This window comes from Osmerus mordax, chromosome 16, assembly GCF_038355195.1.
Source record: "Osmerus mordax isolate fOsmMor3 chromosome 16, fOsmMor3.pri, whole genome shotgun sequence".
Taxonomy (NCBI): Eukaryota; Metazoa; Chordata; class Actinopteri; order Osmeriformes; family Osmeridae; genus Osmerus; species Osmerus mordax.
The window spans coordinates 12340995-12444912 of NC_090065.1; the positions used below are offsets into that span (position 1 = coordinate 12340995).

At 45.1% G+C, this 103918-nt stretch overlaps 13 protein-coding genes and 1 long non-coding RNA gene across 19 annotated transcripts; 9 read left to right on the top strand and 5 right to left on the bottom strand.

Annotated features, from left to right (window-relative positions):
* The first annotated feature begins 267 nt into the window (after positions 1 to 267).
* fggy (FGGY carbohydrate kinase domain containing) lies at positions 268 to 6570 on the top strand. 2 transcript variants are annotated; one of them, XM_067252702.1, is made up of 16 exons: positions 268 to 302; positions 549 to 773; positions 1247 to 1358; positions 1559 to 1710; positions 1883 to 1971; positions 2126 to 2241; positions 2357 to 2485; positions 3070 to 3173; positions 3585 to 3692; positions 3783 to 3844; positions 4075 to 4225; positions 4334 to 4408; positions 4532 to 4652; positions 4742 to 4836; positions 5404 to 5465; positions 5625 to 6570. In XM_067252702.1, the coding sequence occupies exons 2-16, from the start codon at positions 576 to 578 to the stop codon at positions 5701 to 5703; spliced, it is 1653 nt and encodes a 550-aa protein (XP_067108803.1). In that variant the 5' UTR covers positions 268 to 302; positions 549 to 575; the 3' UTR covers positions 5704 to 6570. The 2 variants fall into 2 exon arrangements, with proteins under 2 accessions (XP_067108803.1, XP_067108804.1); XM_067252703.1 differs by lacking the exons at positions 268 to 302; positions 1559 to 1710 and having other exon boundaries at positions 664 to 773.
* Positions 6571 to 6575: 5 nt separating this feature from the next.
* Positions 6576 to 9280, bottom strand: LOC136958657 (peroxiredoxin-6-like). Its single transcript, XM_067252706.1, has 5 exons — positions 8948 to 9280; positions 8094 to 8250; positions 7626 to 7772; positions 7319 to 7465; positions 6576 to 6992 (listed from the first exon to the last, which is right to left on the bottom strand). The coding sequence occupies exons 1-5, from the start codon at positions 9037 to 9039 to the stop codon at positions 6864 to 6866; spliced, it is 672 nt and encodes a 223-aa protein (XP_067108807.1). The 5' UTR covers positions 9040 to 9280; the 3' UTR covers positions 6576 to 6863.
* Positions 9281 to 9416: 136 nt separating this feature from the next.
* Positions 9417 to 11628, top strand: LOC136958655 (polyisoprenoid diphosphate/phosphate phosphohydrolase PLPP6-like). Its single transcript, XM_067252705.1, has 2 exons — positions 9417 to 9971; positions 10857 to 11628. The coding sequence occupies exons 1-2, from the start codon at positions 9506 to 9508 to the stop codon at positions 11243 to 11245; spliced, it is 855 nt and encodes a 284-aa protein (XP_067108806.1). The 5' UTR covers positions 9417 to 9505; the 3' UTR covers positions 11246 to 11628.
* Positions 11629 to 12342: 714 nt separating this feature from the next.
* On the bottom strand, positions 12343 to 14913 carry LOC136958654 (myocilin-like). Its single transcript, XM_067252704.1, has 3 exons — positions 14251 to 14913; positions 13649 to 13741; positions 12343 to 13548 (listed from the first exon to the last, which is right to left on the bottom strand). The coding sequence occupies exons 1-3, from the start codon at positions 14699 to 14701 to the stop codon at positions 12743 to 12745; spliced, it is 1350 nt and encodes a 449-aa protein (XP_067108805.1). The 5' UTR covers positions 14702 to 14913; the 3' UTR covers positions 12343 to 12742.
* Positions 14914 to 21228: 6315 nt separating this feature from the next.
* On the top strand, positions 21229 to 35903 carry dnm3b (dynamin 3b). The gene is made up of 21 exons (XM_067252701.1): positions 21229 to 21496; positions 21806 to 22108; positions 23566 to 23639; positions 23728 to 23877; positions 24096 to 24299; positions 24587 to 24685; positions 25013 to 25173; positions 25449 to 25591; positions 25681 to 25816; positions 26043 to 26110; positions 26217 to 26355; positions 26528 to 26614; positions 26748 to 26818; positions 27114 to 27165; positions 28629 to 28742; positions 32216 to 32325; positions 32619 to 32733; positions 33037 to 33201; positions 33411 to 33643; positions 33763 to 33936; positions 34268 to 35903. The coding sequence occupies exons 2-21, from the start codon at positions 21948 to 21950 to the stop codon at positions 34308 to 34310; spliced, it is 2499 nt and encodes an 832-aa protein (XP_067108802.1). The 5' UTR covers positions 21229 to 21496; positions 21806 to 21947; the 3' UTR covers positions 34311 to 35903.
* Positions 35904 to 36361: 458 nt separating this feature from the next.
* LOC136959294 (SUN domain-containing ossification factor-like) lies at positions 36362 to 47049 on the top strand. Its single transcript, XM_067253590.1, is given in 25 exon segments — positions 36362 to 36563; positions 38532 to 38643; positions 38800 to 38934; positions 39083 to 39279; positions 39485 to 39562; positions 39808 to 39943; positions 40249 to 40366; positions 40492 to 40616; positions 40740 to 40807; positions 40886 to 40993; positions 41116 to 41221; positions 41616 to 41636; positions 42069 to 42124; positions 42884 to 42966; positions 43077 to 43142; positions 43253 to 43315; positions 43469 to 43550; positions 43701 to 44610; positions 44612 to 44991; positions 45222 to 45309; positions 45484 to 45588; positions 45757 to 45905; positions 46006 to 46097; positions 46194 to 46249; positions 46414 to 47049. Coding segments are annotated over 25 exon segments (3822 nt in total). The 5' UTR covers positions 36362 to 36501; the 3' UTR covers positions 46840 to 47049.
* A 613-nt stretch (positions 47050 to 47662) lies between these two features.
* On the top strand, positions 47663 to 52752 carry si:ch211-106k21.5 (leucine-rich repeat-containing protein 24). Of its 3 annotated transcripts, none has more exons than XM_067253511.1 (3): positions 47663 to 47822; positions 49931 to 51030; positions 52037 to 52752. In XM_067253511.1, the coding sequence occupies exons 1-3, from the start codon at positions 47810 to 47812 to the stop codon at positions 52052 to 52054; spliced, it is 1131 nt and encodes a 376-aa protein (XP_067109612.1). In that variant the 5' UTR covers positions 47663 to 47809; the 3' UTR covers positions 52055 to 52752. The 3 variants fall into 3 exon arrangements, with proteins under 3 accessions (XP_067109612.1, XP_067109611.1, XP_067109610.1); XM_067253510.1 differs by having other exon boundaries at positions 49931 to 51186; positions 52037 to 52055; XM_067253509.1 differs by lacking the exon at positions 52037 to 52752 and having other exon boundaries at positions 49931 to 51210.
* A 2057-nt stretch (positions 52753 to 54809) lies between these two features.
* LOC136959357 (bestrophin-4-like) lies at positions 54810 to 57058 on the top strand. Its single transcript, XM_067253669.1, has 9 exons — positions 54810 to 54961; positions 55075 to 55169; positions 55241 to 55474; positions 55597 to 55751; positions 55940 to 56017; positions 56094 to 56246; positions 56326 to 56406; positions 56507 to 56634; positions 56744 to 57058. Exons 1-9 carry the CDS (start codon positions 54810 to 54812, stop codon positions 57018 to 57020), a joined length of 1353 nt encoding a protein of 450 aa, XP_067109770.1. The 3' UTR covers positions 57021 to 57058.
* A 342-nt stretch (positions 57059 to 57400) lies between these two features.
* Positions 57401 to 64550, top strand: LOC136959300 (E3 ubiquitin-protein ligase HECTD3-like). Of its 3 annotated transcripts, none has more exons than XM_067253599.1 (22): positions 57401 to 57558; positions 58040 to 58545; positions 58652 to 58812; positions 58932 to 59024; positions 59193 to 59328; positions 59452 to 59573; positions 59807 to 59920; positions 60048 to 60130; positions 60630 to 60795; positions 60946 to 61027; positions 61195 to 61377; positions 62204 to 62256; positions 62356 to 62420; positions 62521 to 62624; positions 62731 to 62844; positions 62944 to 63033; positions 63170 to 63376; positions 63493 to 63622; positions 63795 to 63869; positions 63975 to 64056; positions 64155 to 64226; positions 64328 to 64550. In XM_067253599.1, the coding sequence occupies exons 2-22, from the start codon at positions 58195 to 58197 to the stop codon at positions 64410 to 64412; spliced, it is 2568 nt and encodes an 855-aa protein (XP_067109700.1). In that variant the 5' UTR covers positions 57401 to 57558; positions 58040 to 58194; the 3' UTR covers positions 64413 to 64550. The 3 variants fall into 3 exon arrangements, with proteins under 3 accessions (XP_067109700.1, XP_067109699.1, XP_067109701.1); XM_067253598.1 differs by having other exon boundaries at positions 57401 to 57554; XM_067253600.1 differs by having other exon boundaries at positions 57401 to 57416.
* A 1364-nt stretch (positions 64551 to 65914) lies between these two features.
* LOC136959245 (E3 ubiquitin-protein ligase HECTD3-like) lies at positions 65915 to 73144 on the bottom strand. The gene is made up of 22 exons (XM_067253517.1): positions 72998 to 73144; positions 72067 to 72572; positions 71800 to 71960; positions 71592 to 71684; positions 71294 to 71429; positions 71049 to 71170; positions 70174 to 70284; positions 69939 to 70021; positions 69546 to 69711; positions 69316 to 69397; positions 68966 to 69148; positions 68811 to 68863; positions 68644 to 68708; positions 68440 to 68543; positions 68220 to 68333; positions 68031 to 68120; positions 67700 to 67906; positions 67453 to 67582; positions 67231 to 67305; positions 66847 to 66928; positions 66679 to 66750; positions 65915 to 66589 (listed from the first exon to the last, which is right to left on the bottom strand). Exons 2-22 carry the CDS (start codon positions 72415 to 72417, stop codon positions 66493 to 66495), a joined length of 2577 nt encoding a protein of 858 aa, XP_067109618.1. The 5' UTR covers positions 72418 to 72572; positions 72998 to 73144; the 3' UTR covers positions 65915 to 66492.
* Positions 73145 to 74215: 1071 nt separating this feature from the next.
* On the top strand, positions 74216 to 85546 carry LOC136959334 (cilia- and flagella-associated protein 57-like). The gene is made up of 22 exons (XM_067253647.1): positions 74216 to 74369; positions 76067 to 76380; positions 76462 to 76733; positions 76819 to 76999; positions 77214 to 77366; positions 78346 to 78485; positions 78665 to 78830; positions 79031 to 79144; positions 79274 to 79486; positions 79667 to 79840; positions 79978 to 80139; positions 80217 to 80372; positions 80513 to 80606; positions 80713 to 80903; positions 81008 to 81181; positions 83077 to 83235; positions 83561 to 83704; positions 83919 to 84035; positions 84190 to 84324; positions 84710 to 84853; positions 85107 to 85236; positions 85365 to 85546. Exons 1-22 carry the CDS (start codon positions 74216 to 74218, stop codon positions 85544 to 85546), a joined length of 3669 nt encoding a protein of 1222 aa, XP_067109748.1.
* Positions 85547 to 86744: 1198 nt separating this feature from the next.
* On the top strand, positions 86745 to 87452 carry tmem125b (transmembrane protein 125b). The gene has a single exon (XM_067253871.1). It carries the CDS (start codon positions 86745 to 86747, stop codon positions 87450 to 87452), a length of 708 nt encoding a protein of 235 aa, XP_067109972.1.
* Positions 87453 to 87841: 389 nt separating this feature from the next.
* LOC136959485 (uncharacterized) lies at positions 87842 to 89489 on the bottom strand. Its single transcript, XR_010878745.1, has 3 exons — positions 89403 to 89489; positions 88791 to 88960; positions 87842 to 88522 (listed from the first exon to the last, which is right to left on the bottom strand). It is a non-coding gene; the product is annotated as an uncharacterized lncRNA (long non-coding RNA).
* Positions 89490 to 95945: 6456 nt separating this feature from the next.
* Positions 95946 to 97143, bottom strand: LOC136959528 (protein shisa-like-2A). The gene is made up of 3 exons (XM_067253892.1): positions 96962 to 97143; positions 96223 to 96359; positions 95946 to 96133 (listed from the first exon to the last, which is right to left on the bottom strand). The coding sequence occupies exons 1-3, from the start codon at positions 97141 to 97143 to the stop codon at positions 95946 to 95948; spliced, it is 507 nt and encodes a 168-aa protein (XP_067109993.1).
* Between the last annotated feature and the right edge of the window lie 6775 nt (positions 97144 to 103918).

The window sequence follows — 103918 nt, forward strand, 5'->3', positions numbered from 1 at the left end:
GAAAATGCATGGAAAATGTGTGTACAACAAGATACATTAGCTTATAGGTCTACTAGCCCACAATTACTTGGTATCGACCCCCCCCCCCCCCCCCCCCCCAAAAGTAATAATTTCAATTCAATTAATGGTAAATTACACGTTCACATGTTTTTATGATCAAAATCATTTCATTTTTCCGTAGCTGGGCAAAGGGGACGTAGTATCGCCGATATCCTTTTTGGACACTGTGACGTTCCGTTGCAAATCAAAGTACACAGCGACAAAAAAAGGGAGGCTGTGCAGCTAATGGTTTTTGTCAGCGGGTAAGGCATAATTACGGTTTAATATTTAGGAGTTAACAAATCTATTTAAATTTTATAAGTGAAAGTAGAGTTTTGTAGTAAATACTGATACCGTTACAGTTTAGAAGACATTTCTCAACATACCATCGCTGTGCGAAAACGCTTGAAAAGGGTAGCTTACTTAGGAAAATACAGAGGATTCAAAACGATATTTGGCAACAACAAATAAAACTATCTCCAAGTAATGAGAAACTCTTCCTCCTATAGTACAGGTGTGCTGCAGGCGTCTTTCTCATGACTGCTGTTGGTTCAGTGGAGAGGTACTACGTCGGGGTGGACGTGGGTACTGCCAGTGTGAGGGCAGCTCTGGTCACCAGGGATGGTCAGGTTAAGGACACGGCAGAGGAACCAATCAGCATCTGGGAGCCCCTCTCAGGTCATTATGTTCAGTCATCCACGGAGATCTGGGCCAGGTGTTGCAGCACTGTCAAAGTAAGAGTTGCCTTAGGGATATTTGTGTATGACTGGCATTGTTTGAGGGAGAGACATATAGGTACTTTATTCATCCTCTTGGGGGAAATTAGGATGTTAAAACAAGCACTACCTATTAACCAATGATGTGGTATAGAATGAGAGTGCCAGTAGGCCTATGCATAATTCAAAAGCTATGATGTAGAGACTACAATACACAATATCAAGTACAAAATCAGTATAAAATAGTATGAACCCCATAAAGACAGGTCAATAAGTGTCCTAAGTGGTTGCCTTGTGTGCATTATAGCTAATTCACAACTGGTAGGTCTAGTATTTACCACAGACATGGTTGTGAATGATGCAACATTTATTTGTGTTGGTTGAAAATGAAATGATAAGTGAAGTATAACTCACCTTTTTTGTTGTCCCATTGTCCCAAAGGAGCTATCTTATCCACATTTCACATATATATTGTGCTGTGTTTAAACCAGAGAGTGACCCAGGGAGTCCGGAGGAGCCAGGTCAGAGGGATTGGTTTTGATGCCACCTGCTCTCTTGTGGTCCTGGACCATAACTTCCAGCCTGTGGCCGTCAACCAAGATGGTTAGTTTGTGAGTCTAGTCTGGAGCAAATAGTTAATGCAGTTTGATCAAGAGGTCACCCTAGGTCTGTCTGTCAAAACATATGTGTTTGTATCTCTCTGGGACTATTGTAAACAACTACACTGTAAATTGGTGATGCATATTTTTATGACAAGCAAACATATTAGGTTTGCACACTTCATTCAAACATGCTCTTTGTAGGTGAGCAGGAAAGGAATGTGGTGATGTGGATGGACCATCGCTCTGCAGAGCAGGCAGCTCGCATAACCAGCTATGGCCACAGGGTCCTGAGGAGGGTGGGAGGGGTCATGTCACCAGAGATGCAACCCCCGAAGCTGCTTTGGCTCAAAGAGGTCAGGGGTCACACTGTGAAGAAGCTTTTATTGTTGCGCTCTGGGCTTCTCCTGTACAGCTGCTGTTCACAGTGCTTTTACTGAATAGTTCAAGTGGATTTAGTAACCCCTATTCCTTGTGCCTGTAATATTGGAATATGATGCACATGTTAACGTCAATATTCTTTCTCAGAATCTGAGAGAGAGCTGCTGGAAGGATGCAGCGCACTTCTTCGACCTTCCCGACTTCTTATCTTGGAAGGCTACAGGATCTTTGACTAGGTGAGCCCTGAGAGAGGGCGGGAGGCTCGGAATGTTATTTGCGGTCGTGTGAAATTGTCTATAGTGATGTCCACTGTGTTTAATGGTTTTGTGAATGACAGTGGAATGTTGCTGGGTCAGGACTGTGTCAGATTAAGTGTGCCTTCGTCTCCAGGTCCTTATGCACTCTGGTGTGTAAGTGGACTTACTGCCCCTCAGACGGATGGGATTCCAGTTTCTGGACAGACATCGGCCTGGAGGACCTGCTGGAAAACAACCATTCCAAAATAGGTCAGTCGGGTCACACCTGAAATCACAACCTCACACGGCTAGTTTTCGTTTCACAATGGGCATCTCTGCATAATCTGTCATTCAGTGAGTCTGGTATGTGTTCCCCTGCATTCAGGCAGCCTGACCTGCTGTCCAGGGAGCCATGTGGGGGAGGGCCTCACCCAGGAGGCTGCAGCTGGTCTGGGGCTGGACAGGGGCACTGCCGTGGGGGCCTCCCTCATAGATGCCCATGCTGGAGGCTTAGGTACTGTGGGGTCACCTGTCCAATTCCAGAAGGTTTGAGCTGAGCCTACCAACCGTTGGTGGTTCACGTTGCCTAACCCTCCACACTCTTTTGGAGTTTGTCCACAAGTCATTCCTGATGTTTGTTTTTATGAGCACAAGCTTTATCCTGTGGCTCCAAATACAGACATCTGCTTTTTGTTCAGAGCGTTAAACTGCTGATGAACTCTGCCCTATGATCTCTGCTGTGACCTCGACTGATCACACAATGTCACCCCAGTCAAAGGTTAAAGCACTCCGTGGTTTAACTGTTGTACGTACCGTGGTGATGTACGCCCTGGAGTCTGTATACCCGTGTCTCTTACCACCCTTTAAACTCAAACCAGCTTGGCAAACATTATTCCAGCACTTAATGTCACTGCTGAATTCCATGTGAAGGTCACAGACCTACTTCAAAGGGTCAGGGTGAAAATGTTTGACGATTAGAACTTGTCTTTCTTCCTGGTATAATTATACACTCCCAGCCTCTCCAGGCACTAGTTAACTTCTCCAAAGGAAAGCAAATACTATTTGGTAATTATTTTAAAATGTGTTTTGTCTTTTCAGGCGTGATTGGTGCAGATGTACGAGGCTTCCGTCTGCCATGTGAGGACCAGCCAATCACATCGCGCATGGCTGTGATCTGTGGAACGTCGTCCTGCCACATGGCGGTCAGTGGTTTTCAACCAAATGGCTCCTTTTGTGCTGCTCAAAAAATGAGTGACTGGGACTTCCTTATGGGTTGCTCTGGTTAATACAGTACCAGAGATATGTCTGCCTTAACACCCAAATGTGAACCCCCCGCTGAGGGTTTAGTCTGAAAACCAGCCAAGCAGTTTGTGGTTAGGATGCCTACACAATGCTACACGGTGCTGAAGTGTCCGTGCCTACCTAATCTCATGCCACCCGGTTTTCCCCCCATTGTTTTATGTTAAAACCTTCAGGATCGGCCATCCTGAACAGGCTCCCTCTTATCTACCAACGTGACGTGTGTCTGGCTTCAGAATACACATCCTTGTGTGTGTTAATCTGTTGATCCCCTTCTCCACACTTCCTGAACATGCTGCTGTCCCCTCTTTCAGATCAGCCAGCAGCCTTTGTTTGTCCCTGGGGTTTGGGGACCCTACCTGTCGGCAATGGTGCCCAAACTGTGGCTTAATGAGGGAGGCCAGAGTGCCACAGGACGACTGGTGAGAGCTATAGTGCATTGAGACTGGGACTGAAGGCAACCTACACCGCAAGCCACAGTGACTGTAGTTGTTTTTTTATCTATCCCCTAGATTGATCATGTCGTGAAGGGCCATGTGGCCTACACCCAGCTAAAGGAGGAGGCAAAAAAAAGGTTGGCTATACCGTATGGGATTTCATACTGAACTTGTGTTAAACAATAGGCCCACATGCCTACAGACTTGGTTTTATCCAATGTTTATACATGGTTTATAAGCTTGCACTAGATGTACTATTTCCTGTGTGGATATGGGTCTAACAGTCAATCATTCTACCATTTTAATTTAATCATTAGCTTATGATGTCATTTGACCCCCTCTCTTGAATGACTATAACTCTTTGCAGGGGGGAGAATGTTTATGCCTACCTGAACTCACACCTGGGCTCCATGGCCAAGGACCAGTCCTCAGTGGACGTGCTGGCCTCCAGCCTGCATGTGTGGCCAGACTTTCATGGGAACAGGTCGCCCCTGGCAGACCCTACTCTGAGGGGCGCGGTGAGGGGGGGAGAGGGCCTGGTGCTCTGACCCAACAAAAACATATCAGGTCCATTTGAGCTGGTGTACGTTTGGGATGATGGAGGACTGTCTGGCTTTGCTTTACAGGTGGTGGGGCTGTCACTCTCCCAAACCCTGGGTGACCTAGCCTTGCTGTATCTTGCTACTGTACAAGCCATTGCTGTGAGTTCACTGTGCTTACTCCATGCCATCTTGTCACGAACGGTGATAGATGGTTATGATTGGTAACTTTGTCATTCTGATAAGCTACATGGCAACACTGGCCTCTTGTCTCTGTACTTTCAGCTTGGCACCAGACATGTCCTTGAGGCCATGAGGAAGGCAGGACATGACATCACAACCCTTTTCCTGTGTGGGGGGTTGAGTAAGAACCCTCTTTTTGTGCAGATTCATGCCAATGCTACAGGTTTGTTAAAGTAAATTTGTAAATTATGAATCCAATTACAACAAATAGATTTTACAGCCTTGTATTGCTTACATACAATGTATTTCCAGGTTTGCCGGTGGTCCTTCCAGCCCAGACTGAAGCAGTGCTTGTGGGGGCAGCAATCCTAGGAGCCTGTGCCTCACAAGATTACAGTTCTATACAAGTAATAACACCAACACACAGACAGATCTCAACAATTCTCTCAAAATGTTGACAACAAAGCAGATAGTTACTGATTCTACACCGCCATCTACTGGAGAGAAACGAGAATGGCGAAGAGATGCACTTCAAGTCCCTCTTGGTGTTTAAAGGAGCTGGTGACTGGAGCCCAGGCTGGTTCACTGACAGAGATGGTTTTCTGTCTGGAAATAGAGCGCTGCCTGGCTAAGGCGCTGTGACATTCCTCCAGCATAGCCCTTAACACAGGGGAACGGCAATCCCTTAAGCCAGATATGCTAAAAATAAGAATTTATTTGGACTAGGTTGCACCTGTCAACTGATTTTGAGTCATAGCTGCCCAGGCAGTTGCCGCTGTCTGATCTTTTGAGCCGGGGTGCGGGTAGCTCCTGAGCGTTCTGGGTTCTGACAGAAAGAGAGACACAGCACTGCTCCTCACAGCAGAGCCCTGCGAGTCAAGGTGCAGAACTGGGTCATCGTCACCGGCAATGCATGTTTTAGTGTTCCAAACAAGAATGGGTTTCATGAATGTGTTTTCTTGTGTGTGTTTTAGGAGGCCATGGAAAATATGGCTAAAGTGGGGAAAGTTGTCCAGCCCTCCAGGGAGCTCCAGAGGTGATAAAGACGTGCATCAAGCCTCCGGCTTTAAATGTGACGTCACATCTTTTTATATATATATATATTGTGTGTACACATCCCTTAACCAGGTCCCATGTTTCTATAATTCATCACGCTCAAGTTAAAGTTGCATATCTAACACAAGGCTTTTCTCAGCTTCTACCAGAGGAAGATGAAGGTGTTCCTGCGTCTCTTCGCCCACCAGAGGGAGTACACAGCCCTCATGACGGAGTGATTACGCTGCCCCATGGCCACCAGCTCCCATCCTCTTCACAGAGCAGACTGCACCTGGCACCAGAGCTGGTACCTCATGGCAGTAGATACACATTGGGAGCACACAATTTGCTCCCCTAAGATATGACGAGTTGCCACTTACTGCAGTCTTCAACATTATCTGTGTGGAAGTGGATGTGAGCAAACATTATTCCACACCGAAAGACAGCCTTGAAAACATTAAGATGGTAGCTGATGTAGACAGAATATTCTGGTAAACAGGTATTACTATGCATTGTTATATGGTTACCATTACTGGATAACCATTCATTACACTCATGGAAGATGATGACTTAAGACAGCATTTCATAGTTTTGTCTGAATGCTTAGTTATGACAAATTGTGTTTGACAATACATCTCTGAATCTGGGTCCTAAGGATGGAAGCCTTTCTCTTAGGGTTTCTCTCTGTGGAAGCCTTTCTCTTACCTTCCAAGTTTAGTAATGAATCTCACCACTCGTTCCCTAACCCTATTTCTCTCTCCTGTCATCTGTCCTCTTATCTGTCGATCGCGCCCCCCGCCCCAGTCTCCAATCACGTCAGCCACCAAGGAATGTTTGTTCCCCGAGTTGTACGGGATCAAAGGCGGTAATCTCTTGTTGGTGTTGTCCCGGTGAGAGAAATGCCAAATCCCACACAGCTGAGTTAACAGCCAACTTCAAACGACGGACCAATTGATATGCAGCGCTTTGTGATGACCTTTACCAGGTGTTACAGTGACCAGGCTTCCTACACATTGATGGAGGCCTGTATTAACACCCAGAACCTCCACTACAAACTCTCTATTCAGGTAGTCAATACTGGCACACTAATAAATAGCCAAACGCTCCGTGACATTTAAGTTTTATTTCATTGATGTTCAGCTTTTCATGAGGCAACAAACTTGTGAAAAAGCCTCTGAGTTAATATCACACATAATCCGTTTGTAATTTCTCAAGTGTTTTGAAGTGGTTTGTCTGTTTAAATACCAGGGGTAATCATGGCATGCCTACCTGACTTCATGACACAGGAACTTTGACATCACCATCTGTGATTAATACTCTCAAATACATTGTAAGGAGCAATCACTTCTTTATCTGTAATGATGGTCCCGTCAGTGACAGTGAGAGGTTTGGGTGCCCCTCATGGCTGGGGTGTGTAGCGCAGGTATTTCTTCCCTGAGGGCAGGTCTTTCTTGTACACCCCGTCAGGAAAGAGAGAGGCAGCCTCGTCCTCTGGGATGTTGGGCAGAACCATCACACGATCTCCAGGCTTTACAGGAGGGTTGGCACAAGAGGTAGAGTCGACAGGGTTTGACGTGAGAATGAACCCTGGTTGATAATGTTCACTGTTGACATTGCAACTTTCAACAAGTACAGGTAGAATTCGAATACTTTTGGTCTTGCTCCTCTTGACAATCCCTAGCGGCCTATATAAATCTATAATAAAATATTCAAACCTATAATAAATACTGTAAGGTCTAACCTATACGTGTGACCAGGAATTTGTGTATACAGTACATGTCACTCGTTTGGAGTTGCAGTATCTGTTATTGTTTTGATGATTACGGTGAAAGACATTAGTTACTATAGTTTCACCTTCCAGTCTGCAGGCGTGGCTACCCGTTTCTGTGCAGTAAGCTGCAGGGAGTCAATCACTCTCAGAATCTCATCAAAGTTGCGTCCAGTTGTCGCTGGGTAAAGTAGGGAGAGCTTCAGTTTCTTGTCTGGACCAATGATAAACACCTGAAAAGCACAGGCCAAATACCCCAAAATGAGACCTGATGAATATAGCCTACTGTATGTGAGTTTGACTGGTAACTCATAATTAACCTCCACATTGAGATTTAGGGCTGTTTTGGTGTCTGAGAAAGATGGCAGACAGAGAGAAAGAGGGGAGACTCACACAGCGGGCTGTGAGGGGCATGCCATCCTTGTCCTTCTCATCAGGGTCCAGCATGCCTAGAGACACTGCCAGCTCCCTCTGACTGTCAGCTATGATAGGGAAGGGGAGGACACAGCCAGGCTCTTCGTTGTTATAAGCCAGGATGTCCTTAAAAGCCATAGTTTCCATTACTGAGACAAGTGTTGAAGATTGCTGGATTATTTTGCTGCAGGGTCCAACCACAATTAACACAAATGACAAAATAGTGTTTGCAGGGCCTCAGTAAACAAGAAAGTTATGTCATCATGTAGATCTAACCATTCAGACTTGCAATTTATTCATAACAAGAAAATGAATGATCAAAAATAATTGGCATTGGCTAGATCTAGGGTAACTCTCGAGCTATTTTTAATTGGTCATGTGTCTTGACAGAAATGGATTTTGGACAGCTTTTATATTATGTAGTCATAACAGGGTTACAGTTGATACCTTGCTCCAGCCACAGTGGTCCTCCACATTGTCGATTGACAGGGCGATCATCTTGACGTTGCGCTTGGTAAACTCACTACTGAGCTTGGCAGCTCGACCCAGCTCTGTGGTGCACACTGGGGTGTAGTCACGGGGGTGGGAGAACAGAATTCCCCAGCTAGGCAGAGAGAGATGAAAGAGAGTATGAGGGAGATTAGCAGGCGCTTGGAGAGGAATGTCAGCATCTCTCGCAGTGGCTCTTGTGTGTCTGTTATAATGCTGTAGGTTTACTCCAGTTGACTAGGTTGCAGGTGGTCCTTAAGAGTCTTAGCAATGTTTGAAAGTTGTCACTTGTCATAACTACAATTAACATAGGCTATACTTGTTTAAACGAACAGAGTCTATAAAGGTGGTGGCGTACATCTCAAAGGACGTGGAATGTGGAGCATGTGGTTACTGCTACAAGTGCTATATCAGCGTTATACTAACTAAAAGCACATCCGATTCAAGTAGCCTACTGTGCTTTCTGCTGGTAGCCTACCATCTATTAATAATACTTAGCCTATTGCTGTGAACAAAATACTAGTTACATATATGGCTTGAGGAGGTCCCAATTAGCGGAAGCGTTTTTAAAATGAGGAATAATTGCATTTATTTATCGGCTGTAGTCAGATTTCGAGAGCAAAACAAATCTCATCACAATAGTAGCCTATTACGATATGAAACCTTACGCCATAGTCCAATCAGTGAGGTAGGCCTGTTGACTGTAAGTAAGCTAGTGTATTAGCAATTGCATAAAAAACAAATGTGAATGTATATCCTAATCGATGCTCCGCTCTACCGTATACAGTAGTAGGCTATTCGCTATTACTCACGAGTCACCCAAGAAGTCATGGAATTGTATTTTGCCGGTAGTTGTTTCGGCGTCGAAATCAGGGAACACATCCCCTAGCAAGAGACCTGGCATGGCTGGCTGTGGCTGCAAACGGTTACCCAGCACGTCAGTGATGACTTGGATGGAGGTGATGAGAGGCGAAGGCAAAATATTAGGCGGGGCAGTGGAAACCCCGGTTAAGAAACGGTTTTTTTTTATTCCGAAAGTTACATTTACATTTTCGCTTCTTGTTAAGCTATGTTATAGTAGCACGAAAAACATTGTTTTTAGAATTTGAATATGCTGCGAATTTAAGTTCATAACTCAATTGTCCGACGAGTGCACTCTATAATACTTTGCCTATTACTTTCCAGCAATGAGTTAAAATGAAGACCAAACTTGTCATGTCAGTTAGTGTCACGTGACTCAATCCGTCTCGCAACAGTTGGCAACATTTTAACTTCATTGTGTCCGGTGCTTGAGTTTTGAGGATGGTGCGAGTTAATACGAGGATATCATTTAATACAAGCCAAATCGAAGAACAAATGAAATAGCCTACATGCTATATTCCACTTTTTCTTTTTTTTTTACCACCCGGGGAATAATGCCGTCGCCCAAGCAAAGGAGGAATAGCAGTCGTAGTGGAAGTATCAGTGGGGCAGCTGTCAATGGAAAATTTGAGTTTGCTACAGTAACACGTTACCGGGTATCAGAGTGCCCGTCCCGCCGCCGAGGCTCCAGTTGCACACATGTCTCCTCAGTAGCACAGACAGAGGATTTTTCTGTAAGCTTGAATCAGTCCATTTTTGTTATCACCTTCAGGTTGTTTTTAGCCATAGACTTGTGGCTGTCAAAGCGGCTGGGTGTGTGCGCCTGTGAGGACTCTTCATGGGGCAGCATACGACCCCTGGTGAGGCTGGTGGAGCTCTCTGGCCATGCCATTCCGTGGTTCATCGGCACCTTTTATTGTTTACTCAGAAGCGAGACCGTCACAGAACAAGAGATGATGCTGAACCTTGTATTAGGTAAGCATAAACCCCATGTCGAGTTTCTGTAGACTATTCAAGCTCATATTTAACACTGAGCACTAAAGGCAAATGTGTGTGATAAATAAAAACTTTCATCCATAAAAAGCAAATTCTCAATCCATAGCCCTTCAACTGGCAAAAATTAGACTAATCACTGAACATACTTTTCTCTTTCTAATTCCTTGTGCTTTAAGAATTATTTTATAATGAGTAGGCTACCATTGCATTGTTATCGAGGTACTGACAGTAGCTATTTGTAATGAATCTCTTATTCTACCAAAGGCCTATGTCATCCAGGGCATGCGGGACAATCCAGGAAATCGCTGAAACAATTATAGAGCCTTTCCCAAATCGGCATTATGATGTCTTTGTAGGGCAGAGCATAATTGGACAAATTCCCAGCATTGCTGTAATTGTCTGATATCACGTTAAATCTGTCCATCGATTGTGTCCTGCGATCAATGACAAGTTTCTTTTTCAGTTGCGGTTCCTCCTTCGAGAGTAGTCAACTCAGCAGCTGTTGCATAGCGGCACCAAGGACGGGGAAAGGATGCATCAGTCGAAAGTTGTTTATCCTTTTAACCTCCCGATAGTCACCTCTGAAAATGGACAGGAAATAAAACGGCTGTTGGTGATTATATGCCAGATGTAGAGCACGTGTCTCTCATGATACTTATTGGATTAGATGCTTTGAGGTACTTGGGAGAGGCCTTCAGTTGGCATATGTTCCAGCAGCAGGATTGAGTTTGAAAAGGTCAAAGGTTAGGATTATCGTGAAGGATAATGGAGTCCTATACTAACACTGATGTTTTGACAAAAACTGACACTCATGAAGGTAACATCCTCTTATCACCTCTCTCTGTGTTTTTCACTCCCTTCCAGCTCTCCTACTGGATCTGGCTCTGGTCAGAATAACAAAGACCTTGTTCCACCGCCGGAGGCCTGTCCAGAACCGCTCCGACATGTTCTCCACCTTCTTTGAGGAGCGTTATTCCTTTCCCTCGGGCCACGCCACACGAGCTGCCATGTGTGCCCGCTTCCTGGCGGCGCAGCTGGTGGGCACAGCCCCCATGCGAGCGCTGGTGCTGGCCTGGGCTGCCATGGTGGGACTGTCCCGGCTGCTGCTCGCCAGGCACTATGTGACAGACGTGAGCTTTGGCCTGGCCATGGGCTACTGCCAGTACAGCCTAGTGGAGAGGTTGTGGGTGTCCTGGGCCTGCCTACAAGACCTCCTGCTTCTGCTGCTGGGGGAGGGACAAGCCGTTGTATAGGGTACTGGTGGATCTTACCAGGTTTCATCAAATGAGGGATGCTATCAAGGTGGAGGCCAGAAAATGCAGAGAAAATTACTTTGTGCCTTCAGCAAAATATTCTTTGAGCTCTTCCAATGTTTTTTTTTGTTTTTTTTAATTGATTATCATTTGTCTATATATGTGTTTGTGTGTTTATAGCTTGTGTGTCCTACATGTCTGTTACATTTTCAAGTGTGAGGTCACAGAGGTTTCACTGCGTTGGTTGGAATGGGATGGTCTATGGGTTTGTAATGTAGAAACACACATGCAATTTTATACCAAAATTGTTCTGGTGTCGCATGCACTTCTACTCTCAGTATAAAAAATTCAAAGGAGATTCATATAAACATGTGTTCACATTTCATTTGTGTGTTTATTCTTTTGCATATCAATCCACATGAGGAGACTGTATGATGTTAATAGAGAAGAGAGAGCAAAAGGATTAAGAGAGTTTGTGCATGTGGATGAAAGTGATATAAACGTTATCTGATCTTCAGTGGTTAAAAAATTATTCCGATGCTTGGCAGTCCAGTGCCCATATACGGTGCCGTGGTATTGTACTGGCTGACAGGGTTTGTGTGTGTGGGAGGGGGTTACCAAACCCTCAACAAAGTTTCCATTCGTTTGCAGCTGCTACCAAGTCTCCTGACTGTCATCATAACTCATCCCCCCTTACAGTGTTGGTCACTCCCAGCCCCAGTGTCATCCCCCCCAATGCTGCCCATCCCTCCAGCCCTTTAGTGGAGAACCTGCCTCTCGCCCACCCGAAGAGTCCCTCTCGGGGGGGGGGGGGGGGGGGGGGAGTTTATGTAACACTGGCCTAAAGAATTATTGTTGGAGGTTAGAGAGCATTTAGCCTTGTCATCTCTGTCAGTACTGCAGTGGGGTTGACTGTATGGGCTTGTGGTACAGCTAAAATACGTGGGCCTATAATAGCTTATAGGTAGTGTATTTACATGACTTGGAACAGATCGAAGTAGTTCTATTGGTCTCTCGAGTGACTTGCAATGTGTTGCACTTGGCAAACCTAACCCACGCAATTATGTGTTTCGGTTCTAGATATTGTATAGGTTTCGCTTTTAATAGTAAAGTCATTCAATTATACACACAATCATGGCCACTTTGTTGTCCTTTAATAGCTTTTATTGAAAGCTCAGTTGATATAATGGTTACTTGTGAACAATAACATAACAGATGACAATTGGTTAAACAAAGAAAGTGGAAATCGACAATAAATCTTAAATTTAAATAAAGAGTAAAACCAGGGGGAGTTCTTTCTAAAACCAAGCACGGCCTCATGGGTAGCTGCTGTATGAGGCAGGGATGAAATTCTTTACCATCATCTTATTTACAGTGAAGTAGAAAAAATATATTTTAGTGAAAGTTAAAAACAAACAGGCCTCAGTGTAATGCTCTCACAGACATACAAATGTAATCTTCTACAGTCCACACATGTTGCTGTACCACCTCTGTTCTCTAGAGGGCACTGGTGCTGCTGGCTCTACCCAGCCTCACGTCATAGGTGATCATGTGGAAGTTGTCCCATGCGTACAGCTTCCTCTGGGCGTGGTTGTAGTCCACCATGCTGTTGTAGCGGTAGCGGTTCCGGAAGGGCACGGCGATGGCTCGACCTTCCCCAGTGGCTGTGTCGAAGACGTGGTTGATGGTGGTGTTGAGCGCCGTGTAGCTAGCCACCGTATACAGACGGCCACACACCATGAAGGCGTTGGCCACCGTGTTCTTCCGGATGTTGGTCTCCCAGGTCTTCCTCACCTCCAGGCTGTCGGGGTCCAGCCTGGACAGCACGATGGCTCCCTTGGCCTTGCTGGTGCTGTAGATGGCCCACAGGCCCTGCTCGTCCACGGCCAGGTCGATGTCGGTGTAGCCCCCCCAGGAGTAGGGGTGCTGGCCATGGAAGCCAGCGTGGGGCAGGTCCAGGCGGGCCGCCAGGCTCTCGGAGGCCAGGTCGTAGCGGAGGAGTGTGCGGCTGCGTCGGCGCTGGTAGTAAAAGGAGCCTCGGTACAGGGTGGCCCCTGTGCTCTCCACGGGCTCCGGTAGGACCAGCACCTTCATGGGGAACCCACGGGCAAATTGTTCCTTGTCCTCGTAGGCGAACAGCTGCCGCACGTCCTTGCCTACGGTATCTATGCGCCATACGGTCTTGTTAGTGTAAGGAGGGACCAGGGCCTCGGGGTCTTGCAGCCACACCCCGTACTTCCCTGTGATGCCGTCAGCCTTTCTGTGCAGCACAGGCTCTCCCACCGAGACCAAATCTCCACAGCCTGGTCACAGGAGAAAACACACATACTTGGCCATTGTATCGAGTGAGGAGATCTCCCGACATGTAGCTACAACTGAATGGGTAAGACTCCTGCACTGTACCTGTGAAGTTCTGAGCTGATTCTGGAATCAGACGGGATGCTGGGACCTCGGTCACCTCAGCCTTCATCTCCTGATAGGAACCGTTGTCGGAGGCTGGGTGAGAGACAGGAGTGAAGAGGGAGGCACAGATTCATTGATCTCAGTAAGAGGTAATTTGCTAAGTATTTGGTTTGTAATTAAGTTAGAGCCTAAGTTACGCTTGGCTGTTTTAAAGTCTATGCAATCCAAGATGTAAAACAATAGCTGGACACTAACTGACATCCCGAGGCATTCTTTACATCTCTCTGACCACATCAAAGCCTCAGTGGACTCCTAGCATGCCATTTATCCTTAAACCTTGTTACTGCATTCCCCAAGCATTCACACGCATGTGACAGAGCTGTAAAACAGCTATCTCCATCGTAAATACCTCCTCACCCAACAAAGCAGCTGACAGAAACAGCTCATTTAGCACAACTCACCAAAAAGATCATCCTTATGTATCTCAATTGAAATAATGAAATTATAATAACCTGTTTAATTTACAGTAAATACATCAGCACACTGGGCATGTATGTGCATGCATCAGAAAATTGCCTCTCTTCCTGACTGTTGAAACTCACCACTGTCTGTTCTCTGGTTGAGTTCTTGCAGGGGGCCACCAGGGGCCTGTGGCTGGTGGCAGGGTCTCTGTCTGAGGGTCTCAGCCTCCAGGCTCATCTCGTCCACCCTCCTCTGGAGCTCCTGTACCTGCCTGTCCAGCTGCTCCTTGTCCTGCAGGAGCTGGTTCTTCTCCCCCGGGGAGCAGGACTCCTGGAGCCCCCCCTCAGCCTCGGCTCCCTCTCCTCCCACCAGCCTGCTCACCAGGGCCTCCAGTAGGGTGAGGCGGGACCTGATGCCCTCCAGCTCTGGGCCCCCATGAACCCCAGGGCAGCTGGCCTCTGCTGGACTGTCCACTGTGAAGGTATACTGGCAGCGGCCGTCGTTGTCGCTGGAGCGTTGCAGGGAGGCTCGATCCTGCCCCTGACTGCACAGCATCAGGCAGGTCTGACACATGGCTACCAGAAGCCACATTCCGGCTGAAGTAGTTCTCTCTCTGGGTGGTTTTCTGGATTGCTGAGTTCTTTCTCTTCTGCCTTTTTCCTCTTCTCTCTATGCTGTGACACACCTAACCCTGGGGTGGATTATTCTTCTACTACTACTGCTGAGCGATCCTATTTATTGTTTTGAATTCATCCTTTTTGTTTATTTGTTTAGTTAGTCTAGCTCTCCCCTTTCCTGGGTCTCTCTGGTCAGTCTCAGATGGTGTCTGAGTTACAACATGCAGAGACAGGGATATTTATACAGTCAAGTGCAAAAGGGGTGGGAGGGAACAAGAGGCAGTAGCACTGCACATCCGAAAAGGGGACATGGCTGGAATGGGGGTGTGAGACCATGTGTTTTGGGGACTTCCATGCAACAGAGTGAATTTAAGAGAGTATGAGTGGAAAACGGACCAAGTTTTATGTTTGTTTTGTTCCTGTCTATGTTTTATTGTGTCTTTATAGCTGTTATGTCTGCTGGTTGTTTTGTCTGGACCACACGTCTTTATTATGTCTGTCTGTCACCTGTTTACGATAACAATCACGGCTACTCTGTTTACTTCCTTTGTAGCCGGTAGTTATATCATTAAACTACTGTGTGATTAACTCTAATTCCAATATCCTTGGGATGTTTGACCTGTATATTAGATGCTCAGGTGCAAATACAATTGGGAGTCAGATGTGTTTGTTTTTTTTACCTGCAATCTTTACCGGAATTCCAGCGGTCCAACTCCACAGCTTGATAGTCTGGTTCACCAGCAGCACACCTGAGGCCACACTGGCACCTAACAGGGTAGGATGTCTGGATCATGGCTAGGAATGAGGGATGTGAGCAACTCTTCCTCCCAAACCCATACTTATCTTAATCCCACTGGGGCCACTATTACAACACGGCAACATCAATCTAGAACAAAGGACTAGGATTTTTGTAATACTTGACTTGGATTGTTTATCCCGTTTGTGTGCAACCCAAACTTCTTATTGCAATGTGATTCCCGTTATGTTGTCAGTCGGTTTAAGTCACCCCTCCTCAGGTCCCCTCCCAGCTGGGCCTGGATCTAGCTTTTTAAGCAGGTGTGTGCAGCGCTCAGTCAGTGTTCCTGACTGGAGAAGGGGGGGCTCACTCCAGTCACATGGCCAAGGCACGTCGATTAAGTAAAAAACAAATAGGAAGTCTGAAGGAGCAGCAGGAGGTCCTGGGGGGGGGGGGGGGGGGGGGTTAAGGACTCTGCCTCTCATCCCTCAGGGAGCAGAGTAATGGTTTTTGCATATTTGTGTTGCGCTGAGCCACGCTTGACTCCAATTCATAACACAGCTTCAGAAATGATTTATCTTTCAAACCCTCCTCCCTCTCCATGTGCACCATTGACATTTTGTTCCACAAGATCAAACCTCCTGGTGTCTCGAATCTTACATTCCACTGCGTCCCCCTGTGCGTTCAACCTCTCAAGCAGGGTTTTCTTACATAACATCAAGGTCCTGACATCCTGTTTTGCTTCATCCCAGCTCATATACTTTGGAGCTCCTACACTGACCCTGGAGATTTGGGCTGGACATACTGTAAAGCAAACATCCCTAGCTGTCAGCTCACCAGTTGACTGTTGAATAAGTGAGCAGCCGGTACCCGGAGTCCATTGAGATACCAGACTTCCCCGTGTATTGCTCAGCATGCTCATTCATGAAGGCTTTTGTGTTCAGTGATATTAGCAAAAACATAGAGTCAGGAAAATGGGCTGTGATTGATTTAGAGGGTGGAGAAGTGGAGTTAAAAGATCTATCCAATAATGTATTAGAATTTCATAGGAACAGTTTACAAGTTAATTCAGAGTTACATAATCACAAAATCAACAGATGCAGTCAAACTACGGATCGAAGGCAGTAAAATGTGGACAAAATACTTGAGCTCCCCAGTGCCTGGAAAATTCCAGTGCGTTGCCAGTAAGTCAGTCTACAGACAAACTAAGGGACTTTTTTTTACATAGGTAAATGAACTCCCCACTCTTATTTGTTATGTTCTGTGTAAAACTAAACATTATTTTATATTCGGGAAATATAAGGATATGTGCAAAATCTGTCATATATTGTGATAGGTTAGTCACAAATCTTGCTTGCTAATGATAGAATATCACAGAATTTATCCACGGAAAGAAATGGAATGTTTACACATTCTGAGCACCCCACACAGTCCACATACTTGCATCCAAAGGTGTGAACATTGTGTAATGGCTAGTTCCATGAGGTGCCAGACCGGTATGTATGATATACAGGGTGAGTCAGACAGTGCAGACAGTTCTGAGCACGCCACACAGGAACTCCCACCCAGCTCATGACCTCTAGCCGCCCACACAGGTACTGGAGCATCAACAACTGAACTCTCTCCAGACATTCTACATAAATTATGTTTGTTACAGTGTATGTTTATATTTATATCTTTAATATATGACTAATTGCAGCTAGTGCTACCATTGTGTGAATTTGCTTTTGTTTGCCATCTATGTGCCAATGTAGATATATAGCCGCAAAAAAAGCAGATTGAAGGAGTCATCAAGTTTCATTCACATTTTGGGAAAAGGTGAACATTGTTTATTGAGTACCCTCAGTGTGAGCAGAAGTCCTTGGCTATCACGGAGATGTTTGCAGAGGGCTAATTGGGCCCTCAGGGAGCAGGAAGAGATGTTTTTTCTCTGTAAAGGATTAAAATCGTCTACTGTCTGCCATGACTCTGTTGTAATCACTGTGGATCGGGCTCTACATGCCCTCCGTACTGTAAGTGTTGTTGAGTCCCTGCCAGCTCAATGCAGGTGTTTCACTTCACAAGCTCTCATTAAAGATGCAGACATGCTCACACGGCACCAGGCCCCTGTACAAACACACCACTGGACACAGTCCCCTTAGTCACTAAAGACATATTCAAAACACACTCACTGTGCTCGAAGATCGTTGCTGGTAAAACCTTGTTACTGAATGTCAGGAGCCATCTAATATCAAGATAATAGTATAGTCTACAGTATATTATTTCTGGCACTCTTTTTCTTAGTCACTTAGTCTGTCTGTGTGCCTGTCTTGTCTTGGCTTCTGCAATCTAAATATATAGTGTTAACATCAAAATAGAAATTCCTTTCCATTGTAATTCCAGTAATATTGTCAGGAATTATCAGCCTTTGGTCATATTACTTTAGAAGTGCAGGTATCATGGAATTCCACTGGCCATAATACTGTACATTTAAAACCCTCAATAAATTCCTACCGTACTACGCCATGCAGCGACACAACTCCATAATTCCACCAGAGACTATGTAGTTGTCTGTGTGTTATGGACGTTTGGCAGTGTACAGTAGATGGATGTGGAGGTGTAATGTGCATGTTACGTAAGAGACAACTGTTTTTACCATTGATGACAGTTTAATAACAGGGTTCCGTCCCTCAGGTGGAGCCGGGCCAGGAATGAGAGGCTTTGCCATCAAAGAAATGAGGGATGAGAGGGGATAGGGAAAGAGATAAGGTACCATAACTCTCTTTCCTAGTGGTAGGCCCAAGTAGTCTTTGGGCCCATGAAGCAGATTCCGAAATATCCTAAATATAATGTGCATTCCACATAACTTGCATATTGATCTGTACATCACCTGGATATTGACAGTGTCACATCTTTTCAGTCACTTAATCATGTCAGCAGACCTGTTGTTCGATATCAGTCATTGGATATCCAGATGTCTCACACACAGTGCAGCAACCGCAGAGTTGAGCTGGCTGGCGTGAGATGTTAGGTGTTGCGGCTCTGATGAGCCCAGCAGACGTTCCAATCCTCTGTCCAAACACAGCGCTGCAGTGAAGCGTGGGTGATGGGTGCCTCAAGAGAATTACGTTCTGGGATAGGAGAGAAATTGAGGAGAACTCCTCTCGCTGGCTTCTCCTTAACCCTTAGCTAAACCCGAGAGCTATCTTCACTCATCAGCGACCAGTGGTTCTTGTCATCTGTCCTGACACACACACACACACACGTGTACATCCTTGGACACACGTGATCTAGCATCTAAACAGTTAGAGTATGTGAACAGGATATCCTATAATTGTGAAACTGCATGAAAGAGCACATGTGGTTTTAGTGCACACAAACATGCATGTCATCAAAAACATTTGCAAACACATCATTGTGTCTGAATAGATACAAGAACAGAGAGGCAATGCACATGACAGGTTATGTCAATTCACCGTTTCATAAAAAGGCCACGGACACACGTTTCTTAGATTATACTTTGACATCTTTACAAAGTTCCAGGCATGGCTTATATATTTCGGAAAAGAACGTTTATCAAGGAAAATAACAGGCAGCAATAAAAAAAGAGCCACAAATAAAAAGTGACTGACTTTTTGAGTGCTGAACGTTCCAATTTAGCGGAGCAAAAGCCAATGAAACCATCCTTTAAAAAGAAAGAAATATCGGCTCAAATCCAAACAGACAAAAGTTAGGGATGAAAACCCCTGATCTGTCCTTCCTGTGGGACGCAGAGCGGTAACTCTGTGTGATGACTGGGACTGTGGCGTGTTCTATGCCATGTGGTTGTTGTTGTTGTAGAACGTACAGAAGGTGAAACCCTGTGAACTTTTGGCTGTTCTGGAGAGCTGTTCATTTACATTTACATTTAGTCATTTAGCAGACGCTCTTATCCAGAGCGACTTACAGTAAGTACAGGGACATTCCCCCCGAGGGAAGTAGGGTGAAGTGCCTTGCCCAAGGACATGTTCACCAAATAAAGGCAAAAAGGTGAGAACGTATCCTTTCCGTTTAACCCTATGATACTCTAAGCCAAGGAATGAAGACACCTATTAGGGTGTCCACAGTGCACAGAGCAGAGGCTGGCTAACTTCGGGTCTAAAAACAGTTCCACCCACAGTTGAACTCACTAGTAAACATTTGACTCAGACCCGAATCCTTTGACTGTTCCAGATACCTCAAGAAATACGATGTGTGTGGTTAGAGTCAGAACCACATCGTACACCATAATCTAAAACAACCCTTCCTTTTAGATCCTCTTGTCCGGAAAATAAGCGTGGGGTTTGTGGTTGACAGAAAGATTTGCTGAACGATTTTTTGATTTCCATTGTTCTGTGTCTGTTTAGAATGTCTATACATTTAATTATTTAATCATCCTTTATTGCAGTGTGCGTGTGTGTGTGTGTGTGGATGAGAAAGCGAGAGAGAGTGAGTGTAACAGAGAAAGAACCCCATGTGGTTGGATCATTGAATAACTAAGACAGACTTCTCTGACAGACTGGCAGGGTCACAGGGTTGAACTTGACACTGCTGGCACTAGTCAGTCAATCAATTAACAACATGCTAATTTAGGAGAGGTTTAAAGATTGATTTGTCAGTTGTGAGTTTCAGAATCATCAGGTCATCTCTATGTAATTACAATGTGTTTGAATGGATCTTTTACATTTCTCTCTAAGTCAGTGGTTCTCAATCCTGGTCCTTAACGAACCGTTAATTTGAATCAGGTGTGTTGGAGCAGGGAAATATCTAAAACATGCAGTGCAGGGGGTCCCGAGGACCAGGATTGAGAACCACTGCTAAGTAACATCAAATGTGACATTTGTGAAGTCTGCAAGGAACAGAAAATTGGCCTTTGGTTTAGAACCAGAGGTTGGGTTCATAAATCCATAAAGGACAGTTAAGGGGCCTAAAAGTACTGACTTAGGTCACTACTGCCACCTAGTGAGGAGTCTGCAAAACAGCAGCATATGTGTACCAGCACTAATCAAGATGTTTCCACCATGATGGTGAAAGGGAATGGCGCCTATGGAGCTTGGGCCTCCCAGAAAGCTTTGTGGATGTAGGTCACTTTATCCACGGTATGCAGACAGGATTCTTGAGCATTCTGCTTCGATTTGGCCTGCTTCCATAAGAAGAGTCACAATTTAGAGGCGGCCAACCAGATTTCCTCAAATCACAACAGAGATGCACAACATTACAAATTAATAAGGCTATTGTTCATAACCAGTAGGGTGGATACAATGTCATCATGGCTTGTATCTGACACAGCCTAGGTGTTGGCTTACAGAGGTAATGGTGGATGTGGGTTCCTTGTCCGTGGCCTGCAGTGACATACAGTCTCTCACCAATGATGTGCTCAATGCCTAATGACTGTCCGATGTTGTTTATTAGACTTAGAGAGCAATATAAAACGCATGACATTAGCATTGACATTCCACCTGTCACCCATATCGGGGTAGGATTCCTCCAAATGTTCAAAATGTTTCTTGTACTGCAGGGGTATACAAAAGCGCATCAAATCCTGACTGGTGCGGTGATACGCAGCCCGTGTCGCATGAGTCACGAAGGCAGAGATGGCACAATGTAAACAGGAGGCGGGTTTGCTATGCCTAACTTGTCGGTTCTCTGCCTATTAAACCCCGAGTTTGTGAGCCACGACATTGCTTCTCGATTGTCATTGGACAGTTGAATTGTCGATTAAACGGCGAGGCGCGGCGCTGCCTCGCAATTATCGCGGCTGCGTAAAAAAAAGATTAATCTGTCAGAGGCGAATTTGGCTCGGGATGAGGCACTGACGTCCATCTAAGCATAACGAACGATTTGAAAAGATGATTATTGCATAGAGCATTTATCAAACCGATGCTCCGTTATAGCAGGTGGTGCTGGTAGCCTCGCTTACATCGCGCAGGATCTGGACCTTGGCGCTGTTGCTTATTTCCTGCCGCTTCAGAACTGGACAGCGACAGTAACTGGTTTGCTTGGACATTGAAAACGCCAAGGGAACCTTGAGAAAGGGTAATGCCAAATTCTAATAGATTATATTAAAGACGATTTCTTCGTTTGTATCTAATTATTACTATATTGCCTTTAGGCACCACTGTATTCTAAGCGACACAAATCATTTCAACCTCATACACGTAGCCTGTAGGCTGTAAATTCGAACGCAAGGATTTAGAGATGTATATATAGACCTGGGTTGTAACAAGGATTTGCACTACAAATGCCCTTGAAAATAATGGTGTGTTGGTGTGTGTGCTGGCGGTAGTGGCAAGCAAACTGCGCAATAGTCTGTCCTTCTCGCTCTCAACATTTTTCTCTCCTCAGTCAATTCGACCCTTGCTTGGCTCGGGGCAATGCGCGGCTAGATGACTTCACAACATCTACAAGTACGGTAGCCTGGACAATATAGCACCGCATCCCCCCCGATCTCCATTCTTTGATCTCGAGTCCCCAGTCTGCAGACACCATGGGTAACCGTGGAATGGAGGACCTCATCCCGATGGTCAACAAGCTCCAGGATGCTTTCAGTACCATTGGTCAGAGCTGCAATCTTGATCTGCCTCAAATCGCAGTGGTTGGCGGACAGAGCGCTGGCAAGAGCTCTGTGCTCGAGAACTTTGTGGGCAGGTAAGTGAGCAACGCGTAATTGACCACCATAAATAGATAATCCTTGTTTGTAAGCCTAAGGACTGTCGTGGCACGTGTCAGTTCGTCCACAGTTGTAGACCATTTATTACTCATTTGATTATGTTCGGTTTTGCTATGATGACGCGCACAGTTCGGTGTCCCCATTCTACTCTCATTCGCCGGTGTAGTCACCATCTTATTTTTAACACACTTTTAACGTATGTATGACAGGGGAGCCGGTATTTGGGTTACAGCAATCCCTACGGGTAGCCCATTCACGCTCACATCAACCCCTGAAATGTCAATTTTCGTGATTAAATGTTTAGGTAGGCCTATCTAGGTATATGAGGTTTACACAGGACTCCATTATTATTTCAAAACTATACTGCAGAAGTAGAATTGCAAAACACTTACTCCCATATGGACTAGCACATAATTTAAATGTCAGATATATATCCTTTGAAATGCATTAAGTTTTTTGAAACGACTAGGTGTGTACATTTGATTTCATATTTACAGATGTTGTGCATTTACTGCTGTAACATGATGTATGTAATGTACAGTTCCTTGAGATGTTTATTTCCAAAAAAGTATAGCAAGAAAGTTAAGAAATCAGTAGATTTAAGATCATGATGCTAAACATCATCCATCCATAACCTGTTCCTGTTCTGTAGATGAACCTACCGTATGTAAGGAGACACCGGTTGATAAAACAACCGATCTCCTCTTTCGTGGGTGCACTGGGGAGGGTATCCCTGGTATCTATAGTTACAGATTGATGCACGGACTCAGTCAGCATCATCAGTCAGGGACCTGTCACCCCAGAGACCTGCGATGCTGAGTAATGACCCATCTGTCTAGAGCGGCCCCCACAGAGCTGAATAGCCATCTTTTTGGGGGGGAAACCCTGGAGGCCTCTGGATCAATATATGTTAATCTAGAGCTGTTTCAATTTGGCTGTTAATATTAGCCAAGCTGTGAGGTGTGGCAGAGAGCCTGAATGTATGAATTGATGTAAAAGTACACATTAGGAACACACACACACATCACTGCAGTAAGATATGTATAGATCAAGGTTGTGGTTTGTAAATCATACTCCTTGTCCTGTCATAACACACCATTTCATTTGGACCTTTCATACATGAGGTCAATCAGATGTGCACATTAAAAAGCATCAGTATCAGGTATGTCAGACATTTGGTGTGTCCTAGTGGCCAAGTAGCAAAATCTACTCATGAGATGCATTACATGAAAGGTGATGAAGTGATATCAGGTCTGGAGAATGTAATAGCAAAGGCATGTCATTTGATTGTTTGGAAGCACAATTATTTGTACATCCCAGAAGCAATTTAGCAAGTGGCATCTTCATTAAAATGTCATAGCCATCGCAACCTCCGTTTTCATATCCAGTTAAACCCCTCCTCCTCACTGTGTCCTGATTGGCTGTCTTTCCTCAGGGACTTCCTGCCCCGTGGCTCTGGGATTGTCACCCGTAGGCCCCTCGTCCTGCAGCTCATCAGCGCCAATGCAGGTGAATACACACACATACCCATACACACACACACACACACATTCTTTTCCATAGAGATCAACATGACTCTGTTGCTGTATCTTTCCAGAATGGGCCGAGTTCCTACACTGCAAAGGGAAGAAGTTCACAGACTTTGACGAGGTTCGCCAGGAGATTGAGGCGGAGACCGACCGCATCACCGGAGCCAACAAGGGCATCTCTCCGGTCCCTATCAACCTGCGTGTTTACTCTCCACACGGTGAGACAGCTCCCCTCCGCTGACTGTCCCCAATGTCCATCAGTCGAACATTCTCACATCCCTATCGGATCTCTATCTACACCAAACTGCTACTGCCAGGAGCCACACGTGTCTACTGGTGCCCGTGCCGTTCCGGATTAAACACAACACTCCCGAGCTGGTAGATGAGTTCACTCATTCAGTGGAGCTGTGTGCCCCTTCTGTCTCCCTCGCTGTAGTGCTGAACCTGACCCTGATCGACCTGCCCGGCATCACCAAGGTGCCAGTGGGCGACCAGCCGGCGGACATCGAGCAGCAGATCAGGGACATGATCATGCAGTTCATCTGCAGGGAGAGCTGCCTGATCCTGGCCGTCACCCCGGCCAACAGCGATCTGGCCAACTCGGACGCCCTCAAACTGGCCAAAGATGTGGACCCCCAGGGTGAGTGAAAAAACCCTGGACTATAAACACAAGCCTATACAGCATACACCTGTATATGCATCGTCTGTGGTTAATTTGTTTTACGTTCATCTTTGCAAGTGAACCACCGTAATGGAACAATGTAGGTGTATGAGCCACTGGGAGTGATGTCCCATAGAAAAATAGACATGAGGAGATATGGTTAGTTATTTGGGTTAGCCTTAAAGCTTTGGTGTCAACCTTATTAGCCTCAGGTCCTGACCCCTCACCTCCCCACCCCTCACGTCCTGCCTCTCTCCCCTCCCCAGGCCAGAGGACCATTGGGGTGATCACAAAGCTGGACCTGATGGACGAGGGCACGGATGCCCGGGAGATTCTGGAGAACAAGCTGCTGCCTCTTCGTCGAGGTGGGAGTCGCACAGCCTCACGCCTTCTCTGTCTCTTCTTTCTCTCTCTTTCTCCCTTTATATCGCTTTCCATCGCTCTCTTCCTCTGTCTTTCCCTCTCTTTCTCTCACTCTCGTTTCTCTTTGTACTTCTCTTCTCTCTGTAGTTTTCTCTTCAGCTGTCTGTGCACTCCCTCTATCTCACCCCCGCTCTCTCAGTCACAGACCCTATCATCAATGTCCCAATATGTCCTCAATATACAATATTGGAGTTAATCTCCTCGGTGTTATCCTTTTAATTGCCCCCCTACCCCTCTCTCTGTCTCTCCCTCGGGTGGGCGGCTCTCAGGTTACATCGGCGTGGTGAACCGCAGTCAGAAGGACATTGATGGACGGAAGGACATCAAAGCAGCCCTGGCAGCTGAGAGGAAGTTCTTCCTGTCTCACCCGTCCTACAGGCACATGGCTGACGGCATGGGGACCCCTCGCCTGCAGAAAATACTCAACCAGGTAGGGGGCCGCTCTCTCAGTGCACTGAACCAGTCACCTCTTCATATCTGTCTATACTCAATGGTAGAGTACATCTCCTTTTTAGGATGCATGCCAAAATGTTGACACAATGTTCTAACTGTCTTTAGTTTATTGTATCCTAGAACAAAGAATTCCACCCTCCCCCCCCTCCTTTGGATTATGCAACCTTTCAATGCAACAAAAAACTCAAAGCCTTAATCTTCTTAGCAATGTCAAATTGATGTATTTTGCTGGTGCGCGTGGCCTTTCCATAGCAACTGACCAACCACATCCGAGACACCCTGCCGGCGTTCCGCAGCAAGCTGCAGACCCAGCTCCTGGCTCTGGACAAGGAGGCCGAGGAATACCGCCACTTCCGCCCAGACGACCCCTCCCGCAAGACCAAGGCCCTTCTGCAGTGAGTAGGCCGGTCCACATTCATCAACAGGCAAGTCCCCAGAACTAAACTCCCTTTGTTGCGATGGCTCTGCTTGTGTGCCGCTGCAGGATGGTGCAGCAGTTCTCCGTGGACTTTGAGAAGAGGATCGAGGGCTCAGGAGACCAGGTGGACACGGTGGAGCTGTCCGGTGGAGCCAAGATCAACCGCATCTTCCACGAGCGCTTCCCCTTTGAGCTGGTCAAGGTGATTCCGTCACAGCGCTCTCCTCACCACGCTGGCCTCTCTCGCTCTCTTGTGGTTTTTTCCTCTTCTCAGTCTTTCTCTCACTCAAAAGGGTCTCACTCTTTTGCTCTCTCTCTCTTATCTCTGTTTTATTTTCTCTCTTTGCGCTTTCTCTCCTTCTCTTTGTTCTTCCTTTTTCCTCTCTGTCTTTCTCTCTCCTCTCTCATACTCCCCCTCTCCCTCTCAGATGGAGTGTGATGAGAAAGAGATGCGTCGGGAAATCAGTTACGCCATTAAGAACATCCATGGTATCAGGTGGGTGTTTACTGGCACTAACCTCCACATCCACACACACACACACTTCCCTTCCCCTGTGTCGGCCATCTTGTCTTCACTGCTGTCCTCTTCCCTGACTCTCCAGGACTGGCCTGTTCACTCCAGACATGGCCTTCGAGGCCATAGTGAAGAAGCAGATAGTGAAACTGAAGAAGCCCTGCATCCAGTGTGTAGATATGGTCATCCAGGAGCTCATCAATACTGTTCGCCAGTGCACCAACAAGGTAAACACATTATTATACAATACAATATCCAATCCAATAAATATATAATATAATATAAAATATTATAATATAATATACTATATTATATTAAACATGGCATCATATGGTGTCTTTCAAGAGTGTTTTTTATTTCTGGGGAAATGATGGATGGATGGATGTTGTTGCTTTCCAGCTGGAGTCATTCCCCAGGCTGCGAGAGGAAACCGAGAGAATTGTGACCTCTCACATCCGAGACAGAGAGAGCAGGGCCAAGGACCAGGTAACATACACACACACATACTCATACACACTTGCATACACTCAAGCATACACACACACACACTCTCGTGGACTGTAAATGTGTGTATATATGAATCACTTAAATGTGGTTCTGTGTGTCCTTTCCATGACAGGTTTTGTTGCTGATTGATGTCCAGCTTTCCTACATCAATACCAACCATGAAGACTTCATTGGCTTTGCTAAGTAAATGTCTAATGGCTTTCCAGTATGGTACTCATCATAATGTACTCATTTTTCACTTATGCAAAGTGCAGTAGAACCACATAGGAGGTAGCGAAAATTGCTTCAGCCATTTAGAACCACACATTCATACTGTATAGACACCTTTCATTTGCTTAACCTCTTTTTCACTGACTACTCTCTTTTTCTCTAACTCGGTGTCTCGCTCAATTTACCCATGCCTGCCTGGCTACACATCTCTCCACGTTCCCCATCTTCTCTCTTCCTCACCGTCTCCCACACATGCTCTCCTCTACAGTGCTCAGCAGAGGAGCAGCCAGACCAACAAGCAGAGTTCAGCAACAAACCAGGTGAGCCACTCTTCCTGTTTCACACTCAGGGGAGGGAGAAGGTCGGGCACAAACAATTAGGGGCACTGAGGGCTACTGGTTGTTCTACTAAGAAGCGATAGGGCTACTGAATAGAACCAGATATGGTGACTGCGCTGCATTAATTGGTCTGCTATTTATTTGTAGACACACACATGTAGAGACACACACCTAGGGTTTTAATTTTTTTATTTTGCATGTTGTACCCTTTTCGAGTTAATTTGTGTGCATATTGTTTGTTCGTTGTTATTTCAGTTCAATTCATGTTTGTAAGTTTTTTTGAATTTCATTATTATTATTATTTTTTAAACTTTATTTATTTATTTTTTACATCATCAATGTGTTGAGACATCTCCCTCTGTTTAAACCCCTTTTATGTCACCAAGGTGCCCCCATGCATTTCATCCCAATCCCTTAGTGAGATTCTGAGCTGCCCTGTAGTGGGCGTCTGGTGGTAAGTATTCCTTACTGGGGGGTTTGTCTTTAGGGTTGGTTGCCTGCAGTTACACTTTTTGCCCATAGGGTGGTGCTCTATTGTGCCATTTGCGTGTTCTGCTTTTTTTTCCACATCTCTGGCTTCTATTGAGGAATGCAAACATGATCTCACCTAACCGCTGCAGCTTTTAGCTAGCTGCGTACGGCACAAATTTGAGTCCCGAGGTTGTATCAGACGTGGTGCCTGTGTGCATAATGGTACCCAGCCCCTAGGTGTTTTAATGCCTCACTTCCTTCCTGTTCTAGGCCTCCTCTCCTCCTGCCTCAGGCCTGATAGTAAGAGACCAGTTTAAGTTGTACCACTGCAGAAGGCCCTTTGACCATAGGGGGTTACCTGCTAGATTTAGGCAAAAATCTTAGATTTGTTTGACAAACAATACAATCCTCTCTTTTTTTGGTAACCCCCCTTAGTGAATCTTGGGCTGTCCAAAAACACTTAACAAATGAATCACCTAACTCTATGCCACTGGCTTGTGTGTGTAAATGGTTGATACACCTAACAAAGTTAACTTGTAGCACTTCTCTCTGGGGTATGGTGGGTTTGAGCTGTAAGCACCTAACACACGGGTCACCTAACACCGTATCAGACTTGTGCTTGTGGCTGTCAGCACAGTGCCTTGTGTGAGCCCGCACTGCCACTCAGTGACATGTTCAGGGTCTGGTTTGTTCACAATGAAACACACACTCACACAGTAACTTGGAGTTTGGCACCCTTCATCGCATTTTTAATTGTCAGCCATCAATGATTTGTGATCGATAAGACTTGTGAACTTGAATGAAATGGTTTGATGAGGTGCTGAACACTCCGGTGGAATGGAACGCTCCTGTCTATACTCTCCCCAGTGCCTCCTCCTTCTTTGCATAGTGCTGCTATTGTGTTCACAACTGACCTTTGCCCTTTTCCATCCCCCATCCCCCACCCCCCCCTCACCCCCACCCCCACATCCTAGGTCATCCGCAAGGGCTGGCTGACCATCAGCAACATCAGCATCATCAAGGGAGGAGCCAAGGAGTACTGGTTTGTGCTGACTGCCGAGAGCCTGTCCTGGTTCAAAGATGACGAGGTGAGGACCGCCCACCGTTTACAGAATGTACCCAGTCCTCGTTAGGCATATGTTGCTGAGACATGTGACCAGAAACTGATAGATTGCAGCTGGTTATGGGTTTATAAATTCCAAGGCTAAACATTCATTGGTGCAATCGTTCAGTGTTGGGCATCGTATCATCCATACCCGCTTAGCTTCTGAGTCATAGCGTCTGAGTCTTGTCCCCTGATTGGTTGGCTTTTGGTGTTTCCACTCTCAAGGAGGTAACATTGGTTCTTTATTGGTCAGATGTTGTGTCCATTATAACTTGACGGGCTGGTGTCTGTCTGCCTGTCTGTGCCTGCTGTACAGGTTCCAGGAAGTTCTGCACAGCAAGTGTAGACAGGCAGACACACGGCAACTCCCTCAGACAATCCGGTCAGCCGCTGGTCAGTGGTTGACATCACACAAATCATGGGTTAATTGTAATCTGTGCACATTCTGGTGTAAGAATGTTTTTTGTGCTACCTTTCTACTCTGTCTTCTACTGAAGTTCCCTTCTTTACTTTTTTTTCCCTCTCCACATCTCTTTTCTCATTCCTGGGGTTTGGCAATGTGGTTCTGTTTCCACAATTGGGACATTTCCAAATCCCACACCAACATCCCTACATATTCTCATGCAGGGGGTACACAAAAGAATAGTTCATCCCAGTATTTTGTGTTAATTATTCTGAATGGTCCCTTAGTATTGATGAGGATTGGTATAAATCTCCGATACCCTCATAAACACTTCTGCACTTCAGCTTGTACATTTCATACACACACATACTAATTCGAATGTGCACACACACGCATATAAAATGACCCAAATGTAATGTACACACACAGGCCAACTGACGTGACACGTAAGCGCACACACACTCATGAATACCATGGAACCACAAGTTCCTCTCTTTTTCATGGTGCATTTGGAAGCAGAATTATTCAGAGTAAAATCACAGGTTTTCACTTCCATACAGCCATAAGCCTCCACTGATTTGCTGAGGAGAAACACTCCGTTAAATGGCAGGGCTCTTTCTCCTATTTTAAAACCAACTTGATTACATGAACTATAGCTCAGAATTTGAATCCAAAACTACAGATTCTAATATCATCTTAATTTTTGTTCAAGATTTACTCCACTACCAGTCTTTCGATTTACTGTCAGCATCATCACTGTTACTAGACTAGAACTCTGCCCAACACCCCCAAACATTTAGTGACCTGAGTTTACACTTTATAATAGCTGTTTTTATTACACTAATTCTAAACTATTATTCTTGCCAGCCCCTTGCCTTGTGTTGGACACTAATGTTGGACACAATCACCATTTTCTCAGTATTTCCTGTGTTCTCCCAGTCAAGCAAAAGATCACACAAAAAAGCATCTGATTAGTTGAAACATGAGTTGATTGATTGGCTGCTTGTCCGTTACTCCTCCCTCTCCATGGTAGACCACCACATCTTTATCCCAGCTCCAGACCAACACTCGCACATAGCTGTTGCACAATACATTTTACGAGATTACTTTTACAAGACACACAGGATAGAAATTAAACAAAACACGCTTTTTTTCACAGCAATTTCAAAGTCTACAGTTAGTGTCGACAGTCGGAGATATACAAGTTTATTCCACAAAATGCTTTTGTAATGTGTTTGAAAGTACATCATTAGGAGATATGGAAAATAGATATTAGATTGCTTTGAGACCACTGAAAACCAAAACAGACACAGTGAAACATTTCGAAGAACCAGTGACCACACATCAAACCATATGTGAGCCCTTTCCAGAGCAGCCCCAAAGAGAAGAGCTTCCATGCTCAGTCTAACCAATGTGCAGACTACTGTACACTAGTATGACAATGAACAGGTAGTCTGAACACTGGGTGGACGGAGCCGGAGTCGGTGGGAGTCCGGCCTGGTGGGGACTCAACCGTTCCTGAGTAGGTGCCTTACAGGGTTGCGGTCTGCACCCTCCCTTCTTTCTTCTTCTCCATTTTGGCATCAAGGAGTTGGAATCTCCCTCTCATCTCAAACCCCCCCAAAACTGGGTTTTGTCTTGTCCGCTTTGGCGCTTTTGGTGCTCTCTGTTGCTTGTTTGCTTTGTTTATTTGTTTGTTGATTCGGGTCCCGCTCCCCTCGCGCTCCTCGCTGGTCAGGCCGGCCATGTAGAGTATCCAGCTTTGACGTGGCACATTCTCTCAGACGACCGGGACAGACTGCCTGCACGTTCAGGGAGGGGATATTACAAAAAAGAGGGAAAGAGAGAGAGAGAGCGAAAGAAGGAGTGTGAGAGAGGAGGGAAAGAGTGAGAGAGAGGAAGAGGGAGGGACACATGTGACCATATATGGGATGAAGTGACCCCATGGGGGAACAGAACCCAAAAAGGTCTACAACGTTACTTCTTCTTTCTCCCTTTCTCCCCATTCTTTCGTTTTTGATCCTAACGAGACTACCAAAAGCTCTCCGGGGACATCCGAGCAGAGATGATCGGAGGATAGGAGCGCCACTTTTGCAAATCCATCTTGTGTTTCTTTCTTCAGCTCTCCCTCGCGTTCTCCAAACCTCCCTTTCCATAAGTTCCTTCCCTCCCTCCCTGCTTCTCTGTGTCTGCGTGCTGTTAAGCAGTACCAGATGTTGAGTCTTAACGCCAGGCTGTCATTTAATCTCTCCCTCTCTCGCTCCCCGCTCGCTCTCTCTCCCAAAAATCAGGCAGGAAGTGGGCCCCTCTGGAATGGAAAGAAAAAATATTGAAGAAATAAAGAGGGGGAGGGATAAAAGAGAGAAAGAGAGAGAGAGAGAGGGAAGAGAGATGGAAGGTGGGATGGAGAGATGGAGAGAAGCGTTTTATTTGATTTTTTTTATTCCCCTCTTCAACTCCTTGCAGGCGCACTTCAAATCTGTCATGCGTTCATTGCGCCATACGAGCAACCTCCTTTGTTGCTGCACTCAGAGCCGGTTTTACACATACCTCTCTAGTCTCTGGACATCTGTGGTTCCCCTTTCCTCACCGTACCCTGAACGTTTCCTCCTGCTCCATCCCCCCGCCCCCCCCCCCCACCCCCACCCCCCCTCCTTCTTACTAACTCACCGTGGCCAACGACTATGTCTTGACCCACACAGTAATGACTTCCACATGTGGGATCTCTCCCTTTCCACTCTACCTCCCTCCCCCTCCCTCCCTCGCCCACCCTCCGTCTACCTCCCACTCTCGTTCCTCCCCTCATTCCTCCTCCCATCTCCCCCTCCTTGCTCCCCCTCTTCCCCTATATGTGTTCCCCTAGTTATCGATATTTATTTCCCTTCATCATCACGCCAGGCGCTCTTGTAAACAAACCAACAAAGCTAACTCATGGTTGATATCATGGCTAAGCCATTTGAGTACGTTCTATCTAGACGATGTTTTACCTTGCAACCCAGTGCCCCTCCTCATTCTTCTTGGCCACTCTTGCTCTCTCTCTCTCTGCCTCTCAGGAGAAGGAGAAGAAATACATGCTCCCTCTTGACAACCTGAAGGTCCGCGACATTGAGAAGAGCTTCATGTCCAGCAAGCACATCTTTTGCATTTTCAACACTGAGTCGAGGTTAGTTAAACTGACCTAACCTAATTTAACCATAAACAACCATTTCTACAACCGCTAGGTGTATACCACACACAACCTGCTGTCGTAGTGTTGTAGCAACCACTGCTATCTCCACGATTACTCATTTCTGTCAATTACTGTATTCATTATAAACAGTAGAGGGAGACAGAAACCACTTATGCTGATGGTTGTACATGTCTGTTTGTGAGTGTAGACATGCTAAACAACCCAATGTGTCCCTCTGAGTGACTTGAAAGTAGTTTAACACTGTTGTCTGTGCTGGGGTTGGTCAGGAACGTGTACAAGGACAATCGCTCCTTGGAGTTGGCCTGTGATACACAGGATGAGGTCGACAGCTGGAAGTCCTCCCTTCTGCGTGCGGGAGTTTACCCCGAGAAGATTGCTACCGTAAGTCCTTTTCACTTCCTGATACGTCATCAAAATATGTCACCTACTGCCACCCCCTGTCCCCTTTCCTCTTTTCATACAAGATATTACTTACACATCATTGCTAACTTTTATTTTGGGAGCTCTTGGGTGGTCCCTATGGTGGACGGTGGGTGGGGGATGGGACCCCTTATAGCGTGAAACCCCCCAAGTTGGAATCTTTCTTACCTCAGCTCACGCTCCCATTGGCTCCTTCTTTCTCCTGCTATCCCTGTCCGCTGTGACCTCTGCGTTGTGTCTCCCCTCTCGTCCTCGGTCCTCCAGGTGGACACGGAGAGCACTACCACCACGGAGAACTTCTCCATGGACCCCCAGCTGGAGCGGAAGGTGGAGACCATCCGTAACCTGGTGGACTCCTACATGGCCATCGTCAACAAGTGCATTCGTGACCTCATGCCCAAGACCATTATGCACCTCATGATCATTAATGTGAGTGGTGACGGTGGCGCTGGTGTCATCATGTCCGACGCATTAGTATCGCGCACACGACATGGACACTGACATACACAGCATATGTAAGTTTTACAGGAAGAGGTAAAGTAACAAGAGTCAGATATGGAGTTCTAAACATGTAGCAAAAACTAAAAAAGGTTACAAAGCACTTTATCAGCTGTTGCGATACCATCCTCCACCACTAGGTGAAGGACTTCATCAACGCAGAGCTGCTGGCCCAGCTGTACTCGGCCGGGGACCAGAATGCCCTGATGGACGAGTCCCAGGAGACGGCCCAGAGGAGGGATGAGGTGCTGCGGACCCACCATTCCCTGAAGGAGGCCCTGGCCATCATAGGAGACATCTCCACCACCACCATCTCCACGCCACTGCCCCCGCCCGTGGACAACTCCTGGTGTCCCTCAGCAGCCGGCCGCAAGTGAGCCTGATCTCTCTCACGTCCGCGGGGGCGTTCAGGTGTTGCTTCCACGGTATCTGTTCTGTTTCGGAATGGCAATTCACGAAAGAACTGAAAACGCCCCGTTTCCCCTTCTCCAGGTCTCCCCCGGCCAGCCCGACCGCTCCGAGGAGGATGTCGTCGGGCCAGCGTCCCGCTGCTCGAGGGGCCCCACTCCCTCCCAACCGCCCAGGGCCCCTGGGCCCCTTCAACAACACCGCTGACAGCCCCCAGGTTCCCAGCCGCCCCAACCGTGCTCCTCCCAGCATCCCCAGGTGAGTCCTTTCCAGATGGACGTGCAGAATGGTCAAGACGCACACTGTTCTAGGTTTTACTTTAAGATTAAACCAGAACAACATCTGGTAAAGTCTTAGAGCGAAACCTCTTAGACCTTCCAAAATAGGTTCCCTTTTTTCTCCTTTGCTGACGTTGTCTCTCTCGTTCTCTTTAACTCTTCACGTACAGCGTATTATTCTCGGCCCTCTATGAATGCTAACCACGTCTTTTTCTTCTCCCCCCGCTCTTTTCACCTGTCACCTCTCCTCCTCTCCTTCTCTGCCCCTCCTTGTTTGTTTGTTTAAACTGCTACTCATCCTCCCCCCCTAGTCGGCGACCCCCACCCTCTCCAACAAGACAAGCTCCCCCATAATCGTCCATTGGGGTCCTTTCTTGTGAGCTTTGCCCTCCCTCTCTGTCCCTCACCCCTGCCCCCCATATAGAATATACTCTACCCCCTAGTCCCTTAATGTAGACACTGAGCCCCTTTGCCCCCTGACCACTGTCCCCCCTCCCGGCCAGGTGATGACGTCCACGTGTCCATGTACAGTATGGTGCTTGTCTTGTGGTGTATCTTTATGTGCGCTTGTGCTCGCCTGTGACCCAGGATTGCTTAGCAAATCCAGTTCTGAGTACCAGCCCTGCCCCCCCGCCATCGTTTCCTGCCCCCCTCCCCCTTTACACTAACCTTGACCCAACCTGCTTCTTCATATCTCTCAGCAGTGGCACTGCCCTACACTATTCCAAAATGCAGCATGGCACATAGGCTGCTTTTATTGCATGTTTGTGTGTGTGTGTGTGCGTGTGTGTATGTGTGTGTGTCTGTGTGTGTGTGTGTGGGGGGGGGGGGTGACTAATTTGCCTATAAGTAGGCTACGTTTGTTTTAGTATATTACATATATTATACAACGCCCCATATGTGTGTTATTGACTTGATGTTCAATTAGCAATGAAAGGTTTGTGTTAGAATGTGTGTGTTGGTGGGTGCGTGTGTGTGTAATATATACAGTATAATTATACATATATATGATATGTGTATGGGTGAGCGTGTGCTGACACATGTGCATGTATCGTCTGTCTGCACGTTGTTGACGTTTCTATTGTGTTTCTTTTCATGGTCAAAGCTGTTAATAAATCATGACCCTTGAGAGTAATTTGATGTTGGATTTTTGTGAGTTTCTGTGTGTAGTAACAGCCATATGCACATAACAAGACTGGGAAGCACCTTCAGTATGTCTTTAAGAAGAAATGCATTTCAATGCATTTATAATGCATTTTATCATATGTGGATGCCTGTGCTGTGTCACTGGTCAAGTTGCAAATCTCTCACTCTTAAGCTCAAACTCACACTCGCTAACTGGACAGAAACGCTCCGGCCACCTCAAGAAAAGGAGAATTTTGATCTTGCTTCTAACATGGCAGGATACAAATGTCTCTTTGTGTGAGAAACATTGTAAGAAGTCCACATAGCTTTTTCCTCAGGTTGGATGCATATCACAAGCCATTTCTTTCCAATCTATAACCTCCCTGCCCTCCACCACTTCTGAGCTATGGGTCCAGTCAGCCTATGTGTCTGAGCTTAAGGTGGTTTCGTCAGTGTAAAGTGCTCTCTGTCAGTTTGTTCATGTGTATGTGAGCCTGTCCTCTATTGAAACACTGTTCTGCTGTATGTAGATATTAATAAGGAGGTATAACTATTGACTATAATGACCTCACTAAGATCTAGTGCTTATTGTTCTCTATGTCTCTATTGATACACTCTCTTCTCTAAATTAGACTGCCTTATTGGCATGGATACGTATTGCCAAAGCTAACTATAGAAAGAGTCATACAGTGTCATGCAACATACATGTTTCCTAGTTATATGATGAGATTGTCTAAGGAGGACATAGATATTACTTTGAATTGGGGGAAATTAATCAGTTGTAACTTGCTGTGTATCTGTATCTCTCTCAAATAAACTTTATTTACTCTCCCTCATTCTTTGTTCATGGTTTCTCTTGATATATTTTTTTGTCACAGGCACATTGAGTACTTTTTCACTGAAACTGGAACTACACATTTCGACCAGAAGATGGGGCTAGTGACATATCACTCACTGTCTTTTAGACCTATTTCGGTAGGAAGTCAAATTACCATACTAAAATGATTTCATTTCTTATGAGTTATGAAGTGCTACATAACATGTATTCATGTAATAATCGTGTCAATACTCTGGTATTATTATTACATAACACGTGTTGAATCCGAAAGTCCAGTACACATTTCTGAACAGTCTTCCATGCTGAATCTTGGTGTATCTGCGCAACCGTTTTACTGCATTGTCATTGGACGGAACAGGAACACGTAATAACTGCCAGCAGGTTGGTGGTGATTTGACAACTGTACCCGGAATCAGATTGAGCCGTTAAACACTGTCAACGATGTCCTGGCGAGAAGCTAGGAAATAGCGGGGCTTATAGATAAAGTTAGACATTTACACGATAACAAAACTAGGTTTATCTTACAGCGGCAGACTGAACGTTTTTCACATCGACGGCGAGAATGTTTGTCCCAGCGGGAGGATGATGAAGAAGAGACTGTGGCGAGTGGTGTCAGTGTGCTTCATTGTAGCTGCACTGTTTTGGTGAGTTTACGGGCGAGATATTATTTTAGTGTGGCTAGATAGCTGGTCTAGCCAGCTTGCTAACAACGAGAAGTGTCACATACCAAGCAAGATTCAAGAAATAGACGCATTGTTTTGGAAGAGACATTGTCAAACGTGACTTAGACTTATAGTGTAGCTACTACTGCAACAATAATAATAATGGTTATGTACAGGTAGTTGGCTGCACTTGTCTGTCTTTCAGCTTTTAGATGACACTCATTGTTCGCTACTGTGCGCCAAACACTTGTATAGCTAATTCGATTAGCGTAGCTAGCTATATGAGCTGGTGAATTTCAACCCAGCTAGGTGGTGACTGTCTGACTGTACTTATCCAAATGTCACTGGAAGAAAACATGATCTCCCATGACAACTAATGTAGGGTAACATATTTGACTTCTTCTCTTTCCTCTGCTCTGGCACAGGATTAGCCTACATTTGATCCTATCCACGCACCATGTCACTCAAGCTGGTTGACCAGGAGTTCTGTAAACCTGTTAGCTAGTTAGCTACTAGCTACAGTTGTTGGTCAAGAGCGGGATGTGACTATGGTAAAGTGAGTGCATCTGGTGCAATACGTTCAGGACATTATAGTGTTAGGAGATTGAGAGCAGAGAGCTCAAGTGGGTCATTGCTGCTGTTTGACCCCAAACACATGATGTTACTGGATTAAACTGAGAAATGGGTGGGATGTTAACTTGGCCTACTTTTAGTTGACATACTTTACAGTTCAAGATGAATAAAGTAAGAAATGTACCCCATATAACTTCATGTTTATTGTTGTAAAGACCTTGTCTCACACCTGTTATTTATAGAGGACTAGTCGATTTCCAAGGGTTGAACTTTGACACACCGCTAGTCTGGACAGCAACATGAATGAGTCAGAAATGAGCTGGAGGACGGTGTGATGATGTGTACGGTATCTTTCGATCTTTGCACAGTCAGAGAATGTCAATTTCCTGTGGTTGCAGGGCATGCCCACTCCCTGATATGCAGATATGCAGGTTCAGTACGTTAGAGGTGGAGCACCATTGCATGAGTGACAGACACACCTCCTGGATTTAAAATGAGACTTGATGAAGTGGAGCCCAGCTCTGTAAATGACTCCTACTGCTTTCCAGTGGGTCACATGGGGCGTTTGTTCTACATTTGTGTCAGATTGTCGACCACCAGACACATCTTACTGTTGAATTATGGATTTGCTACTAATTAAGAAGACCTGAATTTGACTATATTCCTTTGATATATATTATTCATAAATGCTTTAAAATGGATTTCAATTAAAAGGGAAACTGTTAGCAGTCAAGGCTTGGCCTATTTGTTCCCCTCTAATCACCTAGCTTTGTGTCGTGTGACTCATGCCTGTGAAAGTAGACAATTTATTTTACAAAGCTTAAAATCCATCCAGACTTTTTACAAGGTCAGGTTGGTGATGCATTTTTAAACATCTTAACACAGAGACCTTTGTACCCATTGGAATGTGACACTGTTGTGAGTCAGTAACTATTGAAAGCTATAGTTAGTCGTTAGCGCTCCTTTTTGTAGTTCTACCTGGGGTGGGACAGCTGTGACAATGACAATTTACCAGACTCTGTAACCAGATGGTGTGTGGTTACTACGTTCCCTTGCTGTCACATGGTATTGCTTTTTGACTTTGACCTCTCCCTCACTGGGACTGATAAGATACCGCGTGTGGGCCTCCGCATCTTGGACATCTGGTTTCTCTCATGACGTCAGCCTGGACACAAGGCGGCTTCCTCTGTTTGTGTACAGAATTACTCACCGTTGGTACACAGGATTGTTGTCCTTGCTTGCTATTGAAAACACCTGGTAAAACCTGTGAAAGTTTAGACGGTACAAGGCTTGACAAACGGAGGGGTTATTTGAAATGAAGACTTAAACAAACATGTCTGCTGTTCGACCCACATCGTCCTCTCCCATGTCCCGCAGGCCCTGCAGTGGGTATGCTGTCTGCACAGAGCCGCCCCCAGGGGCCCCCAACACGCCTGCTCAGGAAACCAGCACAAATAAAGACCCAGGGAAGAGCTTACATCATCTCCAGGTACTGCACAACACAACCTGTTACTTCCTGGTCTCACACTGGGCACGGTCCTTGCAATGTAAAGCCTTACAGATAATGTTGTTGATGGTTCCGTTCTCAAAAAGAACTTCAAAAGTACTGTACCGCTACTAATTGTACTGTGTGGGTGTGGCTCAGGTTGAGTTGGCCTTGGTGCCAGACTTCCAGTCCCTGTCTGAGGACAACCTGCTGACAGAGGAAAATCTTGAAGATGAAGAAGACGAGAAGATGGAATTGGCCTTTATAGAGGACCGGAAACAGGTAGAGGAACGGGTAAGTGCCGGTTTAGACAAAACCGTCATTGCGGAACATTCTGGTCTTTGTGTTTAGTATCAGACCAGACAGTTAGGGTTACCTATCAGAGGTAACCCGTGTATTGGTTTGATTCTTGATATTTCTTTCTACATCTCTTTCATGTCAGGCCTGGGAGTTGCAGGAGCCGGTGACTGAGCCCGAGCCTGAGCCTGAGCCAGTTATGGAGCAGCTGATTCCGGAAGCTTCCAACGCCCAGGACCAGGAACCCTCTCCCACCTCTGACCTCCCCCCTCCCCCCTCTGTTCCTGTGTCTGAGGAGCCTTCCACCCCCCATTCAGCACAGGACTCCTCCTCCTCTGATATGTAAGCATGCCAAGATACTCCACCTGTCCCCCTGCCAGCTTGCTCGGATTGTTATTACACTCATCGCTCTTCTCCTGGGAAGCTGCAAAATAACAACCAAAATATGAATTTGGTTGGGTTTTTCCATGAGTTGGTCACTTGGTTTAAGTGTTGCAAAAGACGTCACTCTCTCTCTCTTTCTCTGTGTCCCTCTCCTCCTATCCAGTGTATCCGGTGATGTTGTGGATGATACGCCTTTACTTGAACACAGCGATGCCGGCTCGGCTGACTGTGACCTCTCCAGGTGAGGACAGCTTCTCCTGTTCTTTCTCTCACCTGAATACAGGGTGCCCTAATTATACTCATTATCTATTTGTATTTTATATATGTTCTTCCCTTGTTTTTACAATTTTAACTGTAGCACTGAGATTTGTTTCAAATGTAAAGTGCAATACAAATACAATCTATCTATGCCCTAACTATTCGATCCAGATGTAAATATCTTTTGACAGTTTGTCGTACTTCTTCTGCCCTCCTCATGTACTGCAGTGTTCCAGTGGTCTTGGAGAACACGTCCAATGTCCATGGTGGTGGGACCAAGAGCCACACGGAGCCGCCACTAGTCCAGACCAGCCAGGACTCTTCAGCTCTGGGAACTAACACATCCCATTTGCTGGAAGAACAGGTACTGGATCTCAATCCTGGTCTGTGTGTTCGTGCATATGTGTGGTGTGTCAAAGAATGGCCAATTTATTCTGCTGACTTCATGTGTAATATATGTATATACATATATTACACATGAAGTAATATATGTATATACATATATTACACATGAAGTCAGCAGAATAAATTATATGCTCTGTAGCACTTTGAGATTCCTTTGATATAAAGTGCAATACAAATCAAATGTATTATTATTATTATTATATGTTCATGCAGATGGGTTATGCGAGTGTGTCATCGTGTCCTGACGGGAATTTGTGTTGATAGGGCTTGGGCTCTCACATTCCCGCCGAAACGGATCCCAGCTTGGCCTCCAAGGACCCAGAGGACATCCCAACGTTTGACGAGTGGAAAAGGAAGATGATGGAGGTGGAGAAGGAGAAGAGTAAGAGCCGGTGGCCCTGGCTTGTTCTTTTGAATATTCCCAGGAACGTCCCCCTTTTCATGAGAGCTCTCTCTCTTCCTCATCCTTTCTTTTCCCCCGGCCAACACCTCCACTCATCCTCACAGTCCAGGCCACTCACACCTCCTCCAGTGGGGCCTCCCGTGCTGTGAAGAAGATTCAGAAGAACTTCAACAACTATGCCTCGGTGGAGTGTGGGGCCAAGATCCTAGGGGCTAACCCAGAGGCTAAGGTATAAACACTGTCTGTCTTCCAACACGGAAGCTCCCTGCTGGGTCCGTTGTGGACCTTCCCGTCTGTTGTCTTGGCCAGAGCTGTGTCAGTAGATTCTTACCGGTTGATTCTGTTGTCTCAGAGCACCTGCGCTATATTGATGGAGAACATGGACTTTTACATGCTGAACCCCTGTAGCAACAAGATCTGGTGAGTGTTCCTAAGATGTGTGTGTGTCTTTACATCTGTGTGTATTGGTGTTCTGATCCGTCTCCATTCCACCCACAGGTTTGTCATCGAGCTCTGCGAGCCCATCCAGGTGAAGCGTTTGGACATTGCTAACTTTGAGCTCTTCTCCTCTACGCCCAAAGACTTCCTGGTCTCCATCAGTGACAGGTTTGAAACCCCAATAGATCTCGAATGGTGACACTGCGCTAAAGTAAACAAAACCTGGAAGAAGGGTTCTTCTGCCTAGTGGGCAGCTCAGTGAGCGTGTCTGCTGAACAATGTTCCCTCAGGTACCCCACCAACAAATGGCTGAAGCTGGGAACCTTTCACGGTCGGGACGAACGCACAGTCCAGAGCTTTCCGTTGGACGAGCACCTGTATGCCAAATACGTCAAGGTGTGTACCGGACGGCCTCTGACTCACTCTGGTCCCATTGCAGTCCATCTGTTCTCTACTGCATTCCTACTCTACCAATGAAGACTAGAGTCCTCCTCTATCCAGTCCTGTTCGGGTCTCCTAGTCACTCCCTGTGTGCTGTTGATCATGTTTCCATGCTAGTTTTCTGATTCTAAAATGAGCTCACCCAGGAGAGATATCACAGTGCTTCTTTGCTAAACAAAAACAAATGACAAACGTTTGAAACCCTCCTTCTGCTCGTCATCATGTTTACCAAGACAACGACAGCAGTCTTAAGCAGGGACTTACCCGCAAGCACTCGCCTGGTCTCTGTTCTGAATACTTATTTCTCCCCTTCTATTAATACTGTTCTCTTCTGTTTTTCCTGCTTCAGATGTTCACCAAGTACATAAAGGTTAGCCCCTTTCTGTCTTAGAGGTCTGTGGAGGAGAGGGTGGAGGGCTGAGGCTTTTGTGTTGCTCACTACAGGAGAGGCTTGCTAACATATCCGTCGCAGCTAGCGCAGTAACCATGGAAAACAAAACAAGGATCATCATTTGTCAGAAGTCCATCGCAAGCTTTCTTCAAGTATTGGAGTGTGCAGATCAAAAGCTTTAAAGCGCGCCTTCCATCTAATACCTGTTATCTCGCTAAACGGCAATACAATCATCCTTTGTGAATACTAACCATGTGAATTTCAGCCGTCAAACCAGTTTTGAAATGACAGATTACCAGACCAGATTTCAGCTTTGTTTATGCCGGGTTTGCGTTTGTCCTGATTGCTGCTACGGTGTGGAGTGGGTCCATGTTGCATCCGCAGGAAGTGACCCGTGTCTGTGTGTTTCAGGTGGAGCTGCTGTCCCACTTTGGCTCGGAGCACTTCTGTCCTCTCAGTCTCATAAGGTCAGTCCTGAACGCAGGGACACCTCCAGGGTGAATGTAGCTACCCGCACCCCAGTTCTAAAGATCTGGCGTATATGTCCCCGTGGAGCTCCTGTACATGAGCGTTTGTGTGCAGATCGTTCATAATCATCGATGCCAAAATCTTGCAGACATGCAGCTGTTATGTCATTCTTTAAAGTTGAGGGGGGGGCAGATAAACCCTGCTCTGTGCCTAATGCCCCCCTCCCCCATTAAACAGTTGGTGAGGCTGTTAGGCCCTGATGCAGACTGTAACATGCAGCCACCAGTCCTGTTGAGCTTGGCACTCTCGCTCCAGCGCCATATAAATAAACCATCTGGTGACGGGGGGGCAGCCCCGGAGTTTGCAGAACATTTTGTCTTCAAAACGTACGGCCACTCCCCTCAGCCTATGTATGTTTCTTATAAGAACATTATACAAAAAAAAAAAAGAAAAGTCTGTGGAACACAGTGTACTGCTACATGTCTGCCAACCACTAGGGTCCAAAGGAAGGTCATTGTATAGAACTGTAGATTGGAACACATTGGCTTTTAATGATAAATGGTCCACAGCCGTGCATGCTGAGTTAGACCCCTTTATTTAACAGCGTGTTCAGCATACCTGGTATAGCATTACTTACTAGTTACTGTTCATGTTGAAGCCTGCGCTCCTTACTGTTCTGTGGCTCTGTATGCCCCCTGGTGGCCAAGCATGGTACTGAGAGGAGAACTGACCATCATGTCGGCCCTACTGTGTTCCAGGGTGTTTGGAACCAGCATGGTGGAGGAGTACGAGGAGATAGCCGAACCCTCTGAGAGACCAGACGACCAAGATGACTACTTCGGTGACGACCTCCAACTCTCCTAACTAACTGATTCTTAAGTTGCCAGGGATAGGTTTTTCTTTCACTACACGTTGGATCATTGTTGGACATTGTCTTAATGCGCTCTACAGATTACCCACCTGGCTATGTACCCCAAGAAGCCAAGTCATCCAACAACCTGATTGGATCAGCCACGGGTGAGTCACATAGATGAGTGCGTCCCCCGTGTGGTGTGCCTGAAAGGCCGTGCGCTGAGTGGATGGTTGGGGAGAGACCGGGTTCTCATGGGGTTCTCTCGTGTTCTCAGACGTCATCCTGAACATGGTGAACAACATCGCGGACGTTCTCGGGGCAGGCGCCTCATTGGACGGTAGGGCCCAACATCCTGCTCCCTCATTCGCTACTGAGAAACGCAATGATTTCAAACAGAAGTGAAGACATTTTTGGGGTGTTTTGATGAGACTTTTAGAGGTCTGTTTTCTCTTGTAAGTTTTGGAGGGACTCTCTCTCTTTTTCCACCCAGGCAACTTTACAGGCCAGACTGTCAACGTGACGGACTCATCCAGCTCATCTCAATTGGACCCTGAGGTCCTCCTCACCCCTGTGTAAGTAACAATCCTCTGTCAAACAGTACAGTCATCCTCTCCTTTTGTTCCCTCTCATCCCTTTGTTCCCTCTCATCCCTCTCATCCTTTCTCACTTTCATACCCTCTCTCTCTCTAACTCTCTCCCCTTCTCTCTCTCCCTCTCTCTAGGCCAGACATCGAAGAGCTGGACCAGCGTGTTATCCAGGTGGACCCCGATGCCCCTGTCCCAGAATCCCCTTCTCTAGACCCCCTCATTCCTGAGGACCCCCCCACAGAGCCCCCCCAGCTCGAGCCCCCCCCTAAGGGGGACATGGTGGTCACTTTGATGGAGGACGAGGAGGCTGACCCGCCCCAGCCCACCATCACCCTGCTGGACAGGGAGGAGGAGGAGGAGGAGGAGGAGCGGAGGACTAGGGAGAGGGAGAGGGCGAAGCAGGAGAGTCAGGACTACTGTGGACGCTCATCCTCCTGCTCCTGCTCTCTCCAGGAGTACCTCCACCAACAGTGTTTGGCTCTTTCGGCCCCACGTAGGAACCCCAGCGAGACAGAAAGGACTCCAGAGCCCCCCCCCCACACCTACACTCCTGTCTGGCTGCTGCCCCTCCCCCCCCCTGTCTCTTACACTCCCCAGCAGCCACCCCCCCAGGAGCAGCAGCCTGAAGAGGCTCCGCTTGAGCAGGGCGAGGGGGGAGCAGGCTCCACGGAGGCCCCACAGCCCCCAGCGGAGCAGGGAGAGGCCGGGCCTGAGCCGGCTCAGCTTGAGCCCAGCCTGACCTCCAGCCTGGCTGGGAGCAGCTGCTCAGACACCCCCGCCTCCAAGCCCACCCTGGTTTTGGAGATGCCCCAAACCTCCACCCTTGATGTGCAGGCCCTCCTAGAGAGGAGCCAGGAGGGGCAGGTTGAGGGGAGACCCACCCCCACCATGAGCACCTCCAGCAGCAGGGCCCCAGAGGACCAGACCTGGGGACCCCCCACAGAGGAGAGGCCCGTCCCAGAGGGGGCTGACCTCCAGGAGCCGGTAGCTTCTCCACACCCCCTCGACGTAGCCGATCCCTCCCCACCGCCCCTCCCTGCCGCCCCCCCCCCCGACAGAGCCTCCCGCCCCCCCATCAGAGCCGGAGAGGGGCAACATCCCGCCCGAGGATTCCCTTCCCGACTCTGACCTCACAGCCTCCCCACGCACCCACACCGCCCCCCCAGAAACCAAGGGCGAGGACCCGGTGGACGACATCCTCCTAACTTCATCCAACGGAAGCGGGCAACCACCTCGCCCCTCGTCCCACACGCCCTCCCACTCGGAGTTCTACGCCGAGCAGCACAACGTCACAGAGCAGACCGGCAGCCAGATGCACGGCTCCGGCCAGAAGGAGTCGGTCTTCATGAGGCTGAACAACCGCATCAAGGCCCTGGAGGTGAACATGTCCCTGAGCGGACGCTACCTGGAGCAGCTCAGCCAGAGGTGGGGCACCACACACACTCAACACCACGGACACCCCGCCGAGGAAATCCACTTCCACATATTCGTTTAGCATTCATTTCATCCAAAGCTCCATACTATCTGCGCTGCGCTTGCAATGCCCTTTTTTTTATTTATTTTTTGCCCTACCTTGACCAAATACCTTTTGTGAAATAAGTTCTGCGGGGGGGGGGAAATCAGACAGTGAGCGTGTCTGTGGTGGTTTGTTGAAGGTACCGTAAGCAGATGGAGGAGATGCAGAGAGCTTTCAACATGACCATCATCAAGCTCCAGAACACGTCCAGGATAGCAGAGGAACAGGTGAGCAAGAACAACGACGGGATACCAAGCAGTCCCTTTTACTCCAGTGTGCTACAGCGGTTATAGAGGAGGTCTCTATGTACAGTACAGGTCCTGCACTGTATGAATAGGAGAAGCCAGTGTTTTGACTTGTTTCTGAGTGGCTCAGCAGGGTTGTCTCCTGTGGCCCTGTAGGACCAGCGTCAGACAGAGTCCATCCAGATCCTGCAAGGACAGCTGGAGAACATCACCCAGCTGGTCCTCAACCTGTCTGTCAGTGTCCTCCAGCTGCAGAGCGAGGTCAGCACCTTCGAATAGAAATGAGCTCGAATACCAGATGGTGTTATCACGTGCTTTTGTTATCGCTCTCGTCGAACGTTGTCTCTGGTCCCTCCGGACGATGTTTTGACCACCTCTCTCAACCCCTCTGTCTGCAGTCGGTGATTCTGTTCTGTGCGTGTGCTTCAGGTGTCCGACAGGCAGAGCTATCTCCTGCTGTGTCTGGTCCTGTGTCTGCTGCTGGGCCTGCTGCTGTGCTCTCACCACTGCCAGATATCCAGCCTGCCCCCCTCCCCCACCACCGACCAGGAGCCTCCCAGCTACAGCAGCCCAGACAGGTATCTCTCTCTCCCCCCCCCCCCCCCCCCCCCCCCCGGTAGCGTCACTCTATTTCTGGAGGAAGTTAGCCTCAACAACGCTGTCTTCTCCCTCTCCCAGGTCTTTCTCCTCGCGGGACGACACAAGCTGTAAGAGACGGGCTTCGTACCCTCTCCTGCTCTCTGATTCGTGCCAGTTGGCCTCCACCGAAAGCAAGTTACACTCAGCTGTGTCTGGGCTTCACGGTCTGTGTATTGTTTCCAGCCACTAAGATGATGACCTAGCATTTGCTGCTTTGTTGCTCTCAGGTCCAGAATCCCTGCACATGATGGAGCCACAGACTTTTGTACCTGCTAATAAAAAGGTATGGAGCAACTGTGTAGAAGTGGTTGTGACTTGGAAGGATTTCTGGGCAATCAAGCCTGCCACCCAGTGTACTTTCAAAGTTTTAAATAATCAACCTTTTTTTTTTTTATGACTGAATCATGTCCCCACTCTCTTTCCCACTCCCAATCCTTCCACCTCCAGAAGAAACGAGGTAAAGTCAAGCCCAGCGAGAAGGCGGAGACTCCAAAGCCGTCGACTGTCGTAGTTTCTCCACCCGTGGCTAACGGCGCCCTTATATGCAACGGAGCCCCGAGGGGTGCAGACCTCAGTCGGCCTCTCCTCATGGACTCCCCGTCCGAGGGCAGCTCCGAAGGCTCCTCCCACTCGGACGAGCCGTCCTTCTGCGGCATCGCCACCTGCACGCGCCTCTGCGACGACCTGCCCCCGCCCAAGAGCAGGGCGGAGAGGCGGGCGTTCAAGCACCGGCGCTCCGAGACCGGCTGTGTGGTGGTGGACCTGCTGCAGGCCCCTCGGAAGGACACCAGAGACACCACCCCCATCCTGCAGGACCTCATGAGGGGCAACAAGGAGCTGCGCTCAGGGACGTTTGGGGTCACAGCACTGTGAGGCCCTGTTGGACTCAATAAGGGCTCCCATGTCCTCCCTAAAACAGACTTTTGTCATCCCCCAGCCCCTTTGAGGGGGACAGGTACGCCTGTATGCAAACAGGACGATTAAAGCTTGGACCTTAATACGACAATCCCCTTAGTGTGTAATGTTGATTTCAAGCTTTTATATTTGTTTTGCTTTGAACAAAGAAAATATTTTCCACCCTTCCATGACATGTCCTTTTCTTTTGTCTTTAAGATCAGATTTAGCAGCATTATTCAGAGTTGAAGCTAAATTGTATGATTAGATTAACCATATGGTTGACTTGAGTCAGCCTTTGCTAAGTAATGGATACATTTTGGTGGGTAGTCAAGTTGGTATGATACAGTAAGATCAGAGTACAAATTATACAAAGACAATCGGGGGTCAACTTCTTCTCAGGGCGTGAATGACCGGCCCCACCTGTTGTTTTTACCTGTTTTGGGGGGTCTTAATTAGGGGGGTCAGACCCCCCAAACCCCCGCGTAATTCGCACCCTGAGTAAGATGCATCTGAAGTTTTGTGAACCTATTAGTTGACAGTCTTTTTCTTGTAGCCAAAGCATAGTGTTCATAAAATGTCATGGTAAAATGACAATACTAGAACATGTATGCATGAAATCGCGTAAAAGGTTCTGTAGTTGGTTATAGAAAATGCACTACTACCACCAGAGTGCGCACTATCGTTACTAAATGTGGGGCGTGACGGAAAGGTTTTTGCGCTGTGCCTGTAAAAGTTTCAAAGAGCGACGCGCTCGTACACTTACAGCAAACAGAATTCCAACATTCCCCTTTCACTTGAACAGCGGATGGGCACACCCAAACAGATTCAGGAGAAAAGTTTAGATTGGGATGCGAAGAGTCTTTCGTTCCAAGCGTTTTGAACGGGAGGTCGGGACAATGTTATAACCTTAACCCTATGGGCACAGAGAACGCAACAGGTTGCAGCCATGGCAATAAAAGGTAAGATAATTATCACAGCATAATAAAGGCATTACTTCTTTTTTTAAAGAAACTGTTAGTAAAAGAATGATCTATTCATATTTGTCTTTTAGATTGTTATTTGTAATTTGAGTTATTCACAGTACCAAAAAAAAGGTTAGACGTCCGTGAACTTTTATCAAGGATAACGGGGTCACGTTGCCAACATTTGTGGACTCTCCTGGTCCCAGGTTTTTCAATAACAGTGTTATCTGGGGCACTAGCCACAGAGAGCTATATGAAAAGTAAGGCGGTTATCACTAAGGAAACTCTCCAGGGAGGATGTAGCAGCTCACATTGTTGTTGAGTGAGATCATCTATGTGCTCTAGAATAAACCTTGCTCTTCCCTCACTGTATACACACCGTCAGGAGACATTCCCAAGAAACCGTGTTTAGATAATCTTAGCTGGCCGAACTGGCTCTTTGCTAATGTAGTGTTATTCAGTGGCGCATGGAGGTATCACCATGCACTTTAACCCCAAAGGGCATCTTACGGCTGTTGGTTCAATATGAATAGATAATTTATCAGCATGTCTACTGAATGTTTGCTTTGGTTTAAACAAGAGTATGCTATCCTGTTATCCTCCCTCCCATATATTAAGATATCTTGGGCAACCTTTGGACTATTGAAATCCAAACATGGTACTCAAGAATCTGACTGTCTTGATTTAGCCGTCTGTCACCCACGGTTGCACAATGTTGTCTCTCATTGCTGCTTAGTATCTCCACTTTAAATCTCCCCAAAGTGAAACAAAACAGCTTTATGGTAATGTAGTAGCCTTAATACATCTTCTGCAGTGTTTGATTCAGAGGAAACTGTAAGAACGTTCTTTGACTGAACCGCCCACTGATGAACATCAATTTTCAGGCTCTTCCATGATCCAAATGACCCAGTGGTCCAACTGCAATAAACTAAAATCCCACGCACACAACTGTCAGAAGAATCTAGGAAAATGCTCAGAGCACAAAAATCCTTGCCCTGGACAATCCTACTAAGTAAACACATTGTGCTGTTTCTTTAAATAACTTCAGTAAATAAATTGAATTTGGATAACCAACATTACATGAATACAAGAGCATTTAGCTACATGGCTAAAAGTCCTTACTGATGTGCCCAAAGAAGCAAATCATCGGACAAATAATAAGCCCTTTAACACAACATGTCATGATGGAAACAGCCATGTTCTTAGGACATTGTGACTACCACTGACTCACAAGCCCCTCTCACTTCTTCCAACTCATTCAATCCTCCACACATTATGTTATACTGCACTCTATTGGTCACAAGTATTCGTAAAAAAAAACGTCCGACCGTTTGATGCAGAGACATTGAAATGTCGAGCTGCTAGTCCCAGCTGCTTGTGACCACACCAGGCACTATGTTCAGCTGATGGGCCTGGTGGTGAATTAGCTGTGTAGTTGGGGAGTTAGCACATTCCTGCCTCGCTGCAGAGGAGCTTTCCAGCCCTATTGTGGAGGGTGAGGAAGTGTGATGTCAGAGCCACACACTGACAGCCCTCTTCCTGACTCAAAACATTTATGGTTTAATGCCAGTTTGAGAATACTTTTGTCTATCAAACTGTCTGTGAAATATCTTGGTATTCACGCTCTATGTGTCACCATGATACCATAGTGTGTTTGTATTGTATACTTATAAACTGTAACTCAAGCTTTCCAGTTTAAGTTCCAGGCAAATCATAATCTTGCAGTTCATCCATTTTTCTTATTTCTGCTCTGATACTGTACTTCACAGACGTGTGGAAGTGCATTTATACAATGTATTTACTGAATGCATCATCAATCCCTTGTTGAGATGTAAACTGGACTCCTGATCCCAAGCCCTTTGCATCACCATGCCAACACCTGCCTTAGGTCAAACAACCAGGACTCTAGCAACGTTGCTAGGTGCCAGGGCCTCGATAAACCTCTGTGGGACTGATAGTAGATCCCTCCAGGGAGAGGGAGAGAAAGTGAAGACAGAGAAAAAGATAGAAGGAAACTGACATAGTAGAACGTTGTTCTGTGATTTAATATTACTTGACTTAATCCCCCAGTCTGATTTATTTGTGTCTTGTGATGTGTTTTTCAGGATTTTTCTACCAATGGAGTCTCTTGTTATTGTGCATTTGGCCTATAAGAGACCAACTTGTGGAGGGATGTGCATGCCCTGGAGCAACCGTTCTGGCCCAGTTTCCACCAGAGTTGCCCACTGAGTCTTGCTGTCTGAACTACTCTGGCTCCTCTTTCAACCATGTGCTATGGCCCACACTCAGCAATGGGACCAATCTACAGATGCTGGATCTGTCCCACTGTAACATCAGCCGTATTGAGGTGGGCACTACCTGTGCTGCATCACCTCTGATGGTGGTCTACCTGAGACATAACAGATTAACCACGCTGCCAGGAGACTTCCTGGCCACTCAGACCAGTCTCAGGGTGCTGGATCTGGGCATGAACCTTTTAGGGGAGTTGCCTGAAGGCTTCTTCAAGGGCTCTGAGGAGCTCCAGGATCTGGATCTACAGGGGAACTGCCTGCGTTCTCTCCCCACCTCTGCACTACAGCGGTCCAGCCTGCTGAAGCTGAATCTGGCTGACAACCCGTGGGACTGCTCCTGTTCCCTGGTGGAGATCCTGAATGCTGGAGGGCAGGGGAACAGCAGCAGCCTCGAGGGTAATGTGACCTGTGCCTCTCCCAAGAGCCTGGTAGGTGAGAGTGTGTGGTCAGTCAGGGGGAGTGACGTGTGCCGTCCCCCAGGCCTAACCGCCCTCTTCATCCTCCTCCCCCTCCTCATCCTCCTGGCCCTGGTGCTCTGTTGGTGCTGCGGGAGGACAAAGAAGAGAAAGGAGAGCCTCACATTTGGCTCCTCCAAGAACAAGGCCTCTCACACAGACTGCAATGGGCACAGGCAGCATCGATCCAAACACCCAGGCAGACAGGTGGCCAAGGTGGAGGAGGGTGGCGGAAGGGAAGAAATCCTGAAAAACCAGCTACTGCTACGCCCCTCCTCCACCCTCCTTGGCAGCACCAGAGATATATACGAGGAAGTGGAGATCAAGTTAGGCTCTGTGGACTCTCTGCCTCGAGCCCCCTCCCACTACTCATCTTCCACAGAGGGGGGCACAGGGCGGCAGGGGGCCCAGGGGGCCGGAGAAGGACTGGAGGTGGGGGGCAAGAAAGAACTGGATGCTGTGAGTGTGACGGAGGTGATGAAGGATTCTGCAGATAGGGAGAAAGCTTACTTGACCCAGTCCACAGAATACTACAGCCTAGTGCCCGGCATCGACCTGGAAGACTCAGACCATGGAGAATATGAGAGTGTAGACCTCTCGTGACACCTAAACCAGGTGACCAGAGAGAAGTGGTGTATCTGTGCACATTGTGTGTGTGTGTGTGTGTGTGGGGGGGGGGGGGGGGGACACTACAGTATCACAACAATCATGTATGAGGAAGTGATGTAATCCTGAGTATTTCCTGTGGGAACTGTGGAACCTTCTGTAAAGGAACATTAGCTCCACTCAATCTTCTGACGTGACTGACTTTTGAAAAGGGATTTGACAAGGGGTTTTCCAAAACAATACTATATATTCCCCATAATTGTACATACATTTTACAAATTAGATTTGTATTCAACATTACAGATAAACTGTTAGTGTTATATTAACAAACCTATGGTCCAAAGTGAATGTATGTGGTTTGTTGAGATCATAATCAACCATGTCTGACTCTGTTAAGCCACTAAAACTTATTTAAATATTTTTTTTAATGATCAATCATAGTCTTGTAAGACATTATGCGGTGCAGCAATGTAAATAATGTGGGACATCTTGACACCTTTTGCTTGTGAGCACTGTAGATCACTATTTTGAGCTACATTTCCCTCCCACATACAGTATATTATGCCTAGATAAGCAGCACTGAAACTTTCCATTTCATTCCAGTTGGACCTGTTACAGATGCTTTTTCCAAACCTAATTACCCTTACCTCCCTTTCCATTTAAAAACTAAAGAGAACAATTAAACATTGAGTTAAACCAGAAAACTAAGCCTGTATATGTCTAGGCTGTGGCTCATGTGCAATGTTTATGATGCTTGAGATAAAGCTACTTTTAAAATGAGTAGATACAAATTCCTAAAACATCATTATGCCGAGTCATGTCATGTTATCTAAGCAGGTTTCCTGATTTCTGTCTTCAGATAGCATCTCCTCACTGAGCCATGTCGACTGTGAAGATGGACATAAAGGTCCTTCAGCCATCACCATGGTGCATTCAGCTTGGTGAAGGCCTCCACTTTTAGGCCACTACTTTTACTCAAAACTCTCTGGTTACAAAGAAGTTTTATATTACACATTGTAAATATAATAGTCTGTAACACATACTTTGAATGCATTCTTTTAGCCATTGAAAGCTGATTTTACCCCATGCACATTGAGAGAGAGGGTGGGGAACTTCCTGGAGTTTATAAATGAACTGAAGTGTATTGTCCAGATCAAGTTTCAGTGTAAACTCATGTTTTCCATTGAAGGTGTCAACTTTACTTTAGCAATTTACAAATGTTTATGATCAGTTAACAAAAATAACAAAACCTTCAATGACAAAACCACTGATTGAAGTGCAGCCTATGAAAAATCAGAAGTACCTCTATAATAGACTTTAATATTAAACTATTCCAGATATTTACGTGCATCAGCTACTAAGATAGATCATAGAAAGGAAAAATGTTTACTACAAAGTTCTTTCACTGTAATAACAATGGCAACCATAAGAAATGTCACAATGTCACTTAATCTTTCAGCAGGTCACCACTCCTCACAAAAAGCACTGATTTAATACATGTATGTGCATAGAAATAATATATACAACATATATATTTGTTATCTGGTCAATTTTCTAGTGCTCTGTCTACTGTTATTCCACGAAAAATAAATGTGTTTACATTTATTTCCCTCATTTTATTACTAACCAACTTTTAACCTTTTTACATTGCCTGAAGCCTTTCTTTGGCCTCAACCTACTCTGTCCCCACAGTGACCCATGCCTTCTTTAGCTACCTGAAAGCCCACTTCAATATCTGTGGTACCGAGCTCTGATTTCACTCGGTGTGGGAGGTTGTAATTAAAGCATTGGGTTACGCAGGCAATCACCCTGGAATTGCCCTCTCTGTCCGGTTCTCAGAGGTCTTAGCCCCAGCAGCAGCTCCTCTCACCCTCGGCAGGAAATGACAGAGCAGAAAACACGGTCTCCATGTATGCAAATCTTTGCCTGTATTAGAGTAGTGGAGGTAAAATCAACGTCATTTTAGGAAAATATCAATTGATCTAATTTAGTTTGATAGGTCTTTCTGGGTGGTATTTAATTGTTTATCTATTGTGTCTATTTCTGATGAGTGTGAACTGAACAAAACAAGATACATTTTCATTGCCAGACAAGAATTTCTATAATTTATCATATATTTGGGGAACATATCTGTGAAAACATTTAAAGACCAGCATTTCCTTCACAAAAGAGCATTGTTTAACAGACAGGAAGTTAGCTTGGGACACCTTAAACCAACAAACCTTAGGTCCTGGTCTGGTGGCTGTGGTATGCTCAAGAGCAGGGCTTTATAAACACCAATAAACTGGAATGACCTTCAAGAGGTCAGGGAGCTCTATCTCACATTCTTGTATAGCCTGCTGCTTCAAATCAATTTCAAATTCTCCTGGGATATAAATAGTTCTAATATTATGGGTTGGGATTTTTCCTCATCTATTGGCATTGGCTTGGTCCTACTACAAGGTCCACAAGAAACTACATGAGCATCACCCAGTGTTAGTAATAGGGATTGCACATCATAAAAATGTCACAAAAAACAGCTTCAGGTGAACTGGCTATTGAGTCCATCTCTGCAGAACATAACCACAGGTGTTGAAAAGAATACTGGATCCTGGGAGATTTAGACATTTCCAAAGTTTCAGAATAGCACAGTTTACTTATGGAAATTCACAACAGTGGGGCCCCACAAAACCTTTCCTCTTTTCTCCACGCTGGCAATGCCCCTGCATACATCTATGCTTTTCAAAAGAATGCAGTTAAGTACTCCGTTTTCTGCATTTCTAAATCAAATGGGACTTTGCACACCAGTTGAGTCATTGTGACTGTAGGGCAGGACATAGTCCACTGAGAGAACAGAGGAGTTGATGTGGAAGACCATGTTGTTCCTCTAGGATAGACAAGCCCATAAATATGCTGCCAGGAAAGAGTAAACAAGAGAGGAGGATAAAAGTCCCTGGAAGAAGAGGCTGATTTACTGTCCCTCTTGGCTGATACACATTCTCATGTGAAAAACAAATACATGAGCTAATGTAATGTAAATGTAATGTAGCTAAGCAGGTCGAAGGGTTGAGCATCACAATGTACAGTAACAGTAATGTACAGTATTTTTGTCTCCTGCCATCCCCACAGAGAGAAATATACAGAGGGCCACTGGTCTAGTTGTCCCAGACTTATGCATAGAACTACTGACAAATTATCTAAATAGTCAATCAATCTCTCTAAACTGTCTATCTTCTATCACACATAGCTGGTGAGTGATTAGGATTGATTTAAAGAATGTACTTCCCTATTTTTTTGTTGCATGTGAAGCGCACACGCATGCTGAAAGCACAGGTATTCATAACCAATGAACTCTGGTCTTTCACACAATCCTGGGCTGCAGGTTAAAGTAGGATTCCACCAATAAATCCTAAGCATGATGGATTTTGACAGTCCAATATGAAGGGTTAAAATACGACGAGAGAAGTATTTTTTCACTCACAACTGTGGAACTGGACACAAGCTGGTGAAGCCTCTTAAAAGGTAAGGATGAGGTTTTACCATGGTTTGTTTCATGTGAAAAAATACATTTAGAAAACGCGAGAACAGTCACTGTATATTTATTTCTCTGACAGGCAGTGTCTGGTTTTGTCGTGCCATACTTCAAACCAACCATGACGGTTTCCTACACCCTTGAAGTTGCCAATGCTAAGTTTGCTGGCTTCACCAAGCTGCTCTTTAGGTGGAAGGGGAGCATTTACAAGTTGTTGTTTAAGGAATTCCTTGTCTTTTGTGTGATGTACTCCTTCTTCAGTATATTTTACAGGTATATTGATTAAACTGTAAATTAACTTTAAATGAGCTGTCAAACAGTGTACCCAGTTTATTTGTGATTTATCTATGGAGTCCTGATGTTCTCAAGTTATAATATTGTTACAGGTTTTTGCTGTCACCAAAGCAACAGGAGTTGTTTGAACTCATAGCCATTTACTGTGATCAGTATGCCAACCTTATACCTATGTCTTTCGTCTTAGGTAAGTCTTGCACCTTTACATTTTCACATTGTGTGTTTTTATTCAGCCTCTGTCAGCCATACTTTCTACAGGATTCTACGTCACTTTGGCCTTCAATCGTTGGTGGGGTCAGTACACAAGCTTCCCGCTGCCTGACAACTTGATGATGGTGGTCTCTGGGAATGTCCACGGGGCAGATGAAAGGGGACGTTTGCTGCGACGAACGCTCATGAGATACGCCAACCTTTCCTCAGTTCTGATATTGCGTTCCATAAGCACTCGAGTGCATAGGCGTTTCCCGTCATTGGAACATGTTGTGGATGCCGGTAAAGAAATCTCAAATAATAAGTGAAATTGCAACACCACAAAGACAAGGACCAGTGCCATGGCTTGAGGGTGTTACTCTGTCTGGATTTTGATGGCATCTCGTTCTCTCCTTTTTTATCAGGGTTTATGACATCTCAAGAGCACCTAAAGATAGAGGGTTTGTACTCAGACTTCAACAAGTATTGGATGCCGCTCACATGGTTCACAAATCTAGCCTCCATAGCAAGAGAGGAGGGCCGTGTGAGGGATGACATTGCTTTGAGGCTACTCATGGATGTGAGTCGTTTTATTTCAAAGCATACTAAATATTTATATTGCCAAGCCAATGCTAAAGAAGTAAAGAAAGGCCAACCCAAAGGAGAACCCCAACTTAGTCACCATGGCCAGTTCCACCACCCTGAGTTTATGACTCCACTCCACCAATGTGATTCCAGTGTGTAAATCATGTATCCTTGTGTGTATAGGAGCTCAACAACTACAGGGCCAAGTGCAGCCTGCTGTTCCACTATGACTGGATAAGCATCCCTCTGGTCTACACTCAGGTAAGGTTAGTAATGTATCAGTGAAATTCATGAATTTGAATGTTTAATAACTTGTGTTGGGCATCTATCCATGCAGGTAGTCACTCTTGCCGTTTACTCTTACTTTGGCTTCTGCCTGATCGGGCGTCAATTTCTAAATCCAGAGAAGGAATACAAAGGCCATAAACTGGATTTGTACATTCCAGTTTTCACTCTGCTCCAGTTCTTCTTTTATGCTGGCTGGCTCAAGGTGAGATAAAGACTTGTCATTGTTAAGTATGGCACTGTAAAAACATGGTTCCATGTTGTGATGTTCTTTTTTTCTGTAGGTGGGAGAGCTTATTATAAACCCATTTGGAGAAGACGATGATGACTTTGAGACCAACCAACTTATAGACCGAAATATTCAGGTATAGCCTACATTATAATTCAGCTGGTGTCTATTCCAATCATTACTTCAGGGTTGGGTTCCAGAGTATGAACAACCTAATTTCTTTCAACTGGTCATAGGTGTCCATGCTGGCTGTGGATGACATGCACCAGAACCTGCCTCCTACTGAGAAGGACAAGTTCTGGAAAGAGAGATACTTTTCCAAGACGCTCAAACCGGTTTTCAAGGGCTCCACATATGACATGAGGTAAGATGGAGGACACAGTTGTGATCCGTAAACCCAGAGACCACTACAGTGTTTTAGAGGCATGCCCACAACATTATTGTGTTTGTAATTGGTTGTTTGTCATCTACAGGATGAGTGATGAGGACCAATCAGTGGACTCCCTTGTTTTAGGCCAACATTTTAGAGGGTCAGTTGGTGATGTATGTGGGACCAATACCAAAGGGAGCCAGAGTGTGCATTTAGTCCCACTCCACAGGGGAAGCCTGTCCTCAGATGAGCACACCATTGGGGATGAGTGTAATAGAAAGGAAGTCAGCAAACTTGTTGAGGGAGACAAACCCACCAATCAGAATAATTTACAAGGGGTGGGGAGAGTTAAAGTGGTAGTGGATCCACCCTGCTACTGAAACAAGTTTGCTAATTGTATCCTCTTTTTTTGACCACTTGAAGCATTTGAATGTTCTTTATTCTGTATTAAAACTGGTTTATTTACCGTTGGACTGTTTTTTATCCTCCTTGTAATGTAGAATCACTGAAAGTAAATGTAAAAAAAATCCCCAGGAATGTGTTATATATATATATATATCATTATAATTATTTAAATTATTTTGACCAGGAATCATCAAATACAGTTACACATAATGCAGCCTAATACACAAACAAAAAATAAATCAAATATACCCACGTATAGACGGGTCATACGTTCAACGGGCGGAGCATTCTTCATCATGACACTAAAAGTCCCGCCCACTAGAAGAACACTGTAAAGCTAAACGAGATCCAGTGATTGACGGTGATCAAAGGTACTTCCGTATGATAACTAGCTAACTGAATAACGTTGAGTATATTACCAAAATTGTCCGATTAAAGACCGATTAACTACAAAGTGAACTGATAAAGGAAACTGCTCTTCCAAGCTTGCTAGCCAAATAGCTAGTTGGGTAAGTGAGTAACGATTGCTAATATTGTATGATACTGTAGCTCTACTTGCTAGTGAGTTTTTTTTCTTCAACGTATGATGCTTTGATAGCACATACTGTAGAATGTCGAGCTGACTGTAGCTTAGCTGACTAGGACTGCAGTGTAACGTTGTGTGCTTGCTGGATAATAATAGACAGATACGAGTATAGCTCTAGCTAGCATTTGCTTGCTAGTCCAACCTAACAAGCTCCAAGCTTTGAGCTAACTTCTTACACAGAAACACCCAGTGTGACGGAGGCATGCACTGTTTGCAATGTCAGACCCTAGTGTTGATTCCGGGACAGCCTGGCAGGCATGATAGCTAGGCTGAAAATATACACCACCTATCCCTGGCTTGCTCTTAGGAGCCGATTTGTTGTTAGCTAACAGCTGAAGCGGTGAGATTGGAGTGGAATGTTCTGTTTTGTCTGAAGTTGTGGCTTTGCTTTGTGTGTCATGTTTGTAGGAGTATTGCAGCGCCAGTACTGGAAAACAAAAGGTAAACCAAACTCCTTACTGTAATGTCAGGGGGTGTTCCTTAAACTCTGGAGCCATTCACACATCTCACCGACTGTCACTGCTGCTACGCCTGCCTAGCTGTGAGCTGGAACACAGCTGGAGATGTCACCTGGCGACAACCCTCATGTTCTACTAGGAAGAATTCGCTTTCTAAACAAGTGCATTGAATGTTTTAAGAAGAATGAATTGGTGCCAGAATGTCTGTGTTATGTCCCAAAGGAGGTATGCTATAAAATTTGCAAAGATTCATCATCAAACTCAACTGCATCGTCTAGCTCTTCCGCCAGCAACTCTGCAGGAAAGACCCTCGTGTCAGTTTGGGAAAGCCCCCATCAAACTCCACAGAGTAAGAAGTTATGCAAGTATAACATTGAACCAAAGAAAGGGACATGTATTCGGACTACTGGGGAAGAATACTGCAACAGTCAAGGACTATGGGTCAAAATAAACAAGGTAGGATTTGCAGATCCAGCCATTAGCCTACAATACACAGTAAATGAGTCTCCAACATGGTTTTTATTGTTTTGTTCATGTGTTCTGTGTGTGTGTTGGTGTACAGGAGCAGTTGGAGGAGCACCGTGTAGGACAGGAGCTGGAGGAGGGCTGGATCCTGGTCTGTAAGCACACAGAAGGAGGGGACAGACTGGTGCCTGTAGAATCCCCCGACACTGTCAACAGGCACCAGCAGCTCTTCGGCTACGATCACAAACCTTGCGACAGGTGTGTGTGTGTGTAAACTCACGGTACACACTATCTAAAGATGAGTCTTGCCAAAGAAACCGTAACAAGACAGGCTTATGAATACGTGTTTGCTTACCTTCCTTCTCTCCCTGTCTCAGGTGGGAGCAGGTGGTGGACATAGAGGGCTCCCTACATCTAGGCTCTAAGCCTAAGATCGCTGATTGTGATGAAGCTGCTGTCCAGAAGCTCAGGTGAGAGAGAATGCTTCAAGCAGAGCGAGGAGTTCCTGTGACGTAGCAACTTTTTTCATCAGTCCCATTTGGGAAAGCTCTCTATGTGAATCAGGGTTCACTTTAAAACAGATCGTATGCATTGCTCTTAGTATGCATCAGTCTTAGTGGACTCCTCTGTTTTGCCAGACACGTGCCGCCCACCTGGACATTTGAATGTGACGAGGACCTGGTGCACTACTTCTATGACCATATAGGCAAGGAGGATGAGAACCTGGGGAGTGTGAAACAGTGTGTCACCAGCATTGACGTGTCATCTTGTTCCGTGAGTAGATATTATCTGCGTGCGTGCGCATCCCTGTGTTTTTGTTGATGTGTGTACAAGCACAGGCACTATTTTCTCCTGCATTTTCTGATAGTGTGCGTGCGGGCGTTTGTGTGTTTGCAGGAGGACCCCAGTGGTGGTGCAAGCTGTCTTACTGACGGAGACACAGACACGTACTGGGAGAGTGACGGCATGCAGGGCCAACACTGGATACGCCTGCACATGAAGAGAGGCACTGTAGTCAAGTAAGGCCGTAGATTAGAACATCCTGTCAGTATGACCCTTTAAATGAATTGCTTCCATTTGTTTAAAATTAAAACAAAATGTGTTAGTATTTAAATGACCCTCAATGAACACATTAGATTAATACATTCAAGTGCACTCACAGGTCACGCTATAGTTTTCTGTACTAAGTGGATTCATTTTCAACATTATATTCAAAATTAGATTTAAATGTTCTTTTTCTTGTTTCCTGTAGTAAGCTGATCTTGACCGTGGATTCGACAGATGACAACTACATGCCCAAGAGAGTCACCGTATTTGGGGGAGAGGGGGACAACCTGAGGAAGCTGAATGATGTCACTATAGACGAGTAGGTCACTCAGACGGTGGGCGATGGTGGGAAGACAAGTCATTTGTGTGTTAGTTTGTTACATGTCACAGACACTGATGGTAAATGTTGAACAACAATAGAACAACATAATTTGTTTCTCCTCTAGCAACCTGATTGGAGAAGTATGTGTGCTGGAAGACATGACATCCCACCTTCCTGTCATTGAAGTTCGAATTGAGGAGTGTAGGGGTAAGAGGTTCCCAACTCTGACATCCAATATTATTATAGTCATTTGAATTTGAAATCAAGCCGATCCTGTCAGCGGTGTAGAAATACTTCAGAGTTTCTGATAAGGATTCATATTTGCAATCTGCAGTGTTGGTTCAGCAGAAACTTCAACAGTGGGTAGGGTGCTGATAAAAAATTGAATATTAATACAATGATATTAAATATATATTTATATGAAATATATATATATATATTAATACAAAAATATGGAAAAAAAGTTTAAAAACAGGTTTAAAAAAATTATTTGGTTTCGGTTTTCGGCCAAGTCATTGTCGTTTCTAGGAGCACTATTCCTATCTTCAACCCTGATCCTCAGGGTCCACTCTTCTGCATGTTTTAGATGTTTCCCTGCTCCAACATTCATGACTAAAACGAATGGTCGTTATAAGGCTTCTGCAGAGCTTGATGATGACCCATTAATCGCCATTTTACACGGCCTGTGTTTGCTCTCCTACTGTAGATGAGGGCATCGATGTGCGGATCCGAGGTCTGAAGATCAAGTCGTCCTGTGAGAGAGACCTGGGCCTCAGCGCTGATGTGTTCCAGTCCCCAAACCTGGTGCGCTACCCTCGCCTGGAGGGGACCCCAGCTGACGTGCTCTACCGCAGGGCTTTAATCATCCAGAGGTATGGAGGAACCCTCCCACCCTGGCAAACTGCAAAATGTACCCAGTATATTTAACTGTTTCTGGTCATCTGGTATTTAAACTGTGGTTCTTTCATTCATTCACTCTCTCTTTTAGCCTGACTAGCTTTCTATGTCTTCATACTGTGCAGATTCATCTCTCTCCTGGACAGTCTACTGCCCCACCTGGTCCCGGCCTGGGACTACAGTCTGGGCACCTTCAACCAGATCAAAGTGAGATAGCAGTTTTACACCAACTGTCTATCATAGCAGGGCCTTGAATTATCTTTATCATGCTGTTTCTTTATCTGTGGTTTAATTACGAAATGTTTGTCCCTACCCATTTATCCACCTTTGGCTGTTTTACCATAGTAACTATTGTGTGCACTGTCGCCCCCTAGAGTATAAAGCAGTACCTGCTGCTGTCCAAGCGTCGCTCCGCCCTCATCACCCAGTGCCTGAAGGACTCAGAGACCAGTAAGCCCAACTTCATGCCCCGTCTCTACATCAACCGCCGACTGGCTATGGAGCACAGAGACAACCCCTCTCTGGACCCAAGCTGCAAGAATGCCGTCTTTACACAGGTTTACACTTTAGATTTTTTGTTTACATATAATCTAAATGTTCTTGGGTTGATTTGAGTTATTTCTGTACTGCTGTCTGGTTAGTGAGCAGAGCGTGCAGTAAGCATTTGTGTCCTGTGTCACCCCCCCATTCATCCAATTATTACTATAGGTGATTGAAGTGCATACTTTTGACTGCATGTCTTTTGTTATGGCAGTTTTTGACATAGTTACAATATCTATGTTTCTTTAAGCGGTAAAAAGTAAGTTCCTTTGTTATAGACAGACGAATGTAAGAAACTGAGGCTCTGTGGTGTGGTTTACTCTGTAGAATGGACACTCAGATTGTCTTAAGGTATTTATGATACCTAACTGAGAGCCACAGGGTCTTAGTTAGGTCTGGGGGTTGGGGGAGATTGTTATCTCAGTTGATCGAGCTGACCTAACCTTTTGGCCAAGGAGATTGTGTCCTGTGTCCTGTTTGTGTATCATTAACCATCTCCTCATTTAGAGAGGGAGCTGGGGCATCAAAGAACTGTGGGACACTTGATGTGGAGTCAAACTGTCACTGAGTAGTGCTGGCCAATCACAGAGACAGCTATATTGATGGATTGACCATCAGAAGAACCATTTGTTCTAAATTTATATAAGGCAGGGTTTTAGGGTTGTTCTTCACCACTCTCTCGGACAACCTGTAGGTTACATCTGCATGTCTTTCGCTATGACCGGTCCAGAGTACTCTGTTAATTCTTAAATTGTACAAACTAAATAAATTATATTGAAACCACCATCTTGACTATTCAGATCTACACAGTGCCACTTGAATTTCCGCCATGTCATTTTGCAGGTGTATGAAGGACTTAAACCGTCCGACAAGTTTGAGAAAACCTTGGACTACAGGTAACATCCTTCCTTTCCTTTGGCTGACCCCAGGTTCAATACGTCCAGAGCTTCGCTTCGTACACACTGCAAACATTTCTCTTTCTTTTTCTTCCGCAGATGGCCTGCACGATATGACCAGTGGTGGGAGTGCAAATTCATCGCAGAGGGAATCATTGATCAAGGTGAGAGAGGAAAGACATCAATAATAAAACGGGTGCTTGTCATCCATCTTCTAAGAATACATCAAGACAATATAGCCGACTCTGCTGTTTTGTCCTGTAGGTGGTGGATTCCGGGACAGTCTGGCGGATATGTCAGAGGAGCTGTGCCCCAGCTCTGCAGAGTGTCCCATGCCCCTGCCTTTCTTCACCCGCACGTCCAACCAGGTAACGGACCGGTACATTCTCTAGCCCTCACTGTTCTAGTACCTCACCTTTCTGGTGGCGATTCATTTGAAATATAGTTGTAGTGACCGCCCTGTTCTTTTCCCAGGGTACTGGCGAGGCTAGAGACTACTATGTACCCAACCCGTCCTGTAAAGAGTTCCACAAGTATGAATGGATCGGCCAGCTCATGGGAGCGGCTTTCAGAGGAAAGGACTTCCTGGTTGGTGACATCACTTCCTCTCCAACCCCCACCTCCTTCGCTCAATCTATCCATGTCCAGTGGAGAGTGCTAAACCCCTCTGCTGTGCCTCTTGTGTAGGTTCTGGCCCTACCTGGCCTGGTTTGGAAGCAGCTCACTGGAGAGGCAGTCAGCTGGGGCAAAGACTTCCCTGCTGTAGACTCTGTCTTGGTGAGCAGCACTTCAGCTAGTGTTCAATTAATCACTGTCCTGCTTTCAAATAGTCAAATGTACACTGTGCTCAGACACGGGTATCATGTCAGCGAGCGGTCACACAAATGACCTGTGCATGTGTGTGTGTGAGCAGGTGAAGCTGCTGGAGGCCATGGAGAACATGGACCAGGAGACGTTTGAGTTCAAGTTTGGTCAGGAGCTGGTCTACACCACTCTGCTGAGCGATGGCCAGCTGGTGGACCTCATCCCTGGAGGCAGCAGTGTGGTGGTCCGCTACAAGGACCGCCGGGAGTTCATCCGTCTAGTGCAGAAAGCCCGTCTCGAAGAGTGCAAACAGCAGGTACTGGAACTAAGTTGATTTGAACTACAGATGAAATGTAGATGTTTGATATTGGTGAGAATAACTGTGTTTTTGGAGCGATTTATGAGTGCAAGTATGAGTAAAGTGTGTCCCAGATTGCAGCGATGCATGCGGGGCTGGTGAAGGTGGTGCCCCAGGCTGTCCTGGACCTGCTCACCTGGCAGGAGGTGGAGAAGAAAGTGTGTGGAGATCCTGAGATCACGGTGGAGGCCCTCAAACGACTTAGTGAGTCTGCCGTTATGGGAGCTCAGCGATGCTCTCTACTGTACCACCAGATAAGCAGATGGTTCATGACCTGATGGATATGTTACAAGATTTGGTTCACCCCATTCGTATTTTTGTTGGGTTACTCCATTCATGGGAAATGCTGACTCATGCTCCCACTCCCTGTCCACAGCTCGCTATGAGGACTTAGAACAGACTGATGTTCGAGTGCAATACTTGTGGGAAGCCCTGATGAACTTCACCAACGGTCAGTTAAATGCTGATTCTTACTGACGGGGGTTAGGATACTGTTGGGCAGAGATGTAAGAGATTTGTTCTTGATTATTTACAGTTACTTTGCTTTTATGTTTAGAGGATCGTAGCAGGTTTTTGAGGTTTGTGACAGGGAGAAGCCGTCTCCCAGCACCTATCTACATCTTTCCAGAGAAACAAGGGTACGACTGTAATGGCATTGCTCCAAAGAATATACTTTGGATAGCACTTGCTATGCATAAGTGCTGAAGTTGTGTTTGTAAATACATTTATTTTGCAGCTCTGAAACCACGGATGCACTACCACAATCCTCCACATGTTCAAGTACTCTATATTTACCAAACTATCCTAGGTCAGTACTACTTTTTAAAATAATTCTTAAACGCCATCGATGTCAAAGCCAAATGATAAGCCCCCCATTTCCTTAACGGTGTGTGTCCTTGTTTCCTGCAGTGCAAAGGTGTGTGAGGAGAAGTTGCGCTATGCTGCCTACAACTGTGTGGCCATTGACACTGACATGAGCCCCTGGGAGGAGTGACTCTATACAGGCCTTTGGGAACTGATACACCCCATTAGAGAATCACTGTTAAGCAGGAACTATTGCATCACTGCATCTACACAATTGCAAATCAGTTACAGCTGTACATAATAAATTACTATGTGAAAGTACCATAAAGCTGATTTTGTCTTTATAGATTTATTATATTACAGTGGAGCAAAATGACCAAAAAAGATTGTGTCTGATTATTGCTGGATCTGGTGGTAGGCTGTCGTGGGATCAAAATGAAATAATTAGATTACTCCGCTGTCATTAAATTCAAGGGTCACTTTCAACCTGGAGCATTGCTGAGGTAGCTCAGAGGCCTGTCATGGGCTGTCAGTGGAGAGATCAGTCAGAGCATCTCTGAAACAGCAAGGCCCCTGGTCAGCAGTGATGACTTCGACCTACCGACAGTGTCCCAGGATGGACTAACCACAACCCGATGACGGCATTGGCTGCCCAAGGCTCATCAATGTGAAAGGGCAACAAAGGCTTTCCCATCTGGTCCAAACCAACAGATAGTCTACTATGGTTTTTAAAGCAATGTCCCCGTGAAGCTGTCTTCTCTTTAAGTACTGCCTTGCCATTGTAGGGGGTTTGATATTGGCCAAACAACCAAATCTAATTCCCATATGTTTGAAGGAAGATGGAAAACTGAACAGTGTATTAACATTAACCAAAGTATGCCAATAGCAATGGAATTAGTTATTTGACTATGGGTTTAAATCTGCAAATGACTGAAATCAATTACAATTTTAAACATGTTAAAATATGAAGGTTAACTCTTACCTACGCTACCTTGATTATTGTAAACCAGAGATAGAAAACAGGTGAGGAATGAGAAGGAGTAGGACAAGCCAGAGCTGAGGAGAAGGTCTCAGGAGATCAAGAATCCACAGAACAATGCTTCACAATTCCTTTTATACACAAGTACAACCAATCAAACCACATCTTGACCCTTATCAACATATGACTAGCAATGTGGAAATAAGTTACGCAATGAGACGTGAGAGCCATCAAATAGAGACTCTGTCCAGCAACTCCAGATTTTGGCATATGAGAGGTGAGGGCAGGGTGACACCCAGCCTTACACCATCTTAATCCAGAAAATATGAAAATAAAACTTCAATGCACCAATTACTCCAATATAGCCTATTTAGACTTTGAGTAAAATTGGTCAAATAATAGCTAAGATGCATTATGCAAAAGCGTCGACTTTTTGGGCACTGATTGTACCCCATACAAGTGTAAAATAATGTTTAATTTGACGTTCGCGTACAGACAACTCATTTTGTCTGAAAATCGATGAAAGACCCCCATATATACACCTTTGTTTGGCGATTACTATAATGATTTACTTTACCTGTGAGGTCATAATGGGTGTGTGTGTGTGTGTAATACCAGTACAATTGGACAGACCTACTCACTAATTCCAGGAATTTATTTTTACAATAAAATACCATTGTTTATGTACAATAGCATAAACAAAAGGCATCTAAACTATTATATCTTATACATCATGTAACCAAAAATGGATCAAACAAATCAATTTATTTTATTTCAGATTCTTCAAAGTAGCCACTCTTTGCCTTGTTGACATTGTTGCACACTTTTGGCATTTCCTAAACCAGCTTCTTGAGGTAGATACAAATGCAATGCAATTCTTTCCTTAGTGCAATTCTTTCCCTGCTCAAGATAGTTGTTGTTGACGTGCAAGCACAGTTTCAGTTACATAAGCATTGTCATCTCTCCACAGACAGCCCTCTGAGCTACATTAGCGAGGACGTACTCTGGTACCAGGTTAAATGTGACCCACCCCCCCCCCCCTTAAGGATAATTTTATTATTAAATTTTAATCACCAAAATAGCCAACCAAAAGGTCCAGCCATAATCTTTTTTGTGCATTATAGTCATTTTGATCCACCTTAATATAGTAAATCTAGAAAGACGATAAAAGTCTGCCTTATTTCACACATAATATTATGTGAGCTGTAATTGATTTGCAACTGGAAAGATACAGTAATGCAATAGTTCCTGTTATAGTTCCTGCTAAACAGTGATTCTCTAATGGGGTGCATCAGTTACTAAAGGCTTCATCCCAGGGGCTCATGTCAGTGTCAATGGCCACACAGTTGTAGGCAGCATAGCGCAACTTCTCCTCACAGATCTTTGCACTGCAGGAATCAGGGACACACAGTTAGGGAAATATCATGTGGTTTTAAAATACATGATGGTTAAGAATGATTTGAAAAGTAGTACTGACCTAGTATAGGTTGGTAAATATAGAGTACTTGAACACGTGGAGGATTTTGGCAGTCCATCAGTGGTGTCAGAGCTAGAAGGGAACATTTATTTACAAACAAATTCATGCAGCAATAATTAAGGGCTATCCAAAGTATCTTCTTTGGAACAATGCCTTTACAGTACATACCTTTGTCTCTCTGGAAAGATGTCCATAGGTGCTGGGAGACGGCTTCTCCCTGTCACAAACCTCAAAAACCTGCTACGATCCTCTAAAACAATGTAATTGTAAAAATTAGAGGACAGATACCCATCTGTGCCCGACAGTCTCCTAACCCCCATCGGCGAAAGACAATCATTTACATTTACATTTAGTCATTTAGCAGACGCTCTTATCCAGAGCGACTTACAAAAAGTACAGGGACATTCCCCCGAGGCAAGTAGGGTGAAGTGCCTTGCCCAAGGACACAATGTAATTTGGCACGGCCAAGAATCGAACCTGCAACCTTCTGATTACTAGTCCGATTCCCTAACCGCTCAGCCACCTGACTCCCACAATCAGCATTTAACTGACCGTTGGTGAAGTTCATGAGGGCTTCCCAAAAGTATTGCACTCGAACATCAGTCGGCTTCAAGTCCTCAAAGCGAGCTGTGGACAGGGAGTAAATGGTACAATCCAACAAAAATACAAATTGGATGGACTAAATATTATAACATATCTATCACATCATGAACTATCTGCTTATCTGGTGGTACAGTAGAGAGCATCACTGAGCTCCCATAACGGCAGACTCACTAAGTCGTTTGAGGGCCTCCACCGTGATCTCAGGATCTCCACACACTTTCTTCTCCACCTCCTGCCAGGTGAGCAGGTCCAGGACAGCCTGGGGCACCACCTTCACCAGCCCCGCATGCATCGCTGCAATCTGGGACACACTTTACTCATACTTGCACTCATAAATCGCCAAACCAAAAACAGTTATTCTCACCAATATCAAACATCTACATTTCATCTGTAGTTCAAATCAACTTAGTTCCAGTACCTGCTGTTTGCACTCTTCGAGACGGGCTTTCTGCACTAGACGGATGAACTCCCGGCGGTCCTCGTAGCGAACCCCCACACTGCTGCCTCCAGGGATGAGGTCCACCAGCTGGCCATCGCTCAGCAGAGTGGTGTAGACCAGCTCCTGACCAAACTTGAACTCAAACGTCTCCTGGTCCATGTTCTCCATGGCCTCCAGCAGCTTCACCTGCTCACACAGGTTATTTGTGTGACCGCTCGCTGACATGATACCCGTGTCTGAGCACAGTGTACATTTGACTATTTGAAAGCAGGACAGTGATTAATTGAACACTAGCTGAAGTGCTGCTCACCAAGACAGAGTCTACAGCAGGGAAGTCTTTGCCCCAGCTGACTGCCTCTCCAGTGAGCTGCTTCCAAACCAGGCCAGGTAGGGCCAGAACCTACACAAGAGGCACAGCAGAGGGGTTTAGCACTCTCCACTGGACATGGATAGATTGAGCGAAGGAGGTGGGGGTTGGAGAGGAAGTGATGTCACCAACCAGGAAGTCCTTTCCTCTGAAAGCCGCTCCCATGAGCTGGCCGATCCATTCATACTTGTGGAACTCTTTACAGGACGGGTTGGGTACATAGTAGTCTCTAGCCTCGCCAGTACCCTGGGAAAAGAACAGGGCGGTCACTACAACTATATTTCAAATGAATCGCCACCAGAAAGGTGAGGTACTAGAACAGTGAGGGCTAGAGAATGTACCGGTCCGTTACCTGGTTGGACGTGCGGGTGAAGAAAGGCAGGGGCATGGGACACTCTGCAGAGCTGGGGCACAGCTCCTCTGACATATCCGCCAGACTGTCCCGGAATCCACCACCTACAGGACAAAACAGCAGAGTCGGCTATATTGTCTTGATGTATTCTTAGAAGATGGATGACAAGCACCCGTTTTATTATTGATGTCTTTCCTCTCTCACCTTGATCAATGATTCCCTCTGCAGCAAAATTGCACTCCCACCACTGATCATATTGTGCAGGCCATCTGCGGAAGAAAATAAAAATGCAGAACCAAATGCTGTGTGTACGAAGCAAAGCTCTGGTCGTATTGAACCTGGGGTCAACCAAAGGAAATAAAGGATTTTACCTGTAGTCCAAGGTTTTCTTATACTTGTCAGACGGTTTAAGTCCTTCATACACCTGCAAAGACATGCAGTCAAAAGTATACACTTCAATCACCTATAGTAATATTGGGATGAATGGGGGTGACACAGGACACAAATGCTTATGTAAACAAAAAACCTGTGTAAAGACGGCCTTCTTGCAGCTGGTGTCCAGAGAGGGGTTGTCTTTGTGCTCCACAGCCAGTCGGCGGTTGATGTAGAGACTGGGCATGGAGGTTGGATTACTGGTCTCTGAATCCTTCAGGCACTGGGTGATGAGGGCGGAGCGACGCTTGGACAGCAGCAGGTAGCGCTTTATACTCTAGGGGGCGACAGTGCACACAATAGTTACTATGGTAAAACAGCCAAAGGTGGATAAATGGGTAGGGACAAACATTTCGTAATTAAACCACAAATAAAGAAACAGCATGATAAAGATCATTCAAGGTCCTGCTATGATAGACAGTTGGTGTAAAACTGCTATCTCACTTTGATCTGGTTGAAGGTGCCCAGACTGTAGTCCCAGGCCGGGACCAGGTGGGGCAGTAGACTGTCCAGGAGAGAGATGAATCTGCACAGTATGAAGACATAGAAAGCTAGTCAGGCTAAAAGAGTGAATGAATGAATGCAAGAACCAGTTTAAATACCAGATGACCAGAAACAGTTAAATATACTGGGTACATTTTGCAGTTTGCCAGGGTGGGAGGGTTCCTCCATACCTCTGGATGATTAAAGCCCTGCGGTAGAGCACGTCAGCTGGGGTCCCCTCCAGGCGAGGGTAGCGCACCAGGTTTGGGGACTGGAACACATCAGCGCTGAGGCCCAGGTCTCTCTCACAGGACGACTTGATCTTCAGACCTCTGACCCGTGTGTCCATGTCCTCCTCTACAGTAGGTGAGCAAACACAGGCCATGAGGCAAGCGGAAAAATGACAAGAGCCAAAGATGGGTACATCATTTTATCCACTTCCAAAGTCCAAGTTTATAACTGTAATGACTGTTAGTCACGACTGAGCCACTCCCAGTTGAGATAACAGGGCAGTTTCAGACTCTAGGCTCTAACCAGGAGAAGTGGTTAAGCAAGAGAATATTAAGAGTTGAATGACGTCTTACCCATACACTCTATAATTCGAACCTCAATGACAGGAATGTGGGATGTCATGTCTTCCAGCACACATACTTCTCCAACCAGATTTCTAGAGGAGAAAGAAATGAACACTTTTCAATTGCGTTGTTCCGAGATATACCGTTAATGTCTGTGGCCTGTGATAAGCTAACACACAAATTACTTGTTTGTGACATGTCATCATCTTCATCGCCATCGTCCATCGTCTGAGGAGTGACCTACTCATCTATAGTGACATCATTCAGCCTCTTCAGGTTGTCCTTCTCTCCCCCAAATACAGTGACGCTCTTGGGCATGCCATCATCTGACGAATCCAAGGTCAAGATCAGCTTACTACAGGAAAAAACAGAAACATTCCAATATAATTTGAAACATAAAGTTGACCTGTGAGTGTACTCAAATGTATTTCTCAAACTTGTTAAATAAGAGTAATCTAAATAGTAGTTTAGTTCTAACTAACTTCAAATTACTTAATAGTTACATTGACAGGTCAGAATCAGAGGCCTCCTAGCACCAGGGACAGCGTCCACACTTGAGACTATTTCCCGCCAGTGGCGTAGCCAAAATAATCTTTTTGGGTAGGCCTAGAAAAATATGGATAGGCATCTTTTCCGTTTTTTTTTTTTTTACTTATTTACTTTGCGATGTGCACCCGGTGCATAATTTTTCAGAGATATTTTCGTTTTTGGGTACGCCCTTGTTTCCCGCTCCCCACTCAGTTGACGAGCCAGATGGCTGCGACACTTTCGCTCATCACCACGCCGATCCACGAAACCGGGGCCGACGGGACTCAGAGGGGGAGAGAGACTACAGGCAGAAGAAGAGGGCGAAAGCCAGTCCTTGCACAAATATCACTGTATGATAACTGAGTTTTGTGCTTTAGGGACAGGCCTGAGCGGCCCTACCCGGGTGGAGTGAGGCTCCCTGATGAGAAGCCCTTAGGAGTCCTGGTGATTTTTCAGTTTGAACGTTGTTTCTGTTAATCAAACACACGGCAGTGCAATTCCTCGTTTTCTGCCTCTGACCTCCTAAATTGTGTGCGTCACAACACCCATCTGACTGTTTGTCACACAGGATGTTGTAATCTACAGCCTTACTTGACTACAGTGCCTCTCTTCATGTGCAGGCGTATCCAGTGTTTGCCATAAATGCCTTCACTCTCCCAGTAAGTGCCTAAGTTTCCATCAGTAAGATGGGCCACTGCAATACTGCGGTCCTCCTGCAAACACACAAACGCCCGCATGCACACAATCAGAAAATGCAGGAGAAAATAGTGGCTGTCGTGCTCTATCCATCAACAAATGCAGGCACACGCACGCAAATAATAATAATATCTACTCACTGTACAAGATGACAGTTCAATGCTGGTAACACAATGTTTAAAATTGTCCATGTTCTCATCCTCCTTGCATATATGGTCATAGAAGTACTGCACCAGGTCCTCGTCACATTCAAATGTCCAGGTGGGCGGCACGTGTCTGGCAAAACAGAGAAGTCCACTAAGACTGATGCATACTAAGAGCAATGCATACGATCTGCTTTAAAGTGAACCCTGATTCACAGAGAGCTCTCACAAATGGGAATGAAAAATATGTTACGTCACAGGAACTCCTCGCTCTGCTTGAAGCATTCTCTCTCACCTGAGCTTCTGGACAGCAGCTTCATCACAATCAGCGATCTTAGGCTTAGAGCCTAGATGTAGGGAGCCCTCTATGTCCACCACCTGCTCCCACCTGAGACAGGGAGAGAAGGAAGGTAAGCAAACACGTATTCATAAGCCTGTCTTGTTACGGTTTCTTTGGCAAGACTCATCTTTGGATAGTGTGTACCGTGAGTGTACACACACACCTGTCGCAAGGTTTGTGATCGTAGCCGAAGAGCTGCTGGTGCCTGTTGACAGTGTCGGGGGATTCTACAGGCACCAGTCTGTCCCCTCCTTCTGTGTGCTTACAGACCAGGATCCAGCCCTCCTCCAGCTCCTGTCCTACACGGTGCTCCTCCAATTGCTCCTGTACACCAACACACACACAGAACACATGAACAAAACAATAAAAACCATGTTGGAGACTCATTTACTGTGTACTGTAGGCTAATGGCTGGATCTGCAAATCCTACCTTGTTTATTTTGACCCATAGTCCTTGACTGTTGCAGTATTCTTCCCCAGTAGTCCAAAGAATTGCCCCTTTCTTTAGTTCAATGTTATACTTGTATAACTTCTTGCTATGTGGAGTTTGATGGGGGCTTTCCCAAATTGACACGAGGGTCTTTCCTGCAGAGATGCTGGCGGAAGAGCTAGACGAGGCAGTTGAGTTTGATAACGAATCTTTGCAGATTTTATAGCAAACCTCCTTTGGGACATAACACAGACATTCTGGCACCAATTCATTCTTCTTAAAACATTCAATGCACTTGTTTAGGAAGCGAATTCTTCCTAGTAGAACATGAGGGTTGTCGCCAGGTGACATCTCCAGCTGTGTTCCAGCTCACAGCTAGGCAGGCGTAGCAGCAGTGACAGTCGGTGAGATGTGTGAATGGCTCCAGAGTTTAAGGAACACCCCCTGACATTATGGTGAGCAGTTTGGTTTTCCCTTTGTTTTCCTGTACTGACGCTGCAATACTCCTACAAACATGACACACAAAGCAAAGCCACAACTTCAGTCAGACAAAACAGAACATGCCACTCCAGTCTCACCACTTCAGCTGTCGACTATCAAACAAACTGGCTCCTACGAGCTAGCCAGGGACAGAAGGGTGTGTCAGCCTAACTATCATGTCTGCCAGTCTGTCCCAGAATCAGGATAAGGTTTCTTGACATGGCATACAGCGTCACACTGGGTGGTTCTGCTTAGCAAGTTAGATCAAAGCTGACACTGGTAGAACTAGCTAGCAAACCAATACAATACATCTGTCTTTTATGACATAGCTTGCCACAACGTTACATTGCAGTGCTAGTTTGCTGCTAAATCAGATCGACATACTACCAGAAGGTATCATTAGCAAGTCATATACCGCACAATTGAGAAATGAATAGCTATCGTTACTCACTTATGCAACTAGCTATTTAGCTAGCAATCTTGGAAGAGTAGTTTCCCTCATCAGTTCCCTCGGTAGTTAAGTAAAAACGGACAGTTTTGGCATTACTGTACTGGTAGCATATACTTTACGCTGACCAGCTAGCTATAGCTACCATGCGGAAGTACCCAGATCATCGTAAATCACAGGATCTCGTTTAGCTTTATAATGTTCTTCAAGTGGGCGGGATTTTTAGTGTCATGATGTGTAGGGTCATGTACTTCAAGTGCCACCTACCTAAACATTGTAGTAGGAACAGATAGAGCTACATGTCATTCATGCGAATGATGATGGTATTTCGAGTCGGCAAAACGGCAGCTCCACCTTGCAATTTATAAGTTTTCTATTTTTGACAGACCAAACTTTTTCCATCAGTTTTGCTTTTCAATGCGCATGTAACCTAACGTAATTTAAACTAATCCGAAGTCAGATTTCAGTTAGCTACTTCTATCCATTTTCTCACAAACCCATGTCATTTTTTGAAACGTTCCATCGCTTTAAGGTATTAATTGAGACCGAATAACACTTTAATAATCTGCTGCTATACTACTGTGTTGATGACAGTATGACAGTCTGTCATCAACACAGTATAGCACAGATATATCACAAGGACAGGACACCTTCAGGGTTTGTGGAGTCCATGGACCATGCATCGGTGGGTCTGCGGTGGCTTGGCAGCACAGAAAGAATCAACAGCATAAAGCTGTTGGTAACAATGTTTGGGCTCAGTGTAAAATAACGATGTGCCAACTAGTGGTCCAGCATGGGGAATTTTCGTTGCTATGGTTTTGTTTTGGCTTCATGTATCCTTGGTAACTACAGACCCTGAACCAAAACATCCTGCAAAACATTATTCAAGCTGAAGGTGTTTGTGGAAAGATACGGATAGAAGTAACTGAAATCTGACTTCGGATTAGTTTAAATGACAGTTTTAATATGTAGCATAGCCTTTTAGATAATGTACACCACTGGCCTAACTATTGTTAGGCCAGTGGTGTAGGCCTAACGTTAGTAGCTACAGTAGCTAGAGCTATAGCTAGCCAGCCAGCCAGCTTGCTAGTTTCCCAGTATATCTAGGCTACTACGTAGTCATTGATTTACATTGGAATTGGTTTGTGATCATAGTTTCTGCAGTGCACTTTGCTTTTTTTTTCCACAGACAAAAAATCGTTTTCTCGGCTCTGGCAAGCAATGGCAGTCATCGCCCAGTCTCACTACATCTTCGGTTTGAGGACAGGTGTAGCCAATAATCTATGCTTTTTCGATGAGCAAACTGTCATCTTCCCATGTGGAAACAACTGTGTCCGCTATAACATAGACCAGAGATGGCAGAGATTTATTCCAGGTATTTATTACATATTTAAGTAGATATTTTGCTTGTAATCTGCTGGGAAAGTACAGTATGTAAGCGGCCAGAGGCGAGTCTACCTTTAGTCCTAGAATTACCTTTAGGGGTGCTCAGCCCCCAGAGAATGTGACATGAATACAGTGCCTTGCAAGTGTTAAACCCCCTTGCTAATAAATCCCTAATTTCACTGGATAACAATTTATACATGTATTTATTATTATGCAAAATATTGAATGAATTAACACTAAGGATGTCCCTTTCTTCATGAACTACTAGTATCAAATGATAAAGAATATTTTTTATAATTATTTTTAGGGGTGCTGAGATGAAATATAGGGGTGCTTGAGCACCCCTAAAAAGGGTCTAAAATAGCCACTGTAGGCGGCCCCATTATCGTCCATTCAAACTGGCCAACGTTCCAGACCCCATTATCGTCCACGGCCGTTTCTTCCGTTAATTTCTCCATTGAAAGTGGTTGGATGGACAATAATGGGACCCCCTGGCTAACTACTAAAATTAGGAAAATACAATTTCTAGGCATATCCTTATTGGATTTTAAAACCGGAATGTTATAATATAGGTGTTTATCTATATATTACACGCGTTCCAAATTATTATGCAAATTTTATCTTTCTCTGATTTTCCTAAATAGTCAATGCAAATGACAGTAATTTTCAAATCATCGACCATTAGGGTATAATTTCAAATGTTATTAACTCCATCCATCAGGACCATTCAGGGTTGCACGGCACTCATCAGTAAACAAGACTGTTTGAAAATTGGTCTTCATGTATTTCTGGGCCCACTGCAACCGTTTCTGCTTGTGAGCATTGGTTACGGGTGGCTGAATAGTAGGTTTATGCACAACTTCAAGCCTCTGGAGGATCCTACACCTTGAGAGGTTCATGGGACTCCAGAGGCACCAGCAGCTTCAAATACCTGTTTGCTGCTTTGTAATGGCATTTTAGCCGCTGCTCTCTTAATCCGATGAATTTGTCTAGCAGAAACCTTCCTCCTTATGCCTTTATCTGCACGAACCCATCTGTGCTCTGAATCAGCCACAAATCTATTCACAGTACGATGATCACCCTTAAGTTTTTGTGAAATATCTAATGTTTTCATACCTTGTTCAAGGCATTGCACGATTTGACACTTTTCGGCAGCAGAGAGATCGTTATTCTTTCCCATATTGCTTGAAACCTGTGGCCTGCTTAATGTGGAATGTCCATCTTAAGTAGTTTTCCTTTAATTGGGCTCACCTGGCAAACTAATTATCACAGGTGTCTGAGATTGATTTCAGTGATCCTGAGACACAATACCATCCAGGAGTTTAATTGAAAAACAAAAAAATAAATGTTTATGACACTTAAATCCAATTTGCATAATAATTTGGAACGTGGTGTAAAGTACAATGCTGTGACATAATGCTTTTAATTTGTATTATATCGACCTTTTCGTAAAATTTATGATAAGCGTCGAGAGCTAGGTGGATGATAATGGGACCCCTTAATGCTAGGTCTCAATGTGACAACTCTAAACCATAGACTGCCTATGCTCTGAACAAATAAACTATAGCAATAATTGTTTCATCTAATTGCATGACTACAACCATCAACCATCATCATCAAACAGGACACCCTTATTTTTTTACTGTATTAAATTCTCACTGTACCTTTTTCTAAATCTCCCTCTAGGCACAGAGAGGAGTCAGGGCATGCAGGCTCTGGCTATAAGTGCCAACCGGCGCTATTTGGCAGTGTCGGAGCGTGGTGAGAAGGGAACCATCACTGTGTACGACCTGCAGCATGAGCAGAGCAGGAAGAGGAAGGTGCTGAGTGGCGGAGACGTGGCCGTGCAGGAGTTTGTCTGCATGGCCTTTTCCCCTGACTCCAAGTACCTGATAGGCCAGGCAGGGGGTCCAGACTGGATTCTGTTCTACTGGATGTGGGAGAAGCAAAAGGTTATGGCCACTGTGAAGGCCACTGGGGTCAGCAATCCCATTAATCAGGTATTGCTAACAAAACTCCCCACTAACACACACACACATAGCTCAAACAGCATTGTATTTACATAGTTTTCTGCTCTACAGGTCAGCTTCAACCCTCAAGACAACACACAGGTATGCGTGAGTGGCAGCGGGGTGTTCAAGCTCTTCCGCTATGCTGAAGGAGCCTTAAAGCAGTCCAACTTCCTTAAACTGGAGTCCCAGAACTTCCTGTCCCACACCTGGATGTCTGAGGAGCGGGTGATAGTCGGAACAGATACGGGCAAGCTGATGGTGTTTGAGTCCGGGGACCTGCGCTGGGAGATGAACGTCATCACCAAGCCCACGGCACAGGACGCTGAGCGGTCCGCAGAGAGGTCAGGAGGTCACAAGACAAACAAGTTCGGTACTCAAATGTGAAATGGACCTTTAACGTCATATCAATGTCTTTGTGCGGCTTAGACAAATGGAGAAGAGGAAGTCAGAGGACTCCAAGACAGAGGGAGTCTCAGCCTTCTTACCTAGAGTCACCGCTATCACCTCCTATTCGAAGGGCTTTGTCTGCTCTGCCGGCCTTGGCACCGTATGTCTGTTTGAGAAGACTGAGGAGAAGGACGTATACCGGAAGACAAGAGAGATACAGGTGACTCCACTGTGGATGACAGGATACACGAGAAAAGCAGTGGCCCATTTGGAACATGTGCTTGTCTGCGTGTGATCATGCGCATGTGCAGTAAAGACAGTACATGGGTATATTTGCATGATTCAGTGTGTGTGTTTCTGTGTATTTGTGTGGGTGCTGTTTGTGTGTGTGTGTTTGCCCTGTGTTGTTTTGTGCGTGTGTGTGTGTGGCCCAGATACCCCCAGACCCGTGCAGCAATGAGCCCAGCCTGGCGGAGCGTCAGGAGATAGTGAGCCTGTGTATCAGCCCCTCAGAGGAGATCCTGGTCACCAGTACGGACCGTGGTCAGCTGTACAGCATCACCTTGTCCTCTGCGGAGATGAGCAAGGTAGTATACACCGGCACTAATGTAGGCCAGCACATTAGAACTTGAAACTTGTATTACAGTTTTTCACAATTGCTAAAAGACATTTCTTGAAACATTTTTTCAAAACTGCAAACACAAAACCAAATCTTCCTAACTACATTTACGAAACCTCTGACTCTTCTGGCAAAATCAAGCACTCTTCCCTAAACCATTTAACCTGTGCTCAGAATCAAACAATGCTCTCAGATCGTAAACACAGGAAATCAATATGTAAACAATATGGAGCAATCATTTGACACAACACAAACAAATTGAGAACACAGCATCCAGGGCACGTGTAAAGAAAAATGTGTTTATGTATACACAGAAAATGCATTTTGCAATAAAGAAAATATTACAGTAACCATCACAACTTAGTACTGTCAACAAAGAACAAAGAAAAAACGGGGGTAAAAAATCTCTGATGTGCCGGATCCAGCCTTGAAAACACTCCACACCTATGTCACCACAGGCCAATTCCATTGCCTGTAGGAGATTTACCCTGGTATATGGGTTTCGGTCATAGACCTTCCACCGCCACGCAGAGAAAAACTCTTCAATTGGGTTGAGAAAAGGGCTGTATGCTGGAAGGCAAACATTTACAGTAAAAGTTGCTGGTTGATGTTGAACCATTCTCGTATACGGACACCACGGTGAAAGCTGACATTGTCCCAAACCACCATTAGAAACAAGTGTGAACAATTTTGTTCATTGTGTTTTACAGATGACAACTGTGTTGTATATGTGTTTACTGTTTGCCGCCTATGTTTACCATTTTGCACTACAAGTGCATCACAGTGCAAAAAGTTTTTAGTGAGTGAGAGTGTGTTTAGAGTTTTTGCAAAAAGATTGACCGAGTCGACAAAAGAGTTTAGGCCACTGATAATTTTGTTCAGAGAATGTTTTTTTTTTTTTTTGTAAGTCGAACTTCTGGCTTTCATTTCCCTGTTGTGTCCACCAGGGGGAGCGAGCCCACTTTGAGTTCCTGTCCCACTCTTTCCACTCCAATGTCATCACTGGCCTGTCCATCTGCATCCGCAAACCCCTCATTGCCACCTGCTCCCTGGACCACTCTGTACGAATCTGGAACTTTGAAAACAAGTGAGAAAGCCTTAGAATGAACACTTAGCAAGCTTTGCTATAGAGACACTGTTTTACCATTTTCATCGATCTTGCATTTACCACGTAGTCATTTTATGTCAGATAGGAAATTACTATAAATTCAGACATGCATGCATTGAGTGTGGACTGACAGCTTTCCTATGCCTGCCTGTGGTCAGCGTGCTGGAGCTGTCTAAGGAGTTCCAGGAAGAGGCCTTCAGTGTGGCTCTGCACCCCTCTGGCCTCTTCCTCCTTGTGGGCTTTTCTGACAAGCTGCGGCTCATGAACCTACTCATGGACGACATCCGGACCTTCAAGGAGTTCACCATCAGGGGCTGCCGAGAGGTGTGTGTGTGTGTGTGTTGGGGCAGTGCTTATGCGTGTAGAGATGTTATCTATTGTTAACCAAACGCAAATGAATGTTCAGTTTTTATGGGGGCCTGTTGCTTCTGTATCAAATGTGTAATGTGGCGCTCTGGATAAGAGCGTCTGCTAAATGACTAAATTTAATGTGGATGTGTGTCCATCCATGGCTTTACCACCAGTGTGCGTTCAGTCACGGGGGTCACATGTTTGCTGCGGTCAACGGCAACATCATCCACATCTACTCGTCGACCACATTTGAGAACCTTCTCAATTTGAAAGGTCACAATGGAAAGGTGAGATGAAGTACAGATCATGCACGCCCAGTGCCTAGAGAAGCGGTTCGGAAAACTCCCATCTTCAGCCTGAGGATGTTGAGCACGTTGAGGGGCACATCATCTAAACCCTTGTCGTGGCCCCACCAGGTGAGGGCCATTGTGTGGAGCACCGATGACAGCCGTCTGGTGTCATGCGGGATGGACGGTGCCGTGTACGAGTGGAACAGCCTCACCAGCAAGCGGGAGTCCGAGAACGTCCTCAAGTCCTGCAGCTACACTGCTGTCACTATCTCCCCCGATGCCAAGAGCATCTTCGCCGTCGGCACTGACTGCACCCTGAAGGAGATCCAGGACTGTCAGGTTGGCGGGGCCGGGCCATTTCATACACACGACGATCTGTCTGTCTTATCACTAACTGTATGAAATAGTCTGTTAGGAGTGTCCACACTCATTCCAATTGCCATCATGAATGTATATTGGTTTGTTTACTGTGTGTGGAGTGTTACAGGTAGCGTGGACCAATAAGAAGCCTTTTGTCAGATCCTCAGGGAGGTGGCAGCAGATGATGTGACCTACACCACCATTGCCATGTCCCGCTCGGGTAGGGTGCTGTTCGCCGGGACGTCCATCGGCACAGTGAGAGCCATCAAGTACCCCCTCCCCATGCAGAAGGACTGGATCGAGTACCAGGCCCACTCCGGCCCCGTAACCAAGGTGGGGTTGAGGTCTGGTCCAAGCAAGATGATGAAATAGGTTCATCAGCAACATAGACAGTCAATCAGAAAAAGACCGTGTTTGCGTGTGCTGGGGTTTAGCTGTTGTGACCAACGGTTCTTGTTTGTCCCATTGAGATGGTGATCACGTTTGACGACCAGTTCCTGCTGACGGTGTCAGAGGACGGCTGTCTGCTCATCTGGAAGATCATCGACAAGGAGGGCCGAGGTCTTAGGAGAGACAAGGAGATCAGCTACGCAGAGGAGATTCTCGTCACCAAGTCCGAGCTGGAGGAGAAGGTACAGGGGAGGAGGACTGGGGAACCAGGTGGACTTCAATATATGTGAGTCGGATGTTCTCAACCCGGTTTCTACAGAATCAGATCATGCTGGAGCTGAAGACACGCGTGGAGGAGCTGAAGATGGAGAACGAGTACCAGCTCCGCCTCAAGGACATGAACTACAACAAGAGGATCGAGGAGCTCTCGGAAAAGTCCAACCAAGAAATTGAGTCTCTCAAGACCAAGGACCAGGTCCAAAACACACATTCAACACACCTCCTTACCACCGTCAATAGTTTCTAGGTTAAGTGAGTTTGCCTAGTCCTTGAGCAGGCTGACAGTGTGTGTAGAAAGACCTGAGAATGTGTCCTTTTTTTTTTTTTTTTTTACAGATTATGAAAACAGAAAAGGAGAAGCAGGAAAAGATCCACCGGGAAGCAATGGCAGAAGTTATGGAGAAACACTCCAAGGAACTGCAGGACTTTGGTCAGGTCGCCCACAAGCACACTACCACATGAGTATGCATTTGTGTGAATATGTAAAGCAGTTGTAGAGTCCAACTGACATTCCCCTGCCCGAACCAACTCTCCAGAGTCGACCAGTAACCAGAAGCTGATGTTGGAGTACGAGAAGTACCAGGAACTGCAGCTCAATTCCCAGAACATACAGGAGGACTATGAGAGACAGCTAAAGGCCTTGGAGGAGAAGCAGAGCCATTCCCTGGAGGAGCTCACCCTCTTCTACGAGTCCAAGCTGCAGGAGAAAATACTCATTCTGGGGCAGGTCAGTTGGAGTGGGGTGAGGGGGGGGGGGGGCTGGGGGCTCCATACTGATAGGCATGTTGGGCCTTTTGTCCACTGGTGTCTGGTGCGTGTTTGTGCCTGCAGAGCCAGGACGAGCTCCAGCAGCAGATGAGGGCGTTTGACGAGACCAAGAAGCAGATGGAGGAGGACGGAGATATGGAGATCCAGGACATCCGCATCAGATATGAGAGGAAGCTACGGGAGGAGAAGGAGGTCAACCAGCGGCTGAAGGGAGAGACGGGCATCATGAGGAAGAAGGTATCTCACCCCTTCTCCCAGTCACCCTGATCCAGTTCCTGCTGTTGCACACACTCAATACATTACTGTCTCAGAACTGTCATTACATGACACAGCACCTCATTTCAGTAGTCAATTTAAACCACTAAACCAAAGGATTCCAATGTTGTTGAACCATTTGGTTGAAGTTTGAATTATTGTAGTCACATTGGAATATATCATGTAATACGAATATGAAATCCATTATTTGATTGCTTTTCTTGTTGTTGATAGCTGTGTTCCCTTAGGTGATTAAATGTCAGCTCTCTAAGGGCAGACTCAAAAGTGTGGATATTTATTTTCCAGCTGGATTCCATCCAATTTATTCAGTCCAGTATTCCACCACTGTATTGATTCTCATTCCGTTGTACTTACCACAGAACTAAACGGCTGTCGGCTCATTGTGAAGGCACCCCTTTCTCTTAATACAGCTCCTCTGTCTCTTCTAATGTATACCCCCTGTGGTGGAAATTCTGAGATACTGTGTACTTTGAATAGTCAAGATACCGGCTTAATCCAATTTATTTATTATGTACGATACATGAGCAAACAGAGCGCTCTGCGACCAGTCATGACGGAAGACACGTATTTCTACAAGTCGTTGGAAGGAGTGGTCCCGTTTACAATTCACACAGAGCCTTATATAAACTTCTAACATATGGCCATCACAAAACAATCAATCAATGTAGCTGTCCCATGTCTCTTATGATGTTACATTTCTCTCCAGGTCAGGAGAGAAATGTAACATCATATTACCAGAGGTAATAAAGCTACAGGAGCCGAGTGCACCAGCTGGGCGTAAAAAAGTTGGTCTTAACTCCTACGTCTGTCTTAGTTACGTCCGACTTTGTGATTTGAATTTACACCGAGTGCACCAAGCTTGACAGGCCACGGTCGTAGCTACGCCTGGTTTTAAGATGCGAGTCCTTGTGAAAATGCGAAAGCGTCGATCGTTGCCAAGCAACACATTTAAGAGCCTATCCAAAGTGCACTTAGCTAGCCTATCACCCTTCAAAACAAGCCATGGATTTAAAAAAGAAAGAAAAGGAAAATACATTTTACTGATAGAGAAATTAGAAAACTTCTAGAGTTGTTTACTCAGAATAGAAGCGTGCTCACGGGGAAATGTAATAATATCAACACGAACAAACAGAAAGCTTGGAAATCGATCACCAATAAAATTAACAGTGGATTTGTGCGATCACGGACAACTTTTTCTCGCCTTAATGTCCTTTCCATATGTTGCCTGTAAACAAGACGCGCTGCATGTGCGATCAAACTGTTGTACATTATAATTACCATGGATATTAGTCCGATTTTCCAACTTACGCCTGCTCCCCACTAGGCGTAAAATGTATACCCAGGTGCAGCACATAAAGGGCTTAAATCTAACTGGTGCACTAGTCGTAACTTTAAATTAGTCGTAACTTTCAGTTCTACGTCGGACGTAGCAACGTGCAACGTTGCACCCAGGCGTACGCCCAGCTGGTGCACTCGGCCCCAGGAGCTGACCATTCAAATGGACAGCTTTCCTTTGTGTGGTAATTTTCAAACGAGTTAATTAATACAAACAGTGAAACAGGAAAAGGTCTCGATAGCAAAAGTTCAAACAGCTGCTGCAATAGCACCTTACTGTATGTCTTCAATCGACCCTTTCAATAACTTCCCCATCTCAGGTCATAAATACCTTAAGACAAGCAGACTTCATTCACTATCAAGATAGAAAGCCATATAAGATGCTACACCCATCCTCTTGACCTTACTTAAACTAGTCTCTGGCTGTCCTTTATCAATGAACAAAGGAGGTTACAGGTGACCACTTATAAGAACACAGACATTGTACATATGCCCTAAAATCCTGTCACACGACCCCACAGTTCAACAGCCTGCAGAAGGAGATAGACGACAGGAATGTGGAGATCGAGAGGCTGAAGGGGGAGCAGCACAAGCTGCATGTTGTCATCAGGTCTCTGGAGAAGGACATTGTGGGTCTGAAGAAGGAGATCCAGGAACGGGATGAGACCATTCAGGACAAGGTAGACGTATGTGTGTGTGTGGTGGGGGTGTCCTTGGGTCCTGTATTGCTAAGGATGTGCAATGTCGCATTGTGAAGTTGTTTGGATGACCAGCTTGTGAGAAATAAATGTCATTGTGTTCACCGCCATGATGAGCTGCACTTAGCGATGGAGCCTTGGATATCAACCCCAAAAATGTAACACGTTTGCCACCAACGGGCTCCACACTAGCATTCATCGTCAACAGGCGCTGCCCTAGTTCCATCAAAAAAACGTCCAGTGTTCACCAGGTACGTAAAACATGTGGAAGTTCAAAAGACGACTAACGGTTCCTCCCTCTCCACAGGAGAGGAGAATCTACGATTTGAAGAAAAAGATACAGGAGCTGGAGAAGTTCAAGTTTGTGCTGGACTACAAGATCAAAGAGCAGAAGAAGCAGATCGAGCCCAGGGAGAACGACGTCAAGGACATGAAAGAGCAAATCCAGGAGGCGAGTCCTTATGTAGATCAAACAGCTCAACCCTCTGGACAACACATAAATAAATAAAAAAGAATCTATAAAAAGTACATATCACATTAACATTCATCATACAGCGAGCGGGTCTCAATCCTTTAGGTGGAATGTATCAGATCTTTAATAAGTAACCATGCTGTAGACTTTTAAGCTAATTGACCTTGACTATGTCGAGGCTCCGTTTGATTAGATGGAGGGTGAGCTGGAGCAGTTCCACAAGAGGAACTCTCACATGGAGCTGAACATCACAGACCTGAAACTCAAGCTTAAGACTGCAGAGAAGGAACTGAACAAGGGGATGCAGAGGGTAAGAGCTCTACTCCAATGAAACATGGAAAGTGGAGAGCTGGAAAGAGCACAGGACCATCGTCCTGTGCTTTCTCTGCTCTCGTCTCAGTAGTGTTTTGAATCAGGTGGATATCATGTGTGGCTTTGACCGTCCGTGTTTTCTCTGTGTCCAGGTGAGGGATGTGGAGGCCCTGGTTCGCAGGTTCAAGATAGACCTCCACAACTGTGTGGGGTTTATCCAGGAGCCCAAGAAACTGAAGAACAGCATACGAGAGCTTTACAGCCGCTACATCCAGCAGAGCGATGTGGTGAGGCAGACCTAGGCACCATGTGCACATACACACAGAGATATATATATATACTGTAGTCAGTATGTTTACACATACACACACCATGTAGTCGCATTATCGTTCATAATCAATTAACATGAAAGATCAATCCATCTTGAGGTAAACTTGTAATGATCAAATCACTAATAATTCCAGCAACATAAGTAAGGATTAGGAATACTGTTAAACTGTAGAGAGCCAGTATGACTACATAGATGTTAATTAGGGTTGTTGGAGAGAAGATCTCTCTTGGGATTATGGACAGTTTGGCATGTATTCCCAACTCCAGGCAGTCCTTGGCAAACTGATCATTTATATAGCTATACAAATAGCATGAGACGTGTGTACTGTGTGTGTGTGTCAGGTGGAGATAGTTGGCATGGACGCTGACATCCAGAGGGAGTTCAGCCGTCAGAGGGAACACCTGGAGCACAACGTCGCGTCTCTGAAAAGGAAGCTGGCCAAAGACACAGAGGTCCACAGGACCGACAACGTCAAGATCATGAAGGTACAAGCTTCTCACCATGAACCGAGCTCACCTGTGAGGCACTCCTCAGGCACCATTTCCAATCACGCTCCATTGTGGAAACCGTGCGGGAACATTTAGCTAACATTGGGCAATTTACACCACGAGGGTTGTTAAAGAAAGAAACAAAGACTCGTGAACGATCACCCTCTGAATACAACTAGAAGAACGATGCACGTGTTGATTTAGTTCACCTCAGTTGAGCTTCGCCTGCGGTGATTTCATGTCTGTGCAGGAGAACGTGTCTCTGATCAAGGAGATCAATGAGCTGCGTCGGGAGCTGCGTCTGACCAGAGGTCAGGTCCAAGACCCCCGGAGCCAGACGGCCATCAACAAGACGATCAAGAGCTCCGCCGACCTCAGAGGTGAACAGCCAGCCGTCGACACCTCCCTCGATATTACCACCGTTTTTTTCAAAGAGAACAGGTGGACTGTAAAGCCTCCTGATCTATACCCTCTCTTTGTGTCCTTTTTCGTGTGCGTGTCACCTCAGCGCCGACCGCAGGGGAGTCACCTCCAGCGAGTCTGGTGGTGCGTCTGAACTTTGAGCAGGAGGCCGAGCGGATCATCCAGCTGCAGCGCGTGGAAATCCAGAGGCTGAGGCAAGAGATCCTGGGTCAGACCCACTGCCTGCGGCCTCCCTCCACCTCCAAGCTGCCGGCTATCGTTACCTGAAGAGCAGGCGGTGACCCAGGGCAGCAGGGCAGAGACTTCGGGCCTCGGTTCAGTCATAAAGTTTGGGTTTTGTGAAAGGATGCATTCGAAACACCACCACCTATGATCGGAGACAGGCTCGACCAAATGTGTTCGGTGGATGTATGATATACAGTCAATAAAGGCTTTCTTGAAGTATGTGTCAAGAAATGTGTGGAATTTTCTTTTCCTTTTGACTTTTTTCCAGTCTGCTATTTAAAATCTAGTGTAAGCTTGCTTTGAGAACTCCTATTGTCACACGAGAGGCCATCTTAGATCATGTGAATGACGCCACACTGGGGGGGGACAGTGTAGCCATTATCTAGGGACACTGACATCACAGCCGCACTTGGCAGCGTGTGGACCCCCCCCCCCCCCAGTTCTCTCCAGCCCAGTCATTGTGTTCAGAAGCTGCCCCATTGTCTGTCTGCTTGGTGTCTCACTGCAAAACACTGGAGTATGACACCAATCCCCCTTCGTGGACACTAGTACACGTGTTGACGTGTCTGCATTTGTATGTCCTCGCTTTTATTGCCATTGTTGAGGAGCGGACTCGAGCGATCCTGCGATGCCAGTTTTGACAGAACCCAGTCACGGTGGCAGTGTTGCATCAGACTCGTGTGGGTTGAACTGAGCGCGCTTCTCGTCAGACCGGCCTACTGTCACCCTCCACGCAGCACTGCCACTCTCCCAGGGAATCCCACCTAGTTGGACTCTGGCCTGACACTGGCTGAAAGGCAGAATCGGGAATAAAGAGTGTGGGAATCCAAGAGGAGAGAGCTCAGCACAAGTGGATCCCATCACAGTTGAGGATTGGCTCCCAGGATATCCCTGAGACACTCACACACAGAGGACTGGACAGCACTGCAAACCTGCCATGACATGGACTTTGACCAGGAAACTGCAATAATGCAGCTGTTCCACCTGTCTTTACAGCACTAGAGATGGACACTTTGGATTTCATTATCGACCAGCCTCCTGGATGACTGATAAACATCTTGGTTCTCTGATCGAAGGATCTGCAGCTACACGGATTGGACAGATGAACCAGAGGAACAGACCTGTCTTGACTAGGTGAGTGACTTACAGAATATGGCAGAAGAACTTTATTTTTTATCATAACATCGTAACCATTTATACAACTTTCTCTGTCAACACTCTAACCCTCCCAGTGTCAGCCATGTCTGAGATGGAGGACTATTCCCCAGCTCGGCGTGGCCACAGAGTGCTCCGTGTGCGGCTGGACCCGGTCCTGATCCAGAGACGTGCTCTGGAGGAGCAGGTGGAGTTGTGGTGGTTCCGGGAGCCTCTGCGCTCCCTGCTGTGCTACTGCACCTCAGTGGGCCTGGTACTGGGCCTGGGGCTCGGTGGCGTCGGCCTCCTCTCCACCACCACCAGCCTGTCCGGGGAGTGGCGTCTGGGGGTTGGCACCACACTCTGCCTCCTGGCTCTGGCTGTCCTGCTCAAACAGTTGCTCAGCTCTGCTGTGCAGGACATGAACTGCATTCGCAGTCGGCGGCGTATCGAGCAGTTGAAAAGCGGCGGGTGTGCCGACCCCGTGCTCATCCTGGTGACGGGGCTGGCGTTGCTGCTCTGTGGCGGGGTGCTGATGCATGTGGCGCTGGCCAGTGGGCACCACCAGCCTGGGCAGAGGCTCAGGGACATGTTCCTGTCTGGGATGGTCCTGCTAGGGGCTGGAGGGACCATAGAGCTGGCTGTGGGCGGGTACCTGCTGGTGGTCTACCTACAGGAAAGGAGGGACAGGAGGGTGGGACAGGGGAGGAGGGCTGGGAGGCTGAGGACCAGGGCTGTCAGGGTGATGACAGTCTCAGGTCAGATGAACCTGGCTGGGAGAGAAGCCTCTTCCAGCAGAATCAGCCTCATCTGAGGAAGAGAGGCGAGGTCAGAAGAGATGTAGGGAGAAGACGCATGGATCCAGCAGTGAGAGGATCTGGGAGATCTCAATGGGTTTATTCATTGTTTGCTGTTGTGGTGTCAGTCGATAACGACTGACACATTTGTATCTGTCTGGGTCATCTGTAGCTGTGTACTGTAGTGTACAAAGGTAACTTTAAGAAGGTATCTTTAAGAATTTATTCACAAGGGTTTTCAAATGGTTTTCCAATACAAGAGGATTAGTTGCTACATAACTTTAAACATGATAGATTGTGAACAGAAATGATTTACAAAACCTTAAGTGAAACAGAAGTTGAAGTATATCTTCACACAAGCAATGAAAATATGACAATTTTTAACATTCTAAATAGATCAGCAACATGTTTTTTGTTGTTTTTACATATAGTTCAGTAATGTTTTTTTCACAGAACCAAACGGGTATATCCAACAGTAACTTTGGTATCAACGTTATTAATCATTAATTCAGAAAGAAATACATGTAATGAAGGGCTCAAGTGTTGCTTTCAATCTCCTAAAGTTCTTCTATATAAAAAGAAAATATTTCTAAAGATCAATCTTGACCCTGAATAATGCTCTGGACAAATGTTTTTTTCCTCTCTGCTGTTACATTTGTAAACAAAAATTTTCGTTTCAAAAGAGTGTCTTGCTATCACCCAATGGTAAACTGTAAGTCATCATCGCTATCCTCAATCCCTTCCTCTTCCTCTCTGCTGATGTGTCTCTCTGCCCTCTCTCTCTCACTGGCCTGGATGTAATTATCCTCAATGAAGCCATCATCATCCTCATCCACCCCATGTTGGGTACCCCCTCTACCCTCCATCCCATGCCCAGGGATAGCCCCCTCCTCTGGGCTGTACTGGCTTGCCAGGTCCCCCTCTGGGAGAAGGTAGTGCCTGTAGCTGGCCAGGTAGCGGTGGAAGAGGCGGCATTTGACAGCCAGGATGATGAAGGCGGAGATGGTGAGGGTAGTGGCCAGGCCTGCCACCAGGTACGGCCATGTCTGGGAGCTCCCTCCTTCTCCTTCTCCCTCCTTCCCCAAAGCTGTGATGCACAGAAATATCAGACATGCTAGAATATTCAGCAATTCAATGATAAGGGGCATAACTGAATACTGCACTACTGTAAGCATATGCATTCACACTACTGTAATATTTCATACTATTGTAAGCATTATGTTGAGACATGTACAGTTGCTACAGTACACTTACAATATGTCAGTTAAGAATGAATAACATAATAACAATGACAAATTGTTCAGTCCAATTTCTTAGCAAATTTCAGAATCATATTTCAAAGAAGCCTAACTTACACCTGTTGGCTGTTCCTTTACTGATTGACCCACCATCTTCTACAAGGAGTTTTCTTTGAAATCCTGTGTTATCTCCAAGGAGAAATTCAGGCAGATGGGTGTCTGTCATGAGAGCACCCCCAAAAGACAAGGCCATAATGACAGTACAGCCTAAGTGCCCCATGTCTCATCTACATAAATACGAAGGAAGAAGGATAGATAAAGCAGTTACAAATCAACATGACTCCATGTTATATGCTGATAAAAAGAAATACTGTTTTACTGAGATGGATGATTCAATAAAAAGTACACTATTCTAGTAGACATATTTGATACTAAAAGTTGGATTAACTTTTAACTTTATTTCTTCTTAAACTTGTAATAATACAATTACATAATACTATTACTGTAGTATCAGCTGTTGTGTTGAAAAATAACAAAAAACTATAGGAACAACCCGATTTGTCTAGAAAATGAAACTCAACATTCAAGTTGAGCCTCAAGTTGGGTCTCGTGATCATTCCTTAACAAGCCTTCTCCAGCTCAACATGTGTGGTCATATGACCATCAAATTCATGACTAAAAAAACTATATAAGACATACTGATATTTACACATAACTTACTGTACATACCTGACGGACAGTGTTTGTTGATAATCAGATATAATATACGAGTCCTGAAGATTGACAGTTGCTTTGGTCCGCCTGGTCTCAAAGGCACTGGTTGAGCAAAGTTCGAAGGAAGTTTCACCCTACCTGTACCATACACTTAAGGAGTGTAAGTTAATCAGTAACTGTATTACAAGGCCTGTCATTCATTCCTCCTCAATTATGTATTAAAGCCTCACGAATGTTGAGACAGCAAGTTCCCAAAATAGATACAACCGTAGCCTACTTCTAAAAACAGTTCTACCAAAAAATTACTACTGGATAAAGGTAATGCAAGGACATTCATTACAGATACATGACATAGCAGTGTGAATTGTTTTACTGTGCTATCACTACGTTTCAGTATTTTGACCAGTTAGTGGCAGTGTTCTCAATCACTTGGCCATTTAACCTGTTCACTGGTCATCTCAACTCAGTTAACTCCCCTACACCCCCCAAATTTCCCCCATGCGATAGCATATATTTGGCACCAACAGAACACATTAGGCCTTAATGGTTTTTTTCTCTTCCTTTGGAGTCAATGCGTCACTGTCAGTGATGTAAAAATAAAAATAAAGCTCATTGCCAGCAGTTGTTAAAGTGACAGGAAATACAGTGGTGTTGCTGCCACCACCCACTGTCGTCCCACTGTGCCATACAGAGGTAACAGTGGAACTAATACTCATAGGCCAGTATGTATGCCATAAGTGGTTGCTGAATATTGATTAAATATGCCATTTACTTTCTCAAGTGGAGGTCCTAGATGATCAGGTGGGAAGTCAGGTGGCTGAGCGGTTAGGGAGCGGTTAGGGAGTTGGGCTAGTAATCTGAAGGTTACCGGTTCGATTCTGGCTGTGCAAAATGACGTTGTGTCCTTGGGCAAGGCACTTCACCCTACTTGCCTCGGGGGGAATGTCCCTGTACTTACTGTGAGTCGCTCTGGATAAGAGCGTCTGCTAAATGACTAAATGTAAATGTAAATCAGGAAACTGTGTCTGCCTGCTCAGAGAGCATTTTGGGGGTACACTTTTGAGTTATATTTACCACTTGCAACACAGATGGTGAGAGTGTGTGAACGTGTGGCTGTGATTGAAGTCTTTAAAGTGCTCATGTCAAATATGACTCAATTGATTAAATTGCTATGGCGTTATAGCAACTCACCCTGAGCCTAGACCCTCCACTTCAAGGCTAAGACAAAGACACAAGGTATAAGCAATGCACCTTGAAACACAGTAGTCAAATGGACACCTTCAACTTTCTCCAAGTGTGCCTTGCAAAGGGACAATGTTCTTTATTTGTTTCAGGTTGGAGCAGACAATGTGAGGGCCCTGTATAAAAGAACCCTGGAGCTCGATATAGAGTATAAGAGGCTCGATGTAGAGTAAGAGGCTTTTAATTTAAAAAACAAGGCTGGCTTTCCCGTGTTCCTAGGGTAGGGATGTTTTGGTCTTTTTATACCTTTTTGTTGTGCATTTTGAGTTTTTTTGTGGGGGTTTTCCCCATTTCTTTCTTTCAATGTCATATTTATTCTTTTTGAAAAATGCTGTAAAAGTGAATGAAACATCCAAATTCAATGAAAGTAGTGAAATTATCATTTATTTAACTTGTGCAGAGCATTGTATGGTACCATACACATTGTTCTTTTTGGTTTGAAATGTTTTGGTTGAAAGAAACACACATTTTTGATATGGAAATGATTAGAAAATGTCTCAAAGCAACCCAAGGACAACAGAATGGGTTAAGGGGAGACACCCCAGTAAATAGGGATAACATATCAACATGAAACCTCCCCAGTCCAACTAATATTAGGTCAAATATTGTTTTCATTACTAGTTTCCTGTAAATGTATGTTTAAATGAGCAAATGATGCATTAAGTTGTAAAATATGATATAATTTGCATACATTTCCAGAACGGAAATCAGAACATTGTATGAAGAAAGAATGAAAATCCTTGTTTCATTTTGTCAACATATTTGAGTCCAAAGTTTTTACGAAGGGCACTTCGGATATCTCTTTTTCATCACTCCATCAGAATATGGTGGCAACAGCCATTAAAGAAAATCCTTTGCAAATTGCGCGTTACAGACCGTGTTCTTGCTCAGGTTCTCCGCATCACCCACACTATAAAAGTACCCGTAGCGAAACGCTATGCGTATAGTCTGTGGGACTGTGAGCGCACGGCTTCGATGTGTCGCATTGGCAACATACGGCTCAAGAAGCTGGCAAATATACGTAATTCCCTCTGCTGAGAATCTATATCTTTCATAAAGATACTCATGAGGGAATGCGAAAGGGTCTTGTGGGTCTCTAAATGTTCTGGCTCTTCTGAGCGCAACTCTCACTATCCGCGCACCAAGCTCCACAGGATCTTCTATGAACGGTGACAGCATTATCCTCAAGAATGAGTTAGTTGGCGGGGCTTTTATACCGGCTGATCTATGATCTCCAACTTAACCTGGTCGGGAGCAGGTTAAGTTGGAAGTATGTGTTACTATGGAGATCTACCCCGGTAACAAGTGATCCACCGTCGTAGAAAACCCTGGGTTGAACCTGAAGTTCAAGTTACCTCGCTAACGCCAAATCTTGATTCGTAGTACAGGCCCCTGGATACATACTGCTGCCTATTCTGTCTCGTATGTGTCGGGTTAGTCACACGCTGCGCTGAAAGAACATTGTGACATGACCTTTCATTGGAGGAACATTAGGATTTCAAATTCGAATTAAATTAACAGATTGGAAATTGTATGATTGTGAGGTGTGCTCAAAGTCACCGATCCATGTGGATTTTAAATCCCTCATAGCCTACTATGAACCCCGTCACGCTTTGACATTTTAAATCAAAGAAAGGAAGATAAAGGCCACAGCCGTGCCCCTGTTAGATTAATTCACCCTGCCCTGTGTTTGTCAGCTTAATGATTAGAACAGTGTTTTCACCTGTTAGTTTGTTAATTGTTCTGCGTGTTGTCACCTGTCTTGATTGGTTTAGTGTTTACGTCTCTGTTTTGTGTACAGGCTTTGGCCGGGTTTCCCAGATTCGCTTCTTAACAAAGAGCTTCTTAACGAATCTGGGAAACCCGGCCAATATTGGTTGTGATGTCGACGAAGTGCACTGGCCTGACCCAGCCCAAAGACAAGAAGAAGCACATTGATCACATGTTTACTCCTTTGTTTTTTGTCCCTTTCAGTATTTTATACTGTAGTACAGTGCATTGTAGGATGTATACTGTACAATGAACAAATTGTATGCCCCTGAACATTGTGCTTTCCATTTGTTACAGTAACAGTACTGACTGCTCAATAGATTTTGACAGGTTGCAGGTTCATATCAACAAAGAACAAGAGTGAGTTGTGAGTAATGAGATGCAGGGTACAGTACTGTATAGGGGTACAAGGAGGAGAAAGAACAAAAAAAATTAGCAAAGCAGAATAGTAATTTCCGATTTTGAGATACTATGATAGAACATGTTTTTGTTCATCAAAAGACAATGACGGATAAATATGAAATTTGTTTTGGGATAAAAAATGTTAGCCTGGGTGCCAGCCAAACTTAGCCCGCCCACAAAAAAAATTGGTCGAGAAGTTGGGTCTGGGGTCGCTCGGTTGGGGAAAAACTATGTCCGAACAAGAGCTGTTTGGACCAATCAAATTGTCAGGGCGGGCTTTATACGATGATGGACAGATGATCAACAGTAACGTAATCAACCACATCACCAAAGAGCACTTTGGTTGAATTCGTTTTCAAGAAAACAACATAATACATTGCTCTGATTGGTTGTAGGTCTATCCAATTGAGTGAAGAGGCCTTTTTTTCCGGGTTCGGTTGAAACACGCCCCATACTCACAGCCCAACAGAGCGGTATCAGACTCATATTCTGATTAGAATTATGAGTATGACAACGTCAGGCTAAAAAAAATTACTTCTCCCTGAGAACTATATGTTTTGAACAATGTGTTTTCTATTGTTTGGTGTATTGTTTAGTGACTGCTTGATAGTGTATATCATTTTGATTACTTTGTTTATGATTTGAGAGCAGTGTTTGATTTTGAGCACAGGTAAAACTGTTTTGAGGATTCAGAGGTTTTGTAAATAGTGCTTGAAGATGAGATTTTGTGTTTACAGTTTTGAGAAAATGGGTGACTGTTTCAAGAAATGTGTTTTAGCAATCGTGAAAAACTGTAATGTCTAAATGTATTTAAGTAGCCTATCCCAGCCGTGTTTTTGTTTTACCAAAAGTCATGGTAAAGTCTGTTCCTGCAGTCCTGCCTTGTCTCCTTGCTTTTGGGACCACCTCACCCGCCGTGACAGAACCAACTAGTACAAATACTGTAGAGTATAGGTCTAATGTGTCTCCAGCCGTCATAGTAGCCTATTATAATTGCAAGCATTACAGTTTTTCTCCATTGCTTTGGCTCAATTCTTGAAACAGAAATTACATTCTCAAAGCTCTAAGTGCATTTGGCAAAATGGCCTATATGGTTCAGCACAACTACATAGATCACCTTCAAAAGGTCATATCTCACCCAAAACAGTTAACCCATGCTTCAAAACCAAATCATTTTCTCATATAAATAGTCAGTGCCCCCAAAATGAAAAGTTCCTTCTCGATTGCTGTGGCTCATCTCTCTCTCGAAAAAAAAGAGGACATTCTCAAACCTTTACGTAATAACAAGCAGGGCGAGCATTCAGTGTTTTTCAGCCTATCGGACAATGGAAATAAATAGACATGTGTCTCTGAGCAATGCCTTGTGTAAATGAGAAGTAGAATCAATAGTGCTTTCAAAGCACAAGAGCTGAGATGAAATGCCCCAAGTAAAAACATAACATGATTCTGTACCAGCCACACATTCACTGTAATATCTCCAGGAGATCACACCACAACTTCCATCTGCCATTCCATGACCACGCACTCCTGATGACCATCAGACCATCAGCCAATCACATCAATTACTCACCTTAGCCCTATCACTTAACCCAGTCAGCCACAACACCCAGTCTTCCGCCTGGATCATTCATTGATTGTTTCATTTATTCTTTTAATAATTCGTCAAGTCAAGTAAAATAACAACACATATACAGTAGTTTTTGAACGTGGAATGGTGGTTTTAGAAACACTGTGTGGTTTTACCCACCATACTGTTTTTGCTATCACATATTGTGCCTTATTGTCATGCATACAGTACACATCTTTAATGTTATGCTAGACCTATTTAGCCGTACATGGGATTAGAACCTGCGGCTTGTTTATCTGCCTGTGTTCTGTATACCTATACCCAATTTCTCAAGACAGCTCTGCTGTTTATTTTTTATTTTTTTACACCTGCTCTTTGATTTAATCAACTAATAGATTCGTGTTTTCAAAGTGGCTAGACAGCAATACAAACCTCATTATCTTATAGCCTCGTGTTTTTTTAAATCTTTGTAGTATAGTGTGTACTGCATGTGACATCTATCCATGTTAGTTTTTTTTATCACATGTATAATAATGTGTTGTGATTTTGTTGCCGATATGGTAATTCTGTTAGACAACATAAAATAAAAAAGATATTCCTCAAAATGTTTTGGATACATGTTTAGCACATTTAATAGAGAATTGACATTCGCCATGAAACTCACAAATATTTTTTAATAATGGCACATTTAGCCAATAATTATTCATTTTAGACAAACCCAACAATTAAATATAACCTAGGTACAATTCACAAACTCAACACTTAAAGCTAGAAACACAAACTACATTGGGCATTTCACAGGAAAAAATATATATTGGCACATTATCCTCAGTGCACCCTTTGTGTGTCAAACTCCAATACCTAATGATGAGCTTGTAATCAGTTGTTTTCAGTTGTTGTAGAAACCCAATGATAGTACATACGATCCTTTGTGGACAGCCAAACACAACAAGTATAGTTATTTATAGTTTAAAAAAAAAGTAATTTTTTACAGTAAACAAACCATCATTAGCAGGTAAAAGGGGTGTTATGCATCTCTGCCTTTGAGATGCTGACTTCTACTTATCAAGTTTTTGAAAGCTTTGCTGTATGGAGGTTGTGCTTTTAAAACAGTTTAATAGGGAGTCAGATGGCTGAGTGGTGAGGGAGTCGGGCTAGTAATCTGAAGGTTGCCAGTTCGATTCCTGGCCGTGTCAATTGACGTTGCGTCCTTGGGCAAGGCACTTCACCCTACTTGCCTCAGGGGGGAATGTCCCTGTACTTACTGTAAGTCGCTCTGGATAAGAGCGTCTGCTAAATGACTAAATGTAAATGTTAATAAACATTCATTTTGTTCACCCACTGATAGATATAGGTATATGCATTAAGAATTTGACTAAGACCTCAGAGCTTTGCTAGGGTGCTAGGAGTTTGTCCAAATGGATGACGCTCTGCCAAACTATGCATCCATGTAAACCTTTTAATGTGCACAGTGTATGGTTCAAATTTGGTTTCTGGTTTGTTCTTGTCCTTCACACATTCATACCAGAGTGTGTGTATGTTTGTGTGTGCGTGCGTATAACCCTCCTCAGAGGGCCCTATGAGGGACCTTCCATTTTCACGGTGGTGACAGTGGCCATGAAGCACCTCTGGAACAGACGCTCAGGGTCAGGTGGCTGGTTGTCACAGTCCAACTTCCTGCTCATGAAATGCTTCCTGAAGCCCTGTGGTCCACTGGTGGCAGGGGCCAAAGCAGAGCTGCTGGGCCCCTCACTGGGGACTATGACTAAAGCACAAGCAAAACACAAAACAAATCAGATTCACACTACGCTAAGGGGACCCGGATGTCTAACAATTTAATGATACAATTTGTACCTGGAGCTCTCAAGGGCAGGCCGTTGTCAAGACGACTTGGCTTGGTGGCGATGAACAGGTAGCAGAGGACACAGACGGTAATGAGAAAGGCCAAAAGGACCACCGCCGCTATGGACAGACCCACCAGGGCCCCCACACTGGAGCACAGAGAGGTGGGGGGGGGGGGGGGGGGGGCAGAGAAGGTGTGTGTGTGGGTTGGTAATTGGTGAAAGAAACAATCAAACATGTTCAATGTCTCAAACATGTCACTGCACCATTCTTTACTACAAAATCATGAAAGGTAACCTTGCACACTAGTCATCTCTATATTAGCACCTGGTGAGTAAGATCCTTTCCATTGTTCCAGTTAGAGGATCTCTAATATCCAGAGCCTTCTAGTACAAAAGCAGTTATAAACAAAACTTCAGCATGATCCACACTAAAGACACCAAAACTGTCTGACTGGACTCTGAATGCTAACTAAAGCACTGGTTGTTGGAAAGTAGGGTTAGAAAATAATTCCCCACCCTACAGAGACAGTGATATCACCATGACTACCTCTATTTAAGCTAAATTATTTATAAAGTTACAAATGCACTCCATAGCAGCAAGAAGAATAGTAAACAGTTGTAACAACACCATTTAGAATTCTTTATGGAAACAAAGAATTTCCAAATGTATGCTAGGAAACAGCTTCCAAAACAGACATGAAAAACACTGAACAGGAATCCATGCCAATTAAAAACCCACGGTCCCTTACCTCAGCCACCACATGTACCCATACTCATAAGGAAAAAAACTATTTGGATCGTCACAGCAGTACTTAATATCATTAAATCCACAACAGAACCCCGCACGAGCGTCACTCCCGGTTTTGGGACACGAGAAGCCGTTCATGAACACGTTCTCTGCGCTGTAGTAGCTGGAGCAGACTGCACTCATGCTTCTGCCTGGAAATTTACTTCAGAGGGGCAGTAGCATTAGGCTCTCATGTCAGCGTGACCCGAAAATGAGCCTTTCTTCCAAAACTACCAGTGATACGAGTTGCTGCAGCTTAATCCAACAGACTAGTGCAGTGCTTTGCGGATGGCATAGACTAAATATACAATGCAATTTCATTTATTATTGCGCTCCTCCTCCACCTTCTTCTCGGTCTGTCAAACTCGCCAACACTTGCTGTTTTTCTTCATTCAGCGCACTGACGCATCACAGAGAGCAAATAGCTCTTAGAGGAAGCTTACTGTTTTTTGAAGAGCGTTAACAATAGTTATAATGATGATTTATTGTTGGAAGACTCACCATAAAGGTGTCATACATCTTATAAAGGCTTTTCAAAAATATGTTACCTTCTTTGTTACAATGGCATACTAATTATTATACAACCAAAATCATTCAACTACTTTCTAAGACAAACATAATTCCTCTTCCCCATTGACCAGAGATGTGAGAACACTCCTCAATATTTGAAAGTTGTTAACAGTAGTCTGTTATTCTCACTGGTTTCCATGCACATAGGATTTTTTTCACAACGTTTTGTCACTGAAACGGAATTAATCTTATTCGTGAAATTAGTGAGACATTGTGTAGTTGCCAGAGTCGAGCTCATGCAACGGAACGACCAGTGGAACTGTCCAAGGTGCTGTAAGGTTGGGTGTCATCACCTATCGTGTCATCTTGCCCCCACTTCTCATAGGCTAAAATGTGGAGTTGCTGGACTGGGTCTCTCCTTGATGGCTCTCACACCTCATTGTGTAACTTACTGTAGCATTGCTAGTCATATGTTGATAAGTAAGGGTCAAGATGTGGTCTGATTGGTTGTTCTTGTGTATAAATTGTGAAGCATTGTACTGTGGATTCTTGATCTCCTGAGACTTTCTCCTCAGTTCTGGCTTGTCCTTGTAATCATTCTCTTTGCTCACCTCTTGATGTCTCTCTGATTTACAATAATCATGGTAGCGTAGGTAACCTTCCAGGGATAAGGTTAAGGAAATTGTCTGAATGGTTGTGAGTTTAAAACATAAACTCTTCCTTTATAGTGAACACAAACCATCTTTATTACCAACTGCATGGAAATCTCTATGTCAAGTGCAGGTAATGTGATGTGATTGACTGACATATTGCATAGTTGGTAAGTGACACCAAACAAGTCTTGGCAAACATCCAATACTCACATAAACATACCTACCAAGCAAACATTGATTGTGGGTGATTATGTAAAACCCCACGGGTACAACGGGATCTTAAATCGTCATCATTTAGCATTCACACAAAGCCCACTGTTAAAACCAAAACAACTATTTTATGTGACCGTGGTAGACATAAGATCAGAATGACTGGAGTGGGGAAACAGGTTGAGCCTAATTGTTATAGGGAGCAGAGCGAGTGGATAGAGAATCTCCTCAGATCTGGCTTCTCCTTCTTTTACTCCTTCTCTTTGCTCTCCTTTTAATTTATCTTTTCCGATTTACAATAATCATGGTAGAGTAGGTCATATTTTATTGTAATTGATTGTAATTGATGTAATTCATTTAGCAATGTTATTATATATACATGTAATTTAACTTTACGTTGACGTTTCTTGCTCTGTTTTAACGCATAGTCAAATAACTGCAATTCCAACATATTTGGTTAATATGCGTACACTGTTTAGTTTATCCCTGTTCTATTAGATCAATGGGTATAAATTTGGTTGCCTGGCAAAATATCAAAACCCCTATAACACAGACAAGACAGACAGACAGACAGACAGACAGACAGACAGACAGAGAGACAGGAAAATGGGACACAAAAGAAACACCAGGGCATGGCAGTTATCATGAAATTAATAGCTGTGTACTGGAAAAAATCTCCTTGACAGCCATTTTACTCCATGCGGATGTAAATAATATATATATAAAATATATATAAATTTGTAATAATTCGATTTTTTATGAGAATGAAATAATTAGAGCAAGGACATCAGCAGCATCTGTTCATTCAGTAATTACGGAGATGGTTCCTGAAGTGGTTCATAGAAATCTCTTCAAATATAATTATCTGAAACCATTTCAGATGATTTGTTTGTTTCATCTGCAGTATTTCCATTCATTTTTCTCGGGATCTGTAGTTGTTTTCCAGGAAAAAAGTAGACATTTACATTTACATTTATTTATTCAGCAGACGCTTTTATCCAAAGCGACTTCCAAGAGAGAGCTTTACAAAGTGCATAGGTCACTGATCATAACAACAAGATAGCCAAAAAACATCGCGAGTAGCCAAAACATGAAGCACACATTGTGAACAACCAAAGTAAGTGCCAAAGGGAAGAACCATAAGAGCATGTAGTTAAACAAGTTACAATTAAACAACATGAACCGCTATAAGTGCAAGTGTACCTGTGGAAAAAAGCAAGCAACAGTAATAAAAACTATATATCACAGCGAGAACAAAAATTTAAAACAGTTACCACTAACCACAAGAGCAACAAGTCTCTAAGCAAGAGTCATTGTGATCCTTGAGGAAACTAACGTAGGGTCAAGCGAACCATTCCTAAGTACCGTTGTACTCCCGGAACAAGTGCGTCTTGAGCCTTTTGTTGAAGGTGGAGAGACAGTCAGTATCTCTGATGGAGGTGGGGAGTTGATTCCACCACTGGGGGGCCAGACAGGAGAAGAGCTTGTGTTGGGACCGGGCGGTCTTGAGCGGTGTGACCACCAGGCGGTTGTCTGAAGAAGACCGTAGGTGACGGGTGGGGGTGTAAGGCTGCAGGAGAGACTTGATGTAGACGGGTGCAGTCCCGTTCACTGCTCGGAAGGTCAATACCAGGGTCTTGAATCTGATACGGGCCATAATAGGTAGCCAGTGGAGAGAGATGAGGAGCGGGGTAACATGGGAGCGTCTGGGTAGATTGTAGACCAGGCGGGCCGCTGCGTTCTGAATCCTCTGAAGAGGGCGGGTTGCACATGCTGGGAGACCAGTGAGCAGCGAGTTGCAATAGTCCAACTTGGAGAGGACAAGTGCTTGGACTAGCAGCTGGGTGGAGTGCTGAGACAAGTATCTCCTGATCTTCCGGATGTTGTAGAGGGTGAATCTACACGACCGGGAGACCTCAGCAATGTGGGCCGTGAGGGAGAGCTCGTCGTCCCAAGGTTCCTGGCAGAGGATGAAGGGGTCACCGTCGCAGATCCCAGGGTGATTGAGAGATTGTGGGAGATGGAGGGTTTAGCCGGGAGTGTTTAGACAGGAGTGTTTTCCTAATGGAAACATGCCAGTGACAGCAATCAGCAATCTCACATGCATTCATTCTAAACTAAATGAGGGAATTGCAGAATAGGAGGACAACTGCTGGAATGGTGTTTTATGAAAACACATATTTACATTTAGCAGACGCTCTTATCCAGAGCGACTTACAGTAAGTACAGGGACATTCCCCCGAGGCAAGTAGGGTGAAGTGCCTTGCCCAAGGACACAACGTCATTTTGCATGGCTGGGGATCGAACCAGCAACCTTATGATTACTAGATTCCCTAAGCGCTCAGTCACCTGACTCCCTACATATTACATGAAGGCTTGCCTAAACCATTGATTTTGTGAACAAAATAAATAAAAGGAGTCAAAATGTCTGTGTTGATCAATCATAAAGATTATCTATTTTAGTTCAATGATTACACGAAGTGGGTGATACTTTTAAAGCTACAGTATAGAGAGTCAGAGCTTTTAGTCCAGGTTTGGTCTAAAAACGTTTAGATTGAATTACCTTCCCAACACTGGCACTTGGCTTCTTAAGTCTGCCCAACATGTGTGAGCTGCTTTGAGGTCTTTAAACTTATCATACAAAGGTCTGACAGCATTACCTTCCAGACAGCTTTTCATTCCCCATCTGCTCCCATCAAGCTCTCTTGGACGGCCTTCTCTGAAGACTTTGGCGACCAGATGGGACCTGACAGTACTTTGGCTTTAATTAAGGACTCTCTGGACAGATATTGAACGAGCAGAAGACATCCTGTTGATCAATCTTCCCCTCTGTTTGTTGTCCCCTGCCTGACGTGTGTTCAATTGTTTGGTCCCCAAAAAAAGTAGCATCACCTGAGAGTGGATGCTGTGCTAATTAATGGATATAAAGCAGGCAATGGAGCCTTTCATCAGACGTCCACAGATAGCTTGTCAGGGAGCGTCTGGGAGGCTTTGTTGGACATTTCCACTATGCTGTGTTGTCTTGGACGAGGGCCCGGCATCTCTGGATTGATATTGTCGCAACAACGCGCGTCCACACCAGGATGTCAAGGGTCAAACAGAGCTTTTGGTTGGAAGGCTTCAAACATATGTGTGCGAAATTAGGGAGTGTGTTTGGGATGCAAAAATTGGAACTGCAAAAGTGTGTATACTTTAAATACAATCAAAAGTTGGATTTTTTTGTCATTTAGGGCCAGAGCTAAAAATAACAAACTACGGTTGAAAGACTTTGAGCGGACTATTGATAACCATTCCGTTTTAATGCTTGGGTAGAGGTGAATGTATATAGGACAGCGGTGTTTCTCCATTCATCAAGGAGATTTGTGGAAAATCACAGGGCAAATAACCTCCCTCAGACCCCTTCAAGTATGATTGCTCTGAAACCATGTGCTGTCACTGTCATAAAGCAAACATGGCCACAAAGCTTGTTCAGGTGTTGTACTGTCAAACACATACACACATTGACACAAAAGCACACACAAATAAACATGTGACCTCTGTATGGCCAATTGATACAATGGGTAGATCAATAAATACAGTTTGTTTAGTATGATCCCCAAACATACATTTGTGGTCTGCTCTACAAGGCATAATTCCTGTGCATTGACAGCCACATTTATTTTATGTTATGGTTTAGCAAATTACTTTTATTGCAGCAGTATCTAAAGGAATGATGTGTGGGATCCTGAACATGTCACTGATTGTAAATGAATGAAGAGGACACTAGTCCTCATTGGTTGCTTTAATCCCAGATAATCTGTGTGAATCCAATCCTGGAATATGGGAAAAATTGGCAAAAGAAAGGGATTATTTCCGTGGTGTGGATTGTGAGTGGACGTGAAGACCCCCTGTCCTGTAATAACTCTCTTTTCTCCATTTAATGGATTTGTGAGAAATGCCTTTGGCACTGGTTGATATGAGTAACTGCTGAATTACATGTTTGCCAGTGTCGTAAATAATTTTGTAAATTCCCTTGTATAGTGAAATAATTCCAAGTCCTGACAAGTGAAAAATAAGACTAAGTCCCAAAGTTGAAAATGATTCTAAGTGTCGCGTAGGGCTAGAATCCTAAATCCAAACAGACACACTGGAACTCAGAGTCTGATGCAAAGGTTTATTCTGACACAGGGTGACTAATAATCCAAACAAAGTGAGTGTGCTCCCGGGAGCAGACTGCCCGTTTCTCTCTGGACAAAACCTTATATAATTTTCTTCCTATTATTTGTGTCAATTTTTCTATTGGTACAGTACAGTTGGTCACAGATACATTATGCACCCTCTCATTATTGGTCCCTTGTCCTGGGGTTTCAGATTACAGGTGGTTTTTTTAATACAACGACAATTCTCCCAATTTACGACAAGTGGTACTGGCCCTATGACAATTCTCCCAATTTACAGCTAGTGGTACTGGCCCTGAACTCTGCAGCTGTAGACAAGTGTGTGGGCGCAGGGTCTTAAACGTGCAACATGATTCATAGCTGGGGGCCTCTGGCTTGTAAAAGTGGAAGCATATCTACAAGTGGTCTTTTTCCGTATTCCTCAGCCCCTAATATCCAGATCTTTTCACGTTCTCATCTTCTACCGGTTTGTAGTATTAATAATAATCAGTCAACAGCTTAACATATGGTTTCCAGTAATATAGAATATACTAAAAAGATGGATGAGAGTTTCATTTTAAATCAGATAAACCATTAATCATAACCTATCTTCATCATTTCAACAATGTGATGTTAAATTCTACGTCACCAGCTTGACCAGACCTGTATAGTGCAGGGCAAGCAGGGGTCACTTAGCCCTTGACTTTAGCGCTCGCTCTCACCACTGCTGTGGTTGTTCTTTTGTCCTCCAGTCAGAATGTATTCTTCTCTGGATTTTAGTGCACACATTGTAGGCTACGTATTCTACCGAAACTCATAAATGGATAATCAGGTGCTAGGATCATCAAGTTGTCTATCAGACCATGAACATGCGGCACAAAACACATAAATATGCTTGCTCACAACAGCATGTGCCTGCACACCACCATAGCTGGTTACAGTGTTGAAGTTGCATGTCACGCATGACAATGTCGCTTTCATAAACAGAAAATGAATATCAGACAGTGTGCTTATTTTGAGCATACTGTTCATATGTTATAGAAGGAGCTTATTTTCAAGTGTTTTAGGGGCTACAACATAATCAAGAGATTCTTTGAAAAAAAAAAACTCTTGACGACAACATACTAATACTGGTTTCACAAACATTTACGACACCTAAAATAGATCTCGGCAGGCAGGCAAGCAAGCATTTTTCCACTTGGCGTTCAAGTACAGACAAGATGATGGCAAGACTGACATTGGTATTTAATTCTATCTTTCTTGAAGGGAAAGTAATTGTTATATTATTATTAATATTACTGACGTTCAAATATAGGATTTGAGGATAGAATGTCACTATGGATTTTAGTGCACACATTGTAGGCTACTTATTCTACCGAAACTCATAAATGGATAATCAGGTGCTAGGAT

Coding starts and splice junctions, on each gene's coding strand:
- fggy (XM_067252702.1), top strand. CDS start 576: ATGACTGCTGTTGGTTCAGTGGAGAGGTACTACGTCGGGGTGGACGTG. Junction 1,972..2,125: donor GCTACAGGATCTTTGACTAG/GTGAGCCCTGAG, acceptor CTTCGTCTCCAG/GTCCTTATGCACTCTGGTGT. Junction 4,226..4,333: donor ACCCTACTCTGAGGGGCGCG/GTGAGGGGGGGA, acceptor TTTGCTTTACAG/GTGGTGGGGCTGTCACTCTC.
- LOC136958657 (XM_067252706.1), bottom strand. CDS start 9,039: ATGCCAGGTCTCTTGCTAGGGGATGTGTTCCCTGATTTCGACGCCGAA. Junction 8,251..8,947: donor CATGACTTCTTGGGTGACTC/GTGAGTAATAGC, acceptor CTCTCTGCCTAG/CTGGGGAATTCTGTTCTCCC. Junction 7,466..7,625: donor TGCCCCTCACAGCCCGCTGT/GTGAGTCTCCCC, acceptor TGTGCTTTTCAG/GTGTTTATCATTGGTCCAGA.
- LOC136958655 (XM_067252705.1), top strand. CDS start 9,506: ATGCTATATTCCACTTTTTCTTTTTTTTTTACCACCCGGGGAATAATG. Junction 9,972..10,856: donor GATGCTGAACCTTGTATTAG/GTAAGCATAAAC, acceptor ACTCCCTTCCAG/CTCTCCTACTGGATCTGGCT.
- LOC136958654 (XM_067252704.1), bottom strand. CDS start 14,701: ATGTGGCTTCTGGTAGCCATGTGTCAGACCTGCCTGATGCTGTGCAGT. Junction 13,742..14,250: donor CAACCAGAGAACAGACAGTG/GTGAGTTTCAAC, acceptor TCTCTCACCCAG/CCTCCGACAACGGTTCCTAT. Junction 13,549..13,648: donor ATCAGCTCAGAACTTCACAG/GTACAGTGCAGG, acceptor TCCTGTGACCAG/GCTGTGGAGATTTGGTCTCG.
- dnm3b (XM_067252701.1), top strand. CDS start 21,948: ATGGGTAACCGTGGAATGGAGGACCTCATCCCGATGGTCAACAAGCTC. Junction 23,878..24,095: donor GCGTGTTTACTCTCCACACG/GTGAGACAGCTC, acceptor CCCTCGCTGTAG/TGCTGAACCTGACCCTGATC. Junction 26,356..26,527: donor TTCGCCAGTGCACCAACAAG/GTAAACACATTA, acceptor GTTGCTTTCCAG/CTGGAGTCATTCCCCAGGCT.
- LOC136959357 (XM_067253669.1), top strand. CDS start 54,810: ATGACGGTTTCCTACACCCTTGAAGTTGCCAATGCTAAGTTTGCTGGC. Junction 55,475..55,596: donor GGAACATGTTGTGGATGCCG/GTAAAGAAATCT, acceptor CTTTTTTATCAG/GGTTTATGACATCTCAAGAG. Junction 56,247..56,325: donor TTTATGCTGGCTGGCTCAAG/GTGAGATAAAGA, acceptor TTTTTTCTGTAG/GTGGGAGAGCTTATTATAAA.
- LOC136959300 (XM_067253599.1), top strand. CDS start 58,195: ATGTCACCTGGCGACAACCCTCATGTTCTACTAGGAAGAATTCGCTTT. Junction 60,796..60,945: donor AGGGCTTTAATCATCCAGAG/GTATGGAGGAAC, acceptor CATACTGTGCAG/ATTCATCTCTCTCCTGGACA. Junction 62,625..62,730: donor TCACCCGCACGTCCAACCAG/GTAACGGACCGG, acceptor TTCTTTTCCCAG/GGTACTGGCGAGGCTAGAGA.
- LOC136959245 (XM_067253517.1), bottom strand. CDS start 72,417: ATGTCACCTGGCGACAACCCTCATGTTCTACTAGGAAGAATTCGCTTC. Junction 71,430..71,591: donor GCTGCTGTCCAGAAGCTCAG/GTGAGAGAGAAT, acceptor CTGTTTTGCCAG/ACACGTGCCGCCCACCTGGA. Junction 67,583..67,699: donor TCGAAGAGTGCAAACAGCAG/GTACTGGAACTA, acceptor AGTGTGTCCCAG/ATTGCAGCGATGCATGCGGG.
- LOC136959334 (XM_067253647.1), top strand. CDS start 74,216: ATGGCAGTCATCGCCCAGTCTCACTACATCTTCGGTTTGAGGACAGGT. Junction 76,734..76,818: donor GCTGAGCGGTCCGCAGAGAG/GTCAGGAGGTCA, acceptor TGTGCGGCTTAG/ACAAATGGAGAAGAGGAAGT. Junction 78,486..78,664: donor ATCTGGAACTTTGAAAACAA/GTGAGAAAGCCT, acceptor GCCTGTGGTCAG/CGTGCTGGAGCTGTCTAAGG.
- tmem125b (XM_067253871.1), top strand. CDS start 86,745: ATGTCTGAGATGGAGGACTATTCCCCAGCTCGGCGTGGCCACAGAGTG.
- LOC136959528 (XM_067253892.1), bottom strand. CDS start 97,143: ATGAGTGCAGTCTGCTCCAGCTACTACAGCGCAGAGAACGTGTTCATG. Junction 96,360..96,961: donor GGGTACATGTGGTGGCTGAG/GTAAGGGACCGT, acceptor TCTGTGCTCCAG/TGTGGGGGCCCTGGTGGGTC. Junction 96,134..96,222: donor CCTGCCCTTGAGAGCTCCAG/GTACAAATTGTA, acceptor CTTGTGCTTTAG/TCATAGTCCCCAGTGAGGGG.